Source organism: Cnephaeus nilssonii (genome assembly GCF_951640355.1).
Source record: "Cnephaeus nilssonii genome assembly, chromosome: 11".
Classification (NCBI taxonomy): domain Eukaryota; kingdom Metazoa; phylum Chordata; class Mammalia; order Chiroptera; family Vespertilionidae; genus Cnephaeus; species Cnephaeus nilssonii.
Genome location: NC_137082.1, coordinates 13114529 through 13258707, shown reverse-complemented (window position 1 = coordinate 13258707; position 144179 = coordinate 13114529). Strand labels below are relative to the sequence as shown.

Below are 144179 nucleotides of genomic sequence, written 5' to 3'. Positions count from 1 at the left end.
TCATCATTTGAGGTTCCTGACTTTATGTAGGGGTTTCTACTGTCTCCCCGAGGAGACTCAAGGCCTTTCTCCTCTCTTTACATGGCCACTAAACCCAAAGCCTTGTTTACCAAAACCGTTCTCTCTCCCCAAGGGTAGGACAGCATCAATTTGAGTTTCAGTATCTGTATTTCACTTCCCTCTTTAATTTTAGCTCCAAATTTCCCTTACCTTTTTGTGAGTTCAGTTGCAATTTTAAAGGAATCTTTGCTATATTGTACAACATACTTAGATGCATTATTGTAGGAGGTTTTAAACTATGGTCTTCCTCGGTTATGAAAGCAGATTTTTCCCTGAAAATTTTGAAGATCTGGCAACACAATGTTTGTGTTACAGCAGGACTAAAATAGACTAGAAACTTGGTTTTGGGACATACGCCCTTTCTTCGGGCTATAATTTATCACTTATAATACAATTCTCATCCCTTTGTTGGCATGAGATCCAGCATTTTTATGGGACCTAGTGTTCTGGCTTTGAGGTTTGCTTCTGTCAAAGCCCACAAGGTAAAGACCAAGCACACATATAGCCAAATGAGTTTGGTTGTATCTAATCTCTCTGCTTCACACATAAATGTCCAGAATGCAGCCTGAGAGATTATTATGTTAGATAATTAGAAGGTGGACCATGGATTCAATCTGTGAGATTATGCATTTATTTCTGAATTACTGTATAAAGAAATTGTGTTTTTATATTAAAGAAACACTTTGCTATAGGAGAAATGGGAAGGGATAATCATATTTAGTTTAGATTTTTCTGTTTGTTTGTTTTTTGCTTTCAGTTTATTTTAGCAATTCTGAGGTTTAGTAAAACCCCCATTGCATGGGGAAAAGAAAACCACTCTACCATTTTGTTTTTGTGGGTACTTGAGGTTTCATGTGGCACTCTAACTATCTTTTATTTATTTTTTATTGAATTTATTGAGGTGACAATGTTTAAAAAAATTATATAGGTTTTAGGTACATCATCTGTATATTGAATTGTGTATTTACTACCCCAAATCAACTCTCTTTTCATTGCCATTTATTCCCCCTATACCTTTCTCCACCTCCATTTTTCTCTGGTAATCACTATACTGCTGCCTGTGTCTATGAAGTTCTTTTTCTTTGCTTAATCCCTTGATTTTTTTTACCCAGCCCTCAACACTCTTCGCCTCTGACACCTGTCAATCTGTTCTCTGTATCTATGAGTCTATTTCTATTTTGTTATTAGTTTATTTTATTCTTTAGATTCTACATGTAAGTGAAATCATATGAAACTTGTCTTTCTCTGACTGGCTTATTTCACTTAGCAAAATGCTCTCCCTACTTTGAAAGGGTAAAATTTAGCTTAAGGTTAGAATGCAGTGCACAAACCCAACTGCCGATCTCCTCTCCCCTCCTCCCAACTTTTCGGGGTTGTAAAATTTTTAGTTCTTTCATTGGTTGCTATTGTATGTTTAAATGAATATTATCCCATCTCCACCTCCTGTCATCCCACCAGGCAGGATTAGACTGTGGATGGCATGCTGGCCCTTTCTTCTTTCCTCGTTCCCATTTGCTTTCCCATTGAGGTTGGCTGTGTCCTCACTCCTACATTAAAATGAGTGGATCTAATTTTGTAACGATGAGTCAGACCCTACTTCTGACAGAGGAAAGATGTGGAGCAAGTTACTTAGCTTCTCAGTGCCTAATAAGTGAAATGAGGATAACAACAATACCTACGTCAAGGGATTACTCTGACAATTAAACGGAGTAATTCTTATGAGATTTTAGTACAGTATCTGGCACTTAGGAAATGCCCAATGTTTCTGGGCCAAAATGATGACGATGACGACGATGGTGATGTTGATGATGATAATGTTGGCAGACATGATGATGACTTTGTCTTTAAAATCTGTGTTTTTAATTAGGTTGATTCCAATTGTTAAATTATTAAAGTTATTACAGTGATTCTATAAACATTACTGCCTGTAAACTCAGGTGCTAGTGATAAAATAATATTTCTTCTGGACTAGGTTCCAGTATTATGACCCCTGTACAAGAAGAAGGAAAATATTCTTAGTGTTTAGGTCAAATGGACTATTTTTATATTCCATAACTGCTCAACATAATGGGGAATTTTGTTTTCTTTTGTGTTTAGACCCATGGAATTCTTGTAGTTTTTCTGGTTTTGTGGGTGTGTGTTTTTCTGGAGTTTCTAAATGACTTCGTTTTAACATTGAGGAAAGAAACCTGTGCCTTATTTTCAGCATCACTGTTATCTTCCAAATTTCTTTGTTCGGTTTTTCCTGTTCATGAAGACGGCCTTTGTGAAGCCCACAGATGCAGATATTTGTTAAAATTGTACAGATTGTTGCTGAACAGCTGACATATGGGGAATCTCTTTTTATTCATTTCTGGAGTTACCCACTGCCTCTTTTATACCTGGTTACCCGTGTTCTGGGTTTCTAATATCATTTCTAAAGTAAATTTATAAGTTGCTTATTTAGAGAGGCAATGTGTGAGATAAATTTTCTGAGTACTGAAATATTGATTATTGTTGTTGCTGTTTCCTTTTTGTTTTTGCTCACATTGCAATGATTGCTTTGTTGGCGCCTAACTTAAATGTTTTTTCTTCCAACTTTGAAGGCATAACCCCATTGTCCTTACAGTACGTGTTGTCCTAAGGAAGTCTGACTTCAGTCTGTATGCCTCGTCCTCTTAGCTGCCACCATCTCTTCTCAGGAAATCCAGGCTGCAGTTTCCTCATTCAGCTTAAAGTGACCTTCCTTCTTTCAACAATCTACTGAACTCATCATCTACTATGGAATTTTAAAAATTCTTTATTTCATTAATTATTTGTTATTATTTTATCTTTTATTAAAATATTTTTTCTTTTATTTTTTATTAAAAACTGTTAGTGTTGACATAATTTCAGGTGTCCCCCTTTACCCTACCCTTTGCCCAACCACCCACCCGTTTCTCCCCCTCCCTTTACCTTCACCAATCTATTGTCCATGTCCCTGGAGTATGCATATATGGTATTTAGCTAATCCCTTCACCTTCTTTATCCAGTCACCTCCATCAGGAAACACCACATTGACATGCTACATGATATTCAAAGGAGATCTTAAAATCAATCGGAGGAAAAAGACAGATAAGTACATGGCAGCAACATTAGAAAGACATCCAACATCAAGCAATAATGAAAGCCAGAAGACAGTAAATTTGTATCTTCAATATCTTGATGGAAATTAGCTATCAACTTTGAACTATACATAATAAAATTATATTTTCAGAAAAAAGTAAAACAAGATATTTACGGATAGACTGAAAAACTAAGAGACTTACAGCAAAAGAAATTCTAAAAGATGCACTTCAAGAAGAAGGAAAATAACACTAAGATATGCAAGGACTGATGAACAGATGAACCAAAGACATATTTGTGAATCCAAATAAATATTGACTATGTATAAGCCACCTCACCCCCTAAATGCTGAAGTGTATTTAAGAAAATGTAAACACTGGAAAATAATAGTATGCAAATCAAAAGGTAGGTGGTTCTAAGCTCCTTTAAATCTTCTAGAAGTATATTAAAATATTCAGTTTTAGATTCAGGCTGAATATGCATGGGCATACCTCAAGGATAGCTACCAAATGAATAGAAAGAGTTATATACATTTCAAGCCAGGAGAGAGAAAAATAATAATAAGACAGAAATATACAGATAAAAATTAATATAATAACAAGTGAAAATATATTAGTATTCATAGTAAGCATAAATTAAATTGCCCGTTAAAATAAATTTTAGCTAGGATTTAAAACAATATCCAGACATATGTTATTTTTTAAGAGAAGCACATATGGCATAGGTACATGGAAACATTGAGAGAAAAAGGGTGTAAAACATATCTATAAGGAAAATCATAAGCAAAAATACCCACTTTAATGAATCTAAAACAAAACAGAAAATAAGGACTGGAAAATATTACTACACAGTAACATAGTTTCTACATAGGAAGAGGTTCAATTCACCAGTTTCAAGTCTCAACTTTTATGTTCTACTTAATTTGTCACAGTGTAAAAAGTAAAATTGATAAAATTACAGGGATAATGTGATATCTCTACCACCTGTACAAGAGCTTTCAAAACACTCTCTCAATTATGTTAAGAAATACACAGACCAAAAATAAGGAAGACATAGAATATTGAAAAAAACAATAACAATTTTAAGCAAATAAGCATATATAAAATTCTGAATCCAACAATTAGGGAATAGAGATTCTTCTAGGCACATATTTTCTTTTCTTTTCTGTTTCCTTTTTATCTTTCCTTCCTTCCCTCCCTCCCTCTGTCCCACTCTCCATTCCTTCTAAAAATTGATCAAGTACTAGGCCATGAAGTATCAACAAACTTCAAAAGACTAGTATATTTTGATCAGTTTTTCTAACCTAAACACAATTGATATAAAAGTATATTTACATTTAATAAAACATAGTTAATAAATTCCACATTCATTTAGAAATTAAGGAAAAATTAATGCTTTCTAATAACCATTGGACTAAGGGAGAATCATAGCAAAATGTAAAATTATTTACAACTGAATCATATTGAAAAAACTACATTTCAAAACAAACTACATCTCAAACTTAGGAGTGCAGGTGAAGCAACATTTAGAGAAAAATATGTAGCTTTAATGCTTATATGGGGAGAATAAAGAGTAAGATGTAATAAGTCAACAACTAAATTAGCTAAAATAATAATAATGGAAAGGAATACATGTGACAGATGATGATAGAAGGCAAAACTAGTGAACTAAAAAGCAAAGATACAACATAGAGAATCAACAAAGCCAAAAGTTTGATCTTTGAAAACCACATCTTTAAACTGATTAGAGGGACAGGAAAAGTACCAGTAATGGAACCATGCTTCTGATTCAAGGTAGAGGACTGGGAACACATTGCTTTTCTTCCCTCTTTTAAAGACCTGCACTAATAATGAACTCTCCGAAAGAGAAACTAAAAAAAAACACAACAACAATCCCGTTTACCATTGCAACAACACCAAAAAATAAGACACCTAGGAATAAACTTAACCAAGGAGGTAAAGGACCTGTACTTGGAAACTTAAAAAAAAAAAGCATATAGAAATTCTAGCGATGAAGAACTCAGTAAAAGAGATAAAGAATGAACTAGCGGGCTTAGGGAATAAAGCTGACTAGATGGAGAAAAGCATTAGTGATATTGAAGCTAGCAACCTAGAAATGACACAGATGGAAGGACACAGAGTCTTGAGCATTAAAAAAAAATCAAAGAATTCTATTTGACACCAGTCAGAAAGAATAATCTACACTAATAAAAGAGAAATAAGCAAATTGACTGTCACTTTGCAACACCCACCAGCCAATCAGGAGTGAGTATGCAAATCAACCCAACAAAGGTGGTGGTGGCCCCGCCCCCCAGCCGCTCCAGGCCTCTGGGCAGCATGCATGCAGGTGTGGAGCGGCTGGGTGGGGTGGGACCCCTGCTATGAGGGGGAGGGCGGGGGACGGAGGGAGCTACAGGAGCAGCGCTCTGGCCAGAGTGAAGACTGAAGGCTCTGGCTGGAGCGAAGATGGAAGGCGGTGGCTAGAGCGAAGGCCTGGGTCCCGGGTGCCAGAGGAAAACCAGTGCCAGCAGCCAGGGGAAGGAAGGCCTATTGCACAAATCTTTGTGCAACAGGCCTCTAGTATAAGAATAATAGATAGCCCAGCAGGCGTGGCTCAATGGTTGAGCATCAATCGATGAACCAGAAGGTCACAGTTCGATTCCCAGTCATGGCCCGGTCATGGCATATGCCCGGGTTGTGGGCTCAACCCCTGGTGCGAGGCATGCAGGAGGCAGCCAATCAATGATTTTTTTTCATTGATGTTATTTTCTTTCTCTTCCTCTCTGAAAAATACATTTTAAAAAATACGAGGAAAAAAAACAAAACAAAAGAAGCCCCATGTGTGCAAAATAAAGGAAATAATAAAAATTAGAGCCAAATTAAATGAAATAGTGAACAAAAAGACTATACAAAACATTAATGCAACAAAGATTAATAAAGTTGATAAACCACTTGGGCTCACTAAACAAAAAAGAGAAAAAAACTCAAACAAAATCAGAAATAAAAGAGAATGACAGAACCGACAAAAATACAAAAGATAATACAAATATACTATGAAAGACTATATGCCACCAAATGCAAAAATGAAGCAATAGATAAGTTCCTAGAAATATATAACCTACCTATACCGAATCACAAAGAACTTCAAAATATAAATAGGCCCATCAAAAACTTTCCAAAAAGTAAAAGCATAGGACCAGTTGGCTTTACTAGTGAATTCTACAAACATTTTTTAAAAATTGATGCCTATCTTTCTCAAACCCTTCCAAAATATTGAAGAAGAGGCATTGCTTGCTAACACATTTTATGAGGCCAACAAAAACCTGATACCAAAACCTGGCAAGGAAAACAAACAAACAAATAACAGCAGACCAATATCCTATACAATAAAAGACTAATAGGCTAAGTGTCTGGTCCACCGGTCAGCTGTTCAACCAATCAAAATGTAATATGCTAATGATATGCTAAGGCCACTCAACTGCTTTCTATGACATGCACTGACCACCAGGGGGCAGACGCTCCAACCAGTAGGTTAGCTTGCTGCTGGAGTCAGGCCTATTGGGACTGAGTGAGATGGGTTGGACACGCCCTGGAGCCCTCCTGTGGTCCCTCCACAGCTGGCCAACCTCCTGCATCTCTCCCTGGCCCTGTTCATGCACTGGTGGGGTTCCTCAGACTAGCCTGTGCTCTCGTGCAATCCAGGACCTCTCGGGGGATGTTGGACAGCTGGTTTTGGTCCAATCCCACAGGCCAGGCCAAGGAACCCCACTGGTGCACGAATTCGTGTACCAGGCCTCTAGTCTCTAATAAATACAGTGCAAAAACCCTAAGCAAAATATTAGCAAAAAAGAATACAAAAGATTTTACAAAAATACATTATGATTAAGTGGGATTTATTTCAGGAGCACAAGGATGGTTCAACTTGATTGATGTAATACACTTCATTAACAAAATAATAAATGAAAATCATATCATATCAACAGATTCAGAAAAATATTTGATAAAATACAGCATCCAATTATGATTAAGACATTCACCAAAAATGTGCATAGAAGGAATGTACTTCAACATAATAAAGGCTCTATATGCCAAACCCTCAGTTAAGATCATTCTCAATGGTGAAAATTTAAAATATTTTTCTCTAAGATCAGGAACAAGACAAGGACATCCACTCTCACCACTCTTATTCAACATAGTACTGAAATCCTAGCCAGAACAATCAGGCAAAAGAAAGAAATAAAAAGCATCTAAATTGAAAATAAAGAAGTAAAATTGTCACTTATTGCAAATGACATAATTTTTATATAGAAAACCATAAAGACTCTAACAAAAAATCATTAGAAATGATAAATAAATACAGTAAAGTTGCAGGACACAAAATCAATGTACAAAATAAATAACTTTTTAATTCTACATAGTAAGAATGACATTTTGAAAATAGAAATGAAAAAAACAATTCCAGTTGCAACAAAAATGAATAAAATACACTAAGAATAAACTTAATAAAGGATGTGAAGGACCTGTATACTAAAAACTACAAGGCATTATTAAAAGAGATTGAAAAAGAAATTTCATTTTTGTAGATTGGAAGAATCAACATAGTTAAAATGGCCATATTATCCAAAGCAAAATATAGATTTAATGCAATTCCTATCAAAATCCCAAAGATTTTTTAAAGAAATAGAATAAAAATTATCAGATTTGTATGGAACCACAAAAGACCCTAAACAGCCAAAGCAATCCTGAGAAACACGAATAAAACTTTAGGTATAATACTCCCTGACTTCAATTATACTACAAAAAGATGATAATTAAAACAGCATGGAATTGGCAGATAAACAGACAAACAGACTAAGAGAACAGAATTGAGAGACCAGAAATAAACCCACATGTATATGTGGAAATAATTTTTGATAAAAGAGCCAAAAACATACAATGGATAAAAGCAAACCTCTTCAGTAAATGGTGCTTTGAAAATGGAAAGCCACGTGCAAAAGAATGAAAATAGACTGTTGTTTATCCCCATATACAAAAATTAACTCAAAATGGAGCAATGACCTGAATTATAAGAACTGAAGCAATAAATTACATAAAAGAAACCATAGATACTAAACTTATGAACCTTGGCCTTAAAGAAGATTTTATCAATTTGACCCCAAGACAAGGAAGTAAAGGCAGAAATAAATAAATGGGACTATATTAAATTAAAAGTCTTATTATAAATAAATGGCAAATAAAACAAAAAGGCAACCAGCCAAATGGGAGAAGACATTTGCAAACAACAGTTCCAATAAGGGTTAATATCCAAAATATAAGAAGAACTCATACAGCTCAACACCAAGCAAATAAACCTGAGCAGACACTTTTCCCAAGAAGACATACAAATGGCCAACAGATATGTGAAAAGATACTCAACTTCGCTAGTTATTAGGGAAATACAAATAAAAAGTATGATGTGATACCACCTAACCACAATTAGAATGGCTTTTTTGAACAAAACTAGAGGCCTGGTGCATGAAATTCATGCACTGGAGAGGGAGGTTCCCCCCAGCCTGGCCTGTGCCCTCTCACAGTGCGAGAGCCCTGTGATTGATCACCCCAAAGAGGTAGGCCCTTCCCACCCATCTGGGGCCCTCATGGATTGCCCCAAAGAGGTAGGCCGGAGCTGTGGGACCCACCCCCGCGCCACACACGCAGCATCAAGCCCCCGCCCACCCACGTGCACCCACTGTGCACGCAGCCTCCCGGTGATCGCTCGTTACTGTGTGAGGGCGTCACGACCACATAGGCTTTTATTAATAGGATAAGAAATAAGTATTAGAGATCCATTTTTAATTTTTTGAGGCAACTCCATACTGTTTTCCACAGTGGCTGCACCAGTCTGCATTCCCACCAGCAGTGCATAAGGGTTCCTTTTTCTCCGCATCCTCGCCAGCACTTGTTGTTTATTGATTTGTTGATGATAGCCATTCTGACAGGTGTGAGATGGTACCTCATTGTCTCTTTGATTTGCCTTTCCCAGATGATTAGTGACTTTGAGCATGTTTTCATATGTCTCTTGGCCTTCTGTATGTCCTCTTTTGAAAAGTATCTATTTAGGGCCTTTGCCCATTTTTTGATTGGATTGTTTATATTCCTTTTGTTAAGTTGTATGAGTTCCCTATAAATTTTGGAGATTAAAACCTTGTCAGATATAACATTGGCAAATATGTTCTCCCATGCAGTGGGCTTTCTTATTGTTTTGTTGATGGTTCTTTTGCTGTGCAGAAGCTTTTTATTTTGATGTAGTTCCATTTGTTTATTTTCTCCTTAGTTTCCATTGTCCTAGAAGCTGTATCAGTAGAGATATTGCTACAACATATGTCTGATACTTTGTTGCCTATGGATTCTTCTAAGATTTTTATGATTTCCATCTTACATTTAAGTCCTTTATCCATTTTGAGTTTATTTAAAAGAAGGAACGCTTACCATTTGCAGCAGCATGGATGGACCTGGAGAGCATTATGCTAAGTGGAATAAGCCAGTCAGAGAAAGATAAATATCACATGATCTCACTCATTTGTGGAATATAATGAACAACATAAAGTGATGAACAAAAATAGAGCCAGAGACATAGAAGCATCAAACAGACCGTCCAAACTCAGAGGGAAGGCAGGGGAGGGGGCATAAGAGCAACCAAAGGATTTGTATGCATACATATAAGCATAACTCATGGACACAGACAGTAGCGGGGTGAGGGTATGTGCTGGGGGGGGGGGGGGGGGGAAGGGGGGAACGGCCAGGGGATGTCAATGGGGAAAAAGGAGACATGTAATACTTTAAACAATAAAGAATTTTAATAAAAGAAAGAAAGAAAAGAAAGATAAGCATTGGAAAAGACTATGGAGGTTGCTGAAAAAATTAAGAATAGAGTTACCATATAACCCAGCAAACTTGCTACTGGGTATCTATCCAAAATTTAAAAACATTTATTTACAAAGATATATGCACCATTCTGTTTATTATACCATTATTCACAGTGTCCAAGACATAAAAACAACCACAGTGTCCTTCAACAAATGATTAGGTAAAGAAGATTTTTAGTATATTAGTATACATATTAGTATATACAATGGAATGACTTAGCCATAAGAAAAGAAATACTGTCATTTGTGACAACATAGCTGGATCTTGAGAATATAATGCTAAGTGAAATAAGTCACAGAGAAAACGTCAAGAACCATATGATTTCACTCATATGTAGTAGATAAAACTAAAAGCAACAAATGGACAAACAAGGAAAAAACAACAACTCATAGACACAGATAGTATGGTTGTTACCAAAGGGAAGGCTGATGGGGGGAGGTAGTAAAGGGTAAAGGGGATCAAATATATGGTGACAGAAAAGGATTTGGCTTTGGCTGGTGGGCACACAATGCAATATAGAAGTGATATATTACAGAATTTTACACTTGAAACCTATATAATTTCATCAACCAGTATCACCCCAATATACCCCAAAACCTCAAAAACATGAATTCGCAAAGATATATGCACCCCTGTGTTCATTGCAGCATTATTCCTGGTGGCTAAGACATGCAGACAACCAGAGTGTCCTACCATAGAGAATTGGATAAAGAAGATGTGGCACATATACACAGGGGAATATTACTCAGCCGTAAGGAAAGACAAAATACTGCTATTTGAGACATGGATGGACCTTGAGAATATTATACTATGTGAAATAAGTAAGTCAGAAAAAGCTGAGAACCATATGATTTCACTCATATGTGGGAAATTAAACTGAAACTCCTGGGCACAAACAGAAATTTGGTTATTACCAGAAGGAAGGTGGTGGGGCCTAATAAATGGTGATGGAAGATGACTTGACTTTGGGTTGTGGGCACACAGACCTTTTAACATAGAAACCTACACCTGAAACCTATGTGGTCCTATTAACCAATGTGACCCCAATAAATTTAATTAAAAAAAAGAAAATTATCAAAAAACAATTTAACCTTACACCTAAAGGAACTAGAAGAACAACAAACAAAACTCAACGTGAGTAAAAGGAAAAATATAATAAATAAAATAGTCTTTAAAAAGTAATACAAAGTTCAATGATACCAATAGCTAGTTATTTGAAAAGATAAACAAGATTGATAAATCCTTAACCAGATTCATCAGGAAAAAAAAAAAAAAGAGGGATGGCTCAAATAAAAAAAATCAGAAATGAAAGATGTAAAGTAACAACTGGCAGCACAGAAATTCAAAGGAGTACAGTAGGTCCTCGGGTTACGTCAGAGATCCATTCCTATGGCGCAACGTAACGTGATTTTCGCGATAAGTCGGAACCCATCTACGTAAGCACCTACATCACTCACATGGAGCACATACACAGCAGTAATGAATTGAAACAGTAAAAAAAAAATTTTAAAGAAAGATAACAATTCCTGACCTTTACTTGTGGTAAATAAATAATAAAAAAAAAATAAAGCACATATGTACATATGTTGAAATGACGGCCTTTTTTTTATATATACATAAATGGGAGATGGTGACGTAACCACAAAACGATGTATGTCAAGTCCGACGTAACCCAAGGACTGCCTGTATAAGAAAATATAATGTTCAAGTATATGTGAAACAATTGGACAATCTAGAAAAAATAAATTCCTAGAAACATAATCTTTCAAAACTGAATCAAGAAGAAACAGAAAATCTGAACAGATTGATTACAATCAATGACATTGAGTCAGTAATAATAAAAAAAACTTCCATAAACAAAAGTGCTAGTAGGGTGGCTTCACAAAGTTTCAAAGAAAAATTAAGCTATCCTTCTCAAGCTATTCCAAAAAATTCAAGAGGAGAGAAAAACTCCAAATCTCATTTTACAAGGTCCTTATTCCAAACTAGATAAGCATACTAAAAAGAAAGAAAATGAAAGGCCCATATCCCTGATGAACATAGATGCAAAATCCTCAAGAGAATATTAGTAAAACAAATTCAGCTATACATTAAAAAGAGCATACACTATAATTAGTGGAATTTATTCCTGGGATGCAAGGATGGTTTATTATTTGTGAATCAATCAACATGATACACCACATAAACAAAATGAAGGATAAAAATCATATGATCATATCAATAAATGCAGAAAAAGCATTTGACACAATATAACACCCATTTTTTGATAAAAACTTTCAGCAAAGTGGGAAGAGAGAAAACATACCTCAACATAATAAGACCATATAGGACAAACTCACAGGTACCATCAAACTCAGTAGGGAAAACGAAAAGTATTTCTCTTAAGATCAGGAACAAGACAAAGATGTTCACTTTCTCCACTCTTATTCAACATAGTACTGGAAGTCCTACCCACAGTTAGAAAATAAGAAATAAAAGACTTCCAAATTGGAAAGGAAGAAATAAAACTGTCATTATTTGCAGATGGCATGATACTATATATAAAGAACCTTTAAAATTCTACTAAAAACTCTTAGAAATAGCCTGAACAGTCACAGCAATCTTGAAAAAGAAGAACAAAATTGGAGGTTTTACACTAACTGGTATCAAATTATACTACAAGGCGATAGTAATCAAAACTGCCTGGTACTAACATAAAAAACAGACACATAGATCAATGGAACAGAATGGAGAGTTCAGAGATAAACCTATACCTATATGGTCAATATATATGACAAAAGAGACAAGAACATACAATGGGATAATGTGTATACAATAAATGTTGTTGGGAAAATTGGTGCTACATGCAAAAAAATGAAACTATACCACCCTTTTGAACCATATACAAGAATAATTTCAAAATGATTTAGAGACTTAAATGTAAGACTTGAAACCATAAAACTGCTAGAAGAAAACATTGGCAGTAAAATCTCTGATATTTTTCTCAGTAATGTTTTTGTGTTTGTTTGTTTTTTCTGACATATTTTCTGGGACAAGGGAAACAAAATAAAAAATTAAGTTTTTTTATAGCAAAACTCATCAAGGAAACAAAAAGACAGCCAATTGAATGGAAGAAAATATTTGCCAGTGATACATCTGATAAGGGGTTATTCAAAATTTATAAAAAACTTAAACAACTCAAAACCAAAAAAACAAATAATCCAATTAAAATGTGTACAGAGAACCTGAATAGACACTTCTTCAAAGAGGAGATATAGATGACCAATGGACATATCAAAAGATGCTCCAAATCACTAATCATCAGAAAAATGCAAGTTAAAACCTCAATGAGATATCACCTCACATCTGTCAGAATGGCTATCATCAATAAATCAACAATCAACATTTGATTTATTGATCAAATAATGTGGAGAATGTGGAGAAAAGGGCAACCTCACGCACTGTTGGTGGGAATACAGATTGGTAAAGCCACTGTGGAAAACAGTATGGAGTTTTCTCAAAAAATAAAATGGACCTGCCTTATGACCTAGCAATTCCTCTTCTGGGCATATATCCTAAGAAACCTGAAACACTAATTCAAAAGAATATATATACCCCTATGTTCATTGCAGCATTATTTACAATAGCCAAGATTTGGAAGCAGTCCAAGTGTCCATCCGTATTAAGTGGATTAAAAAGTTGTGGTACATCTACATGATAGAATGCTAATCGGTCATAAAAAAGAAGGAATATTAACTTTTGTGATATGGATCTGGAGAGTATTATGGTAAGTCAAATAAGCTGACGAGAGAAAGACAAATACCATATGATTTCACTTATATGAAGAATCTAATGAACAAAATAAACAAATTAGCAAAATGGAAACAGACTCAGAGATACAGAAAACAGACTGACAGCTGCCAAACGGGAGCTGGTTTGGGGGACTTAGTGAAAAAGTTGAAGAGATTAATCAAAAGCAAACAAACAAAAAAGAGTATAGACATGGACAACAGTTTGTTGCTTACCAGACGGAAAGGGAAGTGGGGGAGGTAGACAAGGGTAAAGGGTTGGTAAATGGTGATGGAAGTCTGGGTGAAAAAGGTGAAGGGATCAAGTATTACAAATTGGTAATCACATAATAGTAATGTGATGTAAATTACAGCATAGTAAAAATAGTCATTAATCTATAATAATCTTAACTTATAATAGAGAAACATGCAAATTGACCGCACCTCCGCTATGATCACGATTGGGCCGGCAGGAGGCTGGGGGCGGGACTCCAGGTGGCATATCCGCCGTTGAGAAGATCAAGATGGCGGTGCCCAGTGGCCGGGCCCATGCCGCCGCCCCGGGGGTGCCTGGGGTGATCGGCACCCCGGGGGGCGTGGCCGGGCCCATGCCGCCGCTCCCGGGGGTGCCTGGGGTGATCGGCACCCCGGGGGGCGTGGGCGGGCCCATGCCGCCACTCCCGGGGGTGCCTGGGGCGATCGGCACCCCGGGGGGCGTGGCCGCTCCCGGGGGTGCCTGGGGCGATCGGCACCCCGGGGGGCGTGGCTGGGCCCATGCCGCCATTCCCCAGGGTGCCTGGGACGATTGGCACCCCGGGGGGCGTGGCCGGGCCCATCGGCACGGGGGGGGGGCATAGCCGGGCCCATTCAGCTGCTCCCGGGGGTGCCTGGGGCGATCGGCACCCGGGGGGGCGTGGCCGGGCCCATCGGCACCCCGGGGAGGCGTGGCCGGACCCATGCCGCCGCTCCCGGGGGTGCCTGGGGCGATCGGCACCCCGGGGGGCGTGGCCAGGCCCATGCCGCCACTCCCCTGGGTGCCTGGGGCGATCGGCCACCTAGGGGGGCATGTCCGGGCCCCTCCTGCCCCTCCCGCCCCTCCCGCGGGTCCTGGGGGCGATCAGCCACCAGGGGGGCGTGGCCTGGCCCCTCCCGCCCCTCCCGGGGGTCCGGGGGTCGATCGGCCACCTGGGGGGGCGTGGCCAGGCCCCTCCCGCCCCTCCCGCCGCTCACGGGGGTCCCAGGGGCCGAGGCTTTCCGGGCCTTGGGCACCAGTGGGGAGCCTGCACCGATCGCAGGAAACCACTGGGGGTCGGCTCCTGTAATCGGTAGCAGGGACGCTGGGTGCGGCGAGCCCAAGGCCAGGAAAGCCTGGGGCGGAGGCTTTCCCGGCCTTGGGCACCAGTGGGCAGTCTGCACGGATCCAGGAAACTACTGGGGGTCGGCTCCTGTGATCCTTAGCAAGGATGTTGGGTGCCGCCGAGCCCAAGGCCACCGCCCGGGGCCAAGCCCCGACCCTGAAAAAGGCAGAAGGCGGTGGCCACAGCCAAGGCCTGGGTCCCTGGTGCCGGCAGAAAACTGGTGCAGGCAGCCAGGTGAATGAAGGTCTATTGCACGAATCTTCGTGCAAACGGGCTACTAGTAAAAACATAATATGCTAATTAGACTAGACGTCTTTCAGGATGACCTTCTGGACGAAGCTGGGGCTGCGAGGGAAGCCCTGGTCCTGGGTGCCTGCCGGAGGCTGGAGGGAAGCCCAGGTCCCGGGTGCCAGAGGGAAGCCCGGGTCCCCGGTGCTGGCAGCCTGGGAAAGGAAGGCCTACGCTTGCACAAATTTCGTGCATCGGGCCTCTAGTCTTACCTAATAATAGAGAAACATGTAAATTGACCGTACCTCCACTACACCCACAGCCAATCAGAGTGAGTATGCAAATTAACCCAACAAAGATGGCAGTTAATTTGCATACATACCTGGTTCCCGGGAACCTCCTCGGCACCCAGGTCACTCCCAGCCAGCCTCGGGTGGAGGCTTTAGGCTTCGGCAGGGGCCAAGCCCGTGATGGGAGGGAAGGGGGGAAAACATCAATGGAAACATATCCTCAGGTGAGGATAAAAAAAAAAAAGAAGAAAGAAAGAAAGAAATGTCATATCTATGAAAGACACATCTTGAAAATGCCTAAAGAAAGTTGTCATTTTTTTTATGGTGAAGGGACTGGAGTCCATGTTGATGAAAATATCTTGGCGGCTGCGGTGACTGGCAGTGGCTGCAGCAGCAGGGTGATGGGGCTGGCGCCTTCTCCTGATCAGCCCAGTCACCTCCCGCAAAGGGAGGCCAGACTTCGGCTTAGGTACCCTCCCAATGGGGAGCGGGCCTAAGCCATCAGTAGGACATCCCCTGAGGGCTCCCAGTATGTGAGAGGGGGCAGGCTGGGCTGAGGGACCCCTCCCCAGTGCACGAATTTCGTGCACCGGGCCCCTAGTATTGTAATAACTATGAATGGTGCCAAGTGGGTATTTGAAATATTGGGGGGAACATTCTGTAAAGTATATGATTGTATAACCACTATGTTGTACACCTAAAACTAGTACTAAATAATATTAAATGTGAACTGTAATTGAAAAATAAAATTAAAAATATAAAGACATTTACTCCTAGGTAAGGAGATAAGGCATGCTGCCTGTAAATTTCAAACATGTGAAAAAAATAAAAATGACAAAAATAGAGCTGCCTTTCAACCCAATCTCTGGGTATTTATCTGAAGAAAACAAAAACACTAATTCAAAAAGTTATGTCACCTCTATGCTCATTGCAGCATTACTTATAATACCCAAGATATGGAAACAACAGAGCTATTATTCATTGATATATGAATGGATAAAGAACATTGGAATATTACTTAGCAACAAATAAGAATGAAATCTTGCCATTCACAATAATTCAGATGGACCTAGAGGGTATTCTGCTAAGTGAAATAAGTGATACAGAGAAAGACAAATACCATATGACTTCACACAAATGAATAAAAAAAGAAATGCTGCTGGATAAGCCTCGCAATCAACATTTTACCAAGCCCTCTAGGTGATTCTAAAGCATGCCTAAATTTGAGATCATTTTCATAGAGAATCTTAGCCGAAAAATGAGGATTCAGTCTCAACTTCTTGATCTTGTGTCTCTACCAAGGCTGTAAAACTAACTGCCATTGTTACTGTTGGCTTTGTAAATCAATGCAACTCTACCTTTTCCAGTAATCTTTGTATGGGACGGTGGTAATCTTTGACAATTTTCCTCCATCACCAGCAATGTCTAAAAGTGTGTTCTGATCTATAATCTTATTTTGTAGTAAAAGAATCCATCAGAACATCTAGTCAACTTTAATGCCAGAAATGACAGTTTATGTATTGAGGTTTTAATTTCACAAATGTATTTTGTTTCTTTCTGATGTTCTAATTTCTTCCTTTTAAAAAATATTCTGCATGTTTATTTTATAACCTTTATTTGACAATATCAGTATCTTCGGTCATTTTTCTATCTAATTTGGTAGCTTATTTCCTAAAGTGTTTAATTCCAAACTCAAGTTTTTTATATCATTACTAGTCATCCGTTGCACGGACCCCTCCCCTTACTCCCCACCCACGCCCCCCTCCTCCCCCCGACCCCCTGCCGTGGGACCGCCCCAAGTCTTGGAGTCCTGCCCTGCATGGCCCGCGCACTGTGGGACAGCCCTGAGTTCTGGAGTGCCGCCCCAATGCCCCGCCTCCAGGCTGCACAGAGCAGCTGCCGGGCCCCGCCCCTATGGCGGGCACATGGGGCTGTAGAAACCCTGGCAGAAGTTGAGAGAAGCGACCACCAGGACCCCCGAGGTATGCACACGCGGGGCTGTGGAAACCCCAGCAGAAGCTGTGCGAAGTAGCCACTGGCCCCACCCCCGCTGCCCCACCCCTGCTGTGCACACTGCCATCCTGTGACGGTGTTACGGCATGAGAGTCAATTTGCATATTACCTCTTTATTATATAGGATTTATGGAAATTTCCTGAGGCCAGAAGGGTTTTGCATTTGCTTCTGATAAGAATTAGGGCTGGGGGATTCCCAGCCCAAAACACTCCAGACTAAGTGTTCAACTGTGTTGTTCAAGGCACACTGACATGTGTGTGAGTCCAGGCTTATAATGAGAAATTCTGTGATGAAGTCACCCTGGCACACTCCTAAAATAACAGGTTACCCACAGGAATTTTAGAGACAAGGATACTTTCAAGGCTTTCTGTCTCACTCAGTGGTGGGAGAAAGACTTTTGTTTGAGTCTGTGTCCACATTTATAGTCTCCTCACTGAATTCTTCGACTGCATGTGCAGCCTCCACATCTCTAAGCCATGGAGTGGTGTGTGTGGGTGGGAGTGTGGTGTTGTTGCTGTTGATGGCGATGGTAGTGGAGGCAGTACTTGTTCTGATGGCCGTGGTGTCGTTAGTAGTGGTGGTGGTATAACGGTGGTATAATGGTGGTATAATGGTGGTATAATGGTGGTGGTGGTGGTGGTGGTGATGGTATGGAAGGGCTAATGGTCTTGAATTAGTCACTTTTATCTGTGAAGTTACAGATAACTATTTTATGGACCATACGACTTCTGCCACAACTATTCAACTCTGCCCTTGTAGTGCAGAACCGTCATAGGCATATGTGAAGGAATGGATGTGGGTGTGGGTCAATAAAACTTTATCTATGGATACCGACATTTGAATTTCTTATCATTTTCATGTGTCTTGGAATATACTTCTTTTCTTCAACATTACATTTAAAAATGTAAAGAGCTTGCTTAGCTTGCGGGCTATACAAATGCAGGTTTTGAGCTGGATTTGTCCTGTGAGCTATTGTTTGCCAATTCCTGTTTGTGGTGTTAGTGGTGGGAATAACGGTGGTGGTGAAAGTGCTGAAGGCAGTGGTGGTGATTGATGATGCTGGTAGCGGTGATGGTTGTAAAGGTAATGAAAGTGACAGAACTGGTAAAGGTGAACATGGAGATGCTACAGGTCAAGAAGCTTCCTCGCCCGGCCATTATGGCTCAGTGGTTGAGCATCGACCTATGAACCAGGAGGTCACAGTTTGATTCCCGGTCAGGGCACATGTCGTGGTTGTAGGCTCAATCCCCAGTAGGGGGTGTGCAGGAGGCAGCTGATGGATGATTCTCATCATTGATGTTTCTCTCTCCCTCTAGGAAATCAATGGGGAAAAAAATCTTTTTAAAGAAGCTTCCTCTTACAGCATCTACCTTAAAACAGAGATAGAGCCTCAAAGCTAAAAGAAGTTAGTGCAACTTGCACAGTTGGCAATGGTTCTAATAACTTAGGTTTTCTCATTTGCAATAGCACAGCATTTTTTCTGCACTCCCCTGACCTTTGATGAATCAGATTTAGAATTTCTGGAGGAGCTATGACAAAGCCTTGCTCACTTAGCATAAGTGTTGGTTGGCTTTGTGACCAGGCCACCACCAGTGATAAGTTTCATGATGCACCATTTTGCAATTGTAATGTGCCATTTAAATGTTAAATAATAATAACTGATCTGGTTCTTAATGCTTCATTAACTATCTCCACTGCCAAATCACAGGCTCTTCTACCTGTTAGTGCTAAAGGCAAATTTCAATTGTTTTAATGAGAATTTGCAAGTAGCTTTTTTCTCAACATTTGGATTTGGGCAGAAGTACATATATCATTTGCTTCTCAGGAGGGAAGCATTGCTGCCTACGCAAAAGGCTCCTAAAAGTGTTGGGGTTTAGGGAAGACCCAGCACCTAGTGCCCTCCTAATGCTTTGCTTAAATGAGTTAAGAAAGGATTAAAACTGTTAGGAGCAATCTAACCTGTCACACATCCCAAGCATCCAGGCTAAACTAATCTGCTTACTCATTTAATTTTCCTCATCAGTTGAGTAGTTTGCTCTATTCTGTTTCTAATTGGAGAAACTGCTTTGAAGGTTTTGTGTTAAATGTGACTGTTACTGCATAAAACTTGGCAAGTAAAGATTTTAATCAGACACACAGGTACAGATATTAGATACCACTTTGTAAAATTATTTCCACTTCACACACAAACAAATCTTAAGCCCAACAGTGCAGACCTTTAAGTCTTCCAGTGGAAGAGGTATGGGGAGAGGGGGAATGAGCGATTCAGGGGGAGCAGGAGAGATTTTTGTAAAACCTAAATTGTTCACGGGCTCAGAAAAAAAAAAAAAAAGGACAACTAATCTGAAAAAGTTTAGTACTTCCATTTGTCTTTATTTGGCTTATGCCTTTGTCTGGAAATTAGTACACCTACAACACTGGTTCCCAAAACTTTCTTTTGAGTTTTTTTTCTAGTTTATTTTCTCAGAGCAAATCATCTATTATATATTAGAGACAAGTCTGAGAAAAATGCAGCTTGTAATATATAACCCTAATTTCTACATGGATAGGTCCATGTTTAATTCTGTCATACTCATAAAGTATGATTCCTGGTAGAGTAGGATTGAAGGGCTGAGCTGTTTGGAGAGTGACTTCTTTTTCTTTATTTTTTCTTTTGGAAAGTGGTTTCTAAATTAGGTTTAATGACATCAGAAGCAACAAGAATCAAATTCCAACCTAAAAGCAACAACAAAAATGGTGGGGGCACCAAGAACCCTATTCTCAGCCCTGCTCTCCACTATCCTATCACCACCACTCTACTCTTCATTGTTACCTATTTTGGTTGTTTTTCTCTTCTTGGATGGCTCCTCGACCTTGGAATCTGTTTATAATTAGTTTTCCCATGAATTATTCACAAACAGATTCAAGTAAATCCTCATTTCTTTGACCAGAGGGTCAGTGTCAGCTGTTGTTCCTTCACCTCCTTCTGGATGAGCCCCCTGCTCTGCCTCCAAATCAGAGAACCTCAGGCTCTCTGTGAATAGGCTGCAGTTAGTGCTCAACTTGTGAGACTTGGAGAGTCCCAAGCTAGCAAGGCCACCAGCTGCCCTGACTCTCAGAGGATCCAGCCCAGTGTGCCTAGGTCACGGGGGCTGTGCAGTGAGTACTATGCACCTGGCCAGGAGTTCTTCCTCGGCATTTTGGAGATGGCCTCAGTCCACACAGCCACCTCAGTGTTAGAAACCCAGTCTATAATTCACACACATCCTCACCCAGGTGATCCAAACAGAACACAGTCTACTGGAAAGTGAGAGCCACGCACAGCCTGGAAGAGTGGTTGTACATGAGATGACTGAGTGAGAGGGACAGGCAGTGCACCTGAGTTCATCACCTGCCTTCCTGCCTGCCCCTGCAGGACCCCATCAGTTAAAGGGGAAGCACTCACTGTGGAAGCAGTGCTTTCCAGTAGGGTGTCCAGGCACCGTTGTCCTCCGGTTAGGCCTCTTCCAGCCATTGATGTGGCTACTCAGGTTGCCTCTTTATGATTCATTTGTCAGAGATAAAATATATAAAACAAAGGAATCATAACTAATGCTTTGTTAGTTCATGTCACCCTAAAGGTTCCTACAGGTCACCCAGCTGAGCATTAGAGGAGTACACTGTGCCTCATTGCGCCGTGTCACTAATGTTTACTGTGCTTTCTCTTATACGCATTCCCCACACTGTCCAAAAACCCATCTATGAGTATCACATTCCACTCAAGAGCCTTTCTTCAACATCCCCATCATTTCCTAAAGTAAATGCTGTATCTGTAATTGGCATTCAAGACCTTCCAAGTAAGACTTCTCCCAAGCTCCGTCAACTTTATCTCCCAGCTCCCTACCACTAGAATTTCCCTAAATGCAACCTACACATGTCCCTGCCTCTTTGCCTTTGTTTCACGATGTTCCCTTTGCCTGGAAGATTTTCCTTACACATCTGCACCTGTTGGTTTTTAAAAAGTACTTTATTATAGAAAATTATAAGCAGACATGAAAATAAAGAGAATTACATAATAGACCCAAGGTACCAACTTGACTGATTATCAACCCATGGCCAGTCTTGTTTTCTCTGTTACCTACCCACCCCTCCTCTTTATCCAGATGATTTTTTAAACAAATCCAGATATCATATCATGTTTTTACCTGTAAACACTTTAATATGAAACTCTTAAAGTGGGTAACTCTTTTTTTAATTCTCATCATATACCCTCAAAATTAACAATATCTAAATAAATTATAGGAACTTATTTATTAGTGTCATCAGCTATCCAGCCAGCGATCTCATTTCCCCAATATCTTAATATAGAAATGTATAAGGATATATGTATAAATCTAGAGATATTTCTGTATAAATATGTATGTATATGTGTTTGTGTGTACATACATATGAATGTATATGTGTGTACATACCTATATCCATATAAAAATTTTAGTTCATTTGTTTGAATTAGATTCAAATAATATATATATATACATATATATATATATCTTTATATACACACACATATATAATTACTATGTCTTCTAAATCTATGTAACCTATAGAATCTCTCTCTCTCTCTCTCTCTCTCTCTCTCTCACTTTGTTTCTTAATCCTCACAATTTCTGGGTTATTTTTCCTGTAGAGTTCTCCACATTCTGAAATTTACTTGGTTGCATACACCCATGATGTCACTTGACATGTTCCTCTTTCCTCTGAATTTCCTATAATTGATAGTTATCCTATATAATAAAAGGGTAATATGCAAATAGACCAAACGGCAGAACAACCGAACAACCAATCAAAGCATAATATGCTAATGATATGCTAAGACTGCTCAAACTCTCGCTATGATGTGCACTGACCACCAGGGGGCAGATGCTCCAACCAGTAGGTTAGCTTGCTGCTGGGATCTGGCCAATTGGGACTGAGCGAGATGGGCCAGACACGCCCTGGAGCCCTCCCATGTTCTCTCCCTGGCCCGATCATGCACCGGTGAGGTCCCTCAGCCTGGCCTGCACCCTCTGGCAATTCGGGACCCGTCGGGGGATGTCAGAGAGCTGGTTTCAGCCCAATCCCACAGGCCACTCCCCTTGGGAGGGCGCCAGACACATGGCTCATGGCTGGCGAGCGCTGCTGTGGCAACGCGAATCTCTCCTGATTGATCAGGACTGATTGGGCAAGAACCTGTGGCAAGCACAGTGGGGCCGGGATGAGTGGGAGCAACAGGTAGGAGCTGCAGGATGTGTTGGACTGCAGGTTTCAGCCCAATCCATGCAGGCCACCCAGAGGGATACCACCCGTGCACGAATTTGTGCCCCGGGCCTCTAGTATAAAATATTTGATTAAAATAAGGTTGTATTTTGTTTTGTTTTCTTTGGCAGGAAGATTTCATGGGTGATGGCATGAATTTCCATCAGAAGGCATAATATAATGTCCATTGTCTTTCTTTTTGTCATGCTGGTAGGCATTGAAAACCCCCTGTCCTTTGTAACATCTCTCAGGTCATTTTGATTGTTGTTTATATTCATTTAGATCCCACAGGAAGACCTCATGTGAATAATATTCCTTCAGTTCTTTCATATCAGCTTACATATAAGCCTTTAAACTTGAAGTTCATTTTGACTAGATATAAAACCTAGGCTCACATTTTAATGCCTTGGGTATCTTCAGTACTTTGTTTTATTGGCTTGTTATAAAGCTTTTTTTGTTGACAAGTCTGAAGATAATCTGATTTTTTACCCTTTTTAGTGATACAGGTTTTCCGTGTCCCCCCACCCCCGCCACAACCCAAAATAACCACAGTGGGGTTTGTTTTTGTTTTTGTTTTTATGTTTGTTTGTTTTTCTTTAAAGTTTAGTGATGTACTATAATTGATATTTTGGTTGGTAATACTGAGTCAGTTTTTCCAAGTAATTATTGTACCCTTTCACCAGGAATATCCAGGAAGCTTTATAGAAACCATAGTTTTAGTACTTGTTCTTATCCATTAGTTATTTTATTCTCTAAGTTCTCCTTTTATGTGCATATTGTGCTTTCTTTGTCTTTATTTTATATTTATCACTTTTTTCAAAATATTTTAGCACTCTAAATACATACATATTTAGTGTTAGAATTTGATTAGTTTTGGCAAATGCATACGTCTACATAACCTCTATTCTCCCAAGATAAAGAGTATCTGCATCACCTCGGAAAGTTCCCTCTTGCTCTTCACACAAAATAGTCCTCACCTGAGTCAGTATTTTGATGGCTTTCACATCACAACACTTTTGTCTACTCTAGAATTTCAAATGAACTTAAGTATTCATTTTAAAAAATTTAAGACAGCTTTCCATGTTCTACTTATTTTAAGGTACGATCCACTGTATTTTTTCACTCTTCTGTCCTTCCTGGTCTAGCCTTGATTTCTGAAATTACTTTCTCTTTTATTTCTAATTCCTGAATTCTGTTCACAAATTACATTGCTTCTGATTCTTTCCCGATTCTGATTTATGTTGTTTCCTCCCATTACATTTTTTTTTCAATTTCTCTTAGCTCATTTTGAAATACTAGATTTCAGTTTCATGTTGGCATATCTTTGTGATACGTTCATGTTTAACTACTATTACAGTGGTTTAATATTGCTTGTTTTCATTGATTCAACTTTAATATTAGGAACTCGCCTTATTATTTCCAGGAAGCATCTAGCATAGTGCCTTGCACTAATAAGCTATTGATAAATACACATTCTATTGAACTGAAACCTAGCCTATTGTGAACAATGTGAGATTTTCACCACCCTATAGTGAAAGTGATATCTTAATTCCATAAAACCTTAAGACTTGTGTCTAAGACCTACCAATCACAGAGCTGCAAGGACCTTAAAGCTCTTGCTCAACTGCTTTATTAATAATTCCATTTTCACCCAGTGTGGGGCGTACAGGAGGCAACCAATCAATGATTCTCTTCATCATTGATGTTTCTCTCCCTCCCTCTCCCTTCCTCCCTGAAATCAATAAAAACATATTTATTTTTCATAAACAACTTTACCAAGATCTTACAGACACGTAGTAGCAAAACTAAGGCAAAATCCCTGGTTTCCTGACTCTCAGTGTAGTGCCATATATATATTTCTCAAAGTAAAGAAAAACTTGTTTCTATACAATATAAAATATGTGCAGATGTTGCATACCTACTTTCTGTCCTTTTTTTTTCTCCCATTCATAGTCAGTTTCTGATAGAGACTAAATAAATATATACTTATCAATAGCTTATTATTGCAAGGCACCTATCCGATTTTCACCCAAACTTCTGGACAAGAGGGTTCCTTGAGCAGTGGTACAGACAGCAAGAACAAGAGAAGAAGTAACAAGGGATCACACTCGGAGACAAGGAGGCCCCTTTTCACCTCTCTCCTCTCCCCACTGCCAGCATTGGGAAAGCATCAGGCGGAGTGTGATTGGCTGGTGATGCACTCAGTCAGCTTCCTCTGCCAGACTCACACGAACAGACGCCAAAGCCGCACCCAGAGGATGGAATCAGGAGCTTAGCTGTGATTGCAGCCTAGAAAGAGTTTTGTCAACAGAAGGCAGCATCCTAGATAGACATAGCAGAAGCTGTTCAAGCAGAAATAAAGGATCGAGTGGGAGGTTTTCCTCGTTGCAGCCACTGGTTCAGAGTATCAAGGGCTGATGGGAAAAATACAAAATAAACAAAGTGTTATTTGTCATATAGTATAACCAATCATATTATATGATTATATAGCTGTTGTGAAGAGCCTTAGAAGAACAACACAGTTGCTGGGTACTGCCCCAGAGAGCAATGGTGAGGGGGCTGGTAGATCACCCAGCCGGTGGCAGCATTGGGGGCATTCTCTCTCCACTGTATCTCTGAACTGCTAAGCTGGAGCTTAAAGAAAGGCTTATGAGGAAGGAGTGCACAGAAGGAAACAGAAGAATTGGGTTAAGAGGAATCATGAAGTTGAAGTCTATATATGATAAGCCAGTGTGTGCTAAAAGAGATACTGAAGCATGATGCAGGGACAAAAATAAAATCCCACTAATTCCAGCCCCTTTTCTGCAAATGTAATCATCCTATATAATAAGAGAGGAATATGCTAATTATCAGTTACGCCATAACATCACAAATCTACAAGTGGTGGAGAGCTACAGGAGGGCGGGGCAGCGAGCTACGAGCAGTGGAGAGCTACCAGCGGTGGTGGGCGGGTGGCCAGCTGAGGCAAGTGGCAGCAAGCTGCTCGCACATGGATTCGTGCGCAGGGCTACTAGTAATTTATAATACTCAAAGTTGGAAAACTTCACTTCAAGAAGAAAATATTTATTTAAGAATGCAATTGTTTGATATGTTTATTTAATACCTTAAAAATATAGTAAATAATCTATTGTAAATTGGAGCCAACTTGTCCCACAGGCCACATTTGCTCTCTCCACCCTAGCATGGTGCCTTTTGACTTTAATGTGAAGACGAATCACTTGTTCTCATGTTAAAATGCAGGTTCTGATTCAGTGGTGCCAGGTGGTGTTCAGGATCCTACATTTCTATCAAGCTTCCAGGGGGTGCTGATGCTGCCAGTTCTCACTGGGCACTTTGGGCAGCCAACGACAGGGAGACCTAAGCTGTGCCTGCCTTTCACATCTGGGGCTGTGCAGCGCAAGGAGATCACTAAGTAGGGGTTATGGGTATCACATAAGACGATACTGTTTATTTCAACACACTTTCACTGAGTGCCTGCTGCCATAACAGGCACTAGAAAGGGAAAAGGTAACACTGGTTCTTTGGTTTTACGGAGCTCCTGGGCAGGAACAGGGGCTGCAGGAGGATGCTGACATTAGTAGATGCCATGTTGGCAGAGAAGGATGCAACAGGAACTATAAGAGAAGCATAGCACAGCTGCTGTGAACACATCAGAAAAGGAAGAGGTTACTCTGGCTCAGTGGTCGGCAAACTCATTAGTCAACAGAGCCGCAGTTTGCCGACCACTGCTCTGGCTGAGCAAGAGCATGTGGTTTCATTGAGGAGGTGAGATTTGAACCACATATCTTTTGTAACAGGCTTACAGTGGATCTGAGTGGAAGGAGCTAAGTCTGAGAATGAACTGACTTCAAGAAAATTATTCTAGTCTTGATAGTACATCCTGTAGATCACAAACCAGATGAGGGGCACAGCATTGAGATCAATCCTGTGGCTTCTCTGTGGAAGGAGGAAGATTAAAGAAGTGTAGTGTTTGGACCAGAAATACCTCAATAAACATATGATGCTAGCTTGGAAGATGATCAAGCACAGAGGTGATGCTCAAACACATGGTGTGCCTTGCTTGTTGCAGACGGTCACGAAATCTTGTTCAAATATTTAAATTTGAGCAAACTACTCTGTGCTGTGTAAGCAGAGGTGGAAGTATGTTTCTGACCTCTCAAGTTTGACACAGTATAATGTTAATAATAGGACCAATTTCTCAGCACATATACTGTAGTTCGACTAGTCATTTGTCAACTCTATTAAAATATTATTTCCCAGTTAGTCACCAAGGTGTCCTCTCTATCTCTTCTCCTTTAGTCAGTCTGAAATTGTAAATTCCAATAACTTCCACTAAGTAAAACAGTTATAACGTAAGAAAGTGCTTGAATCTCATAGAAAGCCAGAGCACCCTAAGCCCCCAAGACAGAATATTTTCCTGAATAATAGTTAACTTGCAAAGATGAAAAACCTGAGGAAATTCATTCATTAGCTCTGGAAATCTCAAGCTTGTCTATCTTTTTTTTCTTCTTCTTCTTTTAACATTTGAAACCCTAGAAAGAAACACAATCTAGGGAGAAACAATTTGGAGGACTTCTTAATTATGTCCCTCATATGTAGATATTTCTCTGAGCACCATTAAGGCAAAGACATTTCTAAGCTGATTCCTGGGACTATGCTGGAAGGCCAGTAGGCATGTGTGTTGAGCTAATTCTAATACCTACCTCAGAATATACATGTATTTCCTCAGTTGGGGAATTTTGTCCATCTACAGTACAATGGTATGGTCTTGTCATTTATTTTCTAAATCTGTGTGGGACGTTATTCTAAACGCTTTCTTCTTTGGGGGTGTGTTTTTTGCTGGAATGAGGAGCCATGGATTTGGAAACTCTAGCTCTATTACAGATTTACAGCCTTGTTCTCCCTGAGGACCAGTCTGATGCTAATGTGATTGGGTTTACCTGTGAGACTCAGGATGAGTGCTGCTCATCACAGGTTTCTCTAGAGCTGCAGTGATTCCAATTTCTGCAGAGTCCATTTTAGAAATAGACTTTATAGAGATGCACATAATCAGTGTCTGCTTTACTCTGGCTGGCTGCTCTGATAAAGCCTTTTTAAAATTGGTGGATTAGTTGCCCTGGCCCGTGTAGCTCAGTTGGTTGGGCCTTGTCCAGTGGACTGAAAAGTTTCTGGTTCGATTCTCAGTCAGGGCACATGCCTGGGTTCCGGGCTCAATCCCTAGTAGGCGGTGTGCAGGAGGCAGCTGGGGGCATGCAGAAGGCTGCTAATCAATGCTTCGCTTTTGCATCAATATTTTTCTCTCCCTCTCCCTTTCTCTCTCTCTAAAAAAAAGTCAATTAAAAAATCTTAAAAATATAAAACTGGCAGATTCGGTAGGGCTGGACTCTCATCTCCCTCTCCTAGCTATGGTATGTACTAGCTGACTAGTATACCTGAGAGAACAAGGGTCTGGGTGATTAGCTCTTTTTCGGGTGTGATTTCCTTGTCTCATCTCTGTTTTCTTCTCCTCCAGGAGACATGGGTTCCATGAGGCAAGTGTAACCCTGAAGCCCAGCCCTGCAGCCACAGCCCAACACCCAGCTGGGCAGGCAGAGCACCATGGATGGCATCATTGAGCAGAAGAATATGCTCATGCACAGTAAGATCAACGATGCTGGCAAGAGGAATGGCTTAATTAACACCAGAAACTTCATGGCTGAGAGCAGAGACGGCCTGGTGTCTGTTTACCCAGCACCCCAGTATCAGAACTGCCGGCTGCTGGGCAGTGCAGCAGCAGCCACCCTGGACAGCGGCAGGAGTGAGCCAGTCCAGCAGCTGCTGGACCCCAACACCCTGCAGCAGTCAGTGGAGTCCCACTACCATCCTAACATCATCCTCTACTCCGAGGGCATGCTGCGCTCCTGGGGGGATGGCGTGGCTGCCGACTGCTGCGAGACCACCTTCATTGAGGACCGCTCACCCACCAAAGAGAGTCTGGAGTACCCCGATGGGAAGTTCATTGACCTCTCAGCTGATGACATCAAAATCCACACCCTCTCCTATGATGTGGAGGAGGAAGAGGAATTTCAGGATTTGGAGGTCAGATGGGAATGGGATCTGGTGATTTGGTGGGAATCCACGAGGGCCTGGCAAAAATTAGGGAATGAAACTAGTGAAAGATAAAATGCAGAGAAACTGAAACATTTTTGGTGCCCCTTAAACTCTTCAGTATTTGCAAAAGATGGGAGGAGTGAAGAGAGACTAAATGACCAAGACCCAGTGAGGGCTTCAGCAGGAATTCTCATCAGAAATGCCCTAAGGTAATAGCTGTGGCGATGGGGCTACAGGTGGATTTAAGGGTTGGCAGCACCAGCAGGTCACTTGGGAACTCCCGCTAACACCCCACCCACAGGAAAGAGGGGTCATTGGCAAAGTGAACAAGATGAGAGGGACATGTGGTGCTAGGCAGCAAAAGGCTAGAAATGCATGTGTGGTGACAATTTGGGATGTATTTTTGCTGCCAGATGTGCGTGGTTTCCTTAATTTGGCATGCCAAAGTTTCTACTAAAGGATCATTGTAGAGCTAAAACCTGCTGGAAGAAGTAGTAGAATTGATAGCCTTAAGAGAAGGGAAGTTAAATTATTGCAAGAGTCACTTCTTCATTAGACTGGAGAGCAGGTAAGGGTGGTTGGATTACATTCTTAGAAACATGCACATTGACTTGGTGTAACATGCACAACAGCCTCCAGTTTAGCTCGTCCCTTCTCCTTCGATGAAGCACCCCAAATGGGAGGTTCTTTTGTTCACAGAGCTGAACAAAAGCCATACATTTGTCAATTAAGAGGCAGGAACCCAAGCTGAAGGAAGTAATTTCACTGCCTTGAAGATAGAGGATATTCCTCCAGGACATGAGTGGCTGAGAAAAAAGAGCCAGATTTTCTGGTGGAGGCTGGAGAGAGCATGGAGGAAGAGGTTTGGAGTAGAATCAGACCCACACTCATGGGGCCCTGGACTAGGTAGAAGGCCAATGAAATAATGAGGAATTGATGGGTCAACGAGACCAGAATTGTCAGGATTGGAGGTGAAAGAAGCAGCTGGAGAGAGATGTTCTTCCTTTTTAATTGCATTTATTACAGTGACATTGGTTAAAAAATCATACAGGTTTCAGGTACACAGTTCTATAATACATCATCTGTATATTGTATTGTGTGTTTACCCCCCAAGTCAAGTCTCCTTCCATCTCTATTTACACCCCCTTTACTTTCCTCTACCTCCCCCCCACTGCCCTTTCCCTCTGGCAATCACATACTGTTCTCTGCATCCTAGAGTCTGTCTTCACTTTGTTTGTTAGTTTATTTTGTACATTAGATTCCACATATAAATGAAAAAATCTTGGATATTTCTCATAGCAATAATTTTTTTCTGATATATGACCTCTGGCAAGGGAAACGAAAGAAAAAATAGATGGGACTACATCAAACTAAAAAGTTTTTGGAAAGCAAAGGACACCATCAACAAGATGAAAGGGAAACAAGTTGTATGGGAGAACATATTCGTCAATGATACATTAATTTCCAAAATATATAAAGAACTTATACAACTCAACACCAGGAAAACAAACAATCTAATTTAAAAATCGGCAAAGAACCAGAATAGACACTTCTCCAAAAAGGACATACAGATGGCCAATAGGCAAAATGTTCAAGGACACTAATTATCGGAGAAATGCAAATTAAAACCACAATGAGCCCTGGCTGGTTTGGCTCAGTGGTTAGAGTGTTGGACTGTGGCCTGAAGGGTCACAGGTTTGATTCCTGGTCAGGGGAACGTACCTCAGTTGCAGGCTCCATCCCTGGCTGTGGTTAGGGCGCATGCAGGAGGCAACCAATTGAAGGGTCTCTCTCACATTGATGTTTCTTGCTCTCTCTCTCTCTCCTCCTCCCCACTCTCCTTCATTCTCTCTAAAAATCAACGGAAAAATATCCTCGGGTAAGAATTTAAAAAACCACACACACAATGAGATATCACCTCAAGCTTGTCAGTATGGCTATCATCAATAAATTAACAAACAACAAATGCTGCTGAGGATGTGGAGAAAGGGGAACCCTCATGCACTATTGATGAGAATGCAGATTGGTGCAGCCACTGGGGAAAACAATATGGAGAGACCTAAAAAATTAGAAATGGAACTGCCTTATGACTTAGCAATTCCACTTCTGGGAATATATCCCAAAAACTCGAAACCCTAACTCAAAAGACTACATGTACCCCATGTTCATTGCAGTGTTATTTTCAGTAGTTAAGTTTGGAAGCAGCCCAAGTGCCCATCAGTAGATGAGTGGATAAAAACGCTGTGGTACAGTTACACAATGGAATGCTACTCAGCCTTAAAAAAAGAAGGAAATCTTACCTTCTGGAACAGTATGGAAGGACCCAGTGCCTAATTAAGAAATGGAAAAATAAACAGTGATGTAGCAATCCCTATGCATAGAGCTGAAAACCAACTGACAAGCTGTGGAGAGAAGTTGTTCAAGTAGGAAAGGCTATACAAGGAGACCTGTTAAGGGGAAGAGAAGGGTGTGAGCTCTGGCAATGCTAGAGTTTTGAGAAAGTTGGGAGAGGGCTTTGGCTTCCATTCAAAAGCCTCTATTAAATGTCCACTCTGTTAAGGTCTGAGGTTTTTTGCTGAAAGCAAAAGTAGAAATGCTACTTACCTGCATACAGTTTAGGAAGCAGATACAAAAATGCAATTTCATCATAACAGAGAGTTGTAATGACTTCCCAGTCTGCCCTCAGAGCATCTAAGGGAGGGGATGGGGCTCCTGCACTGCATCTTGAGGAAGAGAACCAGACTGTTGGCCAAGAAGGGCTGTGGGGAGGTGGTGGGAGAATTTCAGTCCAAGGAGACATGTGAGCAGATAAAGCCTGGAGGCATCCAACCTAGATCTGCAGGGAACGCTAACTAGTTAGAATCGAAAAAACCTATGGATCATGGTGAGATCTTGGAGACAGGACCTAAAAGAAGTAGGGTCCCATCAGTGAGGGCCTTACCAGCCCTCTAAGGGAGGCTGGATTTTAGGTGGATAACTACAAGACAGGAAGGATGGACAAGTAATAGTGTCAAGAAGAGCCCTGTGGAGAGGTGGGTGTGAGAAGAGAGCCCAAGCCCATCTATAGCCTCAGGCCTGTTCAGGGTGCTGCTGTGCTGCACCACACAGGCCAGGCTGCTGGACACCCTGATGGCTGCTGGACACCCTGATGGCTGCTGGGAGTAGGGAACCACTGAGGGGTTTCAGGCTGCAGGACCATGGTCAGATCCGTATTTTTGGAAGCTGTTCTGGCTGCAGAGTGGGATAAGAGTGTAGGGGAGATGGAGGTGAGACAGGAGGGAGTATGGGGCTAGTTACACTGGAGGCACAGAGCCTGTTGGGGGCCTATTGTCAGGGATGGTGAAAGAGAGAATCAGGACAGCATTAAACTGAATATTTTTTAAGTGAAATAGGCCATTGTTTGGAGATGATGGGAAGGAAGGAGTTAGGCCTCTTTCTTTTTTAAAAAAAAATTGAATTTATTGGGTTGACACTGGTTCACAAAACCACACATGTTTCAAATGTACAACTCGATAAAACGTTATCTGCACACTGCATCATGTGCCTATCACCCCAAGCAAAGTCTCTTTCCATCCCCACTCCCCCCACTTTTGTCCACCTCCACCTAGCCCCCCAGCTCTTTCCCTCTGGCTATCACCACACTGTTGTCTGTGTCTGTGTGTTACTTATGAAGGTGAAGGAATTAGCCAAAAAAACATGCATCCACAGACCTCTCTTGTACATAGATGTTTCCAGTCCCCTAAGTGGCCAAGTTGGCCAGCAAAGGATTTTTAGTTTTGCTACGAGTTTTGGGAAAACAGCTTCAATATATAATATCCACCAGCAATGAAAAGTTTGGAATAGAAAATGTAAAAGAAGTTCCTGAATGTCTCCATCATTCTCCTGACACTTGTTATACCCATGTGTTTCATATCCATATCCTTGAATAGGTACAGTAGGCCAAGGGCAGTGGAGATGAACAGACAGCTCTCAATTTAGTTTTGTCTGATGATTCCTTTGATTGGATTCAGGTGACTGCATTTTTGGCAGGACCAACATGTAGGTGATGCAATGCCCTTGTCAGTACCTTCAGGAGGCCCTTGGTGTCAATGTGCCCCATTCCTCATGGTGGTAATTTTATCACTTGTTGAAGTTTCTCACTGGCCAAGTGATGGTGTTTCTTTGCAATTATTAAGTATTTTTTAGAAATGTACTTGTTGGGAGAACACATCGTGTGTTCCATTAGCCGTTTACCTACTGTTTTTACCATTCATCAAATTTCTAACTCTATAGTTCTCTCTAAATGTATTAGTTGGCATTCCATTACAAGGAAGAGTTATTCCTCCCCATATTTATTGTTTTATCTATTTATTACTTTGTTTCAGGCTGGCCATTGATTCTTATTTTATTCAGTGAGTTGCTGTCACATTTATTATAATGTGTATTGCATATTTATTCTGTTGCTCACTTTGTTATAAGGGAAAGGAAAGGCCCCTTCAAGTTGGCTTCTATGCCTTTTTGCAGTAGCTCATCATTCTTTAATCAGCTGTGATCATCATTTCCTGCTACGGCAAGCTGCTCCAAATGTATCTTGTCTGTTGCCAGCCCCAGCCCCGAAATCAGCCATTACTCCAAAGAGCCCAGGCTCCTTTTGTTGAAGAAATTGCATTCAGAAACCAACATAGGACTACTAGATCTCCTCATTGCTACTTGGGACAGGTGGGGGTGTCATTGTATCTAAGCCCTCTCAGCAGACTGAGCTGGGAATATACATAAACATATCTATATAATAGTGTGCATTTACATGCACATATATTTTTATATTATAGATAGATAGATAGAAACTGATACCCTCAATTCCAGTTTAATCAGTGCACATTCTTTGAGAGAGCAAGAAAAAAAACTCATAGACACAGACAACAGTAGGGTGATAGGATGATTACAAGAGGGAAAGGGGGCTTAGGGATGTAGAAGAGGCTTGTAAAGGGAGGATAAATGGTGACGCAAAGAGACTTGACTTTGAATGGTGAACACACAATACAATATACTGATGGTGTGTTATAGAATTATACTCGAAGCCTATATACATTTATTTACTACTATCACCCCAATAATTCAATAAAAATTGCAAATTATAAATAAATAAACAAATGTACAATATTAGCTTCAGGTGTACAACACAGTGAGTGAATAGACATTTATATTCCTTATGGAGTAATTACCACAATGAATCTAGTAACCACCTGACATTGTATATAGTTATTATGATATCATTGACTATATTGCCTCTGATGTACTTTACATCCCTATGACTATTTTTATAACTGGTAGTTTGTACTTCCTAATCTCAGCATTATGGGCCAAAGGAACTGGATTGCATTCATTCTGGAAGATGCAAGACACTGGTATTGTATTTTATTTCCCTTTCAGTTAACTTTATTTTCCCCCCATCTTTAGAAAATTTTATCTTTAAGCTCTTAATCGGATTAGCATCTTCTAAAAATACCTCCTTCCTCAAGGAATGTAAACTCATTTAGGGACTATTGTACCAGATACTACTAGGAGGCCAAAAAAAAAAAAAAAAAGTTCTAAGTGATGTATTAACTCCCATATTTTCAAACTTTTTTTATTTTTTAGTTGAGAGTTTTCCTGGGAACCCAACATGCAAAAGAGGAAGAGGGGAAGCTGTTTGGGTGCCAGCCGGTTTGGGAACTTAGGGCTGTAGATCTCATCCCCCCTTCACAGAGGCCCCAGGCCCGCTGCGTGCCCTATAGCACGGAAGTGCCCCTCTTAAAGTGACACCTGACCCTGCCAGCTGAGCATGCTCTCTGGGATGTCCCCTAAAAGGCAAGTGGAGAACAACTGTTCAGACCAGAGCCACCAAAGCAAGTGGTGTTTTCCCCATTTCCGGGCACACAGAGGGGGGTAGATCTAGATGGCTATGACTGAAGTCACGTCAAACATGCTGCAGTTAGAAACACATATTTGTTGTGAAATCGTGTCCCTGTTTTTACTTGCCTGATAATGGAGAGGTGGTTAACAAATAACTGAATTCCCAGCTTTTAGGAATTAGAATAAAGAGTGCAATACATCTTCCTATGATACTCCAGGGTGCTAGTTTAGAGGGGTGATTATTTTTTCAATAATTCTTTATTGTTTAAAGTATTACATATGTCCCTCTTTTTTCCCCATTAACCCCCGCCAGCCCACCTTCGCCCCACCCTAGGCCTTCAGCACCCTATTGTCTGTGTCCATGGGTTATGCATATCCTATATAATAAAGATCCTATATAATAAAGACGTAATATGCAAATGGTTGTTATGCCGTGAAGCGTAATGACCAGATCACGGATCAGCAGGAGAGTGGGGCAGCGAGCTACTGAGTAGGAGGATGACGGTTGAGTGTTTCTAAGGAAAATCTTGTATCTGCTTTGGGCTATCTCAGTGCAGGGGAGGAGAGGGCTGGGCTGCACAGCACGTGCTCCCAGCATTACATACTTGAAAGAGGCTGCAGCAAGGGCTGAGGTCTGGCTCCGTGCTATGCTTTCCTCCTTGTCCTGGCCGACTGATTCCAAAATTGTGAACTCAAATGCCTTGGCCCTCACTGAGCACTGGGAAGGGAGTGACAGACACTGGGATTGTTTCTAGCATGGCCTCTACCCCTGTGGTGGAGAATAAAGATGGCCCCAGGCCTTAGACCGTCCCTGCAGCCTTGTTGCTCACTGGTCACACCCTCTGCTGTGCCCCAGGCCCAAGACACCCCCTGACCCCTGTCTCCACCTCTCCTCTCCCTCCCACCTTTTCTACACAGCTTTCCCTAGGAATCCCCAAATCCACACCACTTTTGGAAAAACGGTGGAGCTCTTTCCAGCTCCTTGTCCTGTTGTCTACCTGGCCCATTCAGGTACAACATGCTCAACAGACGAGCTCTTTAAAGGGGCCCCAAAGACACAGTTTCAGTCTTGCAGTAGAGGGGTTTGTTGCCTTAATTTGCTTCTATCGCACCTGTGTAGGAAATAGTCTCTATTGACAAGAGAATTACTACCTAGTAGGAGAAACTAAATTTTATTCCTGGAATAATTTAATAGTAATTTAGGGTAATATGTGTTCAGAAACTAAAATATGATTTCTTTGCATTTCATAGTATTGAACCCCCAGATCTCTATGCCTCTTTGCATCTGCAAGCCTTGTACTCATTACACAGAGAGGGTCCTCAGGAGACATCTGTGGTGTTTATTGATCTAGTTTTGGGTAAAGGAGAGGCTAATGGGGCTTCAAGGTGCTGGGGAAAGCTGGGATGATTTCACCTAGTCTTCCACAGCCAGGCTGCCCAAATAAAACCCCTAAGTGGATACCCGGGGATCTTTGGGGCCCACCCTAATGGTGCAGGTGAAGGAAGATAATCCCAGTGTCAGCCTTGTAAGAAACCCAGGGCTCGCCCGGCCGGCGTGGCTCAGTGGATGAGCGTCAACCTATGATTCGGGAGGTCACAGTTCAATTCCCAGTCAGGGCACATGCCCAGGTTGTGGACTCAATCCCCAGTGATTCCTCTCTGAAATCAATAAAAATATTTTTATAAAAAAGAAACCCAGGGCTCAAAACCCAGACACTAGCCTTGCCATTTCCTTCTGTGGCAGTAGAAGCTCTGCTAGGTGTTGACCTGTCTGGGATATCAAAGATGCTTCCCCACACTTCTCTACTCGGACGCAGACAAAGATACCATGCTGCATGCTGGCTACCAAGACCATAGGACATCGAGTATGCAGCTGACAGACACACGCAGGTTGACAGACACACCTGCCTGCATGCTGGCCATGGTTCGTCCTTAGTTCTGTTCATCAGCTGCCCTGAGTAAGACAGCCTTGAGCCGGATGGGTCGTCATTCTTCCCCATCCTTCCTGCGATCTCACCTGAATGGCGGCTAGGGTGTGCATCCTGGAATACACAGGGAAGGCGTTTTAGGTGGGGAAGGAGAGGAGCCGCGGTGGGGCAGAAGGGCTGAAGACGGTGCATTCATGGGCATTGATAAGCCTAAAGGAGCCCAGGGCATTCTGAACAACCTGGGAGCTTTGCTGCGTCAGTCGGTGCTGTCAGTGTTAGCTGAGGGCACACATGAATTCTTCACTCACTTGGCAGGTACATTAGGTGCCTACTGTGTGCCAGGCGTTATTGTAGGCACTTAGGATATAGTTACAAATAAAACATGCATAGACTTCTGCCCTCCTAGCACTTAGAGGAAGGGACTCAGACAGTAAATAAGTCAGCACCACCTGGGGATCAAAGGGATGCACCAGGCAGGTATGAGGGTAGCGGTGACAGTCTGGCAGGGTATTCTGGAAAGCTCTGAGGAGAAGTGGCATTTGGGTAAAGCCCTGAATATGGTGAGAAAACTAGTCATGTGTATATGTGGGGAAGAGAGTTCCCAGCTGAGGAACAGCAAGTGCAAGGGCCCTGGGACAGGAGCAGGTGCCGGCATGTTGGAGGAACAGCAGAGAGCTCCCTGTTGGTGGGAAAGAGTGGGGCAAGAGTTAATAGGGATCAGACCCCATAAGACAGGGCTGTCTAACAGAGTTTCCTGAGATGATGGAAATGCTGCGAATCTGTGCTATCCACCGTGAGAGGCACCAACAGCCTCTGGCTACTGAGCACTGGCATATGGTAATGTGGCTTGGGAACTAGTTGTTAGGTGTATTTGATTTGAGATCATTTCAGTTTTTGGAGCTCCCTGTGGCTATGGCTGCTTGCACCAGTCCGCACAGAGGTGGGTGTCCTGGGCAGCTCTGAGGCCTCTGTGCTCAATCCTCAGTCAGACAGGTCCAAGGGACCAGGGGTCGTGGGTGAACTGTGTCTCAGTGCACACCCTCAGGTGGTGCTGGGTTCCTTCGGATCCTGCTCTGCCCGCGGCTCGTTGAGCACCAGGCCCATGCCATGAGATTTCTCCAGGCTGAGTCTCAGGGAAACGTACTCCACAGAGTTCTTTGTGAGGACACAGGGATGGTGGAGGCCTCTGCACTGTGAGCACCTCTGTCCCTTTATAATTTCCATTGCCAAATGCATCTTGCCTATTTTAGAAAAAAAAAATGAAAACCCAGAAATGCAAAAAGAAAGAAAGAAGTTAATGGTATGCCCTCCATTCAGAAGCATCTAACTCCGGGCGCCCTGGAGGAACTATGATACATTCACTTTCTACCCTGGTTTTTCACTCCATTTATTATAAGCACCTTCCTTGGGCAACCAATAAACAGCCATGCCACCAGTTTTAGTTTTCTCACCATATTCAGGGCTTTACTCAAATGCCACTTCTCCTCAGAGCTTTCCAGGATACCCTGCCAGACTGTCACTGCTGTCTCCCACTGCTACCCTCATACCTGCCTGGTGTGTAGAATTCTTTTATAATTTTACTGTTTTTAAACAGTGCTGCCAGGAACACTCTAGAACAGTGATGGCGAACCTATGACACGCGTGTCAGCACTGACACGCGTAGCCATTTCTGGTGACACGCGGCCGCATGCCGAGGATGAAACATTTGCTGCTCCTGAGGATGAAACATTTGCGACTAGAGTCTTGGAGTTAGTTTTTTCCTCAAAGTGACACACTACCCGAGTTATGCTCAGTTTTTTGGCGAAGTTTGACACACCAAGCTCAAAAGGTTGCCCATCACTGCTCTAGAAGGAACACCCCTGCATGCTTGTCCTTGTGTTTCTTAAACGGTGCTCCTGCAACCTGAGCCTCCACAGGAAGGCTGCATCCTGGACTACTCTGCATCCTGGCCTAGTCGAGGCCCATGCCTGTACCATCCTGCTCGCTGGTCCTCTGCTCTCTCCCTCAAGCTGAGCAGTAGGTGCTCCCCAGAATTAGCAAGCAGAGAAGGCCAGGGGGGATTGGGAGAGCAGCATGTGGCCCAGAGGGAGGCATTGTGGGGATGGGTGAGGCCTGAGGGAGACTAAGTCACACAGCTGAGCACAGCTTCCCACCCCTGAAAAGGCACCCTGCAGCCCTTGCTCACAGAGCTGAGAGAATGGGAAACATCGGGACTTAAAATACCCCAGGGAAGAAAACCCCAAGCTGACTAAAAGCCATTCCACTGAGTGGAGGCAACAAAAATGGGATAGAGAATGAGCAGATGGTGGGGGGAGCGGCCAGATCAGCGGGGCACCGGCTGAGGGACCCAGCGGCTCCTTCCTTTCTCTACCTTTTTGTAGCATTTGCCTCCTGCAAAGGGTTAGCTCAAAAGGGAGGACCTTCATGTGGACTGTCACCTCCATTAAATTACTTTCAATCTGCGTTGCAGCTATTCCAATCCAACGACCCATGAGGAGGAATTTTAGAAACAGCTGCTGTGGATGATGATGTATTGGTGTTGGTAGTTATGCATATTTTCTCCGTTTGGTTTATTGGTGTGTACATAGCCTCCTGCACGCGCCCTCATTTCCTCTCCTTGCTGTTTGGTGGCACGAAGCCCACAGCCACTTACAACCTACTAATGGAAGAAAGAGCATGAAAAGAGCTGGGCCGTTCTGTCTACCCTGTAATTTGTCTGAATCTATTTTAAAACCTATTTTAGTCAAGATTGACTAATTGTTCTGGTGCCATGTAGCCACAACTTGGTAATTTGTAGTGTGCTTCCTTACGCTTCTAAATAAAAATCTGTGAGGATTCTGGGGGAGTGCCCTGAAGTCTAATTCTTTGCTTCATGGGTATAGTGGTGTCATTCTAAGCAGTTTCCAAAGGCAGAAGTTGGTGCTGCCGCTGCCTGTGTGGCCTGGGCCAGCAGTTCACACACCCTGGCCATTTGATTGAGAAAACTCTCAACTGGACACTGTCACCACTGGCCTCCATGTCACCACCATGAAACAGACCAGCCAAGAAGTTAAGTCATGCCCAACCGGCTGGCTCAGTGATTGAGTGTCGACCTATGGACCAGGTCACAGTTTGATTCCCAGGCAGGGCACATGCCCACATTGAGGGCTTGCTCCCCAGTGTGGGGCGTGCAGGAGGCAGCCGATCAATGATTTTCTCTCATCTTTGATGTTTCTATCTCTCTCTCCCCCTCTCCCTTCCTCTCTGAAATCAATAAAGATATATTAAAAAAATAAAAATAAGTAAAGTCATCAGAATCCTTGGGTCATAGGAGACACCTTATCTTTGAACGAGAAGCGACTGAGGTAAAGTGGAGTTTATTCATAGCCACGTTTTTGGTTGGGGTCCAAACACAGCATAATCTGGACTGAGCAGCCACTGACTGGGTGGTTCTGTGATTTGGAAAGATTTCAGTTTCCTGGAGTCCAACTCTGTCCTTTGTAAAATAGAAATAACAGTAAAGACAGGAATAACACCTATTTCCAGAGTTGCTGTTAGAATCCAGCCAACTCAGGTATATAAAACTCTTTGTGAACTAAAACCAAAAAAACAAAAATCATTTAAAAAAAAACACTCAAAAAAGAAACAATTAAAAACACTAAACAAATATCCATAGACAGAGTTGCTGTACATGTGTGAGGACACCCAGGAGCAGCACCTGGACCCGTCCGCATGAAGTTCATGAACTCAGGGACTGAGCTGAGGGTTAGAAGAGGCTGTCCTTTCAGTCCTGCCCCTCCACCTGGCTCAGAGGCTCTTTGGTTTCACTCAACCTGGGACTGTCACCGTAGGCTCTTCCCTCCCCAGAAAGTGCAGCTCAGCCTTTCCAGCACAGCTCGGCACTCCAGGCCCCTTGTTTCCAGATGAGGGTCTGGACACCCTGGGGTGGACACGGCTGTGGAGAGGAAGGGCTATGAAGATACTCAGACTCTGCCCGGCAACACTGCACAGCCTCCATTCAAATAAGAGATTTTAACTTCCACGGGGCTGGCACCTGTGCATCTCCACCTGATACCGCTGTAATAACCTGGTTATTGTTTAACAGGAAAGGAGTGAATGCGGAGACCAGATAGTATAGGCTTGCCACTTACACAGCTTTGCCAAAAAGCTGCATTTAACACTCTCCAGGTCTATTCCCCGCTGATCCATGGGGGAAGGGACTAGACAAAGGCAGGTTCGACGCATGCCCAGTAAGGTCTGAGTGATGTGGGAGGCTAATTGCCCGTCAGTCAGACCTGGAAATCGGTAATTGGCCAGAATGGGCATGGCCACTGCAAGCGCACAAAACCTGAATGTTTCATCTTCTAAACAAAGGAGTGAGCTCTCTTGGCTCCCATGCCCGTTCCCGTTGGGCCTCCTGCAGCAGGGGCTGCGCTCCCCTCTGCCCACATGGCGCACGGCCTTGTTGGGCTCCACAAAAGGACTAATAGACTCTAACCTGGCCTGAATGCTGAACCACTCCCGGCTGCAACATGGGATGGAAACTCTGGACACTGGCCCTCTTTCTGGCTCTACGGAACTCCCAGCTGCCCCTCTTCCTGGACTGGCTTGGGGGAAATGGGACACTGGAACCTGAGAGATGTAGCTCTGCACCAATTAAATCTTCTGCCACCTCATCCTCCCGTGGGGGCTTCTGAAAATTCCTATTTCAGCCGCACCCCAAGAACCCCACGAACAGTGGAGGGTCCCCACTCATGTACCCCTCCGGCAGCACACCCATGAGGCAGCCCTCATCCGCCCATGAGCCTCACCCATGAATTATGCATCCCTGAAGGCTGCTCAGTTCCCGTCTCTGACAGACAGAAAGGGAGTAATTTTCATTTCCCTCTATTGTTGGGGAGACCATCTGGGAGGTGATGCTGCAGAGTACAAGAATGTAAATTCCAGACACAGCTCTGGGGGGCATATGCTGTGTGATCCCAAACTCGGCAGTGCCTGTGACTCACCCGAGAAGGGGCAGTGCCCCCCGGGCAGGAAGGGGCTGGTCCTCAAAGCCCCTGCCCTGCAGGGCTGGAGGGACAGCTGCTGTGTAGACCGTGCGTCACCCACGTCCATCACAGGGCCCTCCAGACAAGGTCCTTGCTTGTGGTTTGAGTGAGCCCATCAGACTTTGCCTGTTTTCTCAACGAGACAAGAGAAGTCCTAACAGGAAGCTTCTACCGTTTCACTAAAGCACCGCTGCTGTCTGCACACTGATTAGAGGCTCTGGTGGGCATTTCACGTGCATTTTAATTAACAAAATAGGAAAGGACATCGTTGTCACCTGTGGGCTTCATCGGTGCCTGTCTGCGTAGGAAGGCAGGGGAGACACGAGGGGCGTTGTTGGGTGGTACTGGTGGCCATGGCACCCACACAGGTGTTAGGCTCATACAGAGCACCCACCTGAGTGTGTGGTACCTCTGAAGCCACCTCTACGGAACTCCCAGCTGCCCCTCTTCCTGGACTGGCTTGGGGGAAATAGGATATTGGAACCTGAGAGATGTAGCTCTGCACCAATTAAATCTTTGGCCAGCATGCACTGCGGTGGTCCTGCATGTCTCCAGCCCGCACCAGGAGGCACGTGTTGAACAACCTCCTACAGCTGACAGAAGCTGGAGTAAAATGTGACTCCATCTCTATAAAATCATCACGGAGAGTGGCCCCAGTTTGGGATGAATCGGCACGAGTGTGCCATATGCTGACGAGGAGAGAAAACGTGTCGTGGCGGCCCAGCAAGTGGGATAACTAATTGGAACAAAAGCATCCTCTAGCTGGCATGTAGGAGTGGAAGCACATTGGCATGATTATTACCAGTAAGGACCGACCCAAAGCAGATCTGCCTCAAGATGGCCTGTAGTGAGTGGGTTCTTGACTTTGTGTAGGAAAGATTTCACCTCAGGAGTGCAGATGGGTTTGAGAGTGCATTTACTAACGCTGGGGACAGTGGAACAAAGGAAGGAATTAGGGTAGAAGAAACAGCAGGGGAGAGCCTAGGCGGGGCTCTACTAGTGCTTTGGTTCTCTAGAAATGTTACAGGAAAGAGCTGAGCCAAAGCAGGGCTGCTGTAGCTCACTGGGAAGTCAGAGAAAAGGGGGCCTTGGAGACAGACTCAGGGGGTGAGCCCAGGTCAGGCTTCAGCTGCCCACTGCTCCCTGGTTGCAAGTCTCATGGGGACCCTTAGAGTTCAGGAAGAAATCAAATGTTCGTGCCCAAGAAGGGGCATAGGCACCACACTGATTCTTTGTCCTGAGAGCTTTTTATCCCCGCTCCCCCCACTTTTTTTTCCGCAGGTGAGAATCTTAGGGGAGGGTTTCAGCAGACTATTCATCAGCTTTCCAGGTGCATTTTTAATATGCCGATGTATCAAAATGAGTATATTGGGGAATTTTGGATTATTCTTTGGTCCGTTTTACTGTTGTACTTTTACCTTAGGTCTGTCTGGCTTTAATGGGGTTTTTGTTATTTGTTCCCCAGCTTCGTCTGTCCTTGGGTTTAGCTGGCACAAATGGCATTAATTGGGTCTTTGTTCTCTATTTTCCCAGGCCAGGGTGATGGAGCTCTGTATTCGCTGGTTAGGGAGGAGAGGTATAAGTCATTACTCTCAAGTGTCCTTGGTTGGGGAAGATAAGGTCTTGTGATTCACAAGCTGGCTGCAAGCTGCCCACACTGTTTGGCCTTGTTTAATTTTCTTGTCTCAGTTTCCCCATTCCACGTGCCCAGGAATTTCCCTAGTTTCTTTCCATCCTGCCACAACATGACTGCCTTTCTGTATCCTTGAGCTCCGCTCCAGAGTGCCCTCTGCAGGGAGGTTTGATCAGAGTTGGAATTGTCTGAGCTGCTTTTTAAAAATCCCTCTGTCTCAGCCCAGGCCAGTGTGCCTGTGTTGGTTGGGCATAGTCCCTGCACCGGGAGGTTGCTGGTTTGATTCCAAGTCAGGGCACATGCCCAGGTTGCAGGCTTGATCCCCAGTAGGGGGTATGCAGGAGGCAGCCATCCATGTTGCGCTCTCACATTGATGTTTCTCTCTCTCTCTCTCTCTCTCTCTCTCTCTCTCTCTCTCTCTCTCTTCCCCCCTTCCTCTCTCTCTAAAAATCAATAAGCTAGTCTTTTAAAAAATCCTATATAATAAAGAGGTAATATGCAAATTGACCCTCACGCCATAATGCCGTCACAAGATGGAAGCCCCGCCCAGCCCCTCCCTCATCCCCACCCCTGATCAGCCTCTCCCACCCCAAATGAGGGTGGGACGGCTAGCCAACCCCCACCCACCCACGGCCCCTCACTCAGGCTGGGCACACCCCCACACTTTCCCGGGGCTGGGGGTACCCCAGGCAGGCTGCAGGCACGGCGTTGGTCAGAGGCAAATGTCCTGGCTGTCCCTGGCCTAGAGAGTCCAGAAAACCTCAGCAATGACCAAAGACCAAGACCGAGTGGAAAGGTTTCTGCCAGCGCTTATGGCTCAAAGTGCCAGGAATAGGTGGAGCGTCTTGAACCTGCAACCCTGGAGTCTGCACACCAAGCCTTAGGGCACACCACGCCAGTGGCGCCTGTGGGTGAAAGGGGGAGGGCAGGGAGCTGGGTTGCGGAGCTGGGAGGGGCCTAGGTCTTCAGGAGCAGCCTGCCTGCCGAGGTTGCTGTGACCCACGCACTCAGGCTTGGTCAAAGCCCCTGGTCAGCTCTGCCGCTTGCCTTCCAGGTGCAGCTAGCCCTGAGCCGACTGGCATTGCGCTCAGAGAAGCAGCTGTCCCTGGGCTCAGTTAAATAAGAGAAATCAAAGAGCCGAGAGTAAATATCCTCCCAGCCCCTTCCTACACCCCGGACAAGGAGGGCTGGGGATGGGGGTAATGGAAAATGGCTGCTGCTTTGCATTTTATAATGAAAAGACTCCTGCTATGTAGAGAGGAGAGCCGATTCATTTCCAGCAACACCTGGCATGTTCCCTACCCCAGCCCTGAAGCCTGACAGCACCTAGCAAAGGTGTGTCCGCACAGCCACGTTGGCCTGGCTCCTGGAACGTTGGGAGCAAGTTTGAGCTGCATTGGTTAAAAAAAAAAAAAAAAGTAAAGATTGAAAAACACCTCTTTGTATGCAAATGGCACTATAAAATGCAGATTACAGCATCTGATTTTGTCTTCTGTGTTGATTTTGAGGCAGAGCGCAAATAGCTTCATGAGAAAAGCAGAAAAGAAAAAAAAAAAAAGGGAAAGGGAGAGGATTCTGCCATCCACAGCACTGAACGTTGTTTTTTGTTTTGGTTTTTGTTGTTATTTTTCCTTCTGTTCTTCAAGTCAGTATATGCCACTTAAACCACTCTATGGCGTTAGGCAATGAGCTAATGCTTCCTGTATTAAGAGCAAGCAGCAGTGCCTTTCATATGAGTCACACACATTTAATCCATTCAAATGGAGCATACTGAGTGGAGAGAATGGTATGTGTCATTACATAAAGAACTTGGCATTATGATGCTATCTGACTGAAGATCTTATTTATTTTGCAATTTAGAGAACATAGACAAATCAGGCATTGAAAATGAATGTGCACGCTTAAACGCATGACTTTATTTTTATCTGTAACGACCAAACGACCAGGCACCAGGAGGTGCATTAATGGGTCCCGCAGAGCTGCAGGTCTGGGGTCTCACAGTGTGTCCTTCTGAGAGTCTGGGTGAGGCTGCGTGGCTCAGGCCAGGGCTGGGGAACCTGAGGCTGCACCCCCCACTCCGGTGCCAGGACGTGAGGCTGTGTCCCTCACCCGGCAGGGCTTGATGGGGGTGGGGCTGGCTGGACACTTCTATTACAGATAAAGGGCAAATAGCAATATTAAAATATTTCCTCTAATGAATTCCCTTTTAATGTGCATGAATTTTATGCACCGGGCCACTAGTGAATAAATAAATAAATAAATAAATAAATAAATAAATAAATTAAATAGAAATCCCCCTGTGTCAGAATAAAGAGTGGAATCCACAGAATGTGTCCTTCTGAGAGTATCCAGTTCTATCTTCTGTAGAGTAGACCTTTACAACCACTGCCCAGCCCTCGTCCCAAAAATCTGTGAGTAATTGACTCGTATAGGGTTTTGTCATCTGTGGAATGACCCAAAACCCTGTGCCTGGAATTTTTCTCCTCCTGTTCTTGGTAAGAGTTCCCTTGGCTGGGCACTTCCTTTTGAGGGGAGTACTTGCAGGCAATAACAGCAACAGTGACCTTCCCAGGGGCCAGGCTCCACCTCCGGATTCAGAGGGCATCGCAGAGTGGTTCCTTTATTAACCCTCTTCTCCTGCTTCATCCCCCCTTTCTCTCTTGCAGAGCAACTACTCCAGTGATACAGAGAGCGAGGACAACTTTCTCATGATGCCTCCCCGGGACCACCTGGGTCTCAGCGTCTTCTCCATGCTCTGCTGCTTCTGGCCTTTGGGCATTGCAGCCTTCTACCTGTCCCACGAGGTAAGGCCACACACACCCAGCACACCCAGCAGTAAGGAGGAGAGTCAGAAAAGACATTCTACTCATGCCACCAGAGGACTCTTTACTTTATGGCTGGAGAACATGCTGGGTAAGTCGGGGTGCCACAGGGAGCTCAGGGATCAGGGCCACCTCACCTCAGTAGTTGTCCTGGGACTGCCCCTATGGCTCCCCAAGGTAAGGTGGGCAGTCTTCTGGGAAAGGGCTGAATAACGGAAACAGGTGTCCGCTGGGGAAAAGCAGATAAGTTGGGGAGCTTGACCTTCACATGGGCACTTGGGCCTCAGCAGTGGCATTGACCCAGTGCCAGAGAGCACAGTGCCCAGGGTGAGGACATCTAACCAACTGATAATGGACTCAAAGGGGGTACGTTTTCTTTGTGAAAGGGCCATTCAATAAAATAGGTTCTAGGTGCACAGCAGCCTATGTGTACTCACCCCCAGTCCATGTTCTGCCAGAGGAAATGGTGTATGTTGGTGGGTGGCCAGTGTGAGGGCTTCGGAAGGGTTCGGTGTCTAGCCCTCTTTCACGGCAGAGCATCCTCCTTGCTATGCCTTCATGGAACCCAGGCTTTGAAAGATTTCCTCTAGCAAATGAAAAGCATTCTTTCAAAAATAACCTACCTTCCCATTTTTATTAATCTAAGGAAGACATTTATACTTGCCCATTGAAGCACAAGGTTCCAGCAACACCACCATCCCAGCCCAGCAGAGAGGAAGGCAGCTGCTGGGCTGGCCGGGGAGAGCGTGGCGCTGCACTCCTGGCTCCTGGGACGCCCCTCAGCCCCGGGCTTCCCTCTCCAGCTGAGAGGTTCTGGGACTGAGGCAGCAAACACTGATTCTGACAGGTCTTCTGTTTGAAATACTTATTTCTCTTGGCTTAAAAACCGATTCCTTGGCCAAGCCCAGCAGCGGCCTCTCATTGCTTCTTGCTGGTTTCAGTGCTGATTTGGTTTTTGTTTGGCTTGTGACAAGAGTCCCATTATGCCCTTTATTTTACCCCTGGCCCCCGCTTTCCTGACACCACGCAGGGAGAGCGGTGAGCTGACAGGTGGTGGTACTCCTGAGGGCACGCACCTCTTAGCAGGGGCACTCAGAGGCCCTTCAGGGCAGGGGCGAAGGAGCTGAGGGATAAGGTGGGGCCCTGCTCCGGGCTGCCCTGTGGTCCTGGTTCTGGAAGGTAACGGGTGGGGAGGGTGATGGGAAAGTCCTGCACGGCTGAGGTGGGGCTGAGCAGTTGCTCCACATCCATCGATGGCCTGGAGGGTCGACCTGAACATCTCTTGTGTGAGTGTGTCCAAGAATGCCACAGGCCCCCCTTCTTTGGAGGCACAAGCATTGGCTGGAAAGCAAGACTGCCAGGTTTGGGAGGGGCCTGGGTGGCTCTGGTTGGAGCAAGGCCCAGGTGTGCAGACTCCAAGGAGAAAATGTAGGTCCTGTGTCTGCTGAGGACCGGGACACAGGCTGGGACCTGGAGAAAGGCTTATGGACAGACATGCTTCGTGTGCAGAACCTGCTGGAAGAAGATCCCAGAGGAGGAGCACTTACCCACGTCTGTGTACACTGCACCCAACCTGGGTTATGGTGCTGCAGTGACAAGAGCAGCTTCACTCCAATAGGGAAGGTCAGGATGGAGCCAAGAGAAATAAATGGCTTCTCACACATTGTGGGACTTCTGGCTTTTCCCATGAACTGAATCTCTCCTGCATCCCAGTCCTGCCACATGTGAGGTTAATCGGAGCAGGTCACTCCCAACCTCCTGGGGAAAGCCTTGACCTAGCCCCCAGCAGGAGGTGCCATCCACAGCAGAGCTCTGATTGACTTCTTACCTTGGGTTCTACTAGGACAGTTGTTACCTGTTCCAGGAGACGGAAGTGGACGTGCACAAACGCATCTGGAGGCACCTAGGGGAGGGCGCCCTGGGTAACGGGGAGGGCACAGGAAAGGCTGCCTGTGAGGCCGGACAGAGAAGCTGTCCCTTGTCTTGGCTGCTCCCCGTGTCCCGGTGAAGCCCTGTCTCGGAGCAGGGCAGGTTGTGCGTAGGGTCTTTGTCTAAAAGAGTGCACTTCTAATACCAAGACCACAATTCCAGAGACGAGCATGTAGAGTCTCTTTCTCAGAAAGTAATTTTATTCTTCACATTGTAGAAACCTCTTCGACTTGGGTCTGACCAGGCATGACATTTCAGACCTTTGATGATAAAGAGGATTCCGATTATTTGTTCAACAGTGAGCGTGAAATGCCGTTTCCGTGGAGGCCTCTGGTCACATTTCTCCGAGGGGAAGGCGAGGGTCTGGGAGTCGAGGGCTTGCTTTCACTGTGGGGATAAGAAGAGTTCCCAGGCTTTCAGTCCTTTTCACTGTGCTCTGAGGATGGGTTTCCCTTTAGTGGGACCAAAGCGGAGGAGAAATCTCTGGAGGTAAGTGCCCTCTACAGGGTCTGTATCCAGATTTGTCCACCTGGGAACGGCCAGGCTGACCAGGCCCCTGCAGCTCTCTCCATCACAGTCCACACTGCGTGGTTCTGGGCTCGGCTGCAGACCAGGGGGCGACCCCCCGCTCCCCGACACACAGGCTTTAGCACAGCCACGAGGCTGTGGGCGTGCTGTTTGTGCTTCTCCAGCCTGCCTGCAGGCACACAGTCTTCCGCAGGCATTCGAGGGGAGCGCGCAGCTGCCCCAGGGAGAGTGTGCACCTGCAGTGAACAGACACTCTGAGCGTCATTACACCACATTAATCAGCGCTTTCTCGGGCACGGCGTCTGGGACTTCTGGAGAGAGGAGGGCACCGGAGAGAGGAGTACCCAGAGCCATCTCTACAGGATCCTTTGCAATTGCCACCACTGCCTCCTGCTGCCCAGAGGTGCTGGGGGCTGGAGTGGTGACGTCAGAATAGAGCAAACGGCATATTGATGAAGCCAAAGCTCCCCAAGTCCCAACGCTGTTTACAAGGAAATCTTTGACACCGGTGTGACGGCAGCTTTTCTTCATTTATCACAGATCATAGTTCACTGTCTCACTGACAATTAGATGGTGTTTGCACTTTGTTAAATAACCACTCAGTGAGGTCGAGGGAACATGCAGGGCCATTTTAGAAAAACCAAACCAGTATCTCAGTGGTTGGATGACAGGAGGCAGTGGTGAGACAAATCCACAGGCTCCCTGGACTCACAAAACCCAGGGTGGTGCAACTTCTTCACGCCTTCTTCATCCCTAAAGTGGTGTTAAAATAATGTATGGCATGGAGCTCACCAGGTGTTCGGGAAGTGAAGTTAGAGAGGAAGTCCCCACAGGTACCAGGGAAAGCAGCAGGTGCTGAGCATGCTCTCCTGCAAATCCAAACTGTCGGTCCACATGTGGGGCCCTGGATGAAGAGACTCCTAGGAAAAGACGACTTAGGGTCTTTTCTCCAACAGACTTTATAATTGAGAAAGGTGTCGTGGTAGTAATAGAAGCAATAAAAGTGCTTGTAAAGCGGGAAACATGTTGATCCACTAAGTGTTGGTCCCGTGTTAAATATTTTGCACCTGCTACCCGGGGTGTGGTCCTGGCCAACAGCATCAGCATCCCTTACACAGGTAGACATGCTGTCTACCCCACCAGGTCTGCTCAATCAGAGCCTCTGGGGTGGGTCCAGGGACCTGCATTTGAACAGGCCCTCCCGCTGGTCCTGATGCTGCTTCAGTTTAAGTAGCTGTTGCCCGTGCATGATCTCATAGCAAGCCTGTGATGTGGCACTGCCATAGCATCACTCTGTGGCCTTGGAACCAAGGTTCAGTGAGTGGAAGGTGTCCTAAGCCTGAGCTGGCTGGCAAGGGGCTGGGCTGCCAGGATGCCTGGCTCAGAGCCATCCCTGGAAAAGGCAGCTGCTTGGGCCTGACTGTGAGGAAGGAATCAGCATGGAGGCCTGTGGAGGAGGGTGAGTGTAGCATTTGTCCCAGACATCATTTTACACCACCGGTGTTAACCGATTCAGCTCCCAGTGCACGCAAGCTTCCTAAACCACTTTATAAAGAGGGAAGTGTTGTGTGCAATTTTGGTAGGATATCTAGGAATGGATGCTTCTGAATGATGTGGGGGATAGAACTGAATCCATAATTTGCTGAGCAACTTCTGTGAGTTAATTAATATGCACACTTGTTTAATCTTTGCAATGAGTCTGAAAGGTGGGAAATTATGATCCCCATTTTGTGGATGAAGAAACTGTTTTCAAGGGATTAAATAATTTATAAAAATCAGAGAGGTAGCGAGTACTGGTACTTGGTGCAAATAGAGCTATTTCTACACCTTAAAATGAAATTTTCTGCCGTAAAACTTTGACCTTCTTATCTATTTGGAAACAAAAATAGAAGCACGGTACTGCCTTCTAAATCCAGCTCCCCACTCTGCCTGGAGGGTGGTGCGGTGAGGAAGAGAAGCCGGTTCTAAACAGGGCTCCTTACTCACACCCGTGGCAGGTACCAGCTGGAGCCTGAAGCTGGAGACCCTCCCCCGTGAGGCCGTGGGTCTGGAACTGGGCAGGGGGCAGGCCAGACGGTTACATGCCCAGCACCTGCCGCAGGTGGCTTCTACATTTGAGCATTTTATTTCATAAAACATTTCTTTCCTTTGCTAACTGCAACATTATAACAGTAATTAAATGAGGAAAGGGTATTAAAAATCAGATTATGAATTTTATGAATGGCACCAGCAAAGGGAATTGAATAAATTAGGGAAGAAGGAATCTCTTTAAAATCTAGAAGAATGAGAGTCCAACCTGGCCAGGAACTATGTCCTTGAAATCCATTCATTCATCCAGCATTTACTTAGCGCCTACTCTGCATCAGGCCCTGGTCTGAGCACAGGGATATAGCAGTGAATGAAACAGAACCCCAGCTTCACAGAGCTGACGTTCTAGTGCTGAGAGGCAGGGAACAAACAAAAGAAAGTCAGAGAGGGCCTAACAGGGATAAGTTATGAAGGAGAAGAAATGGATACGGGGTATACATTTTTTAAAAGGGTGATCATGGGATGGCTTTCTTAGAAGATAGCATTTCACCATAAAACTACAGGCTGAGCATGTGGATCTCTTGAGGAGGAGCTTTTCAGGCAGAGGGACAGCCAGTGCAAAGGCCCTGAGGTAGGAACACGCCAGGTGTGTTTGAGAATGATGTGGGGGCCCTGTGGTGAGGCAGGTGCCCTTTGGGTGTGGAAGTAGGGAGTGGGGCAAGAGAAGTAACAAGACTGGGGCGTGTGGGGGCAGACTCCACAAGGTCTTTTAGGCTGTAACAATGACTTGGGCCTTTTTGGGGGGGTGAGATGTCAGGGGGTGTTTGCACAGGGGACAGACACCATCAGCACCCTCTAGGGGGAGCCTGTGGAGGGCAAGGTGGAAACGTCCCCATGCCGGAGGCTGGGGTGACCATCCAGAAGAGGCAGCGGTGGTCTGGACTGTGGTCCTGCTGGGGATTTAGTGAACAGTGGGGGACAGATGGACTGCGGAAGGATAGCCACGAGATCTCTGTTATGGGTGCGAACGGAGGAGAGAACAGGATGACTGGAAGATGGAGTCTCCACTGGCCGGGGGCGTAGGTGCCGAAGGAGCAGGTGGAGCTGGGCTTTGATCCTTTTCCTCTGGAAGGTTCGAAATGCTTGTGAGCATACAAGTAGAGGCACCCTCAGGCAGCTGGGTGTGAACATTTTGGGGGTTCAAGGAAGAAATCTAGGCTGAGGATAGGCATATAAGACCAGGTCTGAGCATTAAGCTCTCAGCAATGAGGCCAGCGGCAACACTGACCAGCGCAGTCTCGGGGGCTGGAAGTGAAAGCCCATTGGTGTGGACTCAAGAGAGATCAGGAGGAAAAGATCAGGCAACACCATGCCCTGCTGCTGGGAGCTAGAACGGGGCACTGGGCAGGGTGCACAAGAGGGATCTCTGGGTGCTGGCTACACACTTGCCACCATACGCATAAGTGAACTAGTTTCCACTGACTGAGCTTTACACGTATAATTTGTGCACTTTTCTGTAGGTATGTTATACTTTGAACGTTTTTTAAAACATTATGGGAAATGACCAATTGGGTATGGTACATCGAGTTATCTTTTTTGAAGAGTTCTGTTGTAAACAGAGAGAATTGGGTCATCGCTAACAGGAAAAGTGATGTCAAGAGCATTTCTTTAAGTGGGAGAAATTGTCGCATATTTTAATGCTCATGAACATAATCCAACAAAGAGGGAAAATTGATGTTGTCAAGAGGGGGGCTGGTGAAAGACAGTGGTTGGAGAGATGTTCTTGAGCAGATGTGGGGAGTGAGAGGTGGAGCTCGTGAGTCCATGCAGAGTGGCAGGAGGTGGGTGAGAGCCGCCAGGAAGCTGGGCTGGAGGAGCAGGTGTCGAAATGTGGGGAGGAAGGGAGAGTGATGAGGCTGCACCAGGGCCTCAGAGAGAGCATGGCAGGGCTGTGGCCCCTGGTGGAGGTGCAGGGCCTTGGCAGCCTGGTCCTCACCAGGGGCTCCTTCGCCACGTTTTTGAGTGCACGTGCAGCTGGAGTGAGGGCCGGGAAGGAATGCACCGGGGCTGCCCACCTGCCTGAGGAAGACCACAAGCACGAGATGCAGGAACTCAGCGATGTGGTCAAAGGACCAGTTATGATGCCGGCCATGACATCGGAGCAAAGCGGGAAGGGAGAGGGTGAGGGCAATGGGGTGCTGATAATAAGCCCCCTGTGCACCAAGCATTTGCTGCTCCAGGCACCATGCTGGCCATGAGTACACACCTCCCTGCACTCACACTGCAGCAGGCCTGAGGGCAGTGTTCCTCTCAGGTAAGAAAATGGGCCCTGAGAAGTTGACCAGCCAGTCCCAGGTCACATTCCCGGGGGTCGAGCCTAGATCCCCACGCCCCAGCATCATTGCCCACTTATGGGTTGGTGCTCAATGAATTAAGTACTTGGTGGCAGATTCTACCCAAATAGGGTTAAAGGAAACCGTAGGCCTCGTTTAGATTTACAAATCCCCAAATAGGGAAGAAACATATTAAGTCCAGAGTCATTTCCCTTTTTTCTCAGTGAGATAAGAACCTTGACCACAGCTCCCAGGGATCTGTCTATCCTTCCCCCATCTGACTCCATCAGGACTGTATACTATTAAATCATGGAGGAGAAACAGGCAATCCTGATTAATAATATAAACTAACACTACTGTTTCTCCTGAATTTGACTTTCTCCAGCAGAGCAGGTATATAAGTCAAGTTCGTTGCAGGCTGTGCCTTTTCCTCTCTCAATAAGCAGCTCTGCAAATTCTGCGAAGGTGGAGGGGAACAATTATGGGATTTGGGGTGTGAAACCTGTCACCCAGGTAAGCAAGCCCTAGTAGAGCGCATGAGAGACACCACCGCTGTTCCAAAGGGAAGTAAATGTTTGCCTCCTGAATCTTTACTCCAGATGTTAATACCAATTGCTCATGGCTGGCTCCTAGGATTCTTCTCAATGTTTTCAGTCCATTTCTCAGAAAGAGCCTCAACTTCTATAATCACTGTCAAGACATGTGCCTCTCAAGGAGAGTGAGGGCCTGGTTTCTGTTAGCCTGCCAAAGAATGCTGTTTGTTGGATTTCTTTTTCATAGTTGGTTCTTGAGCCACCATGCTGTTGGTGTTACAAAAATAAACAAACCAGGAAGGCCATGAGGACTTAGAAGACTTCCTCCATATTTCAGTTTCTACTATCAAAAGAACATGAATTGAGTACTTGATTTGCCCTTGGAAGAATGTGAGATTGGTAAGATGATTGGAAAATAGAGAACAGGGAACTATTGGGGACTTCTGCTCATTGCCTAGACTTCTGACCTCCTGCAGTAAGTCAGATGTTTTATGTTTATTTGTGTGTGTTTCTGTGTGTGTGTGTGTGTGTGTGTGTGTGTGTGTGTGTGTGTAATTTGCCAAGAGCTCTTCAAAGAGATGATTAAATGTGGCATTTTCTTCATGCCATTTGCTTCTTGACACTCCCCACACATGTGTTTTACCTTCGTGTCATTTCTGGGTCCCGGCACTACCTGCCCCTTCCCCTCACAGTCAGAATGGTTCAGCAGTCACCTTCTGGATGGGTGACTTTCTGGGTCCTCGCCCTGCCCTCCAGCCCCACTCAGGAGATTCAGTGGCCATCAGCGGGACATCTTATTTACATGTTTTGTCTCTATGCAAACCGCACGGTGTCACTTGTTGCCCACAAGTGTTGCAGCCTGTGCAGGGTGCAAAGGGACACCAGCCCTTGTTGCTGGGGTGCAGAGAGCTTCAGGGTACCACAGAGGGGGTACATGCAGGGTCTCAGTTGTGCTGAAGGCAATGGGATCATTTCCTCCGTGGGGGGTCAGGAGAAAGATTGCCCCTGAATTTCTTCCTCCATCCTTTCTTACCCTAGCCCACCACCCAAGGCCTTCTCACAGCCTTCTTCCAGAATGCATTTGGAACCATGCTTCCCAGCAGACAGATGATGGATGTCATGACCACTGTGCGTCTGTCTGCACGTAAACGTGCAGGTTGGGGGAAAGAAATCGTGTGCGCAGTAGGGATTATGGCTCTGTGTTATGGGCTGCATGTGCTTCTCCTTGTTCCTGTCCTAATATTTCAGGACATAGTTTACCTCTTTAGGGACTGTCTCATTCCATTTTATGTCTGTTTCAGAAAGAGCTGCAGTTATTGCAGAGTGTAGGGGTTTTTCCATGGAATCGATTTTGGCTTATTCTCCACGGGATGTGGACTCAGAGTGACTGAGGGAGGGCTGGCCCATCAGGGCTGGACGCAGGCCCCTGCTTCTCCTAGGGGCCCTGAGAGACACCAAACCCCACAGCTGGGTGGCCCGTGAGCACTAAGCAGAAATGCCTGCCATCCTCCTGGCCTTGCCCCAGGCTCCCTAGGACTCAGACCCCACAGCAAGCTAGGGTGCTAATGCTTTATTTGGAGGTAAAATCCCAAGCCCACAAAAGTGAGGGCAAATGGAAACAAGGTAGGGAAGGAAGGAAAGAAAAACAAGCAGGTGCCTTACCAGGCTGGTCAACACTTCCCAGAGGAGGGAGCTGCCTGCTCACCACATGGAACCTCTTGGAGCAGTGGAGGGATTCTGGAGAGGGGGTTCTTTGTCCAGCCCCCACAGTCCCCCCTCCCCAGGTGGAGTGGCATGGCCTGCCTGGGTTCGTCAGGAAGGAGAGGCCTGGGGCAGAGTAGGCAGGGATGAGCCTGAGAGGCGTGAAGCTTAATGACTCAGAGGCACAGAAGATGTGTCTGATGTTCCTCCTCCTGGAGGCAAAAGGGCTGGGCTAGAGTTTCCTGGGCATCCAGCAACCTGAGGCAGCCCCTCAGTCTCCTGAGTGAGCCCCCCTCCTCTGAGGATGCTGAGTGGTTGAAAATGTAGCATGTAGCAGGCTGGCTTGGCTCAGTGATTGAACTTCGACCTATGAACTAGGAGGTCACGGTTCCATTCCCAGTCAGGGCGCATGCCTGAGTTGCAGGCTTGAACCCCAGTGGGGAGAGTGCAGGAGGCAGCCCATCAATGATTCTGTCTTATCATTAATGTTTCTGCCCCTCTCTCCCTCTCCCTTCCTCTCTGAAATCAATATATATATTTAAAAAGAAAATTTAGCATGTAGACTCATTCTGCTCTGGACTGCGCCTGACAGCGAAACTAAACCAGGTGATATAATAAGCTGACATTCAGCATTTTTTTTTCAAAATTCAAACGGTGTCAGCTACACTGGACGCCGCATTGGAGAGGGTAATCCTTCCCGGGACAACTGTTTGGACTGCTGAGATCCACAGTGTCCTGCTGGGCAAGGGCAGTGCCCCCACCTCAGGCCTCTGGCAAACAGTACTGCAGGGGGTCGGGTGAAGCCCCTTCACGCCTCCATGGCACTAGAATGTTGCTATGAATATTAACTAGGCTATGTACCAGTGCTTTGCATGCTCCTAATTATCACAGCAGGCCTGTTAAGTGTGGTACTAAATTATCACCATTTTACACATGAAAAAGGCGTATGGACCCTGTTCAGATCAGGGTCTGTGCTATGTTTAAATCCTTTAAATACACCCAGAGCTACTTTTTCAGAACAGGGTTACGGTCGATTTTATTTCATCCTCACAAGGACCACTGAAGGAGAGGCAGGCTCTGTGGACCCAGCAAGTGGGGAAGCTGGAGGTCAGCGAAGCTGTTACACTTCTGCAGAATCACACAGCTGGTTAATACACACAGCACGCCCCCGCTGGGCAGGGTTGAAAGGAAACAGAGGGTGCTGAGAGAATCTCTCTCTGGATGTTGGATGTTTGGCTCTTAGAGATTCTAGTTCAATTTATTCATGGTCACTTTTTTTTTTCAGTGCAATGCTACTTGGTTTTCATTTACTACTTTTCCATGGAAAAATTGTTTTCAGTTATTTCCCATTTCTCCTTCGAACCACGACAGTGTTGTGGCTTCAAAAATTATCCCATGGCATCCAACTGTTTGTTGGGAAAAGTAGTTAAATATTTTCTTCTTATGTCTTCATTTGAAAAAAATGTTGAACTCTCCGGGTATGAGATATGCTATTGTATATTTCTTAAGTTTAGAAAAAAGGAAAAGGGGCTGAAAGAAAATCACCCCAAATATTGGTTTTCTTCTCCTTTCCACATGTGTTTTTGTGTGTATTTGCTTATTTGTTTGAACACCATTAATGTGAAGATGATTTTCAAACCTATCATAGTTTGAAAATTTGTATTGCTTGACAAATTATTTTAGAGCATGGAGCCAAGTAACCATCATCCAAGATGAGAAATAGAATATCCCCAGGACCCCAGACTCCACCCTTCCTTGCTCCCTCCTGATCACAACCCATGTCCCCACCATTACACACTATAATGGCTTCCATAGGACTTACTTCCTTTCATATCTTTATTATTTCACCCCCTAAATTTGCATTCCTAAGCCTTCATTTTTTTAATATTTTCTTACTGCACTTATAAACACTGTGTTGAATGTAAGTGACATCCTTATCTTGTCTTATGGGTCTCTAAGGGTCTCTTGGGTCTCTAGGTCCAACTTTCATTGTTAAGTAGAATCTTTAGCACCTTTTTAAATTTTATCATGAATGAATGTCGAATTTATCAAAACCTTTTTTTGCAAACGAAAATAATTATGAGTATTTTCCTTTAATCTGTAAATCTTTCTAAAATCATATTTAATGTGGTAAATTGCATTGACTCATTTGAAAATGTGAAACTGACCTTGCATTCATAGATTAAACTCTCATGGTCATAATTTTTATATGTTGTTGAATTTGTGTGCTTCTGTGTTCCTTGAGATTTTTACATCTGTGTTCATGGGAGAGATTGATCTGTATTACTCTTTCTGGTAATTTCTTCCTTAAGTTGGTAACAGTATTATCTCCTTGTGAAGACTTTCCGTTTGTTTTCTGCTTTGTCACAGTTTTATGAATGTGAAATCATTTATTTGTTGACTTTTTGGTAGCACTCACTAATTGGATCTATCTGGGCCTGGAGCTTTTTTGCAGGAAATTTTTAATTACTGATTTAATTTATTTAATATTGATGAGTCTAATTAGCTTTTATTTTGGCAAGCTGTATTTTTTCCATAATTTTATCCATCTTTTCAAAGTATGAATTTAGGCCTTACTTATTTCTTTTTTGGATATAAATAAAGGACATATAGATAGACAAACAGACAGTCAGCTAGATAGATGCATAGATAAATATACCTACCTCCAAAAACACAATGTTGTGATTGTTTTACTATATTGTCAATATTTACTTGTATATACCCACATATTCCACTTACTATGTTCCTTAGTCCTTCCTAAATCTTTGACCTTGTACTTGAATAATTTCCCTTTTGCCTAAAGAACATTCTTTAGAATTTCCTTTAGAATGGGTCTGCTGGTGGCAATTCTCTCTGTTTTGTGTCATTGGAAATGTCTTTTCATTACTTTTATCCTTACAGGTGTTTTCACTAGGCATAGAATTCTGATTGACACTTTCTTCTTCAGTTGTATTGAAACTTCTGATAAACTTATTCACTGAATTATAATATCCTTTTTTTCAAAATTTATCAGTTCTAGAATTTGTCTCTTTCTTTTTCTGATTTGCTATAACATTTTTTATCGTTTCCAATTACCTGCCAAGATATTCAAACTTGTTTTTATTTGTTTTCTTGAGTAGAGTAAGCAGAGTTATTTTATAGGCTGTGCCTGATGATTACAACATCTGGAATCCCCATGAGTCTGGGTTTTCTTTTACTTTCTTTTTCTTAGTCTCACTCATGGTATATTTTCTTAGATTTTTTCTTCATTGCATGCTGGTAATTATTTTTTTTAAAGAATTCATGGTAATATTTTGAGGATTAGGATGATGCCACCTTCCTTCAGATAGGGTATTTCTTTGCTTTCACCAGGACACAGGGCACATTTCAGAGTCACCTTAGTCTAAGCTCATGTTTTGAGTTGATGCAAAGATAGGCTGTAATTCATGAGAGAGAGGACATACTTTTGCTTCACTCTTTATCCTATGCTTTTGCTTTTTGATGTTCCATTCTATGGCAGGGGCTGATTTGCCAAGATCTCCCTCTTTGATTGGCTCTGAACCCCTGAAGTAACCCCAAACTCACCGTATCAGGCATTTCTTATGGTCAGCAAACATCCTTGTGGCTGACTCACCCCTCCAGATTCTCGTTCTCTCTTGGCCTTGGCCTAATAGTTCCTCATTTTTTTTTTTTATCTCTTCGATGTTTTTAAATTACCTCATACTAGAGGCCCGGTGCACAAATTTTGTGCACTGGGGGGGGGGTTGTCCCTCAGCCCAGTCTGCACCCTCTCCAATCTGGGACCCCCTCAGGGGATGTCTGACTGCTGGTTTAGGCCTGGTCCCTCTCACAATCCGGAACTGCTGGCTCCCAACCATTCACCTGCCTGCCATCCTGATCACCCCCTAACCACTCCCCTGCCAGCCTGATTGACACCCAACTGCTCCCCTGCTGGCCCAATTGCCCCCAACTACCCTCCCCTCCCAGCCCGGTCACCCCCAACTGCCCTCCCCTGCTGGCCCAGTAGCCCCTAACTGCCCTCCCCTGCCGGTCCGGTCACCCCCAACTGCCCTCCCCTGCTGACCTGATCACCCACAACTACCCTCCCCTGCCGGCCATCTTGTGGCAGCCATCTTTGACCACATGGGGTGGCCATCTTGTGCGAGAGTGTGAGGGTCAATTTGCATATTACCTCTTTATTATATAGGATATCTTCAATGATTTTTAGTTGTCTTCTGCAGATGGGTTTCTAGTGTTATTATCAGGAGCAGAAATATGCCTTTTTCTCTTTCCTTAATTGTTTATACAGAGAATGTATTCCTCTTTTAACAGGAATATTTTTTAATTAGAAAAGTAAGGTTGGTTGAGGAATTTAGATTATCTGTGCTTGAATTCCCATTCTTGCTGGTGCTAATAGAAATTTGAACTGTCTCTTTGCATGATCACAACAACTACAATTCCACTTAAGTTGACAGAGTATGTGAGAAAATGGGACACAGTCCTCATATGCCTCATCAAACTCTGAGAAAGTGGCATCCTGTGTAGAATATACAAAGCACAGAGTCTGGCACTTCATAGCTACTCACTAAGTCCTGGTTGAATCTATGTGTGATGCAGAGACCTGCACACCAGTGTTCTGCTTGGTCATTTCCTAAAGATGAACCAGGTGGCTTATAAATGTAGTATCATCTAAATGTGTCCAGGCAAAGTTGGGAAGAGTTGGCCATGCATGAGATCAAATCAAGTCACCAAATGCTCTGCATGTGCCCTCTGCAGGACTGTGGGCAGCTAGCACTAACCCCACCAGGGACATCTAAGGGATAGTATGGATATCACTCCTCCATGATGCTCCATCACGAGTGGCTTGTGGTCAGTTATAGGTCTAGAGCTGCTTCCAGGAAATGTTAATTTTCTGGCTCTTCTGGCTTGTTCCTCATGCATCATAGGTGGAAAAAATAAAAAACAGAGGAACCTGAGTGGTCATTCAGTGAGGAAGTAAATCATACTGATATAAGCTTTATGCTGCAAAAGGAAGTAGATTGACATAAGACTGGGAAGGCAGGGTAGGGCCAGAGAGTCTTGAATGCAAAAGCATAGTCTGTCTCTTAACAGAACATTTTAAGCCAGAAAGTTGGAAATAGAACAACAGGAAGAATAATCAGAAAACACAGTATGGAAACAATTATAGGTGAATATGTTCTAAAACAGACTCTTCCTTAGACCATAACATCTTGTCACAAGGAAATGAGCAAGCATGTTGTCAAGCTCTGTGAGGTCACAGGGCATAGATGGAGGAAAACCCAAAAGAGTTCATCTCCCTCTGCCTTCCCGACAGCCAGCAGCATAGTTACAGTAAACCTTAGACTGGTGTGATAATTGAACTGGGACTTTTTCCAACATTTGAAGTAAAAGGCTTTAAGTGTTTTCAGCAGCTGCCACCTGTCTTTTCTCACCATTTATCTCACCAAAGCATTTTCATGTTCTCCTATCTAAACCTTGTCACAAAGACAGACCTTTGAAATATTCATCATTCCTTTTGTTTCCCCAAAGGTGTGTGCTTGGAACATGTTCATTACATTAAAAAAATGGACCTTGCGTATTCCACACACATTGAATGGTGTCATTCATAATAATTAACAAGTCTTGGAGTTAATGTTTTATATATTTCACCATATCCCTCTTTTGTCCTCAGATTCATTATTCTCGAATGTCCCCTGATTTATAGTAAGTTGAATGCACCCAGTGAATGCATGTATAGTCACTAGCAGATTCAAAATTAGCTTAAAGATCTAACTCTTTACTTGAGAGTCACAGGATAACTGCCGAAGCCTTAAAATCTGTGCTGGAACGGGGGAGAATGATCTGGCAAAGCATGCCTCAGCCCCAGGAGGTGTAGAAGGAGTGATGGGACCATGCGGGGAGGAAAAGGCTACCACGGGACAGAATGGGTGGAAAGGACTAGGACCAGGACCACCTCAGTTTCCAAGGTGAATGACATGTAAATTAAGGTTTCATTGAAGGAACTGCTGGGGCTGCAAGAGACCAACCAGCCATAGGAATAGCATTGCCGTTGCACACAAATGGATTATAATACACTGTTAGAGGGATAGGCCCAATATAGCAATGGATATATTTAAACTTGGATCAGGAAAATGTGCAATGGTAGCTCCATGATCATCAACTGAGATTTCCTCTCTCCTTTTCTCCCCTTACATTCTTCATCTCTCTCTTTCCTCCTCTTCCTCTCTCTATTTCCCTCCCTCTCTTCTTTTCCCTTCTCCCTCCCTCCCTCTTTACCTCCTTCCCTTCATCCCACCCCCTTCCTGCCCCAGCACTCTCTCTATCTCCTTTTGTATATTTTAATATAGAAATTATAGCTTCTGAAAGCTGTTTTGCAACTTCTGGACTTAAACAATTCCATATAAATATTAATGATCCAATTCAGGGAAGACAAAACCGACTTGTGATCTATTTCTTTTCATCTAGAATCTATGCTGGAGTTAAATTACTGCTTTTTACTTGTTTGGGTGTATAAATGAGCAAATACATCATGTCTGTTTTGTTCCTTTGATGTATGGATGGGTCATTTTTCAATTATAGGTGAAACAGTGTCTCAGTGATGAGTATTTTGATTTTGTGATTGTCAGTAGCAGAGAAACTCACACATTAATGTCCAGGGGCAGAGATCATGCAATGCCTACATGTTTGGAATTTAGGATTAAAATAACAATGTGTTAAATTTTACATTCTTCCATCTGTCCTTATGGGTCACCTCAAATTTCATTTCCAAATGTGTTATCTTTTTGCTTGGAGATGATGTAGCTAAAGCTCTGAGGACATAGCATGCCTCTAAAAGCATGGTTGTTCCTGTTTCTTTGGCATCTCTTTTATGATTGAAGCACCCCCTGCATGGGCCCATTGACTTCCCGAGAACTAAACAGAAAGGGCAGTGCCAGGAGCTCTGGCCACCACCCATGGCCATGCCCATGAATGATGACTCCAGCCTGGACATCACCTGTGAGACACACTCAGCTGGGCATGCCCTGGTCTATGAAGAGGCATCAAGGGGTCACCACAAGTGTCTCTGGGTGCAGCCACATGGGCAGCCCTGCTGGCTTCCAGATGGCCTTGAGTCAGATCTCGGGGCTCCAGGTGTGTCAGTGGTGTGACTAACAGTGTGGTCCGTGGGACACCCCTGCCTCCTAAACAAAGGATGGGCCAGGGCTACTGATCCATCCTACCATTCATAGCATGAAGTACCACTTTGCATGGAGGATAGCAGTTTCATTTGCTTCAACTCACATGTATATTGATGCAAGCCAAACATACAAAATCAGGAAAGGTTGCGATTAGTCATTAGTTATGAGCACTTTATAAATTTTCATGGATTTTGATTTGACATCAGTGGAATTCAGTCTTTCTCACAGACAGAAACCCCTTACCATTTAGGCCCATTGTACAAGGACATTTTAAAGGTGCTATAACATCCCCATCTGCCATAAAAATATGTTACTGCAAGAGGACAGGGCCCTGCCTTATGACTCTGGAGGTGTCTGCTCTCACCAATGCCCCTCTTTTCCTTCCTGATGAGCTTTAGCATTTTCTGGCACTTTGAGAGTTATGTGAATCCCAGACATAGAGATTAGCAGATACTGAATGTAGAGCTGAAAAAGTTACCTTGAGCATAACATGTGCTGTGACCTGCAGAGAATGTATGTTATACTCCTCAATTTTATTTTTCTTATCTCTTTTTGACAGGGCACTATTTTTTTAACTTGTCCAGATTATGTATAAAATAGTAAGGAAACTTTGAAATGCAACTACAGAATGTGTTTCCATTGATCTATATCTAAATCCATCTGAGCTTTGCTTTGCAGCGATGTTCAGGCACACACAAAAATAGAAACATACTGAGCCCATGTACTCAGCTTGTAAGCTGTAGGTGAGAGCTATGAGGCTGGTTGCCTCAAAAATAATTCAAAGATAAATAACAAAACGGAGATCATGCAATGCCTGCATGGTTTGGGATCAATGACTTAAAAACTCATTCAATGACTTCTTGAATGAGATGGCTGCAGATTACTTAGGGGACTTGGAAACAACAAGATATACAGAAAGGTTTCTTTTAGAACTGACTGGCCCTGTGCTGGGCTATAGTAGAATGCAAGTGAGTTTATGAGTATAAGTCAGGTGTTCCTGGGGCCAGTCACCTCCTGTGGCCATGTGCTGGACCCTTCTCATCCTCCATTCCAGAACAGCTATTGGTCCTTGTCTCAGCGGCTCCTGCAAGGCACAACCTTCACATGGACAGCATCACCTCTCAGGACACCCCTGGCGCTGCCTGCTCCATTTAACTTGGCATTTCAAAGCCTGAACCCCAAGGCTACCCCTCTGCCCCAATTCTGCCATTATCCCAGCATCCTGACAAGTTGCTACTCTCCAATGCCACTTGCCCCCATCCCACCACCAGATATGATCTCTGATGGTTTTCTTAGTCACCAAGAAAGTCACAGGAGCTCTGGGTTGTCCTTGAATGGTTTACAGGCATAGAACGCACAAGAACAGATGGGCTGTCCCCATGTGGTCCTCCTAGAAATCCTTCTACATGGAGTGGAGATGTGGTGAGTGGGTGGGGAGAGAGATGGCCATCTTGAGACACTTTCTCCTATAGCTCAATCTTAAAATAATTCTGTGCATTTCTGAGATTATTTCACATAATTTTGCCTGGTCCTTATAGGTGTATAAAGTGCCTTGCATTCCTTTGAAAATGACATGCAGAGATTGAAAACCAAATGAATCTTGTAAGCGACAAATCTTTCTTTCAGAGCCATCTGTGTTTATGATAACTGCTTGGAATCACCCATCAGCAGCTCTTGGGAGCACGTTTATGCCTGTAACCGTGCCCCTGAGGGAGCCAAGCACTTATCAGCCAGACTTGGGGTAATAGTCCTGTCCCTGATTCTGCAGCAGGGGCCTGAGTCAGGCATACTGCTCACAAAAGTTCAGATTTATACAGTACCTGATTGCTTGGTCCTTAAGCTGGTTTTTTAAGTAATTGGCAACACATCTTGCAGGGAACACTCAGCGTGGCACCATTTACTATGCATGAATGCTGAACTATGAGAAAGAGAGTTGCACCTCCAGCTGACACGCTCAAGTCTGAAGGAAGCCAGAGCCCTGAATGCAGCCACCAGGCCTCTCCCTCTGGGCGGGCGCTGTATGTTTGCTTGGGTGCATGTGGGTGTTCTTTGCCAAAGTTGTGCTTGTCACCTCTTAGGGAGAAGCTCATGGGTGAAAGGAAGCTGCTCTGGGCAGCTGTGCCTTCTAGGGAAGGTTTGTATCTTCCCTGGAAGCCCTGCTGCAGTTACAGAAATTGGGAGGTGCTAGCATCTGTTTTGTAGGCGGAGGGGTGTTCTCTGGCCTGGGTGTGCTCCAGGTGCAATGCCTAGAGGATAGTTTAGAACCTGCTCGCATGTGTGAACCTTGCGATGCTCAGGATATTCTGGGGATGAGCCGAGAGTGTTTTCTTTTATTTCTCCTAATGGAGCTAGCGTTTGATGGCAGTAAGGGCTCCAAATGCTGTGTGAATGTCCGGAACTCCCCATTTCTGAGCTGTCCTCCCCACAACCTATGACCTGCTCACAGGGGCCAGCAATGGCCCATGCTCCCATACCCACCACTGCCGCACACTGCCCCCAAGAACCCTTCCTGGGCCTTCCTCCCCTGTGGGCTTCTACTTGGTCTGCAGAATCAGTGCTGAGTGCTCTCCGTTAACCCTTCCTGCTGTGACCCAGATATGCACCCAGTGTGCCCCGCAAGGGAAATGCTCTGGTCCTTTCTGGCGCTGTTTCCATTTTGTGGCGCCCATCTCAGATACCTCTGGGAACTTCCTCTTGGCTCAGACTCACAGGCTCTCAGGGCAGACCCATCTTCTAGTCAGTGTCACCCAGGAGGGGCGAACCTGTAATTCAGAAGTTTCTATGTGTGTTTTTTAATATTTTTATTGGTTTCAGAGAAGAAGGGACGGGGAAAGAGAGACAGAAACATCGATGATGAAAGAGAATCAGTGACCAGCTGTCTCCTGCACGCCCCTACTGGGGATCGAGCTCCCAACCTGGGCATGTGCCCTTGACCGTAATCAAACCTGGGACCCTTCAGTCCACAGGCCAATGCTCTATCCACTGAGCCAAACCAGCTAGGGCTCTGTGTTGTTGTTGTTATATATATATATATATATATATATATATATATATATATATATATAAAATATATATTATTTGTTTAAGAGAGGAAAGGAGAGGAAGAGATAGAAACATCAATGATGAGAGAAAATCTTTGATTGGCTGCCTCCTGCACGCCCCCTACTGGGGATCGGCCCGCAATCTAGGCATGTGCCCTGACCAGGAATTGAATTGTGACCTCCTGGTTCAACCACTGAGCCAAGCCGGCCGGGCCAGAAGTTTTAAAATAAAATGCAGGAACACACGAATCACTGTTGTCCTGTAATTAGACAACTTCATGAGCATGTCCTTGCTTTATCAAGTGCATTGCATAACTGAGCTGACAGTTACATAACCACTTAATGGTAATGGCAAGAAAATATTACCCTAGTGAATATTCCATGAAATTATCACATTCTGTAAGCATATGATTGGTTAAACGCAGACTAATTCTACTTGTCTGAATTCTTGCCCTCCAAGGCTTTCATGGGAAAGGCCAATTCCTTCCGAACATTCTTTATTACTCCTCATCTCCACTTTAGGAGCAGGAGGCTCCCTAAGGTGACTCAATATATTTCACCATAGAGTGATCTATTCCTCAAATAATTTTCGCTCTTTTATTAGAAAGGAACTGTCTGACTCCAGTTGAAGGGTTTGGGGAGGTGGTGTCGTTGACTTAGGAGAGAGGACTTAACCTTTAGTGCCAGGACAGAAATCAGATGTGCTCTAAACACCACCAACCCCCATCCCTGTCCAGGTGGGAATATTGTGACTGGCCCTCCCAGTGCCCTTGTCACAAGCAGGAGAGGTAAGAAATCTGTGCACATCACACATGGCATGGAACACCGCGAGCCATAAAACTGAAGAATGGTCCTGGAGCAGCACTTAAAAGTGATCTGCAAAATGATTACTTTCATTAATCTGCAAAGTGATTACTTTCATTTTACCATAACAATAGAATTCAACAAGGAGAGGAAAGGGCTTAAAGCGGGGTCAGCCTTAGATATGTTTCTAAATGTATCTAATCTCAGAACTATTTCCCCTCAGCTCCTAGCAAAGAATTATAATAATAGTTTATCACCTAAAACAGTGGTTCTCAACCTTTCTAATGCTGGGACCCTTTAATACAGTTCCTCATGTTGTGGTGACCCCCAACCATAAAATTATTTTCGTAATGTAAATATCTGTGTTTTCCGCTAGCAGGGTCGCGACCCACAGGTTGAGAACCGCTGTTGTAGAGCCTAAGACCATCGGAAAACAGATATTTACATGACGATTCATAACAGTAGCAAAATTACAGTTATTAAGTAGCAACAAAAATAATTTTATGGTTGGGGGTCACCACAACATGAGGAACTGTATTAAAGGGTCGCAGCATTAGAAAGGTTGAGAACCATTGATCTAAAACATAGATTAAGGGTTTTAGTTCACGGTGATCTATGAACAGTCAAGAACTCCGGGTCTGAGCAAGTTCCCTGATCTAGACACATCACTGTCAGCCACTCAGGGACAGGACACGTAACCCACTGCCCGCGCTAGGGACAGGACACCACCCCAGCCTACCTTATTGACACTGACAGTGATTCTTGCCATCATCTCTTAAGCACTTGCATGTGCCAGGCACCCTGCAAGGCATTTCATGAGCCATATTGCACATATCCTTCCGTAGTTCTGAGATGAAATGAGGAAACTGAGTCTCAGGGAAATCAGATCACTTGTCCAAAGCCCCAGAGAGGCTTTGCCTTCCCTAAAGGCAAGCGTGTAGGATGGAGACCTGGGCTGCAGACCTGACTCAAAGCATACCCCTTCATATGCATCTCTATGTGATTCAAATAAAGGCTGTAAGTACTTGGGGTTGGGATTCTGGAGATCACCCTGGCAGTATCCACTCCCAGCTACGTGACCCTGGATACGTTACTCACGATTCCTGGGCCTTTAAGATAAGACAACACAAGATAAAGGAAGTGATGTCATTTGGCCTCACAGAGCTGTTTGTACCCTGGTTGACAGGGGGTGACCATGCTCTGCAAAGTCAGAGGAACATCACCTCTCACACCTGGACAACTGTCCTGCCCTTATCTACCAGCGGGAACAGTTAATCCTCCACACCCAGTGCCATTTTCTTGCTGGCCCCACAGACCTGCTCATGGGGACCCCTGCTTGGAAACTTCAGGGCTCCACAGGGCCAACAGTATAGAACAGGGGTCCTCAAACTTTTTAAACAGGGGGCCAGTTCACTGTCCCTCAGACCGTTGGAGGGCCGGACTATAGTTTTTTAAAAAAACTATGAACAAATGCCTATGCACACTGCACATATCTTATTTTGAAGTAAAAAAACAAAACGGCAAAAACACCCGCATGTGGCCCGCAGGCCATAGTTTGAGGACGCCTGGTATAGAATGTAAACACTTCAACCTGCCGAGGTGAAAACATGCCTCTAGTACCTGTGGAGTCTTGCCCGCACCCACACCTTGTGCACTTACCTGTTGCAACTCCCAAAGCTGCCTGCCCACCCCACCTTGGAGCCTTCACCTAGAGGCTCTCCCTTTGTGCCCATCCTCTTCTCAACACGTGGGAATTCCTGCTTCAACCACACAGCCACCTCCTTGGTAACATCATTCCAAAGCCCCTGTGGATGGCTGAGAATCACTGCCCGCCCGCCCCTTACCCCCCAGTCAGCTCTTCTCCAGCTACAGTGAAAGACTTCAGGGGACTTCCTAGTTTGAACTGTGACCCACTAATGACAAAGATGTAAGTAAGATGTGAGTCTGCATTCTTAGCATCTGAAGGCAGGAGAGGATGGGCTTATCAGGCTTCAGGGATGGCTTGGATGGATAGTGTGCTGCCTCCCATACGGCACGAGGGCTACTCACAGTGCTGATTACTAAGGAGAGCACAGTGGCAGTCACGGGGCTGTGCATCATTCTATCGTCTTAATATGCATTAGTAGAGTATTTAGTACCTGTGCGATCTGTGGCCTAGTAAAGGGTTATAATAAATGCATGTCCATGAGTTTGTTGATTGGTGGTGTAAAGACTAAAACTTAATCCAAGATTAAATGGGCCTGGCATGCACGAACTCTTTTTCCAAAACCTTCCATTGGTTGAAAAACGGTGCTACACACCCACCTGAAATCCCTAGTTGGTGGTTCAGCCAGGTCTTCTGACCCTAACTCCTCATTTAAGATGTTGCAGCGATCAGGGTAATATAGTCCATCAGAGCTTAGAAACTGGGACTAGGAAAATGCCATGAGAATGGGCCACTTACATGAGGGAAATGAGCTAACCCTCTGGGCTAACCCATGGCTCTCTCGCTCCTCTGCTGGCTGAGGAGGGGTGCGGGGGGTCCTGCAGCATCACTGCCAGTCAGAGCACCTGGCCTTGCTGACTGTGAGGGCTCAGCCTGTCTCCTTCTCTTGCCACGGTCATCTCTGACCTGGGAAATTATGTTCCTGTCACTCTGCCAATCTGCAAAGCCCCCAGGGAGAAAAGACATTATCCCAACAGCCATTTTATTGCCTTTATATTTCAGTCTTGTCTTTTGAAGCTGGAAAAAGATGTTCTACATTAAAATGTCCCTTCCCGTGTGCACAACGCTAATGCTCTCCACATAATAGAGCTAATGGAATAGTTCACCCATTGAAAATAGCCATAGTGACCTTTCTTCTTTCTAGAGGAGTCTATTTTTTTCCCCCTCTCGGTCCTTCCCCTCCACTTTGCTTTCGCTTTGTTGCTTCTTTGAAATTCAGATATCAGTCCTCGATAGCCAGTGACCAGGGCATCTTCCAGAATTAGTATTTCCTCAACCGAAGCAACAGCAGCAATGAAGAAAATCATGAGATGATATGGAGGGAAAGAGATGCACCCATTTTCTCCATTTGGGCCTTAGCAAATCTCAGACTCTTAGATGAGAAGATTTAGACCTTGAGGTGTAGTTGGGAGGTATAGTTCACACCCCAGGTCGGGGGCTTTTATTTGAGGTTTTCTATAATTCAGAACTACTAAAAGGGTCTAGAGGAAGACCATGTCCTTGGGTTTATCATTTTCCCCTCAAGCTTTATTGAGATATAATTGATAAATAAAATTGTATATATTTAAAGTGTACAACATAACACTTTTTTTGAATGCTGGGAAGGAAGAAAGTAAGTGTTAAGCCTAGAAGTTTGACTTATTGGAACCCTTAGCCAGACTTGACCATTATTGGGCCTTACAGATCCTTAACCAGGTGGGTAGGAAAGGCCTGGACTGGGGGGCGGGGGCGGGCAGCATGTCCATCTAAGCTCTCTGCAGGGCAGCAGACTGTGCTGTGCCTCCTCCAAAAAGCAGGCACACCCAGGCCATCCCAAGCTCAGCTGTCACTTGTCACAGTGAAGTCTGTTCTTTAAATGTCACTGTTATTAGGGGACTGGAGGCAGCAAGTATTAATCACACCTCCTTTTATCCCTCAGTATTGAGGAGAAACAAGACAGGCCAGACTATTTCTACCTGACCCAAAGGTGGAACACAACAAAAGTAGTTATCCAGAAGGGGTGGGAGTAGGAAAGAGCAAAGTTTGGTCTATTGTTACTAATTCCCCAGCCAAAGGGGCACTTTACTTCTAGAGATTGTACTTGTTTCTTAAATGGAAAAGAGGGTGGCAAGAATATTGAGGCTTCCGAAAGGGGTAGCCACACAATGAAAAGCAAGAGCAGAGAGGAAGTGTGTGGGCCCATGACACCTCTCCAAGTCCCTTCTCCACCTGCCCTTTATGTTTTCCTGTTCAGAGATGATTCTCATGGGGGCTAAAATGTATGTGGCATGAACAGGACTGCACATTTGCACATGAACATGCCTGCATGTGCACACACATAATTTAACCCTTTGCACTCGCTTGCTTTTTTCTCGATTCCTGCTACCGATGCTAACGGTGTCGAGTCACACTCGACATCCGAGTGCAAAAGGTTAAGAACCTTACCCATACATCACACCTATTTTTAATGCTTATATGCCAGATAAATGTAGTGTTGTCACTATATACAGTATAACAGGATAGCCCTCACTGTCTATAGTATTTCCATTAGCTTATCAGACTACAAAGCTCCAGTGATAAAAGGGAGGTCCTTTCCTAGTGACCAGAACATGCTGTATTCCTGACCCAATGCAGCGTGTCCCAGCCTAACTTTTTGGTCTAAACTCAGTTCATCATTTTCCAGTTGAGTGTAGCATGAACCAAGGCACTTCGTCAAATTCTGCATATGAGGCAGCTGAGTTCCTGACGTTATAATGTGGACACAAGAGTGTACCAACTAATAAGAGTTACAAAGCCCTGGCTTCCAAGGAGAAATGCTCTAAGACTTCTACAGAAGTAGCTGCATTCCTCTGCCTTTAAGAGGCTTGTAGAATTTCCTGCAAACTCCCACAATCTGTGTACCTCTTGGTTTTACAGTGAAAGGGTTTTACATGTGACACCTGCTTCCAGTTTTCTGAAAAAAAAAAGCTTTACATTTTATTTAGGATGCTGATTCCACTTATTTCTAAAAAATAAACCACTTTATGCTTAGTGCCATGAGACCTTTTCACTGTGTTCGCTGTTTCTGTGGGTTGGGAATCCATGGGTATCATTAGGATGATTTGTCCTAAATGGGAAGATTCAAGGTTGGGCTGACCTGACAGCTAGTGGGAAAAGGCCTAATAGTGCCTCCACAGACATGTCTTATAATTGATGCTGACTGTTGGCTGGGACTTGAACCAGACTCCCCACAGGAGTACCCATTACATGGCCTTCCCATGCAGTCTCTCCGAGTGGGCTAATCTGAGCCTCCTCACAGCATGGCAGTGGGTTCCCAGAGCGAGGGTCCCAAGATATCAAGGGAGATCATGAGACCTTGTTATGACTTAGCCTCCAAAGCCATGCAGCATCACTACCGCCAGACTTTACTGGTCAAGGCCTTGGTACAGGTCCATCCAGACTCATGGGAAGGGACATTGAAGTCAAGGCTCTAGAACAAGGAATGGGAAATACGGCAGCAGCCATTTGGGGAAAATATGATCTGTCACAGCTGCATTTCTAGGGAGGATAGAAAATTAGGCACTCAACATAAGGGGTAGGCAAAAGCAGGTTTACAGCAGTAAGTATGTGAAACAGAATTTTTTCTTATATTATTAACTATTGTATTATTTTCTATATGAACAATTGTAAACCTATTTTTGTCCCACCCTATATTTTAGATTACTAGGTTTATAGGAAAATTGGTAATCCAGAACAATTTTCTTTCCTAAATACTATATTTAGAAAGATTATATGAAATTCACAACTCTTCTGAGACCTAAAATGCCTTCTCCGTTATTAGGTCATGGCATTATTACAGTAAAAGTAAAGAGTATTTTTACTTAAAAGCTGTTATACTGATCAAATACACATTGGCATGCACAACAGTGTTGAAAACACATTGCCTAAGGAAGATAGAAGGGCTGAGAACCTTGTAAATCTTCAGTCAGCAGAGCAGACAGCATTATCTTGATAAGGGTAAATGATCACATTAAATTTTTTAAATAATTTAAAAACAAGTTAATTTAATATATTCCTTCAAATATCTACAGCTTAACACTATGTGTATGTACAGGAAAGAAATAGAAACTTTCTGAGCAAAAGAGAGCTATCTTAGAGCATTTTTTTAAAAATCTCCAACATGTTTTTCATTTGTCAATCTAAAAGCAAAGTGCTGGAAAAAGCTTATCATCTTTACTTTTGCCATTTAAGTAAATAAATGATTGCATCGTAAGTTCATTGCACTTCCAAGGTTTGAGCTTAGCTTAGCACATGGTTAGCACCAATTTAGCACACCGTCTTGTTAAGTGGCCATTTACAAAAGATGTCATCTCATATTTGCTGAAATCCTACATTTCTAAATTGCCACAGTGCTTGTTCATGGTTTTAAATAGCTCTTTATCCCAAGCCCCCTTTTGGATGTGTCTGCTGGTATTCATATCTGATGCAGGGTGGCCTCTGGCATACTTTTGATAGGTGGGGACCCTACCCTGTAGGAGGAACAGAAGGATTGTGAAATGTATACCTCTGTGGGGAGTGCACCCTAGGCCCACTATGTATTCCAAGGGGTGAGACTTAATTAGATCAGAGGACATTCTCCTCCCCATACCCTACCACCATGTGAATAAGCCACCAGTATGATAACCATGGGTTTGAGCTGGGAGGGATGAAAGACATATACTTTGTGTAAGGAGAAGTATATAGGGAAGTCAAGAGGGAAGACAAACATGAGGACATAGAGGACCTTGAAGCTTTTGGTACCTAAAGCTATCACAAACATCAAATAAGCTCCACCCCTGGTAAAGTTAGCATACATTTTCACACTAAAGGCCTATTTCCCTCAATATACATTGCCCTATACAAGATACCTTTCAACAAATATTGCAAGGCATGCCAAATATCAAGAAAAGTTTTAAGAGACAAAGCAATCATCAGAATCAAACTTGATTATGATTTAGATGTTGGAATTATTAGACAGGGAATTTAAAACAACTATGACCAATTGGTTAAAGGCTCTAATAGAAAAAGCAGACATGTTTATACGAATGAGCAACGTCAGCAGAGAAATTAAAACTGTAAACCAAAATGCAGTAATAGAAATGAAGAATGTTTTTGTTGATAGACTTGACACAGCTAAGGAAAGAATCAGTGAGCTTGAAGATGGGTAAAAAAAAAAATTACTGAAATAAAAAGAAAAAAAGAATTTTTAAAAAACCCTAACAGAGCAGAACTTACAACAACTGAGGATGGTGGAACCATAGGAAATGGTGTAACATGTATAATTGGAATACCAAAGGAAGAAATATTTTTTTTTAAATAATGGTCAAGAGTTTTTCAATCTTAGTGACAGACCAAACCACTGTTCAAAAAGCAGAGAAATCTCCAAGCAGAATTAAACACAAAAACAAAAACAAACAACAAAAGTAATATCTAGATGTGTCATATTTAAACTGTAAAAAATTAAAAACAAGGAGAAAATCTGAAAGATCTCCATGAAGGGAAAAAAAACAAAAAACCTTACCTACAGAGAAACCATGCAGCTAAGAATGCAGCTGAATGCAATCTTAAAGTGCTGAAACAAATAAAAACCTGCCAACCTAAAATTGTACATCCAGTGAGAATACCCTTCAAAAGCTGAGGATTAATAATGATTTCAAAAAAATAACTGAAAATTCATTGCCAGCAGACCTGATAGCTACAAAATTATTATAGAAGTTCTTTAGGATGCAGGAAAATTGTATGGGTTAGAAAATAGGATTTACATTTAAAAAGGAAGATCAGCCAAAATGGAAAAAAATAAAAGTGAAACATAATCTTTTAGTTTATTATTTTTAATTTATCTGAAAGGTCAATGTCTACTTAAAGCAAGCATGTCAAACTCAAAGGCTAACATGGGCCAAATAAACAAGGTTTAAGTTCACGTGGGCCGCAAAACAACAAAAGCTTCAATTTTCATAGAAACATAGGTTTATTTCAATAGAAACATGGTGAATACAAAGGGCTGAAATAAATGGGTAATCATTAACATAAAATAATAGAACATTTTAATAAGAATTAATATTTTTTCTTGAACATAACTTACCAGACACTGAATAACTGCACCAATTAATAAGCATAACACAAATAAACTTATTTTTCTTGTTCTCTGAAAGTGAAATATTTCCTGTTGCGCACACCAAACAAGTCATTCCAAGACTAATGATGTGGCAATTGGCTGCTAAAATATTTGCTGCTAGTATTAGTGGAGAGAAATGGTGCACCTGCACGTAAGGCGAGTAAGGGAAATGAATGCAATATGATTATAGTAATCAGTCGTTAGTGAACATTGTAGTTCGTTATTAATAATCCTATATAATAAAAGGCTAATATGCAAATTGTCCCTTTGACCAGGAGTTCGACCAGCAGGCAGGCCCACAGGTTGAGAACCGCTAGCAGGGTCGCCTAAGACCATCGGAAAACACAGATATTTACATTATGATTCATAACAGTAGCAAAATTACAGTTATGAAGTAGCAACGAAAATAATTTTATGATTGGGGGTCACCACAACATGAGGAACTGTATGAAAGGGTTGAAGCATTAGAAAAGTTGAGAACCACTGCCTTAATCAATAAAGAAATTTTTAAAAAATGAAAAGTGACAATAATATCAGAGGGACAGCAGGATTTGGGAATATTCTGTCATAAGGTATGAACTACAACTGAGACATTAGGTGTTATTGAAAGTAGTCTTAGGCTAGTTAAAAATGCTACTGTAAATCCTGGGACCTCCACTGAAATATATATTTTTAAAAAGAAGTATCTAATCTAATACAAGGGTAATATGCAAATTAACCATCACTCCATTACAAAGATGGCAGTGCCCATAATGGCCAGGGTGGGAAGCGGAGGGAGGGAGGGAGGGCTGGGCAGGCTTCACGCCCCCCAGCCCAGCAACACAATGCAGGGCTGGGGGTGTGCTCCCGGTCGCCGCCGCATGGCTCGGAGCACGCCCCCACCCCAGCAGATACAACACAAGGCTGGGGGCATGCTCCCGGCAGCCACTGTGGGGCTCGGAGCATGCCCCCACCCCAGCTGCAGAGGAAACACCTTTTCTGACCGCTCATTGGCTAAGCTCCCTATAAGCCGCCACTCACAGTGTTCTTGGTAACTTGGGTAATAAGAATCCAAGAAGGTGATCTAGGGTTTTTCTACCACACTCCTGGAGGAAAAAACTAAAGTCCGCTGCTGGAGGGGCTAAGAAATGTCATATACTGCCCTAGCCGGTTTGGCTCAGTGGATAGAGCCTCAGCCTGCCAACTGCAGGGTCTGGGTTTGATTCTGGTCAAGGGCATGTACCTAGGTTACAGGCTCCTCCCTGGCCAGGACCAAGGTCAGGGCTCATGCAGGAGGCAACCAATCAAAGTGTTCCTCTCACTTTGATGTTTCTCTCTGTCTTTCCCTCTCTCTTCCAAGCTCGCTAAAAATCAATGGAAACATTATCCTAAGAAAGAAATGTCATATCCTATGAAAGACACATCTTAAAAATGCCTAAAGAAAGTTGTCATTTTTTTGTGGTGAAGGGACTGGAGTCCTTGTTGATGAAAACACCTTGGTGGCTGCCGCAGCCAGCAGTGGCAGCAGCAGTGGGGTGATGGGGCTGGCACCTTCCCCTGATCAGCCCAGTCACCTCCTGCAGAGGAGCAGGCCTAAGCCATCAATAGGACATCCCCTGAGGGCTCCCAGTCTGTGAGAGGGGGCAGGCTGGGCTGAGGGAACTCTCCCCAAGTGCACGAATTTCGTGTGCCGGGCCTCTAGTACATAATAAGTTAATAGAGGGGATAAAAATGGAATCATATAAATTGCCCAATTAAAACCAGAGAAAGCTTAAAAAAAGGAAAAATACAACAACTATATAAAGTAGGTAGATATTAATTCAATTATTTTAATAATAATTTATATGTAAGTGGTCTAAATACTCAATTAAAAAAAAACACAGAGGTTGTCAGACTTGTTTAAAAAAGAGACCCAATTATATGCTATCTAAATATAAATTATATACTGTAAACAGTTAAAGAAACCTATATATAAATACCCAGATAGATTAAAAGTTAGGATATGAAGAAAGATATACTATGCCAACCCAAAGCTGTAGTATCTATATTAATGTCAGAAAAGCCTACGTTGGAAGAAGGATAGTTATCATGAATAAAGAGGCTCATTGCATAATAATAAAAGGTCAATTTCCAAAAAGAAATAATCCTAAATGTGTATGCACCTAACTACAGAGAGTCAAAATACGAGGGAAAACTAATAGAAACGAAAGGAGAAGTAGATATATAGTTGGCGACATCAACACTCTGTCAGTATAGATCAAGTAGACAGACAATCAATGAAGATAGAGATATCTTTACTTGATATATTGCTCTATTAATCAACTTGACTGATATGACATTAAAAGAACATGCCAACAAATAACAGCAGAATACTTATTCTTCTGAAGTACACATTCACCAAGACAGACCATATTCTGAGCCACAACATAATCCTTAAATCAGAAAAGAATAGAAAAAAAATACAAAATACATCTTATACCACACAGGAATTAAAGTAGAAAGCAACAACAGGAAGAGAACTGGGGATTTCCCAAATATCTGGACCTTAACCACCAGGCCATGAAGCTCTTCCATCAATAAACATCTCCATGTCTGGAGTTTCTAAAGACTGAAAGGTCAGGTCAGGTCTGCTAGAAAAGACTTCTTCAATTATTTGTATACAGCCTTAAACATGTTCTCCTGTCATACTGGGGATAGAGTAGATACCACCTTTAATTTAACAGTCCAGTTGTCAAGTAATATGACCTGGTATTTACCCAGCATCCTTTTGTTCAAGTACGGGTAACACACAATGTGGAGTATGCACAATGGTAGGCTGTCTCAGGATACATTTTTCATCCTCCTGTAAAAGGTCACAGTTTGAGGCCACAGCCCAGAGGCAAACTGGCCATCCTTGAATTGCAGTTGTTTAACTAGTTAGAAGAGTAAGGTACTGGTCTTCTGGCTCCTAAATTTTGAGTTAGCGTTCCAAGACTCAAACTGTGATATTGTGCACAAAAAGATCAAATGGCTTTCTAATGTCCCAGAGACCAAGTGCTGGAGCTGTTAAAAGTGTCTCCTAAATGGCATGGAACGCCTTAAGGCATTCTGCAGTCCAGTTTAATGGTTCGTTGTCATTTCTTTTAAGAGCTTTATATAGGGGTTTGGCTCTGAGTTCAAAATTTGGAATCCAAAATCAACAAAACCCAGTCATTCGTAAGATTCCTTGTAATTGCCTTCTGATGGTGGGTACAGCCACCCTGGCTAATGTTTCCTTTCAATGAATTTCTTTGTCCTTTTGATCATTCAAATCCTAGATATTTTATTGTATTTTGGTTTGAAGCTTCCTTAGTTTTACTAGCAATTATTATGTTACCTCACCTTCATTCCACTTGATTCAACAATAAGTTCTGAGGCCCAACTTTCTCTTTCTCACTATGTCACCATCACACATTTGGGGTCTCTTCGGGTCAGGAATTCTTGCAGCAGGAAAATAAAAACAAATGACTGAATCCCGAGGGAGTAAATTGGAAAGTGCACACCCCCAGCTGGCAGACTCTGCAGCCAACCCGAAGGCAGTGAGGTTCCTCAGGAAGAGGCCAGATGGTCAGGAGTGAGCCCAAAATGAGGACCAGCATGGGCTTCTTGCTGGCAGCAGATGCAAAATGATTTTAGGACATACACATGCAGCTCTCTGCTAAGCAAGCTGTCATAAGAGGGAGAGAGATAAATGTCATAAATGAGTGTGCAAGCTGAGCACAGCCACACAGAGGCCAAGCCACTTGAGCCACTCACTTTCAACAATAAACATTGTGATATTAACAGCTGGCAGAGGCCTATGTGTGTAAGATGCATCATTGCTGTCCTCACAAGTCAGCATGGTGTTTGAGTTCATGTTGGAAAAGGCACTGATTCAGCATCAGCCTGCGGACTGAAGGGTACCAGGTTCGATTCCGGTCAAGGGCACATGCCCAGGTTGTAGGCTCGATCCCCAGTGGGAGGCGTGCAGGAGGCAGCCAATCAATGATTCTCTCTCATCATTGATGTTTCTATCTCTCTCTTCCTCTCTAAAATCAATAAAAATATATTTATAAAAAAATAAAAAGAAAAGGTACAGGCATTAAAGGAATATTTTTAATGCCATTAATGTGCAAGGTGCTGTGTTAAATGTTGAAGATAAAAAAGTTGACAAGAAGGCGGCCTCTGTTGTCTTGGAGCTTATAGTCTAGTGGGGAGCTGAACATTTTTGGGGGGTGAACTGAACATTAATGTCGTAAATGGCATAAATGAAGGGTCACGGTTGCATTAAAGCATGTTTCAGAGGAGTGTGACCAAAATGGGAGTTAGGCAAAATTTCCCTGGTGACTGAGGGCTTGCGTTCAATCATAAGATGTCCTGTTGTGAAGGCAGATAAGGGCAGAGAAGGCTAAAGGTAGGGCACCAGAGAGACTAGACAGAAGAGAACAAGACAGAGAGGCAGAAAGGACCAGACCATGCAGGTCTTGGGAGCCCTTTAAGGATGAGAAACTACTGGGGGCTGTTTTAAGAAGAGAGAAGGGAGAGCATGTGGTGCATGTTTTAAAAATGTACTCCATTCCTCTTTCAAATTAGCTAGAGTGAAGGATAGGGAATAGAAGTTGGCATAGTCAAAGATTAAAGCAGTGAAACAAAAATAATTTTGTTTTGGGGCTTTTAGGCAAAACCCAGTGTCCTGAGAGAAGACTGGAAAAGCAGGTCATGAGGAAGACCGGCAATGATGATGGTGATGGTTGAGGGGGACAGTGGCCAGCAGGACAAGGCCAACCTTGTCATGGCCTTGGGCACTGGATTTGAGTTTATTTTTGAGATATCCAAATAAAGATATCAAGCTATATATATGCATCTGGGCTGGAGTTATAAGACCAGAAGTTCACTATATATGGGTGGTAATCAATGCTATGGGTATCAATGATATGCTTAAGGGTAAAACAGTAAAGTGGGAATGTGAATGGTCTAGAATAAGCCTTTTGTTGATTCTTTCAATCCATTCTCTTCAGTTCCACCATGGTGTGTCTTTATGTGTATTCAGTTTTATTTGTTCTGCTCAGAATTCAGTGAACACCTGCAAGCTGATGATGCATATCTGTCAGAGGTTTGGACAATTCCCACCTCTGACTATTGCTGTGACCTCATTAGTTCCCCATTCTCTCCTCTATAATTCCTATTGGTAGTATATTGGACTCTTTTATGTGCTAAGTCGCCTATTTTTCATCTCTATCTTTCTGTGCATTCCTAGCTGATTCCTTTCTAAACATCTTCCAGCAGATAGATTCTCTCTTCAGCTGCATCTAGTCAGTCTGCTATTTGACCCTTAAATTGTTTTTATTTTTATATCAAGTACTCTATACTTTTTATATCAAGTACTCTATACTTATTTTTATATCAAGTACTCTATTTTTATATCAAGTGCTCTATATCATTGATACCCATAGCATTGATTACCACCCATATATAGTGAAGTTCTGGTCTTATAACTCCAGCCCAGATGCATATATATAGCTTGATATCGTTATTTGGATATCTCAAAAATAAACTCAAATCCAGTGCTCAAGGCCAACCTTGTCATCCTTCCTGCTGGCCACTGTCCCCCTCAACCACCACCATCATCATTGCCGGTCTTCCTCATGACCTGCTTTTCCAGTCTTCTCTCAGGACTCTGGGTTTTGCCTAAAGGCCCCAAAACAAAATTCCTTTTGTTTCACTGCTTTAATCTTGGACAATTATAAAAATTCTAGCTGTGGGTTTTCCAACTTTGCATTTTTTAAAATAGTCTCTTGTTCTTTCACTGTGGATTTCTGTTCCTTCTTAATCACTTAAATTCTTTTAATTACTTTAATCTTTTTGAGTTGTAATAGAGATTAAAAATGAATTGTTTTTGGAGTCATTTAATTCTGGAAGTAATAGTTCTGTTTTGGGAGATATATCTGCTAACCACCCTCTTATGTATTGTATTCTGCACACACACACACACACACACACACCACATGTAATTTATAATTTTCTATAGTGGTTTTATCTAGAGCTAAGATTAATTTTTCCCCCCAATGGAAACTCATGAGCTCTAGCTTGCAAAACTGTCATTGTCCTTAGAGAACATCTTTGTACTTTCCATGGCTTAAGTCCTGAATCCATGTATATTTTAATTTGTTAGCAGGGCTTCTGCACTGTGCCTATATATAAATTCAGGGCTGGCACCTATTTTTAGCCTGGCCCTTAGGTTTTGAGTGTGCATTCAGGATCCAGGACAGAAAAAAAACTTACCCTCTGGTTTCTCAAGCCGTTTCTCAAGCCGCAGGAAGAAGTTTCTAACCCCTTTCATAAAGGGACACTCTTTGAAGCTATGGGATTTGTGTATGGGATCTCCCCTGGCCAAACACAAAGGCCTCTCTCCCCTCAAAAGTGTTAGAAACCCAGGCATGGACCCCAGACCTCTCTCCTAAAGTGAATTCCCCTTGGGCTTCACGGCTTTTTTTTCTCCCCAGGAGGCATCTCCCATGTCAGCCAGCGTATCGTTTGCCAGAACATAGGACATAGTGCCTTTTGTAGATAAGCACCAGTAATGATAGCAAAGGTAAATACTTTTTTTGAAACAGGAAACAATTAGAAAAGAATATGCAAACACAACTGTAATTCAAAAGTAGGTAGTCATTCCTCCCTATGGTATATACTAACCTTTGGCATATTCCATGGAACAGGTAGCATGCGGAACAGAAAAAGTGCTGGGTATGATTAAGAAACACGAGTTCCACTTTCAAACCTTTGCTGACTGCGTCCTTGAGTCTTTCCCAGCCTCCATTTTCTCATCTATCACATGGCAGCCTGACCAGTTCTTAAGGCTGTTCTGAAAGGGGCCTCACCGAACGTAAACCAACTAGGAAGCAGCATGCAAACAAGCAGAATGCTATGCCTACCTTCCAGGAAACAACAGGTTCATAAACAGAAAGCTGCAAGTTTGCCAGCTGCGCTAGAAATAAATAGTTCTTCCAATCTGTGCTGTGTCCTGGCCACATTTGACTATCCATTCTCAGTCCACAAAAACCATGTCCAACTGTATGTCTCCAATCTGACATTTGGGTACCATCAGTGCTATGTGGCATCGTCACTGCTTCATTATGTCTAGGGACAGCATCATGGAATCAAATTATACAAATGGCTTGGGGCAGCACCATTTCCATACTTGTTTTTCTTTTACTTGAATTGTAGAAGATTCAACTCTGTATGTTGTACAAATTCTCCAGGTAAGGAAACGGTCCTACTGTTCACTTTAAGCATTGAGTCCCAGAATTCAAAATGTTAACCTACATAGCTGGGATTAGAATCCCTTAAGGTGCTGCTGTCAGCTGTTATTGTTTTGTGGTAAATATTTAAATTGACTGTTTTATAACATGAAAACAAATCTGTGTTCCTTGAAACTGCAATACATCTCGTACTTCTTAAAACTCACATCTTGCCACCAAGGCCAGTGAGCTATGTAAGCTTGCCAGTGTACCAAGAAATTTCTTGTCTTTCTCTTCATGCTTTTATTTTTCATTAATGTTTTCTTATTGATGTATCTTCTTTTTATTTGTTCATATATGTTTACTCATAAGGCCAGCATTCTTGAATTTACCTGTCTTGCGTTCCTGCAAAGAAGTCAACTGTAAGCATTGATGCCCACCAGGGCCATGTCCCAAATATTATCTTAGGGACATGGCAACAGGCTGAACTAGTTCTATAGGAAAATATCACACAAAAATGTCACAAATGTCTCTCTTAATCAAAAATATGAGGAAGCAAGAGATTATGAGTTGATTGGTTTATAAACTTTCCCCATCAAGAGTCCATCAAAATTTCTTAAAGTAGTGAGTAGGCAACACTACCACACAAGTGGCAAAGGATCAAAAATGAATACACATGAACCCACCACCGCCACTGCGCTCGCCAGCTGTGAGCCCGGCTTCTGGCTGAGCGGGAGTACACTAACCAACAGGGGGCAGCTCCTGCACTGAGCATCTGCCCACTGGTGGTGAGTGTGCATCATACTGACAGTTCATTCCACTGTTTGGTCAATTTGCATATTAGCCTTTTATGATATAGGATTATGTTTAAAATGTTATAATAAAATAAAAATCATAAAGCCATGAAAGAAAAAGAGAATGGACATGGACCAACAAGAAACAAAAATAGCACCTTTAGGAAATGTAGGTATAGAGAACATCTCAGTAGCACACAGAGCATCTAGTTGGCCTTTGGTGCTCTTAAATGTCAAGTAGCCACCAGTGATTGCCTGACATTTGAGAACGCCTCTAACCTGAAAAAATGAGAACTGAATTTATGGGTGAGGGTAAGAGGAGAGACAAATAAAGAGACAATGCAGGAAGTAGGAAAATACCTTTCAACAGTTGAGGAGATCTCCCATAAAATATTAACAAAAGGCCAGAGATGGACAGTAGTACCAAAAAAAAAATGAGACAATTAAAGGATTGATTCAGATATTTAATATCAAGGCCTTTCAAATTAACATTTCAGAATCCGGGACATAAATGGGGGATTCCTAAAAGCTTCTAGAGAGAAGAAGCAAGTTTCAATAGTGAGTGGGGTATAAGGAGGATTCTAGACCTTTAGGTAGGATTGAAAATGGGAAAAGTATGGACAAATGTCTTCAGAAATCTGAGGGAAAATGATATCCAATGTGGAATTTTATACCTAGCCAAACCATCAATCAAGTGTGGTGGTGGTGGTGGTGGTGGTGGTGGTGGTGGTGGTGGTGGTGGCAGTGGTAATATACGGTCATTTATATATATGCAAAGTCTTACGTATCATCCACACACTAATAGTTCTCAGGGGTTTTCAATAGCATGTACTGCAGGGGTGAGTCTTCCTCAGAAAAGACCTGAGGAAAAAAAAATTTTAACTTAGAGGAAAAGCAAAAGGAAACCTCAAAATACAATTAAAGGGATGGCATCAAAGAGCAATCCTATTAAATTGAAGCAGAAGGATAGCAGATTCTGGGAGTGTGGTCTCCAGGAAAATAAGAAAAAAAAAAATGGATAGGTTATTTGACACGTTTGATCATATAATGAAAAAAATATATGGAAAGGCTATTGGTGAGTATGGTAAAGAAAATGAATAATTCCATAACATATGAGAAACTATAGTAATCAATGCTAGAAGAAAAGAAGCAACACCAGTGTGCTTGGCTTGGTCAGATAAAGAGTTAACTAAATGCATTAGGAGGTGGGGGAAGGGAACAGGTGACAAATGGGAGGTGGGAGCAGGGGCAGGAAGTTCTGTAAGAAAGGACCACAATAGGTGGTCAGTGATAAATAGTTGATAAGTTGATAATTTAAGAAATAAAATGTATAACCTTTTAAGAATTGAATAAATAACAGACAGATTCACTAAAAAGTTCATCACATGTCTTTCGGAAAAGGCCTCAGAGGTACAGAAGTATTTATGACACCGCTGTTGATGGTTTAGTTTAGAAACCATTTGTACCATGTATTTTATAAACCCTGCATTCATCGGTTACTATGATTATAAAAACTACTTTATGAACCGAATATATACATACCCTATTACTAGTAGTTCTATTCTTAGCTCTATACCCAACAGAAATAAATATAGATGATCATAAAAATGTGCTAGAATGTTTATGTTCATAGCAGCCCTATTCAGAATAGCCAAAAACTGGAAACTACCCAGATGCCTTTGCACAGGAGAGTGGACAAATAAATCATAGTATATTTATGCAGCAGGACATTAGAGAATAAATGATGTAATTACTGCAACAGGGATGAATCTCACAGAATGAAGGAAGCCAGTTTTTATTTTTTATTTTTTTATATATTTTTTATTGATTTTTGAGAGTAAGGAAGAGGGAGAGAGAGATAGAAACATCAATTATGAGAGAGAATCATTGATTGGCTGCCTCCTGCACGCCCCCTCCTGGAGATCAAGTCCGCAACCCAGGCATGTACCCTTGGCCGGAATCGAACCTGGGACCCTTCAGTCTGCAGGCCGACGCTCTATCCATTGAGCCAAACCAGCTAGGGTGGAAGCCAGTTTTTATACTATAGGATCTGTTATAGGAAATTCCAAAGCAGGCCACACAATCTAGGCCAGCTATTTTTAATCTTTTTTACCTCATGACACACATAAACTAATTACTAAAATTCTGTGGCCCCCCAAAAAATATATTTTTGCCTATCTGACCAAAAAATAGGTATAATTTTGATTCATTTATACCAGACGGCTGTTGTTTTGTTAGCTGTTGTCATTTTTTAATTTGACAATCTAAGGGAAAAGAAGTCAGTGCCCTCGACTAAATAGTCAGGTATTGCAAATTCTAAAGAATCTCGCAGCACACCTGTGTGCCTGCTATAGCACAAAATCACTGATCTGGGCTAAATCAGGACATTTATTCCCCAGGTGTTTATTGCTGGGGAAGAGTGACAGCGAAGGGGCAGTGGAAGGCTTTCAAGTGGCCATACTGTTCCGTTCTTGTTCCAAATGATGGTTACATGGCTGTGTGCACATTGTAATACACCAAGCTGTGTATTTATTAATTTTTAAATTGTGCACTTTCTCTATGAGTCTTATACTTAGTATGTGTGTATGTTTATGCAAACAAATGTTTTAAAAAAATATGAAGGACACAGGGAAAGCCAGTATACAAATTTCTGGTCAGTTACAGCTGTTCATATTTAAGAAATGAAAGTAGCAACTTTTAGTCCTTCTGATTTTGTCTATGATTCAGATTTAATAGTAGAAACTCTTATTATCATTGTTACTCCCTGAGCGCCAGTAACACCCAGAAGAGAACGGGAGTGCAATGGGGCAGCACTGGGTAGGAGCATCGAGAGAGGGTATTTGAGGTTGTGGATGGCAGGCTGAGTCTTAACCACCAGCCTAAATGGGGGGAGGTGGCAGTGAGAGGGCACCAGGGGGCAGGGCTGAGTGGAAGGCGCCCCTTCACCCTCCTCCAGGGGTTCCCATTTTGCTTGGATGGCTTAGGTTTCCTGGGCCGTTGCTGGAGGAGTCCCAGCCTCCCAGCCCCCCTCTCACAGCAGAGAAAACCTGAGTGTGTGGAAACCAAGGCAGGCTTCTCTCTGGTTGGGACCAGAGCTTAGCATGTGAGAGAGTGCAAGAGCATGAAACTGCTTCAGGCCCATTGGGAAGGCCACTCGTGAGCTGAGTGGCTTAGAGGCTTTGAGATTTCTCTGATCTCACGTGGAGATGGAGAGATAATAGCAGCTCAGGTGTCCTGCGTGGGCCGGGCACAGTAACTGTTGTTCCATTTATATTTATGTTGTTATGTTTATGATGCTGTGGTCCCTGTAAAATAAGATCCACAGAAGGGGTGACCTTGATGAAAGGAACTGCAGACATCTCTGTGGGAAGTCCCTCCCTCTGAGTGCAGCGATCCAAACCAAGGACAAGCCGGGAGGCTCTGTGGAGGCCGGAACGCAAACCCAGGTGAACCAGTTACCCAGATACAGTTGGTACATTTGTTTTGTAACTGATACCCTTTCTGCCCTTCAGACCTAACTAACAACAGATATACACTGAGTGGCCAGATTATTATGATCTCTGAATGCATAATAATCTGGCCACTCAGTGAATTCGTGCATGGGTGGGGTCCTGCCAGCCTGGCCATGAGGAGGGGACATGGGCAGTTGGCCGGCCTGCCTGCTGGTCGAACTCCTGGTTGAGGGGACAATTTGCATATTAGCCTTTTATTATATAGGATCATAATAATCTGGCCACTCAGTGTATTTTTAATGGCTTAAAATAGAAGAGTTGCTTCAAAAGAGCTGCGGGGGTGGGGGGTGCATGAAAATACACCTGCAATTAAACTCATGTAAGGAAAGAAACATGTGTGTTGAGGCTTGTGTGTGAAACCACCTGCGTCTGAGAGGTTTTTCATCCTCGAGGTGTAGTATGTCTACATTATCTTGTTACACAGAATATTACACTGAGTCTGCCTATTTTTCAAGTACAGCTCCGAGTGCCTGGTGAATGCATAGCGAATGTTAGGCATAATAAATACTAGAAACAAACTTTGTGAGAATGCAGAGAAATGTAAACCAGCCAGCCAGAGACTATTACTGGAGGGAAATGAGCCACCATGCCCCAGGTGTGCTATACATTTCTGAAGGGATGGTTGCAGGGGCAGTGAGTGTCTTGGGGAGCCCATTACACATCTCAAAGGCTGGGGTGCAGCACGGGCTTTTCTGTTAAGGCCCTCCCTGCTGTGCCTGGACCTGGTCCTCAACAGGAGCAGAGAGAATATATCTCTGGATTTAATGGAATCTGGAAACATCTGACCTTATTCCTAAAATAAGTGCAAGAAAAACAAAACAGCAGGGACATCTCAGAGGGAAATCATTTTTCCAAAACCTCAATCAATAGCAGGTGTTTTCTGCCCTAGCCAGTTTGGCTTAGTGGGTAGAGCATCAGCCTGCAGACTGAAGGGTTCCAAGTTCGATTCTGGTCCAGGGCACATGCCCAGGTTGGGAGCTCGATCCCCAGTAGGGGACGTGCAGGAGGCAGCCAATCAATGATTCTCTCTCATCATTGATGTTCCTATCCCTCTCCCTTCCTCTCTGAAATCCATAAAAAAAATTTTTTTAAATAGTGGGTGTTGCCCTAACCAGTTTGGCTCAGTGGATATAGCATCAGCCTGCGGACTGACTGGTCCCAGGTTCGATTCCGGTCAAGGGCATGTACCTTGGTTGCGGGCACATCCCCAGTAGGGGGTGTGCAGGAGGCAGCTGATTGATGCTTCTCTCTCATCGATGTTTCTAACTCTTTATCCCTCTCCCTTCCTCTCTGTAAAAAATCAATAAAATATATTTTTAAAAAATAGTGAATGTTTTCCAAACTCACACATAAATGAAGACTTTGGCCAAAGCCTATAGGAAACTGAATCCAGAGCTAAGAGAAACATTAGCCCAAGGCTCCTGGTCCATCTGAGAAAGACCGAGCCCAGGCCCCGCAGAGCAGCTCTGGGCTGGCTTGAGAAGGGGAGATGGTCACATATAAGGGGAGGGAGTTCCGTTTAGAAGTCCTTGCCTCAGGGTCACCTAAGGCCGGGGTCAGTGCGTCTCCCAATTCCAAATGTAAATGAGCCCTGTGTGCACCCCAAATACAGGTAAGCTCATGCCAGGCCATGCGGAAATCCAAAGGCCTCCCCAAGTTATCTGCAAATTCAAGGGGCTTTCCCTTGTCATGGGTCACCTGTTTCCTTCCTCTTACAGCTCTTTCATTATCTCAACCAGACACTGAACCAAATTGGGTGGGCAGTAAAATAAGCTCACACATGATCCACACAAGGCAGGCGTGTGTGAGCCCGTTTCCCAGGGGCCTGGGGGGTGCCCCACATGCAGTGCACAGCCAGGTAGACTCCTTGAACCTCAGTTTAGGCATTTTGCCTTCTTTTTTGGTTCACTCCAGCACTGGGGTCCTTCTCCCTCACGTCTCTTCCCTGTGGAGTCTTCTGCCATGTTTTCTCATGAGCCTATAGCACTTGTGTTTAATAACCACAGGTGGCTAGTGGCCACCACGCTGGCCAGCACAGACATGAAACATCTCCACCAATCACAGAGAGCTCCTCCACAGCACTCACCTGGCAGGCTCTCTCCAGCCTCAGTCTTCTTGGCCTTTCTCGCCACCCCCAGCCCCCGCCTCCTGTATTCCCTGAGAAGCAGCAAGTACCCCTCCTCCTGTCGTGCAGAGCATTGCCTCATGCCCACACTTAGATTGCCAAGTCCTTCCAAACACTCAGCAGAGCCGAACAGGCCTCAGCATCCATAGCATGGCGCCATGGATGCTGAGGCCTGTAAATATTTTCTTTCTAGATGCGCCTGATTCTATCATCTTTATCAGCTTGTAGATTCTGTAGAAGACCAGTGATTATCAGCCGTGAAGATGCATCCAAGGGGTTCCTATTTGGAGTGGCAGTGTTTCTTACTAAAGCATGTTGTGCTCAGAATGGTGAGAGAAAAGGCCAATTGCCACTGGGTAGTCCTCTGTGGTTTATTCATTGATTGAACATGCACTGAGCCCATTCAGGCACAGGAAACATGCCGCCCCTGCTGGGTGAAGGGCCCAGTATGCAGGGAGAGAGGCAAGCATGAGTGCATGGGTGCTGTGCTCTGGGATGGAAGCCTCAAGAGCCCCCAGGGGTCTATCCCTCAGCAAGGGGCAGGCCACGCTCCTATAAAGATATAGATGAGTCCAGGATTCAAATGATGATGAGTAATGAAAACGCCACTGCAAATACAAGGGCCTCCACAGAGCAGCCTGGAGAAGAAAGTCTGGGGCACACCTTGATGAATCTCATTTACATCTGTTTATAGGGAAATTAGCATCTCATTCCTTTTCATATATATATATATATATATATATATATATATATATATATATATATATATATATATATATATATATAAAAAGCCAGGGGCCCTAACAACCATAACAACCAGATGGACGACTGCACAGCAGGTGCATGGGGCAACCAGGCCAGCAGGGGGGTTAGTGAGGGACGACCAAAGGACCAAACAGCAGGCTGCGTGGGGTGACCAGGCCAGCAGGGGGGGCAATGAGGGAAGACCAGGCCAGAAGAGGGGGGCAGTGAGGCCGGTGTGGGGGGCTGTTGGGGGCAATCAGGCCAGCAGGGGGTGCACTTAAGGGCAACCAGGCTGGCAGGGGGGCAGTTGGGGGCCACCAGACCGGCGGGGGGGGAGGGGGTCAGTTGGGGGCAACCAGGCCAGCAGGCAGAGGCGGTTAGGGATGATCAGGCTGGTGGGGGAGGGGCAGTTAAGGGCAATAAGGCAGGCAGGCGAGCAGTTAGGAGCCAGTGGTCCCAAATTGTGAGAGGGATATCCGACTGCTGGTTTAGGCCCAATCCCCAGGCCTAAACCAACAGTCGGACATCCCCCGAGGGGTCCTGGATTGGAGAGGGTGCAGGCTGGGCTGAGGGGACCTGCCCACCAGTGCACGAATTTCATGCACTGGGCCTCTAGTAGTTTCATAAAATGAGTTTCTCTATTCTTTATTGATGCTTCTTATCTGTTCATTTAATTTTTGCTAGAATCATTTCTAAAATTATCTTGGGGTGCAAAATTATATTTTTAAGCTGTGCTTTCTTCCAATTATTGACCTTCCCCATAGTTATCCACTAACCTGACTTCTTTGCCAACAAATAGCATAGATTACTTTGGCCTATTACTTTGTACTTTACATGAATGGCATCATGTGTTAGACTTCTTCTGGTCAACATTATGTTCCTGAGATTTATTTCATTACCATGTTGGGGTACCATTATTATTTATACTTTTTACTGTTGTTGGACATTTGCCTGATTTTCCATCTGGGGGCTACAATGATTAATATTGCTGTGAACATCCTTGTCGATGTCTTTTGGTGAACATAGGGATAATTTCTGTAGAGTATTTACCAGGAAGGGAATGGTTGTATAATGTAGCTATATGTTCAACTATAATAAGTAACTGAAGTTTCCCCAAGTAGTGATACAAATGTACACTCTCACCAGGAGTGGATGACAATTTTAGTTTTTCCATATTGTTGCTGACATTTTGTACTGGGTCACTTTTCCATTTGAGCCATTCTGGGGGTTGCTATATAGTGCTGTTCTTTTAAAATGTAGTTGCCAATGGCATGCCTGCACACTGGGAAGGAGGGGTATGGTCTCTCCTCTCCCCTCCTCCTCCTAGATTGCCAACCTTGATATCTGCCACTGTGGAGTGAGGCATGGTGAGCAGGAACAGATAGCGGATAGAGAAGTCTTACCTCTTCAGCAAATACTGATGGAAAATGCATCATGGTTCTGGTGGTAGAGATTTTAGACAGAGAACGCGTGTGCTTGTTTCGTGCCCTGTTTATACGATTTTCATTTCCTCGGTTTAAATAATACATTACTCAAGGAAGTCTGTTGTTTTCATGAGCTTACCACTAATGTTTCACTTTTGCTCTTCAATTTAAAAATTGGGTTTTCTAAGTATCTTTACAACCAGGTAAGTGGGGGTAGATCTAATAAATGAATTTGGCAAAGTAGGAGGATATAAAATGAATAATCAGAAATCAATTGTATTTTTATACACCAATAATGAACTATCAGAAAGAAGATCTAAGAAAACAATCCCATTTACTATTGCAACAAAAAATATAAAGTACCTAGGAATAAATTTAACTGAGGTAAAAAGAAAAAAAAAAACACAACAACAACAAAAACCTGTACTCAGGAAATTACAGGACATTGAAGAAAAAAATTGAGGAAGATACAAATAAGTGGAAGCATATACCGTATTCATGGATAGGAAGAATTAACATCATTAAAATATCCACACTACACAGGGCAATCTATAGATTCAACACAATTCCTATTAAAATGCCAATGGCATATTTCACAGATCTAGAACAAATATCCCAAAAGTGTATATGGAACCAAAAAAGATTTCGAATAGCCACAACGATCTTGAAAAAGAGCAAAGTTGGAGATATCACACTACCCGATATCAAACTATTCTACAAGGGCATTGTAATCAAAACAGCCTGGCACTGGCATAAGAAGAGGCATGGAGATCAATGAAACAGAAAAGGGGGAGCACTACTAAAATGTGTGAACTCTCATGGGATAGTCCTCTGAGACACAGGAATTCCCTGCAGGGGCCTGAGTCCAGGGGTAAGGAATGCCTTCCTCTCTGTATGTACTTCTCTGGCAGCAGAGCCGTGGGCGGATGGGAACAAGGACAGGGCTACTGGCAGAGATAGCAGCAAATGACATTCTAATAGAGGATGGCTGCTGAGCTGAAGATGGGCAGTGACAGTGAATTACGTTCTAGGACCTTGGAGGGTAGGAGCACTGCTAGAAAATGAAACTCAGCTAATTAAGACTTAATTACTACTGCCCTAAGAGACTTCCCATTTTGCATTTCCTTAGCCCTGCTTCATTAGAAGTCACTGGTGGTTAGCTCACTTCCAAGCCAAAAAATTTAGGGAGGAGGACGTAAAAACTGGCCTTCGCGATCCAGAAATTAGGGGAAAGAGAGAGCTGCCATGAAGCAGACACAAGTCCCTTCTCAACCTGACACAGGGATGCAGACCTCATCAGATGGGGTCTGGACCACAGAGAACGGAAATTCATTTTGTGAGTCCTCTTGGAGTTTCACCCTTTGTGGTCCATTGCAAAGGCCTTGGTGTGTTGAATTTGAGTAAAAAATATCCTGACTCCTATACCTGCCTACGCAATGCAGAAATACCACTGGTGACACATGGAAATGAGACCCGGCCAGAAACCTTCCTTCAGAAAGGAAGGAAGGAAGTGAGAGGGAATACGTGGGTCTACCAAAAAATACCAACTCTGATTCAACATCCAAAACCACGTTCCTGACACCTCATGATCATAAGAAATGAACCTAATTAAACTAACGCCGGGTTATGTAACTGAGCAACCAGATGTCTAGATATTGCTCTTACTTCAAACCACTGTATTGAAGGATGAGTTGTAACAAGTCTAGCTGTGCAAGGAAGGGAGACGGTAAGGGAAGCATGACTCCAGGGCCACCAGCTGAGGAGTAGAGTGTCAGGTATCCTGCGGTCAATTTAATAATCTCATGCCACAGTATCTTTTCTGGGAAATGAGATCCATAATACCCTTCCCCACACTCCTCCTATGCTGTAAAGATAAAATAAAGTGTGAACATATTTTAGAAAATTTAGTGTTATTCAGATGAAAGGAAATGGCATTACTGGGTAGAAAGCAGGGCGCTGGAGGTGTAGCTATTCATCCCTGGTGTACTGCTGCCCGAGACCCCGGGCCCCACATTTATGGTGCTCAGCTGGGCTACTGCTGACCATGGGTGTTTGCTGGAGGCCCTTTCCTTTTTTCTTTTTCTTTTTTCACTTTGAGTGCCTTGCAGTGGAGAAGCAGTCACAAGCATCAGTCCCCCCATCCCTTTCTTGCCAGTTAGAGAGAACTGCTGTCACCAGCTCGGAACAGGCACAGTTCCCCTCGGCGAGTCCTCGCTCCCTGGAACCAGTCAGGTTCAAGGTTGGAAGGGAGCCAGAAGTGAGCCACGCACGCTCCTCATCTGTCCTGACTTGCTCCTCTTGACTTCCTTTCTCTTCCCCCTCCTTTCTCTTCAACTCTGCAGACCAACAAAGCCGTGGCCAAGGGGGACTTCCACCAGGCCAGCACCAGCTCTCGGCGGGCCCTGTTCCTGGCTGTGCTCTCCATCACCATCGGAACTGGCATCTACGTGGGCGTGGCCGTGGCCCTCATTGCCTACCTCTCCAAGAACAATCACCTATGAGCTTCTTCCGCGCACGAAGGAGAAGAACTCGGGGGGCCAGGGTTGTGCCCACGCAGAGCGAGCAGGGCTAGCGGGGAAGAAACACCTGTGTGACGCTGTGTAGTATAAATTATTGCCAGACAACTCCATAACACCCTGAAGTTTTCTACTCATCGATTTGTTTTGTTTTGACCCTTTATTTTCACAACACGTTGTAGAACAGGAGACAGCTGGGCACTGCTAACCCTTCCAAGTGGAAGCTCCAAAGATCCTTACCCTGAGGCTGTGTCTGGATGGGTTCTGGTGGACGCGTGGCAGTGCAGCTCCCGGCAGCCTGCCAGTGCCTGGAAAGCCATAGCACTAGCAATATACAAATAGTAAAACTGTGTTTATTTTTTATGGGATATGGTGCAATAGGCAGAAGGCGGGGGACGTCACTCTTCTGTCTGTTGCCCTGCTTGACTCCTCTGTCATTTCCCCAGGCCATGTACCTTCCCCATGGAAAGGAAACAGGGCTGATCAGAAAGACAGACAAAGCTGCTGGCAGGAACCCTGCTGTCCCTGGTCTTCAATGGGTGCAGCCCTAAGAATGCCAAGTCAGAACAGTGTGGGACCTGTCCCCAGGCCCAGTCTTTCCTTCCCCCCTCTCCCCAGCCTAGGCTCATCCAGCCTTCCTTGTCATGTCCAAACTTAGCACTCACCACACAGCAATCTGCAACCGTGGGCCTCATTGATCTAGGGTGGGGGGAGCAGGCCACAGTCTGTCCCAAGACTCCTCCCGGAAGGACGCCGAGGTTGGCTCCAGGAACTGTGGACACCATCTCAGCATAAAGACCAGCGTTGGCGCTCGCCTTGGTGATAAGCAGTGGCTCTAGTGATCTTAGGAGGAGATGAACCTTCTCTGTCGATTAAATGAATAGCTATTTTCTTGTCATTTTTTAAAGTGCAACTACTGCTTCATGCTGCTTAGTTATCAGACGAATGCTGAGAAATAATCACAGACATTTTATTACCATTTCATTGCTGTTTCACGAGTGTTCATTATTTAACAAAAATTATCTTTTAGCTATTTTGTTTAAGACCTTTTTTTTTATTAATACTATTTCTTAGGTTTCACTTATAGTTGTTTCTTTTTAAAATAATTGAAGAGCCAACCAGGACTCGGTTGCTGAAACAGGAGGAGGGTCTCCTAAGATGAGAATCACATCATCTCTGACTGCTTAAGTTCCACCTGGAATACTGTTCACATGCACTGTTGTTCTGATACTTTCCGTGGATGCTGAGACCATCTCTCTAGGGCAATGGTTTCACCCCAGCACCTACAGCATTCCTGCTGCCTGGACCCCAGCCCCAGATTTCTGATTTGATTGATTGGGGTGCAGCCTGGTGATTCCAGTGTGTGGAATCACTGTCCTGGAATAAGGACTCAGGTTTGATCTCCCTCACCCTTGACTTTAAACACTTAATATTGTGAAAATTATTAGCACTGCCTTCCTAGGTTAAGTCCAAGATCTTCTACCATTTGGTTGTAATAGCTGCTTCAAAAATGTGCTCTAAAAAAAATATATGGAAGAAATCCAAACGCCCCTGTAAGAATCAGAGTAATCCAGTGATAGCGGGGATTTGGGATCAAACCAACCTGGACTTGAATCCAGTTGTGCTACTTTCTAGCTGTGTGATCCTGGGTAGATGGGTGTACTTCTTGGAACCTCATCTCTAGAAGAGGATAAGTGAGGCCCACTTCCTAGGGTTGCTGGTAAGTGTGTGAACACAGAGCCCAGCTCCTGGCCTGGGTCATGTGAAGGAGTTGGAGTGGCCACTGTTATTCCCAGTGTTTGGGTGATCCTTCCCTGGCTTGCTTGTACCGTCCCATCATTTCAGCCCAATCTCTCCAGGTTTATTTATCAGGAACCACTGTGTAAAATGGGCTTCTTTGTATTTGTCCAAAAAAGGTTTATTTGAAGTTTAAGAGGTGCCCGAAGTTCCATGACTTTGGATTTGGTTAAGAAGTAGAACCAACGCTGTATGTCATGTCCCGCCATCTCACTACCACATCATGGTTGCTCTACACTAACCCTTCTGTGCCCAGACACCCTGTCTCCTACTAGACCAACCTCCCACTTCTCTCAGCCCCTGCCTTTCCAGTTAGAAAATCTTTCATTTCCAGTGCATCATCCCTTTCTGTATTTTTTGAAGCTCTACCAAGTCCTTCCCAAGGACCAGTACGAGGACCACATGTGGTATCATATGGTGTGGATGGTCATATGCGTAGGGTTAGGGCTAAACCTGTCAGGACAGCTGAATGAAGTGGGTGTGGCCTCACAGCTCACTGGATAGATAGACACAACACAACCCAGTTCTCTGACTAGCGGGGGAGGTGGTTGCATGTCACCTCGGTGTCCTGTTAGTGGCTGCTGAGCAGCATAACAGTCTTCTAAGTGAGTTGGGGGCTGCCATGAACTTCTAAAGTCACATTACCTTAGTTGTCATTGCGGCCACCATGGACGAGGCAGTGCCCTGGGCAGGCCCTACATTAGTCACTGGGCCCACATTATCTCATGTATCCCAAGGACCCCGAAGGTAGGTGAAAAGGTGATAGGACTGAGGTTCAGAGAAGGTAACTCACCCAGCATCACACAAGTGACAGCTATAGAACACCCCAGCCCCGCCACCCCTCCAGGCAACATAGCGCCCACTAGTAGAACCTGCTTCCATGCCCCTCATCATGTGAGGCACAGCCTTCCCTTCAGCAGCTCACTCCATTCTGTAAGAGCTCTTTATTACAACCATTTTATTGACATACAGAGACCCAGAGCACATTCATAATTTTCCTCTAAGTCGTGCACCTGGAAAACAGCAAAGCCAAGATACATCCCCATTGGATCATAAGCCCCATTGGATTCCTCTTACACTGTATTGTCTTAGTTGTGGCTTTACAAGTGAGAAAAATTGCATCTGGGCCAAGATCCCATTGTTGGTGTGCCAAGACTCTTAGGGGACTGGAAAGATGCTTTTGGTTTATGTTTCACAGCCTGTCTTTGCCACTAAGTGGTGGGACAATGTGGTGAGAAGGGGGGAAGACTGAGGTGACTTCCATGGGAAATGACACCTCAGCAAAAGTGACTAGGGCATATCTTATTCCTGTGCACAATGCTCTCCTTCCCACAGCCTTAGAGGTATCCCTGGCTAACCTATCTCCACCAACCACAAGGCTCTTCCTGTCCCTGCTTCACTAGGCATGCCTGGCCTCAGGTGTCCCTCCTTCACCAAGTGCCTCCGATTTCACCAGGTGTCCCCACTTCACCAGATATCCCCACTTGCCCAACTCTCCCCAAGGAACTACAATGGGCCCACGGAGAACACGGTGAGAGAAGCCGCATCCGTAGGTCACTGTGTCATCAGCAGCTGCCCAAGGTGCCACACACAGTTAGGCCAGCCAGCTAAATAGAACCAGGGCCCTGACAACAGGACCAGCCTCTTCAAAAGCTGGGCAGGACATTCCTCACACCCAGCCAGTCTCTCAGCACTTTTTAAGGTGCTAGAAGCCTCCCTCATATGAAGCAGCTTCTGGATTTAAAATGCATTAATGGAGCAGCCTTCCCATTTGCCAACAACTCCTACTGCTCCAGGATATACAAACGTCCAATGGTCACCACAGCTAAAGCCAGGGCCAAAGCTGCCTTTTCGGAGGTCCTGGCCTGGGTTTCTGGGCCTCACCCCTGAGGTTCTACAGGGCCTCTGAGGCCTCCTGTGGACTGGCTTCAGTCCTAACCCTTATGAGGACAATTTTGTGTTTCACTCTTTCCCCCTCAAAGACCACCTGCATTTGTTGCCATGAGTGTTGACATCTGTTGACCCAATTTACCAATAAACCATTTAGTGTAAATGGTTTACACTAAACTGAGGCTGACCTCCCTAAAAATGCAGCTGTCCCATCTCCTACCTAGAGGCCACCTTTGCATCTGTGCTCTGCTCTTGATGCCGTTGGAAATATCAGAGGGAGCCAGAAGTTGTGTCTGAAGCTGTGGCTGTGATGTCTGCACCCCCATGACCTCTTGAAGCCCCTCCCTGGTCTTCAGGATGTGCTGAGCGAGCCCCTGCGGTGGGGGGAACCTCACTTCCCTGGGGTTCTCATTTGAAGACTGTACATCTTAGGAAAGCAATGGTGGACACTAGACCCACAGATGGTCGAGGCCAGCAGACCTCTGGTTCCCTGCCAAACAAGGGTGTAAATACAGAAGTGACTTGTCCCTCCCTGAGCCCCACATGAGGGGTCAGGGCTCCACATGGGTGAGGAGGGAGGAAGTAGTAGCTGTCTGCCCTGTGTTTAAGATACAGCAGTGTTCTGTGGGCCAGTGGCTGTCCTGCGTTGCAGGAAGGATATTGGTAAGATCACTAATAACAGCCAGTACAGCTGCCCCACACAGGAGCTATGATCAGGAGTGGAGCTCCCTGTGGGTTTTCCTAGTAGAGAGTGTGTCTTGAGTGAGTCACAGGTCAGGGGAGATTACTGGGGGCTCTAAAGATTTGCCCACACCCACCACGTAGAAAAGAGAGCATGGCAGGATGATTGGGGTGATGAGGTGGAATGTGGGTACCTCCATGGATAAGCACTGAGCTGGAGACATTCCTAAGGGTGGGGCTAGCCTGGGCTTTTTCAAATCCAGACAATGGTGAGCAGAGCGGCCTCCCCAGAGTTCAGTGCTGCAATTGCTCTGGACTTTGGGCCGTGGTTCCTCTGCTGTTAGGATGAATCTGGGCTCCAGGCCGCGAGGTGGCTGTCTTTTTAGCGGAGCACTGCTGTCAGGCTCCTCGGTCACCCAGAGGCCCTCTCCTCAGTGAGCTCGGGCTGCACTTCCCAGGCCAGGGAGACAGGGTCCTGAACCTGAATTCAGCAACTAGCCATGCGCTCCACTGACCAGCAGGGGCTGACTAAAAACAAGGCACTCTGCGGGAGGGGGGGTGGTGAGGGGGTGAGGGGGGCAGGTAAGTGCCAGGGGGTGTATTCACTGCATCCCTATGACCTCTAGGGCAGTGGTTGGCAAACCACGGCTCTCGAGCCACATGCGGCTCTTTGGCCCCTTGAGTGTTCTAACGCCACTTCTTCAAAATAGACTCTCCCAGACCGGAAAACCAACTTCTGCGCATGGGCCACGAAGTTTCAATTGCACTGTACGTGCTCTACTGCACGTGGTATTTTGTGGAAGAGCCACACTCAAGGGGCCAAAGAACCGCATGTGGCTCGTGAGCCGCGGTTTGCCGACCACTGCTCTAGGGGACTGTGCCTAGTTGTTGTTTTTTTTTCACTAAAATTAGGCCATTCTGGGCCAATATAAAGATCAAAGTTGATAGATGGAAGGAATGGAGGAAAGGAGAGAAGAAGAGAGGAGAATGGGTGAGCGCGCACAAAATCACAGCACCAGCCACGCATGCAGCTCTCAGGCCTTCAGCTATGACACCTCCTGTCACCTGAACCCAACTCATGGCTCAGCTGAAAAATAAATGGTGATTTGGGTATGTTGCCTGTCTACACAAGAGAATTCATATTTGGATTCAAACTCTTTTATTAAATGAATCAAGATTTATAGGTGGAACAAGATGAAGAATGGTTTGCAGTCTTCTAAAACACCTAGTGTATTTGTTTCCTGAATATGATCCCAGAACATGTTAAAAATATATTTTTCTATTTGATTTGGTAAACAAAGTATTATTCCTGAAAAATAGAGTCTGCTATGATCAGCTATTGCTAAGGGCTGAATTCGTTGAAGGGCTGATAAAGAGCTATGAAATCTCCTCAGCTTAGCACCATGAGGCAGGGCTTTCATTCATTCTCTCACGAGGTCCTGTGTGATTAGAAGCAAGAGGCTGTCACTGTCCAGAGACAGTCCCTTTTTAATTTAGAAACAGGAATCAGGCCACTTCAGTATCGCTCGCCCTTTGTTTTAGCCCATAATGGAGTTAAAGGTGATGCCCACAGATAACGCTCCCCTCATTACCATTCCCACACAGAAACCCAGCTATTCGAAAGTCTTAAACCAGCTCTTTATCTGGCATCCTGTGAACTCCCGTACAATAGGTCTTTCTAAAATAACATGCACCTTGAATTTAGAGTGCATTGCAAGTGGATCCAGCTCCATGCCAGGCCTGTCAGATCCTCAGTGTCAGATAAGCTTGGGGAGGCTCTTTCCCCACCATCACCAGCCAGGAAGTGACAGAACCTGGCCTTGGGCTCAGCCGAGCAGCTCTGGGGCCTGTGCCCTCACAACCAGGGCCAGGAGACCGAGCAGCTCTGGGGCCCGTGCCCTCACAACCAGGACCAGGAGACTGTGGGGCTCTCTGAGATCTTACTGAGCCTGGTCCAGGAGGGCACCTGGCGGGGGGAGCTGATGAACCTGCAGGAAGATGGGCAGGAGCTGGAAAACTGGGAAGGCCAGGCTTCCTCCTCCTTAAGCCTGGCGTGTGGCTGCCCTAAAGCCTGTGCGGCTTCTCAGATGGTTCAGGGAACGTCCCCTGAACCCAGTCTAGGGATCTCAGAGGCCAATTCACAGGAAAGAGGGAACAACAGAGAGAGCCCAAAGACATCCAGGCAGGAGGAAATGAGGCTGGAGCCTGGCCGACCCACCACTGGGCCAAAGATCAAGGTCTGATAGCACAAGAATGAACAAACCAAGGTCAGTTTCCCTACCTGCCCGCCAGACTGGGATATCGGTCAATATCTGGAGACATTTGGGGCTGTCACAACTGCCCATCTAGTGCATAGAGGCCAAGGATGCTGCGCAACATCCTACAATGCACAAGATGGCCCACATCAGAGAATCAGCCAGCCTGTGCTACACCATCCATCTTGGTCTTTCACAAAATATTCTGAAAACTGACTCTGAATTCGGTGCCACCTGAGTGGAGCACCAACCAGCCCAGTAAGCTTGGCATCCACTCGCAGAGCCACACTTCCTTCAAACCCCTCCATAGTTCAACTAGGAGAAAAGGGAAAGGAGGAGGAGAGGGGGAGGAGGGAGGCACCCTATCTCCTGGAAGAAGCCTCACCTTCCACAGCCACACACCACCTACCTCCACCAGCACGTGTCCGTTCCAGCTAAGCAGTGGCAGATGATAATAACACCCCTCACATGTGATATGACTTGGGGTTTGTAAAGATAACTTTCTTGTTCACTCAATAACAGCCACACAGAAATCCTCTGGTTCAAAGGATCGAGGGCCCATTCCTGATAGGACCAGGGCTCCATGGGGTGGGCCTTGCTCAATTCAGCACTGCCAATGGTGGAGAATGGGACTCAGCTCTCCTCACCAGGGCCCCGGTCTCCTTCCCGGCTGCTCTGAGAAGGTGTGGGCCAGGGAGGCGGTCATGCCAGGTTAGGCACATGTTGCCAGTGGCCCGGCTGTCATTTCCACAACACTGGTCCAGATGCCTCTGGGAGCCACATGCCTCCACCCCCTCCAGGCCCTGATCAGAAATCAGATGCACGGGGCCAGAACTGTACATGGGAACAGCTCCCTTTCTCCCACTCCTTTCCCGTGAGGAAGGAAAGGACTGAACTTAGAAACTGCAGCTGAATGGGGTCCGGTAGGGGCTACGGGAGCTGCAGACTTAGTCACAGGATTATCCAGCCAGTTGTTCAGCGTCGCTGGGAACAGAACCAGAAGTGGCTGCTCAGGGCAGCCTGTTCACATCAGTGTGGCAGGACAAGCATTAGCTGAGCACCTACCATGCACAGGGCTGTGGGGGGGCCTTTGGGGGACAAAGATGGGAAGGGATTAGATCTGGGGGTGCTCACAGCCTCATGGGACCAGTACAGGAGTGGAAGCCAAGGCCAGGTACTGGCACATGCAGAGTTTGGGCTTCAACATTTGGATTTGGGGGGACACATTCAAGCCATGGCACCACTCATGCTCATGCATGGTATCCCAGCGACTGCCTGCCTCTCCACAGATACCCCCACCCCCGTAGTCACCCTGAGCCTCTCACCACCTTTTCCCTCCACCTCTGTCTTCAGCCCCAGCCACAGCTAGCTGTCTGCCTGTGCCCCTGGGCCCTAAACCAAAGCTGTCTGTTGGACAAAAAGTTCATGTGGCCAGTAAGTGGTCCAGCGCCCCTCCCCTTCCCCCAGGGCAGGGCACCCAGCTTGCGCCTGTGTGAGGCCCTGACCAGGTTGTGGCACCTGAGCCAAGCCCCCAGAATCCTGCAGGCAAAGGGCACGTCAGTATCTGAGACGGAAGGAGCCAGGCTTGCCGTGTGACACACCTACGAGGCCTCTGAGACTGGAGGCCCCGCTCATCCCTCTCAGCCTGCCTCGGGGCACCTGACAGACGGGGCGCCCAGTACAACTAGAGGGCCCAGCTTCAAGCTCTTGTCCTCTCAGTGGGGAGCCCCTGGGGGGCTGGCCCTCTGAGGTCAGGTAGGGTGGGAGAGGCGGGGCCTTGCTGGGACACAGGTACAAGATGCTTGGGCACAGTGCTACCCCAGCGGGGACACAGGAGAGAAGGATGGCATGTTCAGGTGTTGGTGACATGTTCATAAGCACCGGGGTGCCCTCGGAAACCCCCAGGAATGCCAGCCAGGCAGTGTTCACACTCGTGAGGCCCCACCTGAACCTGCCTGGGGGTGGGAGCCAAGGTTCCTTCAGCTGCTTTGAGTGGCCCTGTGTCTGACACACAGACGCTTTACTCAGACCCTGGTGCCTGCTGCGAGGATGGTGGCTGCTGACGCTGTGGTGTGGCAGCTACAGCCGCAGGCTTCCCAGGACAGCCCCAGCCAAGGCGGAGCCAGGTGGTACACAGGGCCCGGCCACTTCTCCCCTGCTCCCCGCTTCTCCTCCAGCCCTCTGCTGGGAGCGCCCTGTGTTCTGACAGCTTCTCCTGCCCAGTCGGGCTTCCTCCATTTCCAGTTCACACCTATTACCCCCAATAAACCTTTCACCTTCCACCTGGAGTCGCTTCCAGGAGAACCCGGCCTCCATGGGTGAGGTCTGGGAGCTGTGGACACAGACTTTAGGAAGTGAAGCCCAGAATTCATGAGCAGCTAGAAACTACCCACAATGCCTCCCCCTTCCCACCATCAAACCAGCATCCACACTGCAGTGTGTGAAGCGCTTTGTCCCCACACCCCCCACCTCCTTCCCTGTCACAGATGACACCCAGCTCCTGCAGTGACCAGCTCCAGAATTTACCTGCCTTCCCTGGGCTCCCGGGCCCACATCTCATCCCTATACTATCCAGGTAGGCCCCCTGTTGCTGCCCAGCACAGAGCAGCGCCTGCTCTGGCAGGAACCCCTGGAGGGAAAGGGGGTGCACTGCTCGCCGACTCTGCACTGGTGCTCAGCTCAGCCCACACAGACTCGGTTTGATGGAGACAAGCCTACAGACTGAGCAAACCCACTGCGAGCCCACAGCGCAGGGCAGATTGGCCCTCTGTCTGTGGAGAGAGCAGGCGGGGTTTGCAGAAGGGCCTGAGAGCAGAACCCCATGGAAAGGGTGTCCTTTAGGTTCAATGCCAATGTTTGCACAGCCCTGTTTGTATGCTCATGGCAGTTTATACGGGTTTTCATCGCGTTCCCTGTGCAGTTAAACTTCCTCCACTTTCGTTTGCTCATCACATGCGGGAGGTCCCCTTCAGGCTGAAACTCGGCTCAGGTGTCCAGGAGCCGCGCAGGACTGTGCGGTGCAGCTGGGAAACTCGTCACTTCTAAGTGGTGCGCCAAAGAGAAAAATGAACACGTCTTTCAGTCTGAAAGTTTGAGAAGCAAATTTGATTCCTTTGAAAATGAACCAGGCCAGCTCCTCTCCTGCACCCCAGCCATAGCTCCTGGGAGTGGGCCTGGGGGGATGTGCGCTGCCCCAGGGTCGCCCCCCAGCCCTCCTCGGCAGCCTGGCAGCGTTTCCACACCCTCACTGAGCAGCCCAAGGGAGAGGAGCCCTGTGTCACCCGCATTGTCTCTGCCCACCCCATGGCCACAGCAGTTGCTTTCCCAGGAATCAGTTCCCAGCAGCCATTTGGGGCCCTCCACACCCACACTTCCAGCAGAGATCTCATGCTCCTGCTCAAAGTTGATAACATTGAGGTTTTTCCCACCTGGCCCCACTGTCTAGGAATGTCAAAGGCCAACTCAGAACTCCACTGACAGTCCCCTCCACAATGCGGGCAGCAGCTGGCAGGTATGATAGTGGTCTAGGTGCTCTGCCCTGGTACAGCTACCACATTCCCGGCCCGAGGCCCACAGGCCACACGCTGCCCATCTGCCAAGGCCAGCCAAGGCTCTCCTTCTCTGGAAAGCCTTCTTTGACCCCTGCCTGAGCCCACTGGGACCCCTGCCCAATCTACACATTAGCCCCCAAGCCCCGACTCGTCCCGCTGATTGGCACGCAAGTTTAGCTGGGCACCCGCACATCCAACACCTTTCTACTGCAGACCTCCTCCGTGCTTAGTGCCACTCTGAGCTCTCGTGAAAGGGATCAGCGAGAGACAGGCCAGCCTCCTGGGGGCAGACAATGAGCGCACAAACCAGAAGCCCATAAAGTAACTACAGAGCATGGGGAGGTCAGGGAGAAAGGCAGGGGACAGAATGGGAGTGGGAGGGACCAGTGGGGATTGTCAGGGATGGCCGATCCCAGGGGGTGACACTGAGATGCCCTGAAGCCCACTCAGATGCCATTGACGCAGAGTCCTGGAACATGATGATTTGGATGCTCATATCTGTTCTTGAACCTCATGTGTCATCGGTGATGAAACACTCAGAGGGGTCTGAGCCAGATCAATTTACTGCTCTGTAGTGCTCGCGTCCTTGGCCCCAGGCCGCACCCCTTCCCTTCCCTTCTCCTCCCTTCTCTTCCCTTACTGACAAAGTCACGGGCAGAACTCACTGCCCGTATCCATTCAGCAAAGGATGTAGGAGGCTCAAGAGAAGAGAGATGTAAGAATTTAGGATGGCCAGGGTGGGGTGTGAAGTCAGGCTGTCACACCAGTCTGGTCACCAGCTCTGATGATGATAATTTGTGACGTGGGTGCTGAAGATGACTGTATTTGGGTGTTACAAGATCTCAGGTGATACTCTGGAGCTGCATTTTGAAATAGTTTCTAACAGAGCATAAAATGAAAACCTCGTGGTCAAAATTACCCTTAAAATTTTATACTGTAAAATGTAAAAATCCTATAATATAAGAGCATGATGCTAAAAAAAAAGTACATGTTTAAATCAGCCCAGCTTATGCCATCACACGAGACCCCGTCCATCCGGGGTCATCGCCGTGTTTGCTGCTGGCGACAGAGCAGCAAGGGCATGAAGATTCCAGCGCGCCAGCCTCTCCTGTTGCTAACTGTGAACCCCAATCCATTCAAGCCCCAGTGACAGGTAAAGGGAACTTACTCTAAGACTGCTGGGAAGGGACTTGTATTCCAGACGCGCTGAGGCAGCCTCCAGCCATCTAAGCCGCTCATCTGGCGAAAGCTGGCCCCTTGAGAAATGTCCTGCGAGTTGAGAAACTCAGAGAACAGACGATAGTTTGAAGATGAGTGCAGAGCTGTCACTTGCCTTGCACGGCTCCCTTTTGGGGTGCACACATTGCAGGGGGGCTGTGGATATTTAATGTGATTATGGAGGAAGATGACTGAGGTGTGACCATAATGCAGGGAGGTTAACTTCCTGCCACAGTGTGTGGCATATGCCCGTGACCCCAGCTCCACTCCGACCTGTGCAGGTGGAAAACAGGCCACCAAGAGGCCCCTCCCACTTTACAGCACACACCTGCCCAGGGATCCGCACAGTCTCCAGGGGCCAGTTTTGCATGGTTCTCTCCGAATGGTTTTTGAGCTTGAACAGTGGGGATGAAGGGAAAGTGGCTTCGATCTTCTCCTGCTTTTCAATTGATCCACTCCCACTGAGCCATCAGTTTGTTCCTTAACTTTACTCCGGTTTGGGATTTTAATTATTTTTTTCTCAATAAATGACTCAAATATGAATGTTTCTCTGGGGTCCAGTAGCAAACTGGTGTTCTCTACCCACCCCCCACCCCCCACCTCTTCCTCTCTCTGACAGGCACACACAAGAGAATAAATGTGCACACATTGCTATCACAATTCTGCTTAAAAACCTTCCATGGCTGCTAAAGACCAGAGCCCCATCTCCTCAGCCTGAGAGGCAACCTCCCACCCGCTGACCCAAGAGCCTGGCGGCTGGCCCTGTCCAGGACACACCCTGGCTTCAGAAACATCAAGCTGGCTCTGTGTTTCCTAACTCTTCACGGGGACCGAAGCAGAAGCCGTCCCACAGGAGAAACAAAGAGATCCACAGAAAGTGGGGACGCATGGCCCAGGAGGCTCTGTCCCAAAGGAACTCACTTGCCAGGGCTGACAAGCTGTCCTAGCCTCACTAGGATCATCCTGGGTTTTTGTCAGCCTGTGTCTAGCAGATGTGTGCGCTGGGAGCAGTCTTGGGTAGACACAAAGGCTGAGGAAAGCAGTATGCTGCAAGGGGAACTATGGAATGCCTCTCTGGACTCTGTCAACGACCACATTTAGGGTCCCACCTAGCAATAATGGTGATTCGGTGACTCGGAGCTCATCAATGGGCCTTCGCGGTGTGTGTGTCTACCTCAGCCATCCTGCCCCAAGGCAGGGAGACTCTGGCATCAGAAGGTCCTCGGGACCTGGCCTCATTCCCCTTGGAGCTCGAGTCCGAGAGCCTCCTCCGAGGAGCACTGTCCGCACATAAAACTGAAATTTTAACTTTGGCCCCAGGAAGTGCCTCTCAGTACACCTCTCCCCCATCCCTGCCCTCGGTCAGGGATCCTTCAGTGTGGCATGCCCTGACCTACCAGGTCCCTGAAACCCCACCCGCCCCGACCTGCCCCCAGCCCACACAGGTGCTCACCAGAGAAGGCCCAGGCAAATGCAAGCCCATCGCCAAGCCTTGTCTTCGGGCTGCCTGCAAACTCCGAACTCCTCTCACCATCCTCTGTGCTGAGGCACCTGTGATTTTTTATTCATTCCCTGAACCAGCAGCATTTATGACAGACCCAGCACCATTAATGCTACCATGGAGGGACTCTGGGGTGTGAAAATGAGTGCAGAAGGAACTTCAAAACACAGGTAAGAAAAAAAAAAAAGAGTCGCAGAACATACATGATGTCATTCGTTTAGATGTGGTTCAAATGAAGAAAAACTGAACTGCAATGAAGAATGCATGAGTGACTGAAAGAGCATGAGAGGCTGGGCTGTGAGAGCACACAATCCAAGGTGGTGATTATTCTCCGTTGAGTAGGGAGGAGGGAAGTCTGGATACCAGCAGGGTTCCCTTTCTCAGGCTGGGCGGGGAGAGGGGGGAGGCGGGGGGGGGGGGGAGGAGCTATTAACAGGTGCTGCTGATTGCCATTATACATATTGCTTGTATTTGTGATATGCTTCATGGTTTAATAAAGTCGGAGATTTAGTTTGTGCCAGGCACTCTGCTGGGTTTGAGACATAAGGAGGCCGATTGGTGTGTGTGTGGGGGGGGGAGGCCAATTGGGAGCCAGCAGCCTGGGGGAGGGGCCATGGGTGGTTGTCTGGCAGGCCCTGCCTCTGATCGGAGTGGGGGGGCCTGATCAGGGGTGGAGATGGCTGGGAGGAGGGGCCACGTGTTGATGGGGTGGTGGGGGCCCATTGGGGGTAGGGCCGGCAGGGGGGAGGGGCTGCAGGAGGTTGGCCGGCCAGCCCCACCCCCTATTGGGGTGGGTGGGGCGATCAGGGGCAGGGCCGGCCATGGGGAAGGGCTGCAGGGCGGGAGGGGGGGGGGTTGACCAGCCAGCCCCACCCCCTGATCAGGCTGGTTCCCTGGCTGCTGTGGGCATCATAGTGACCGGTCGTTCCGGCCGTTCCGGCATTACGGTTGCTGGCTTTTTATACACTAGTATATAGATTGATTTCAGAGAGGAAGGGAAAGGGAGAGAGAGATAGAAACATCAATGATGAGAGAGAATTCTTGATTGGCTGCCTCCTGCATGCCCCACACTGTGGACCAAGCCCACAACCCAGGCATGTGACCTGACTGGGAATCGAACCATGACCTTCTGGTTCATAGGTCAATGCTCAACCACTGAGCCCACCTTCTGGGCAAGAGTGCTTTTTTTTTGCTGTTTGTTTTGTTTTGGGCAAGAGTGCTTTTGATGACGCGCATAATGGGGGCATATGTGGGTGCTGATGAGATAAAATAAGAAAACAGAACAATATGTAAAGCAGTTTGCTTTTCCTGATAATAAGACATCTCCAAATGCAAGTTGATGTTGTTGACACCAACTGTAGTGAATGTTGATGGCACCTGCCTACATTCTCAGTCACACGTGCTGACAGTGTCTGAGCCTCCGACTCTGCTTGCGGGGTCACAGTACCATGAAGTTACTGTCAAGAGCAGCCTCAGCCAGGGAGGTGGGAATGAATGGTGAATAAAGCCCAGCTTCCTCTCGGCTCAGAGACAACGCTGAGGTGATCTGCAGGCTCCCAGGGTTCCTTGAGGGATTGAGGTGTCATCCTGATGTCACCTGTTCTTTACTGCCTTCTCAGACTGGCTTCTTCCCTGTCCCATCTCATTTCCCTACCCCCACTCCCACCACTGCTTCCTGGACAACCTCCCAAATATGCCACGGGCACCAAGTCCCAGTCCGGGCCTCTGGTGGAGCGTGGGCAACCTGAGGCCCCAAACGTCCCTCCATGGCCCCTGCAGAGTGAAGTGCTTCCAAACATGCTCAGGGCTGTCCTTGTCCCCACCTCTGCTCCGCACCCTCCTGAGATCTCACCTTCAAACCCTGCTGGGTTCCTCCTTTCCTCCAGACTCGCTGGCTCCCTACTGTGAGCATGGCTCTCCTGCTCTGAGGTGCCCTGCAGCTTTTAGACCTGAGAAGTCTGGCTCAGCTCAGCCTGGGTTCCCATCCACTTCCGCCTCAGACAGGTGTCCTGGCCACATCTTTATTCACACAAGCGCATAGAGCCCAGCTTTGTCGATTCATTGGGAGCCCACAATTCACCTGTTCTCGTGTACAGTTCCACGAGCTGGACAATATACATAACCCTGTAACCACCATCACAGTCAAGATACAGAAATGTCATCACCCCCTCGAAATCTCACACGCCCTTTGTAGTCAACCTGCTCCCTGTGACAACCACTCACCATCCTCCACCTGCAGTGCTCCCTCTTCCAAGTGGCCCAGGAACAGACTCACAGAGCGTGCGGCCTCCTGAGCCTGGCCCTGAGGCTCGCCCAGGCTGTGGTGAGCATTGCTGCTTCCTTGCTCATTACTGCTCAGTGGGCACCGTCACAGGCCGTCATCCACTCACCAGCTGAAGGGCCTGCGGGTTGTCTCCAATTTGGGGCAATTATGAATAAAGCTGTTGCAAATATGTTTGTACAGACTTCTGGGGGACCACAAAATCTCACTTTATTTAAGTAAATACCCAAGAGTGGGGCGATTCGCACCTTTTTAACTGTCTTCTTTGCTTTCTCTGTCGCACATCACCATTTCCTCACAGGTGCTTCCTGGAACCAAGCCCTTGCCTTGAGTCTGCTTTTGACAACAAGCGATGATGAGTCTAGGTGGGAGTCAGGTGAGCAGCAGCCTTGACCTCGGCACTATGCTAGGTGGAGTCCACCCAGAGGAAAGGGGAGGAATGGACGGGTGTGTGTGTGTGTGTGTGTGTGTGTGTGTGTGTGTGTGTGTGTCTGTGAGTGTGCGTATCTGTGTGTGTCTGTGAATGTGTGTGAGTTATATAACACATATAATGAAACAAACATGAATGACTATAAGAAAAAAGAGATAATGGCCCTACGAGACGTGCAGTAGGATGTTTTGTGGGAAAGGGTATCAGAAGGCCTCTGAGCAGTCCCCAAGACTGACGGGCACACCAACCTCAGGCACCAAAGCAGGATGATGTGAAGAGTTGGGAGCAGCCCGAGGTCAGAGGCTGGAGGTACAGCACTGAGCACCAGCAGCCTTCAAGGTCAGCCTTACTCACTAACCCCTCATCTTCTCCCGGATGCCCTGCAGCTGTGGTGTAATGAACACCTCATTAATTTGATTTTGCATATTGGAGGCCATGGTTCTGTGTTTGCTGAACACTGGTGCAGACCATGTGTGGCACACAGTCAAATGCACCCCAAGATAAAGGTGGTCCTGAACCTCAGACCAGGGACGTGAAAAGAGAAGGCAAATGAGTGCTCAGAGCTGAGAAGGGAGCAGGAAACCCTCCTGGGGGGGGGGGGGGGGGGGATGGTGGAGACAGGATTCAGAGATGGTTAGTGGTGAGAGGGAAGGTGAGAAATGACTTGCTAGGAAGAGAGAAGCGTGGAATAAACCCAGAAGGAAACCAGAGATGCAGTTGGGGGAGCAGTTAGAAAGCCTGGCGAGCCAACAGGGACTCTGCACTGCACTCCAAGCAGGTGCAGGGCCGAGGGTGGGGTCATGGTGGGCAAGGGCGAGGTCAGTGCAGTGCTGCAGGTGCAGGAGTCTCGTGGGTGGGCTGGGGGGGGGGGAGAGAACATGCTGAGAGGAGGCAGGCTGCTCTCCTAGAGCGTGTGCTGAGACGGGCTCAGAATGTGAACGGGGAAGATGCAGTGCTGGCTGTGCCTTGCTCACACAAACACAACCTCGTGGCCTCACAGAGACCTTCCACGGAGGTGGCAGAAGTAACTGGAGGAAGCTACATCTCTCTGCGTGGCTTCTGGCCCCGGAAGAATCAGCCTTAGCCCACCTCTGATATTCTGCTCACAGGTGCTTCCTAGGGATTTTAGCTGGGCCACCAGGGCGATCCTCACTTGCTTACTTTGAGTTATTTCGGTAGGCACTAGAAAGAAACAGACAACTTCTGTTAACTTTGGTGACTCAGACTTCTGGTCTTACAAGGGGTGGGGGCTGAACCAGTGGGCCGTCTTGTTCCTCAGGTGGACAGTACTGGCCACTGCGGGTTGTCATATTGGAGAAAGAGGGCTGTCCATGTTCAAGTCTGTGTTCACATCTGCTCCTGCCCAGCTGTGTGGTCACAGAAGCTCTCTGAGGCCGTGTGCCCCTGGATAAAGAGGGTTGTACACAAAGAAGGAGATGCAAGTCACCACACTGAGACCCAGCCTTTCATCATCAGCCTGGATGAGTCTGCCCTTGTCATTCACACCTGTGCTGTGAGGCCACCTGGGGCCCCACTCACCTGTCCCCGCGTGCTGCCTCCCCTGCAGGTAGGTACGGCCAGGTAACAACAGAGTTCCCACCAAGAAGATGTGGGCAAGAGAGGCCGGGGTATCTAGTCCCAGATTTTTTTATTTTATTTTTTAAGTCTTTTTTAAATTTTTTATTTTCTTTATTGATTAAGGTATTACATATGTATCCTTATCCCCCCATTGTCTCCCCCAACTGCCCCCCTTCCTCCCAAGCCCCCCCCCCCTCGCTCATGCCCTCACTCCCTGGTGTCTGTGTCCATTGGTTAGGCTTATACGCATGCATACAAGTCCTTTGGTTGATCTCTCCCCCTTTCCCCCACCCTCTCCTGCCTTCCCTCTGAGGTTTGATGGTCTGATCGATGCTTCTCTGTCTCTGGATCTGTTTTTGTTCATCAGTTTATGTTGTTCATTATATTCCACAAATGAGTGAGATCATGTGATATTTATCTTTCTCCGACTGACTTATTTCGCTTAGCATAATGCTCTCCAGGTCCGGATTTAAGAAGTGGCTGTGCCTTCTGCATACTCATTCCCCTTCCGCGGGCTGAATCCAGGCAGGGAGGATGGGTCGCTGGAGGGACCTTCAGATGGAGGAGAGCCACCTGCCCACCAGGAAGTCACACTCTGAATTCTTCAGCGAATAAGCAGTGAGTTTCCATATGAGAGATGGGACATTTGGGGTTCTTTTTGCTATAGCAGCCATAGTAGTATACCCAAACTGAGTCAGACCTAAGTTATCTGCAGAACTTCTCCAAGGACAGTGTCATGGGGAGATCTGAGTTTGGAAGAAAGGGCTGCGTTCCTGTGTTCTGGTCAAGTACTGGACAGGCACATGCCTCAGGCAAAAGAAGCAGCCGACACTCACTCTCATGAGAGTGGAGAGGCAGGTAATTAAGCAATAGTTCTGTGCTTCGAACACCTAACTTCCCAGAATGAATATCTGACACCGGTAACCCACAATCCTCTAATGCGATTAGGTCTAACAGCCCTACTTAGCCTAATGGGGGTGGGGGAAATCTGATAAATCTGCAGGTGAGCACAGATAATGATATCATGTCCTAATTAGGAGGCTGGGAACAGTGGGGCAAGGGACATTAATATGGGACCTGGGCCACTCCTGATGGTGAGCATCAGTGCTGACTGCCCGCTGCAGGCCCTCAGCATAACCACAGCTTGTTGACCCTCCTCAGACATCTGGCCTGGCTCCTGCACAGTCCCTGAGTGCTGGTACAAGTCAAAAACACTCCACCCCTTTGGAAGGAGACACTGCAGCCTTCCGGACAGAACTGACTTCTGTGTTTAACTGGCGGGAGCACGCTCCTCTGTACCACGCATGGAGCAAACAGTGTAACTCCCCTCTCCCTGCTCCAGGTCCAGGGCCTCATGACACAGTGCAGGGCAGACAGGGGCAGGGGGTGGCTCAATACTGTGGCAGAGACAGGAACCATGGCCAACCCTGGACCCTGCCTCCCTCCCAGGCCTGAGCACTGGAAACCCTGAAGTCCCTACTCAGCCACTCGCTTGCTCTGTGACCTGAGGCAAATTACACACCATCTCTGAGCCTCTCTCCTCACCTGAAATGCAGGTGGCATGTTCCTAGGGGACTGAGTGGACAGTGCGTGCCCCCAGCTTGGCACCAAATGCTGTGGAGCTGCCCAGGGTCTTCAGCATCTTCACCGGGCGCGAGGCTGGACCAGTCATGACTGAGCTTGTATGAGTCACCGGTCCTCAGTGAACCTCTGTTTTCCTTTCTGACCAGTGTTGCACCAGCCGCTCCCTGCCATCCCTGTTGGTGTTGCTGTGCGGGCATGTGGGAAATACCGAAGTTGGTCGCAACCTGCCCTGACAGCCTCGTGTCACAGATTCCTAGGCAGGGGACGCCATGGGGATTCTCAGGAGTTGCAGAAGGAAAGGTGCTGGGCAACTTGTAAATGCTACAGGCACCTGGGGCTCAGAGCCTGAGCTGTCTGAACCCCATGTGGGTAGAGAGTGATGTGAAGACACAATGACTTTTCCTCACCAGAGCCCTGTGGCCATGGCAACCCTCAATGGGATGATTTGAGAATGATTAAGAAACATTTACATTAATTAACAGTCTAAACATCTTGTCCAGGCCAGGCCATGACTCACACATGCCTCTTGGACTCAGAGCTGGGAGACACTGCTAGACATTGGAGACTGGCCCTGTGGACAGAGAATTCTAGTTCCGCTCCCAGTCTCCAGAGTGGTGGGGTCCTGGGACTTCTCAGAAACTCCCTTGGGCTAACACGCTCCTCCCTCCACCCCTCCCTCCACCTAACTGTCTACGTGAGCCACCACCTCTGTCCACGTTACTCACAAAATTGTCATTGCTAGGCAATTGCTGGTGCCACTCCCCTCTTTTACATGATGAAGAGTTGCTATTTTGTTAACAATAATTGTGCAAAGATACCGAGTCCCTCCCAGTCAGTATGAGGAATGTGACAAACCAAAAGTTGGAACAGAAACCAAGCTCCAGGAAGTGCCCACAGACAGCGGCAGTGAGCTTGGGCGCCCGAGGGACTCTGGTGGAGCATGTGGACTAGCAGGTGGGAGCTCCAGACACCTCTGCATCTGCAGTGCCTCAGCCCTAACCCCAGAACGTGCCCTGGCTCCAGCAAGGCGGCTCTTTGTGGAGACAGAGGCTGTGGAGGGCAGGCCCAAAAAGACGAGCATGCCCTGAGCACATGACTGTACTCCCGCAGCAGGAAGGCAGGTGCAGCCCTTCCTCCAGGCTCCAGGCCACCGCTTCTCCCCATAGTGTCCACCTCGCTCAGGGACTAAGCCACAGAGCCTCCCTCCCACACTCTGGGTGACAGAGCTGCCAAGCCCTGAACCCTGCCATTACCCTGGCATGGAACCGTGCCAGCCCCTTGCTCTTCCATTTCCTGGTGGCATTGTCCACTTTCCATTCCATTTCCATGCACACAGGACACAGCAACCTATCACTCAGGAAAGCCCTCCTGAGCCAGTGGGGCTGAGAGCCAACGGCTTGGATGGGCTTCAAACACAATGCCATCTCCCACCTGTCTCCCCACATTCCTGACCCCATTTGTCCTTGGGGCAAGGGGGTGGGTACCACAACCCTCTCAGCCAAGCGACTATGAGGTGGTCTGTGCTCTCTGTGAAATGGACAGTGCTTTGCACCTGGAGAACTCAGCCACACAGGACCTGCTGCCAGCCCCGGCTCATGCACATCTTGGGAAGGTGGGAGTTCAGGGCAGACACTGGAACTCTCTTTGCCGGAAGTCACCAAGGGCTTCCAGAAGGAAGGTGAAAATGGGGGGAGGATCCTGAAAGGATTGAGCGTAAGCGGTGAGGGTGTGCTGCCACGCTTTCCAGGCCAGCTCAGGGCGCCCCTGCACCCCCTGCGGGAGTGCGCTTCTTCCTCTGCTCTTCAAGCTTCATCCTTGAGACCAACAGGTGTTGGAGACACTGCAAGACTGTACAGGGGTCAGCCTTCACAGGCCCCACCCAGCGGGGCTCCTAGACTCCCCGGCCTATTCTTACCGGGCAGAAAGGCCAGCAGGCCCTTCACCGAGTAAGGCAGACCTAGAATCAGGTTGGAAGGGCCTTGGTTAAGGGACGGGCTAACGGAAACCTTCCCCGCTTGCCTGCATCTGGCTGCATGATCCAGCTTGACACCTGGACCCTTCCTTGGCTGGGATATTGCCCGGGTGGCCAGCCTCCCCTTATTTTCTTGCTCCCCGCCACTGGCTGGGCTCCTGGTCTGAATGAACTGATGAACCCCCAGCAACATGGTGCCCTCTATTGTCAAAATCCCCGAGATCCCCTTCCTGGACCCTTCTGTGGTCACACTTTACCCCTGGGTATGAGCAGGGCCTGGGTGAGCCAAAAGCCCTCCACAGCACCCTAGGACAGCCTCAGCCTGAGAGTCCCAACTCACTCTCTGGCCCAGCGACATATATCCCTCGCAGCTTGTGGGCCGCAGGCCTCATTTAAATAAACTGAGGCCTGCAGCCTGTGAGCCGCGAGTTTGACATGCTTGCTGTACACCCAGCTTGCATGACCCCTGAGGTCACCTCTGTGAATCAGCAGCCTGGAAGATGCCTCTCCAAAGGTGGCTGCACTGAGAGATGTCCCTGCCCCGCACTCTCCTCACACTGGGATGCTGATTTCTGAAGCTAAGCTGCTTCTCTCTCCTGGGGCATGTGCCTCTGCAGCCCTGGGTACCACCTGGGGGTCGGTGGCCCATGTGGACAGGATGGATACCGTGTTCTCTGTGCCACATGGAAAGAGCACATGGAGCCCAGACAGTGTACAGCAGAGACAAGCCATTACACTGCACTCATCCAAATTCCTGACCCACAGGCCCTCGAGGCCAATGCATCTGGTAAGTTCTGTGGTGATTTGTGTTGAAGCCATAGTAACTACAACAATTGTGTGTCTCCAAGGACATTTTGCTGGGCTTGTGGCCTATGGGGACGCACTGGGTGGTGAGCAAGGATGTGGTTTCTGTTGATTATAACAGGGGGCAGCGGAGGCAGAGGTTATTCAGGTTGATCCTTATTACTTCACACCTCTTAATCCAATGTTGCTGGGCTTTTTCTCTGGGTCACTTTAGAGTCCTTGATGGTCAATAACAGCGAATATGCAAAACTGAACACTTAATGCCTGAGAGCATGTCCCTGGCTGGTAGCAGATAATGGAAGCAAACACCACAAATGTGCTGCTCCCTCAGAATCTCCCCCAGGCAGGATCTGTCTCCAGGGGGGACATAGATGCCAGCCTGTAGTGGGAGACACCAAGAGCCACCCTGGGACCTGGGACCTGCCCCCACCATAAAGATTCTTGGGTTCTGGGTGTGTTGCTCAGGCAACAGTGCAGTAGGCAAAAGTGAGAAATGAGATGTAGAAGGGTTACTTCAGGGACCAATTAACCACACTGTAAATGTGGTTAACCACACTGTAGAAAAAAGTCACGGTGCATCCCTCCAATGGCAAACTACCTGCCCCTGAAAGCCTGGAGGTGTGTGCACATATGCCTCTGGAAAGCAGAGACCAAGGATTAAGGAAAACTGATGCTGCAAAATCACGCCACTTTATTAAGTGAAGCTTGTTAAGAAGAGAACAGCTGAGAGAAGTATACACTAAACTGTTAATGTGATTCTCTCTGGGAAAGAGTATACATTTTCCATATATATAAATATAGTATATATCATATAATTTATATATATATTTTTAAATATATTTTATTGATTTTTTACAGAGAGGAAGGGAGAGGGATAGAAATCTAGAAACATCGATGAGAGAGAAACATCGACCAGCTGCCTCCTGCACACCCCCTACTGGGGATGTGCCCGCAACCAATGTACATGCCCTTGACCAGAATCGAACCTGGGACCTTTCGGTCCGCAGACCGACGCTCTATCCACTGAGCCAAACCGGTTTCGGCATAATTTATATTTTTATATAAATACTAGAGGCCCGGTGCATGAGATTTGTGCACTCGGGGGTGGGGGCGTGTCCCTCAGCCGGGCCTGCGCCCTCTCGCAGTCCAGGACCCCTTGGGACATTACTCTCATAGTCTGGGGCTTTTGCATTCCGGGGCCCCTAACACCTTACTGCCCGCCTGTAGCAGAGGCGGGAGAAGCTCCTGCCACCACCACTGTGCTTGCCAGCCATAAACCTGGCTTCTGGCTGAGCAGCATTCCCCCTGTTGGAGCACAGTGACCACCAGGGGGCAGCTCCTGCATTGAGTGTCTGCCCCCTGGTGGTCAGTGCACATCATAGCGACCAGTCATTTTGCCATTTGGTCAATTTGCATATTAGGCTTTTATTATATAGGATAATTTTTATTCATTATATTTAGACATAATTTATACATTTATATAATTATTAATATATAAATACATATTTGGAAAGCTGGGATTTGGAAAGTTATTAAAAGTCTGTTAAAAAGAAAGACTTCCCTGCTTTGGCCACTTTCCAACCCTAGGACTTTCAGGAACAAGCAGGACTGTACTGTCCTCGTTCCTGATGACCTGCATTAACTAAAGACCCAATAGTGTCTTCTTACTGTGCAGGTCTCGGGTCTCAGCCCAGGCCTCCTGGTATAGACTCTCCAGGACAGGACGCACTGTGTCCTGACCAGTGATGGTGACCAGTTCAATGCACATTAACATCAGGAGACTCTAGACCAGCCTTCTGGGTACTTGCAGTTCAGAGGCTCAGAGACCTGAGGAACACTTGGCCATTGTCAGTCTCTCCTCACTTCACAGCTCCTCTCAGGTGGGGTCACCTTCCCCTGCACCGCCCTCTCTTGGTCAGACAGTGTCTCTGCTTTGACTGTTGATAAAGAGCCCCATCTATAATAATAAAAGTGTAATATGCTAATTAGACCGGACAACCTTCTGGACGAAGCCAGGACTGTGAGGAAAGCCCAGGTCCTAGGTGCCAGAGAGAAGCCAGTGCCAGCAGCCAGGGGAAGGAAGGCCTACTCTTGCACGAATTTCATGCATCAGGCCTCTAGTCTATATATATAAAACCCTAAGCAACTAGTGGACCCCTCACCCTCTGTTTCCGTTATCTCTTGCTATATAAGACACTTGAAAACTTAGCAGCATAAATAGCAATAATGAATTTGAGCTGGGATTCAACTGGGCAGTCTTCAGCTCTAGATTTGCATGATAGGGCTGTGGCACCCAACATTCTTATATCTGGCTCCAGCAAGGACAGCCAGACAGCTAGGAGCTGTCAGACATAGCTGTTTCCATATGACCTTATGTTGGCTAGCTTGAGCTTCCTCACAGCATGGTGGCCTCAGGCCATTTGGACCTTTCACGTGGCAGCTGGCTTTCGTGAGGGAGCATTTCAAGAATGTTCTGCTTGAATCACACTTGCAATAGTCCATCCTAAACACGTCACATAGCAAACCCCTGAGTCAATGGAGAGTGGCCCACACAAAGCAAGGTCATCGGGCAGTTTGGTTCATGGGCGCCACATACAGAACCTCTGACTTCTGATTCCCTTATTTATTAGTTTCTATTCATCAGTCCTTATCTCATGATTTATTCCCTTGCAAATTAATTCACCAAATAGTTCATTTAGGAGAGTCTTCGATCTTAGCAATTATCAGAGATCTGCTTTTTTAATTCAGTTCCACAGGAATATTTTAAACAGTTCATTAGAAGTTCAGAACCTTTGATTCTCATGCAAGATTGCTTGCTTAAGTTATTACATTGAAAATCAACTTTTTTAGTCATATGTTTTAATGCAAGTTTAATTAAATTGTGTAATAGGACAAATTTCTGTTAAAGATTGACAGGTGTGGGCATTCATCACTATTCTCATTCTGAAAACCATTCTCTCAACTCAATTTTATTATTTCCTGGTTTAAAAAAAAAAAGATTAGAGTTGCCACTGGCAAAAATAGAATTTGGACCTCCAAAGCTCAAGTTATTATTGCCACCAGGACACTTGAGCAGGTGGATGCTAGGAGGCCATTACAGGAGACCAACAGCTACAGCACCAGCTAGCAACATTCTGCACACCCTCAGCTCACATTCCAAAGTTCTCCTGTGGCTTGTCTCTAGGGTTGTTGATGGAAAATAGGCATGGTGGTCACTTTGGCATTTTCCATAAAACTCTTTTTGCTCCCACTTTTTTTAAAATTAAAAAAATGGTAAAAATGATTGCGATAGATCAAAAGTATATGATCTGTAATTGATATTTACAGAGCATTTCACCCCAAAGCAGCAGAATATACATACTTTTCAAGTGCACATGGACCAATCTCAAGGATACCACGTTTGCGCTGAATAAAGTTTTCTTCTTTCCCACACCCCGAATCGGGGATTCCTGTTGGCTTTGAATGGGCACCAACTACTATCAGTTGACAGCACCAACCTTTGGAAGCCAGTGGGGGCAGGGGGCATGGAGCTGGGTCCCTGCTGCCCTGCTGCCATGGCCGCTGCATGCTGCAAGGAGCACAAAGGGGCAAGGTCTCACCTCCATCGCACGTGGTGCTGCTGGGCGTGCGGCACCGCAGGCCGCCTGATGCTGATTTATGCACAGCTCTTTGAAAGTGTGGGTGAAAACGCTTGGAGACCCCAGGACAATGGGAGGTGGGGTACATTCCTCTCCACAGTGGCTTCCTAAGTCTCTCTGAAGATGCCAGTGCAGCCAGCAATGCTCGGAGATGACCTCCCATCTTCTCTCCCCTTTCCAGCTCGCTACCTTCCCTTCCCTGGGATCGCGCTTTCAGTGAAAGGTGAGCACGTGCTCTGTATGTCTCAGGCTCTCTTTTCTGGGGAGTCCAGTCTAGGATGGACCCCAACAAGAATCGACTGGGAGCAATATCAGAACCAGGAGGATGCATTCACCCTGAGGTCATCTCCCTTTACCATCAGGAAAAGAAAATGAGCAATAGGGCCCTTAAATAAACTACTGCTGCCTGGTGTGGCAGGCCTGTCCCTTAAAGCTTGTGGTGGGCTGGGACTACCCAGCAAACGTGTTCCTGGCCTCCTGCTTTCTTTGCTGTGATACAAATACAATTGCAGAGCGCTGTTATTAAGAGAATAGACCATGAGCCTCCTGTCCCAATTTTCAAAACCTGTTGTTTGCTGTCGTGATTTCTGGCCCATACAAATTCAGGACACAGCAAAGCAGCCATCCAACACCCTGGAAAGAGGGGCAGGTTTAAATAGGATGTTATGAAATGGAACTTAAATCAGTCATTTGAATGTAAAATCATGAAATTACAGAGAACTCTGTTATTTTTACCATACCTTGGGAGCTGAATAATTTGACACATTAATCAGTTCTCCAAAATAACATTTACATCAAAATTTCAGTTGCTTCTGATGAGTTTTTGTCCCAGTTGTTGGGGTATCATCTCAGCCAGGGGTGAGGGGAGGATGCTTCAGGTGACTTGTGACGGCACCACCCACCAGCTTGCAGTCGCCACTCCAGCCACGGTCAATGGGAAAAACCATCCATTCCCTGGAAAAATCAGCCATTTCCTTGGAAGCTTCCTGAGGTCTAGTTGTTTACACCTTGGGTATGACGGTCAGGCTCCCCCTTCAGGCCTGTAGGACAGGAGAACAGGACACTTCCCTGCAGCTGATGGAGTAGGAGGTGCCTGGCCATGGGGAGCTGGCAGGGATCCTGGCGTTGGCAGGGCTGGAAGTGCTGCTGCTGTGTTTCTGCCTTAGTGGAAACTAAGATCATGGCTTTTGGCCTGCGTTGTCTCCTAGCTCCGCACCTTCTTCAGTTACAGGTTCGCCCTCTCCATCATGTACCACCACCATGTGCCAGTCGCCACAAGATAAGCTGAAAAGGAAACCCCAGCTCTTAAGATTTGTGTTTTGAAGGGGTCCATAGATCAGGCCCTTCTGCTTCACACTCAAGTTCAGAACCAGTGGAATCATACAAATTACCAATTTCAAAACCAACTGAGATAAAGTAATAGCCAACTGAGGCATACTGACTCAACCAAGTCATCAGAAACCAAACGTCTGCTTTGTAACCATCACAGCTGATCCTGGAGAATGTAGCAAGGTCGGGGGCGGGGGGGTGGGAAGGGGTGGGGGAAACAGGGGCTTCCTGGTTCTGTGCCCTAGAAGAGGCTCTCTACCCATTAGTGACAGAAAGTCCTGACTGTAGGCTTCAGCCTGGGGCAGTGTCCCTTGAGCTCACCAGATGCTCCTGCATATCCCTAAAATAAAGGCGGAAGGAGCTGAACCATGCATGCCTACTTCCTTCTCCCAGCACTCTCCAATCTGAACATTCCCTGGAAGGGAAGGAGTAAGGGGGGATTGAGAGGCCAATACCTTGCATAGAAGGAAACATCATGAGTGAGGAGCAAGGGTTTCATAACAATATCCCAAGTCCATTAACAACAGTTCTAAAGGACACTGTGCCTCACACCTGCTTAAACTGGATGGCTCTCTTTAGTTTAGAGCAAAATTTCCTCAGGAATATGTGTTCATACAGTGAGATGACACAGTGCATGAACTTAAACAGATGTGACTAGCATCCAGGGGAGAAGGCATGTGAGAGCAATCATAGATACAGAGAACATTGTGACAGTTGCCAGATTTTTGGGGGGAAGGGTAGGAAGACTGGGTAAAAAAGGTGAAGAGATTAAGAAGTACAAATTGGTAGTGACAGAATAGTCAGGGGGATGTAAAGCACAGCATGGAAAACATGGTCAACATATTGTAATAACTATATATGCTGTCAGATGGGTAAGAGATTGATCATGATGATCGGTTCATTAGTTACATAAAAGTCTAATCACTGGTTTGTACACCTGAGACTAATATAATCCTATCTAATAAAGAGGGAATATGCTAATTGACTGCCACGCCCTCAAAGATGGCGGCACTCAGTCCCCTCAGCCCCCCAGCCGCCCAGGGCTGCCTGAGGCTCAGGTAACCAGGGCTGCGCTGCTAGCAGTGGCAGCAGCAGAGGTGTGATGGGGGCATCACCTTCCCCTGATCACCGGGTCGCCTCCCACCCCTGAGAGCTCCCAGACTGTGAGAGGGGGCAGGCTGGGCTGAGGGGCCCCCCCGCACCAGTTCCAGTGCATGAATTTCCATGCACCAGGCCTCTAGTATAAACTATAATTAAAAATAAAAAAATTATTTAAAAAAAGGATGATAGAGGCACCCAAGGGTGGGCAGCCACAGCAGCCAAGGTGACACCCCAGGTTTGTTGGCAGCTAGTCACGGCCAAATGCAGGTGACTCAAGCCCATGCGGTGCATGGCCACAGCAAGTTCATGTCCTGTCTCGAGATTGCAAGGACTTGCCTTTCAGATCATGCCCTCTCTTAAGTTCACTTTCACCAAGTGAGATGCCGAGAGTCAGGAGACAGGTTGAGGGAAGAGTCAGCGTGAAGGTGCTTAGACTTGCTAGAGTGACCGTGGTCCCCTCCCCTGGCTCCTGGCTAGTCGACTCTGCTCTGGGGGCAGAATGGGAATGGAGAGCCCTCAAGGCAGAGGTCAGGGGCACAGGGGAGGAGGTACTTTGCCTGAGACTTTTTTGTTGTTGTTTGTTAATCCTCACCCAATGATATTTTTCCATTGATTTTTAGAGAGAGTGGAATGGAGAGGGAGAGACAGAGAGAAACATCAGTGTAAGAGAGGCACATCGATTGGTTGCCTCCCGCATGTGCCCTGACCAGGGCCAGGTATCAAGCTGCAACTGGTATGTGCTCTTGACTGGAATCAAACCAGGGACCCTTCAGTCCGCAGGCTGATGCTTTATCCACTGAGCCACACCAGCTAGGTCTGCCTGAGACTTTTTGAAGCTTGCATGTAGAACCCAGATATTCTAACTCCAAGGTCTGTGTGTGTGTGTGTGTGTGTGTGTGTGTGTGTGTGCTCACCATGACACACCTTGACCTCATTAGCTTAATCTCTATCTAAATCTATATATCCAACTATTCCATACATATAGTGCATAGTGGATCTAAAGTCTATTACAATCATTAGGACAAAGAAAGGAAACCCCTCGATGCCTTCTAAGAGAATGAGCTTGAAAATATTTGATGTGAAGCATTCAGAGAAGGCACATTGTCTAGGCAGGTAGTGTTCTCTATACCTATCATCCCACAGAGATGTAATAAATAATAATAACAATAATAATAATAGCAGCAGATATTTATGCCATGCTCACCATAAACCGGCGCTGTTCTAAGCACTTCACAAACATTGAAAAAGTAAACAACTAAATGGAATAATTTTGCATGCTGATGAGGGCTCTGGAGAAACCCAGACAGCACAATGTGAAAGGGCTGCCCCTTGCCTAGCACAGTGAGGGATGATGCCTCTGAGAAATAAACACGACAGGTGAGAAGGGTCCAAAGAATGTGAATAACTGGAGGGCCTGTGGTACAGAGACAAGAAATGGCTGAAGCCTGGGCAGGAGCAGGGCGGGCAGCACACGCTCCTAATTCATCCAGAGAAGGCTCGTTTTGGGCTTCCCTTTCTCCTGGTGGCTTTGGGTGATTTCCAACAAAAGAATGGAGATAAGCCAACTCCATGTCCCCAAGGATACAAGGAATTCAAGTGTCTACCTGTGCCAGAGTCCTCAGTGATTTGCCTGTAATGACTCCACTAAATCCACACAACAGTTTCATGAGGCTTGTGAGCCTAATTTCACATTGAAGGCAACAGGGCTCGAAAGTTAGGCACCTGAATGAAGGTCATGGTGCTCGAGGAGGGCCTCAGATATTTGCGGTACACTGAGTAAGCCACTGACCCTTCACACCCCACGTGCTGTTTTCTTCCGTGAATTGTTTAACAGACTTTTTCTAGTGATTTGGAAAAGTTTCAGAATCCCATCCACGAAAATCTCAGGCATGTTCTCTTAGAGGTGATCCTCCAGCTGCAGACATTGCAGATGCTCAGGGACAGGGTAGGGAGGGTTCCTCTCTCCAGGGGCAAGTTCACACCCTGGTTCACTAAGGAACCCAGCATATGGCTCTGATAGGGCTGCCACGATGCAGGATTCTGAGGCCAGCATCAGAATCTTTCTATGGATTACATCGAACTGGGAAACACTGTGGTGGTGCTGGGTGCACATTCAGAACCAAACATAATAATTTTTAAAACCTTCATAACTATGGGAAACCACACAGTCCGGCTCTGAGCACCTCCTTGAAAATGAGCTTGTGATTTTTCATCCGGGTACAAGAAAGCCTGGGGAAAGGCTTTCAGGTTTGTAATTCACTTCATTCATTTCAGCTTAGAGTGTGAAAATTCCCGTTGGAAATGAGTCAGAGATGTCCTCTGGTGAACTACGACTTGCCTCTTTAGAAGAGAAAAAAATAAACCCTGAATCTGTTCTTTTTTTTTTTAGGACAGTGCTTGCAACGTTGCTTCTACAGAATCATGTTTTAACCCCCTTAAGCCCCATATGCACAGGGTCTCTTAATATTGAGGCTGAGAATGGCTCAGAATCTAACAGTTGTTAAGTGAAATATTCGACTTCCCACCATGCACTGAATTTCCAAGTGGCTGAACATAGGCTGCGCAGAGAACTCTGATGATCTGACCTCAGATTTAGAGAGAATGGCTGCATAAATTGGCTTCAGCACCAACTTTCCTGGAAGCTTTGTCAGTTGATCTAATATAAATAAGTCCTTGCAGGTCAATGATTTTTGAAGAGCTTGACAAGATACAAGCCCCAGTGGAAAACGTCATTCCAAGCAGCCACAGCCGGGCCGGGGGCACACGACAGCCCTCTGCTGTCCATCTTCTTACTGGAAACGAAAGGTCTCAGGCACAGGCAGCAGGACCCTGGAAAGAAAGCAATGCACATGGGCTGTGGGATTCCACCCGACCCCTCCCACCCCAATTCTACAACAATTTCCAGAAGCAGAGATGAGAAATAAGCACATTAGTCATCAGTTACGTGGATCCTGGAAGGCTCTATGAGTGACAGGTGAGGACTGAAGAGAGTGGCAGAATCTTCCAGTAAATGACCCAAGCTTCCCTGCATGTCTGCAGTGAGTGGGATGTCTGCCTCACCCACACTCCAGCCCCCCATAAACTGCAGCTAACACTACACATACTCCCGGCCCCATTCTCAGGGCAAACAAGGGAAGAGGGACCCAATCAGACAGCCTGCCAGATGCCAACGGAGCGCTTAGCAAGGCCTCTCCCACCTGGAGATGCTGTGGCTGCTGAGGCCTTCCTCGTGTTAGGCATCCACTCTTTCAGGCGTGCATTCAACCAATGTATGTGTGCGGTGCCCTGTGGCGGGTGCTGTGGACCACAAAGACAGTGCAGGACAGATTCCCAGAAAGAGTGCTGGGAACGAGGGTGCCTGAGAGCCCAGGGCACAAACTAGCTAAATTACCTGGATCTTGCTCACCTTCTGGGGGTGCAGAGCAGAGTAGGGTGCTGCCGCCGCTTCCCAGGGAGACCACGTCCTGCCAAGGGAGGTGCTCTGGCCATATCTACCTTTCTGAGAGGAGCAGTTTCCACTGTCTCCATGGCCTCATGGGCTCTCCCATGAACACAGGACCCAAAATAGCCAATGCAATTTGGAGAGAGAAGAACAAAGTTGAGGTATCATGCTACCTGATATCAAACTATACTACTAGACAGGATCAAAACAGCATGGTGCTGGCATAAAAAGAGACACATGGATCTATGACAAAGGAGGCAAGAACATACAATAGGATAAAGATAATCTATTCAATAAATGGTATTGGGAAAATTGGACAGATACATGCAAAAATGAAACTAGACCAGTTTCTTACAACATATACAAAAATAAATTCAAAATGGATTAAAGATTTAAGTGTAAGACCTAAAGCCACCCAAGTGCCCATCAATAGACAAATGGATAAAGAAGTGGTACATATATACAATGGAATATTACTCAGTCATAAAAAAGGATGAAATATTACCATCTCTGACAGCCTTGATGGACCTAGAGGGTATTATGTTCAGTGAAAGTCAGTCATAGAAAGACAAACACCATATGGTTTCATTTATATGTGGAATCTAAAGAACAAAATAAACAATGCAACCCAATTGAAACAGACTCATAGACACAGAGAACAGACTGATGGTTGCCAGAGGGGATTGGATGTGGGGGACTGGGTGAATAAGGTGAAGAGACTAAGAAGTACAAATTGGCAGTTACAAAATAATCACTGGGATGTAAAGTACAGCATAAGGAGCACAGTCAACATTGTAATAAATATGTACGGTGCCAGGTGGGTACTAGAAGTATCTGGGGGAACACTGCAAAGTGTACGACTGTCTAACCTTGTCTAACCATGAGGCTGCATGCCTGAAACAAATACAAAATAATATTGAATATTATGCTAAGTGAAATAAGCCAGTCAGAGAAAATAAGTATCACATGGTCTCACTCATCTGTGGAATCTAATGAACAAAATAAACTGATGAACAAAATAGATCCAGAGGCATGGAAGCATGGACTAGACTTTCGAACCTCAGGGGGGAGGTGGGGGAAGGTGGGTGGGTGAAAGGAGATCAACCAAAGAACTTGTATGCATATATATATGCATAACCCATGGGCACAGACAATAGGGTGATGAAGGCCTAGGGTGGGGATGGAGACTAGAAGAGATCAATTTGGGGGGGAAGGGGGAACATATATAATACTTTCAACGATAAAGATTTTTTAAAATAAATAAATAATATTGAATGTAAACTGTAATTGAAAAATAAAATTTTAAAAAGTAAATGTCACTTGGAGGAGAAAAAGTTAATTGCAGATAACCAATCCCCCAGCCCCCTTCCCCTCCCCCCGCCAGAGATCATGATGACGCCACAGAGTGCCGGAGCGTTTGTGCACAGGCCTTATCTCCTGGAATTGCCTCCGCCACAGGAAGCTGGGACAGTTGCCAGAAAGGTGGTGTGACTTCCCACCTCCACAGCTCGTGGGAGGGGAAGCAGGGACGCACTGGGCATGGCCTTGGCCTCGGCTGTGCTGTGCGGGGTGTGGTGGGGGCCTCCCAGGGAGGAAGCAGAGGGAGCCCAGGGCTCAGTGAGCAGTCCCAGGAAGGAGATCCTGTACCTCCCGTTCCCCTGAGTCTTTGCCACGTTAGTGCCAGCTGCTGGACTTCCAGCTGCCAGCACCTCCTCTCTCTGCAGGGGCTTTCCCTGACCACTGGGACCTGCTCTGTCCACAGCCAATAGCGCATCAGGAGCAGGAGTAGGATTCCCAGAGAGAGGCCCCAAGCCAAGATCCAGGCTTCCTGCTTCTCCAGGGGGGGTGCCCTCACAATCCCGCAGGCAGTGGTCCAGCAGGATTCAGCCCAGTTGCCCACAGTGGTAGGTAGCTGATCCGCACTCCTCACTGGCTCGCTTTCCTTCCCACCCAGTGCCCTTCCTTCACCTGCCTTCTGGGACTCTTTCCAGATGAACACTTCTTCCCATCTCAGGGTCTGCTTCTGGGCCAGTGCTGCTGCTTAAGACACCCCACTTTCTCGTCCCTGGTGCCTCCATCCAGCTTCCCTCTGCAAGCTCTCGGTCCACTCAGAGGTCAGCCTTCTGGCACGGCCATTGAGCACCTGTGGGGCCGGTGTCTGGTTCAGAGCAGAAACACACGCTGTGGTTAACCCTGCCGTGGGGCTACCCCTGACGTGGGCAGAGCAGGCCCTGGAAGGCCGGGTGTGCGAGCGGGCTGCCCCCTCTCTGCCTTCAGCTCCGGGCTGAAGCTGCTCAGGGAAGCACTAGAAGGGACTGGCCCTGGCTGGCCCCCTGCTTCTCTTCCTCTGGGGTAACCTGCGTGCTGAGCTGGCAATTGCTCCGCTGTGTCTCAGGAGAGGAGGGTGGCCATGTGCGGTGCAAGCAGGAGAGTGGCAGGGAGGCCCGAGCTGCTTTCTTTTTTGTTGTTTTTTGTTATTTTTGTTTGTTTGTTTTAATCATGTAAAAACATGAGAAATATTTATTTCTTTATACCTGTTTATATTCCAATATTTAAGTTAAAAATTCTGGCTGCTTTCTTATGTTCGATGTTCACCTCTTGCTGGGAGACACCTGCTTCCCGCACCGCTGTCTCTAGGCTGTGAGAGTCTCACTCCCTCCTTCCCCTCTTGGAAAACAGGAAGAAGGGGAGCGGGGAAGACGAGAAGCAGAGCAACACAGGGCTACCTTATTTGAGCACCCCTCACCACCTGCCTACCGGGGTGCTGTATATCCCTTTTCTTACTTCATGCTCAAAGCACACATTTTAAAGGCACCTAAAGAACAAAGGTGTTAATATCTCCCCAAGTCCCACAGCCAGTCAGGACACCCAGGTCCCTCTGACTCCCTTTGACACAGATGCAGTGCAGGTGCCTGGGGGTGACTGCCAGGAGCCAAGTCCCAGACCAAACCATCAGGGGCCCTGAGACTCGGAGCGTATTCTCTGTGTGCCAGTGCCCACCTCTGGGTGACAGCCAGGGAGGCACCCCCGTGCCCACAAAAAAAAAACCCCAGAAACTACACAGATCTGAAGTTGCCTTCAGCACACAGTGGGTCCAATGGGATGGGGTCAGGCCAATCTGGATCCAGCTCAGCCCTTTCCCTGCAGGGGGGTTTCGGGGGAGCATCCTACTTACTGCCTTTAAAATGGGGCTGAGAAGGCCTGCCTTGTGGGGCTCTGGGCAGATAGAAGGCTCCAGAGTTAGGACCCTGAAGTGGACCCTGCCCAACACCAGAAAGAGAAGGCCCAGAGTGGCTTTCTTTCCACCCCACCTGCATGTTAGATGTTTTTAAAAAAGAAAGTTGTAGCAACATTTTCTTTTGTTACTAACCGGCCAGAGTTTTTAAGGACACAGTTGGCTCGCACAGAGGCATTGGGAAAAGTGAGTGGCCTGGTTTTACCTTATATTTATGAAACTAGGAAGCAAAGCAGCTTTTTCTCAAAGCCTGCACTTGATCCAGTAGAAAGACACAGGGGGAAAGGGGAGGAAGGAGGACCAGGCTTTGCAGTTGAGAAGTCAAAAGAGATCTGTGATGAGCTGTGCCCTTAGAAAACTGAGGAAAGTGGATTACACGGTCTTCATTTAAGGCAATGCCGTGGAGAACAGCACTCACTGCTGTGGCCTGAATTACCCAGAGACTTGAATGGGAAACCTACTCTCCAGCTCATCTCAGAGCCAGGGAACAGAACCATGCCCCCTCCCACCCATGAATGGCTGCTTGGGTGGCCACCCAGGATTCTAACAATGAGAAATGATCATGTGTATGAAGAGTAATTATCAAAGGCCAGGGCAAGGAGTCTGGGCGGTGAACAACCCCAACCTAGTGCCAGAGAAAGCCAACTGAGCTGGGTGAGCAGGCTGGCCAGGGGGCACATGGGGATGGCTCTTTGTAGGAAGCAGGTGGCTGCTGCATCCATCTCACTGAAACTGGTCTCCTTTTGCATCAGGAAATACTGGGGTCATTTTCTAAAACCAAAATCATCTGAGTAGTCAGCTTGGATGGAAGCCCCTCCTTTAGCAAGGCGAATTGTCGCTCAGGACCCCAGATTTCATGTGTGGTCACTCATAGCTTCAACCAGCCAGTAACTCCAGATGGTTAGATCTCTCCCTCAGATCTGAAACTAAAGGACTTTGTGAAACTGGGTGGCATGTGCTATGTGGGGAAGTGAGAAATCCATTTCTGAAAGCAGGGAAAGAGGACACTCTGGGGCCTGGGAGGCCCCGGGCGGGCTGTGGAGAACATTCCCACAATCTGCAGTGGCCAGAGCCCGCCCGTGTGGCTGCCACCCCAGGCAGCCTGCACAGGTGATCCCTCCAAAAGCCACAGGGGTTCAAGGAAGCAGTCGTGTCTGCATAAAATCCTGCAATATCTGAAAGCCTTTGTAAACAACTGTGTGAATTGAAAAGGAAAGAAATATTCTATCTTCTGTAAAAACCTTGATTCAGATACATGGCCAAGATGAGGACCTCTGGTTTAGAGGCATGTTTCTCCTCCTGCACCTCTCGGCTGCAATCCAGAGGCAGCTGGGAGCCAGATGTGACTGTAGGTGGCATCAGTAGGGGTGTTGTGGCTTTAAGAAGGCATCTAGGGCCCTGAGGAGAGGGTAGAGAGAGTCAACATCCAGGAGACGTCTTCTCAGAGCAGTGGGGTGGGACACACCACTAACTCAGACTCAGGAGGTAGCTTCAGGTGCCTTCGTCTTGGGGGCAGAGATAAAGTCAGACTTGAGAACAGTAGTGCTCATCACAGGCTGGACCCCAGTAAGCAGGGCCACCAAAGAGAAAAGCCTGACATTTGCTATGTCATTCAATGTATTTGAGTTGTCACCATGGGGAGAATCAGAGCCCTGGGGTCTGTGCCTTGAGCGGTTTAAAATTGCACATGGGCCCTGGCTGTTGTGGCTCAGTTGGTTGGAGCATCATCCCGTGCACCAAAGGGTAGTGGGTTCAATTCCCAGTTGGGCCACAATTCCCAGTCAGGGCCTGGATTGCAGATTTGATCCCCGTTCTGGCAATGGACAGGAGGCAACCAATTGATATTTCTCTCTCACCCTCTCTCTCCTCCTTCCTCTCTCTAAAATCAATAAAAAGCATATCCTTGGGTCAGGAAAAAATAAAATAAAGCTATAAAACTATATATGGGTGGTGGCCACATCCTGAGGGGGGTCTGACCAATCCTGAGGTGCATGGAGTCAGGGCGGGTGAAGAGAAGCACAGCCTGGGTTATGGGCACTGCAGTGAGGGCCTGAGGATCACCAGCCAAAAAGAAAAAAGAAAAAGAAAGACCGAAGGCACCAAGCACACTGCTCTCTGGCTCATCAGTGTGCACTGCCGCTGGCCACTTGTCCCTAAGTCCCATGGGCCACCCCGTTTGAGTCTGCAGAGGGTCCACACCTGGGCAGAAACGAGTTAGTAAGGCAGCCCTGAGGCTGCTCTGCATGGAAGGCTGCTTAGCAAGGTTGGCCCTTGGCTGGCATCTGGAACGGGATTTCTCAGGAGAATTCCTACCATTCCCTGAACTAATAGGAGCAGCTCACGGTGCCTGAACTGTGTGTAAGCAACATGGCTCATGGGAGCTTTCCTCCTGGGGGGCTGGGATTGACACCCCACTCCTCCTGGTCATTGACAGAGGACACCCACCCTTCTGATCCAGGACAGAGGACACCCACCCCTCCTGGTCATTGACAGAGGACACCCACCCTTCTGATCCAGGACAGAGGACACCCACCCCTCCTGGTCATTGACAGAGGACACCCACCCCTCCTGGTCATTGACAGAGGACACCCACCCTTCTGATCCAGGACAGAGGACACCCAGCACCAAAGGTTGCTTCCCCTTTGAAGCCTGTGTTTAGACTCTGACCTCTCAGACCCACTCAACCCCTCCTGCAAGCAGCCCCAAGGGCACCTGCTCTCCCAGGCCTCAGAAGCCCTTCCCACCCACACAGGGCTTTAGGGATCCTTGTGGGGTGTCCAGAGGATGCCCACAATAAAACTGCAGATTCTAGGTAAGTACCAGCCACTTTCCCAACACTGGCCCCAAGATGCTGGCCTGTGCCTCTCCACACCCAGCCCCACTGCTTCCTCTGGTCGTGCACTCCGTGGGGCTCCAGGTTTGCACCAGACATGTGGACACAGTGAGGGGCTCCACCCCTCCCCAGCTATAGGCTCACAGCATACATGTTAACACTGTAACCCAGAATATTCATCCCAGAGCATGGTTGGCATACAGTAATAGGAGGGAATTGTCTCTGGGAGGTTCTGGCAGGAATTCTAGAAGGGACCATGAATCCACAGCTGGGATGACTGGCTGGCACTCCAGGAAGAGGCAAGGGTGGGGAGGGGTGCCAGCCATGCTCTGGGATGATCCTAAAAGGGTTTTTAATTCCATGAATTGTCTCCTGGGGATAAGGAAGGGACCCCATCTGAGGGAGCCCTAGGCCGGGAATGGCTGCACTGGCTAAGCTAATTATGGGAAAAGGAACAATAATGAAATAAAAAGGGTTGAATTACATTTCTCCTCCACGTTATGCAGACCAGAGCTTCCAGCCCCAACTAACTGATGAGGTCCAAGAGGAAGCCACGACCCCCACAGCCATGACCCCCACAAAAAGGAATGTATTTTAGACTCTGAATTGCTCCAGAATTGCTCTCCACTGGACTATCCAGAATATTATAAATCTGTGTATATATATTTGGGTTTATACATGTGTACAATCTGGGAAAATATTCCAGAAACCAGGATCTTCCAAGTGCTATACATAGAGTAAAGGGGAAAGAAACTTCCATCATCTGGAAACCCCGCCAGGCCCTCAGGTGAGCCCGGAAGCAGATTGGAGCTGCCCACGCACCCCCCTCATCTGTGAACATTCATGCCCAGAACACGGCTGGCACCTCCCCACCTTTGCCTCTACCTGGAGTCGCCCTCTTCCTGCACCCCATGCATCTGGAAAGCGAGTGGGCCTAACGGAAAGCTGTGGCTCCTATAAGAATTACGGGAAAGAGAATGAGGCTGGCAGTAGACACAGCTTGGCCTTGTGCCTCACCAGCCATGAAATCTTATCCCATCTCTAAAACAGGGACCCCCTTGCCACCTGTGACTGTGGAGAAAATCAGATGAAGTTGAGCAAGCACGTGCATGCCCAAGCCTCCAAAGTGTGAGCCCCGCACTTCCAACCAGCTTCCGTAAACACCAGTTGGCGGGGGGGTGAGATGGGGATTCTTAGTCAAATAAATTTGGCAAATACAGGGTTAAACTCTCTTAAAAATATTTCTTCAGCCAGGCCAGTGTGATTCAGTGATTGAGCATCAATCTATGAACCAGGACTTCACGGTTGGATTCCCGGTCAGGGCACATGCTTGGGTTTCAGGCTCAATCCCCAGTAGGGAGCGTGCAGGAGGAGGCAGCTGATCAATGATTCTCTTTCACCACTGATGTTTCTATCTCCCTCTCCCTTCCTATCTCAAATCAATGAAAATAAATAAATAAATATAAGATTTCTTCAGAGCTGGAATTCTCAGGGCCTTTAATTCGGGAATATTTATTTTGAATGCCCAGAAAGGAGGTTAAGGAGCATTTCCCAAGTGTATTTAACTATGAAACCCTTTCCTATGGATTACACTTATTAAAATCTTGCCAAAGCACAGAAAGTCATCTGGAAAATTAAGCCATTTATTTAATAATTTGGGGTCGCTTTGTACTGCAATATATAACACTCTTAATTATTAGACAAGTTTTAACTACCAAATAATATGGATTATAATGTAGATTCCTTCATCCAAATATGTGACTCTAACCGACCTGGACTGGTCCTGTCTGCTCTGTTCCTCCCTCTGTACAACCACCCCCCTTCCCCACACACACCCTCAGCACTGGGATGCACAAGGGGCCCAGCCAGGACATCCATGGGCCACACCTCCCTGCACACAGCAGTTGGTCTGGAGGTGTCTATGCCCTGGAGCAGGGCCAGTCTGATCCTTCTACACTGCGGGTACATGGAAATTGGGGAGACTTTCTATCAAGATGGCTGCCTGAAAAGGCGCAGCTACAGCAGGCTGGGAAGCAACCAGACTCAGAGGGAAGCTAAGTGGGGAGAGAGCATGAGGGACCTTGACAACATCTGTGCCCCCCCCCCCCAAAAATGTCCTACCTCTAGACCCAACCCTCAACCTCCCAATTACAAAAGCCAAAAAATTCCCTAAATTGATTTGAGGTGGCACATGAATCTGCTCGGCCTGCCAGAACACAGTACCAAGGACCCGGGGCTGAAACAACAGAGACCAATCTCCTCACGGTCTAGGGGCTAGAAGTCTGAGATCAAGCTCGTTCCTCCTGAGCCTCTCTCCTTGGCTTGTAGATGACATCTTCTCATGTGTCTTCACATGGTCTTCCCTCTGCGCATCATTGTGGCATTATGTCCCCTTAAAGCACACCAGTGATATTGGATTAGAGCCAGTCCATCTGACCTCATCTAACTTAATCACCTCCATAAAGGCCCTATCTCCAAAGCACAATCACATCCTGAGGTACCGAGGGTTAGGGCTCAACATATGAATTCAACAATTCAGCTCATAGCAGGTTGGTAGTTCACATAGCTCATAAATGTTGAACTGACATCTGAACCACTCATGCAGTCTTGTAACTAGTTCTTCATGCGCTGGCATTCTCCCTCTCTAACTAGCTTGTTCTGCTGTTTTAAATCCTCATTGGATTATGATAGGAAATACATAGTCTCAAAAATAGCAGCGAGGGTCCAAATCATCTCCAAGCAGAGAGGAACAGTTCCAGAGGGGCCAGGTCAGAGGCAGGGAATCAGGTGAGGGAAGACAGGTCTTGGGGATGAGACCTGCACTAAGGCAACTGCTCTGGCACCTACCAGCCGATCCTACACACACACACACACACACACACACACACACACACACACACACGGGGGTGGGGAGAGGAGAAGTGTACCAAACCCTCCCCCCTACTCTTCCTGCAGAAACTCCTAGTGGTCGCCCATGTCAGAGTCTCAGTCATGCCAGGCCCTCTCCATCCTGTCAGCTGCACTTTCCATGTCATTCTAGTTTCTCTGCTAACTCCAGGCAACTGGAATGTACATGGGAGAGTGCAGACTTGTTGCAGAAGCAATTTCCTAGGCCCCACACCCAGAGATCCCAATTCCACTGGTCTAGGAATTGCTCTTTAACCTCCTTCTTAGTCATTCACACCCACCCCAACTATGTGACTCCTATAAACCTTTTCACAGCTCACATGACAGATCAGTGCCGCTGAGCGTCCTGCCGGGGTAAGAAAAATCCCCAGAGGGGCCCCTTGTAGGTAGCCATGAGCTGCTCCCAGCCTCTGCTAGGTGAGTAACTGACCTGACACTCGTTAGCCGGCTTAATAAAGTCCAGACAACGCTTTGAACCATCCACTATCATTAGTCGTGAAGCACTCCCAGAATGTGCTCTATAATGCCCATCACTCGCATGGGTGCCCTTGGAATATTGTCAGTATTCGTCAGAGAGCACTGATAATTGCACACAATACCCAAAAGTTCACTTCATTAGCAAGCCTGGCGTGAAGCAGCCAGTAGCGGAGGCAAATTAATGAGAGACTCTAATCAAAAGCCCAGCTTACTCCCATGTCATCCCTCCAGTCACCAGAGCAGCATGCTACCCCTCCGACAGCCTCTCCCCACACACAGGCAGCCTCAGCTTCCAGATCACTGTGGCTAGAGCTAGTGACGCTTGTTTACAATCAGCAAACCTCCCGTGTCCTGCCTGTGGGTCCTCGTTGTAGAAGAGCTTTGATTTTTCATCTCATGACATGAGACATTTTTAACTTTGCAAGTCTAACATGTGTATAAAATAGGAAGCAGAAAATAACTTACGTAGCCCAACATGTCATTTCCTGCCAGTGAAACTTTCAAGAAAAATCTCCCCCAAATCTTGGCCCTGTCGGGGCCAGCAAAAACCATCTAGATGTTTCCCTAACCCTTTTAAATTTAGGCATGACATGAGACCCCATCCAGAGACCAACTGAAGGATGCTTTTGCCCCAGTGCCGAGTCTTCTTCCTCAGTGACTCTGGCTCCTTCTTATTTTAACTTTCCCCAGAAGGTACCACGGACGACTCACTCCTGTGCTCCCACCACTTCCGGAGCCCTTGGTCCAGATTTCCTTTATTGGATCAAGTGTTTTGGTTTAGTTTGGTTTTAGATACTAGAAGACCTTGACAACAGAGGGAGGGAGGGGACTGAATCACATATATATATATATGTTGCACGAAGTTTCGTGCAATAGACTTTTCCTTCACCTGGCTGCCGGCACCAGTTTTCCGCCAGCAGCAGTTTTCCTCTGGCCACCCGCCGATCGGAGCGCCTCCCGGCCACCCCGAGAGGAACTCCGATCGGGCGGCGCTCCATCGGCGGGTGGCCAAAGGAAAACTGCTGCTGGCGGAAAACTGGTGCCGGCAGCCACGCAATCATCGGCCACCCTGAGATCCGCCACCAGCGTGTTCCGCTGGCCCCATGGGTCCTTCTGCAGCCCTTTAGGCTGGTGGGAGGAGCCAGGGTCTGGGACTCACGAGTCCCCGCCCCCCGCTCCTACCGCCAGCCAATCGGCCACCCTGAGTCCCGCCCCCCACGCCTCCAGCTGGCCCAATCGTGGGCGTAGCGGAGTGATGCAATTTGCATATTACCTTTTTATTATGTAGATATATATATATATATATATATATATATATATATATATATATATATATAGTGTCAAGGGAGGGGACTGAATCACAAACAGCCTTTGAAGTTTCTCTAGCCCCTCGCTTTCCTTCCTACTTTGATCCTGGACTTTTGAAATAAAATATAAGAATTAACTAAGAATCCATACCAGAAAAAAGCACACAGTCTCTAAGCCTGTCACCCCCCATTCTTTGTGCCCCAGTGCTGCTTTGGGACACAGTGTCTCTAGTAGCTGTGTCTTCTCACCTCCCACACCTGTATCACCCCCTCTGTCACTGCAAATAACAAGTCCAGGTTGTCAGGACCCTTGGGTGACACAGTGACTCACAGGGGACAGGCCAAAGAGCCTGGCAGGTGGTACACAGGACACAGTTACAACACAGATTCTGCAGCACCATCTTCCCCCCACTCCTGGGGCCTTCTCTGACCATTGGGACTTCTCCAACACCCCACACTGTCCCCGGAAGCCCCAGGCCTTTGCCTCGGCTTTAGTTTGCTCCTCCCAGCCAGAAGGGTCTCTGCTTTGCTCCTGCTGATCACACATCCAACACGACGCTGGCTCAGGGTGGGGGTAACCTGTGAAGTTCCCCCAAACCCTCTAACTACCATCTCCACTTAAAAGCAGTGGGGGCGGGGGGGAAATAAATATTATAGAGGAAGAAGTTTTTTGTATTAAAATAAATATATTCAACTCTGAATGTTTAACATCTTCTAATTCCATGGACATTTTAACCATATGCATTATTTGAATATATGAGCTGGCCAATGTTGACCTTCTTGACCCACAAACCAGCATGTCGCTGAGTGGGCATCACCAAGCATGCTCCTCTGCAGGCTGAGGTCCACCTGGTGCTTATCTGGGATCAAAGCAGATAGAACAAAGTGTGGGAGCTGATGAAGGGTATGGGAGTGTGACCCCACCGATGGGGGACTGAGAACAGGGACCACCATCTGCCCTCACCTCCCATTGCCACTGCACACACCAAGCGGACAGGACTCTGCCACGATGGAAAAGGTCCCAGACCATGTCCAGCAAAGGTCTCTGCTGTGCACCATCATCCCCAAGCTGCTTACTCCTGTCAGCCTGTTAGCATAGACAGCCAGGAAGCGCGGAGAGCCTCCCCGTTGGCCAAGATGGCACTGGGGGAGGTTCTTACCCTGAACGCCAAAAGCTAGCAAGGTAATTAGGTCCTGTGGCTCCTGAATAAACCCTCTTTTTTCTTTTGCACCAGCACCTTCCTCACTGGTTGGCTTTCATTATGGCAGGAAGCCAAACCTGTTTTTGTTCAGTTACAAGCCCACTGGGAAGGGCTAGAGAGAGGTCAAGGGGCAGACCCGCTCTTAGGAGGCATCCAGTCTTTCACCTCTTCTGCTGGCTTGATACTTTTTATATGAAAATGTTGGAAGGGACAATTATAAGGAGCAAAATATTGACCCCAAAGAATGAATATATATATATCTATCTGCCCTAGCCTTAGACTGGGGTGGACAAATCATCCTTGACCCCAGCCAAGGAGGCCCAGGCTGCCCTGCGGTCTGTCCGTTCAATGTTCCTGCCAGAGGGAATAACATTTCCTACACCAAACACTGGTCCAACAAAGCGCTTTATCTCACGTGTGTGGAAGAAGCCATGCAGACAGGGAGCATGGCTAGGTATCTTGGAGCTCCTGAGTGCTTTTATAACTCAGTGAGTGGTTCTTCATGGAACCCTTTTTTTCTATGAACTCTTCCACATAGCCGCTGTGTAAAACAGAAGAAGGTATCCAGGGCTTTGTGAGGAGGCATCTGGAATACTCCATCTTCCCCCACTCCCTCCAGGAAACCCTTTGAGCAACTCCAAGACGAAAGCCACTGGCACACGGGGGATTGTGTTCTGCAAAGTCAGGGCCATGCAATTGCCTTCTTTTGCTCTCGTCAGACAGGTGGTGCCTGTGTTCAGGAGGCTGGAGTAGGTAACCCCACCGGTGTTTTACAGCTTTGGCCAGGGCAGGTTTCCTGGTGTCCAGGCTGACTCCCCAGGACCCTGACAGGGCACAGTGAACCATGGTTTTGCTAAGCAGAGGTGCTGCCCCTCCTTCTCCCTGAGGCTGTCACACGCCTCAAACCCCACGGCCCTGGTTATCTTCTTGGTACATCTCATCGCTACTCCACCAGCCCACATAGATCAGGAACAGTTAATGACTTCCTGTGTGAAACTAGGACCAGAATGCATCTTCCCTATAACTTCAGTGTATTTAGTTGAAATAAACAAAATTCACCGACATTTGCATTTTTCTTTTTCTTTTAAAAATAAAAGCCTATTTCTAGTATGTGGACTTTGGATTTTTGCCAACTATCAGGGAATTAATCAAGCCTTAAATCCACAAGCTCAGCAGCCCTGAGACCCACTGGAAGAGAAAGGTTATTCTTTCCCCAAGATTTAACTGCACACATTTGCACATACATTTTCTGAAAGATGTTCCACTAACATCTTCTCCTTCATCTCAGGAAGCTTGCTGATGTGCATCCAATGAAGAAAGATCTCCTTCTTAGCTGTGTGCAGACTTTCAATGGATTTAGCATTGGGGAGGCCTAATTATGTGCCTTTTGATGAATGCGTGGGCTAGTTGAGTCGACGGGCACAGAACTGAAACTGCAGTGACTTTAAGACCAGCACATGGCCCTGGCTGGAAAGAGCATCGGTCTGGGGACTGAAGAGTCCCGGCTTCGATTCCAGTCAAGGGTATGGCACATGCCCGGGCTGCATGCTCGATCCCCAGTAGGGGGTGTGCAGGAGGCAGCCGATTAATAATTCTTTCTCATCATTGATGTTTCTATCTCCCTCTCCCTTCCTCTCTGAAATCAATAAAAAAATATATTTTTTAAAAGGCCAGCACATGCAGTCTCACTGGGGCTTAGCCTGGTCCCCGGGCAATGCTGTTATTGGAAGAATAGAGGGGAGCCCTGGCCTGCCACAGCTGACAGACCCCTGCCCAGGCAGAGCAGCCTTGGCTCCCAACATGGACTTGCCTAAAGCCACTCCAAGCAGGGCAAGAGCCATAGGTCAGAAAATGGGAGGCCGTGTAACAATTACTTTCTTCAGCTTCCTCATCTTCAAAATGGGACCAAGGGAGGAAGTCACCCACTCTTTGCTTGAGCACCTACTGTCTACACTGTTCTGGCGGCTGAGTAATTGGGGATAAGGAAGATAGGATCATTTCTAAGTCCACATCTCAATGCTCCCTCTACAGAGACATCTTTTGAAAGCTCTTCTGAGATGATCTGTGAGTAGAGGGACAGTATTGTTATTATTCAGACCAGGACATGTTTGAAAGAGTGGAAGAGTTGCCTTAGTAATAACCCAGAACAGCGAGCACATATGAAGGCTGATTCGTGCAAAACCAATGTCCATCAAATCAATTTTAAGGTTTTGGCAAGTCCTTCAAACCCTCCCCTCCTTTTCTGAAGGAATTTTATCATGATGCATGTTTTAATCCTACAGTCAGAAGTGTGCTTACAATGCAAATACCACTGGGAGAGGTGAGAAACTGATCTGAATTCATGCCACTGTATCAGGTTTTGATTGGCAGATCAGATCAGGGGTCACAGGGTGGGAAAGGGGAGGAGCAAACCCTGAAGTAGTAATGCTACAGAAACTTGAACCTGGGTCTTAAGACGAACTCCAGCCCCCTCCACCCATCCATGTGCCCCTGTGTTCAGGAGGCCCTCTAACTACTCTGGAGCTTAGAGCAGTCTGGCCCAGCAAATGTGAGGACTGGGGACTAGTGAGAAAGTGATTATCCCTCCTTTCAAACATGCTGACATCTGAGCTTACCTGGTTCCCTCCATCTGGCCCGAGCACCTGTCACTCTCTCCATCCTGAGACACCACTGGTAGCAGACACTGCTTCTCACCGGCCATGTATCTCCATCTCTGTAAGCTTTGAAAAGAAGTGCATAATGAAGAAATAAGTGATATTCACATTATGAGCAGGTAATCGAGCTGTGTATCGATCAAGGATGAACAGGGTTCAGCAACATCTTTTATTAGGGCTACAAACCGCCAGGTCATCCAGACATCCAGAATGTGCCCTGTTGGCTAACTATGGATGTCCTCAATGAAACAGAGGACAGGGACTTTCTTCAGCTTGCTCATATTCAAAATGGGACCAAGGGAGGAAGTAAAAGAGGAGCAGTTCAAGTGACCTCCAGAACCCACTGGCTCAGGAAAGGAAATGTTGCTGCTGCTGCTGCTGCTATTACGTGCCTCAGCTGTGAAAGCCACCTCACCCAAGGTCATAGTCTGCCCAGGCCATCACATATCCAGGGGTTCATTCAGGTGGGAATAAAAAGACCTGGCCATTCTGACCCAATTAAGGGCAACTCTGGGGAACCGTCCAGCTCCAGGGCTCCTGTGGGACAGACCATCACTAGGTCTGCATCCAGCTCTAAGCCACCTCTGCCTTTCCATAGGTATTAATCCTAAGAGCACTGCTTAGCACAACCTGCACCAGTCGGCACTCTATAAATACCTGTGTAATGAATGCACTCTGCATTTTCTGTGTATGTGTGTGCATGTATGTGTTTTCATGTGTGAATGCATGTGTTGATGCTTAATAATAAAGAAGAAGGAAATCTTGCCATTCGCAACAACATGGATGGACCTAGAGGGCATTATGCAAAATGAAATAAATCAGAGAAAGACAAATACCATATGATTTCACTTGAAATCAAAATTAATGAACAAACAAAACAGAAACTCAGAGATACAGAGAACAAATTGATGGTTGCCAGATGGGAGAGGGTGTGGGTAGATGGATGAAAAGGTTGAGGTATTAAGAAATACAAATTGGCAGTTATAAAAATATTCACAGGGGTGTAAAGTACAGTATAAGGAATATCGTCAATAATATTGTAATAACTTTGTGTGGTGTGAAGTCTGTACTAGTTGGATGGGGTGGAATAACCTCATAAAATATGTAAATGTATAACCACTATGCTGTACACCTGAAACTAATATAATATTATATATCAACTATATGGGAGACATAGGTAATACTATCAACAATAAATATATATTAAAAACAAAAATAATGTTAAAAAACACCCAAAGAATAAAAGAAAATGTTTTCAAATTTTGTAATTAGTTCTAGTTCTGAGAAGAATGCCATGGGTGTTTTGATAGAGATTGCATTGAATTTGTATATTACTTTATGTAGTAAGGACGTTTTAACTATATTAATCCTCTAATGTATAAGTAAGACATATTCTTCCATTTATTTATATCTTCTTCAAAGTCTTATGGCTTTCTGAGTGCATGTCTTTCATCTCTTTGGTTAAATTTATTCCTAGGTATATTATGCTTTTTGATGTAATTTAAATGGAATTGTTGTTTTATTTCTCCTTCTGACTGTTTGTTATTAGTGTATAAAACACAATGGATTTCTGTATATTGATTCTGTATCCTGCTTTACTGAATTCATTTATTAGTTTTAATAGTTTCTTTGGTAGAATTTTTAGGATTTTCTATACAGTATATAGTGTCATGTCGCCTAAAAATAATGAGAGTTTTACTTCTTCCTTAAAATATAAGCATTAGTCAGCCTTAGAAACTGTCTTCAAGTTAGCCATTAACATTATCACTCTGGCAGGTCAGAAGGATGATTGATAATTAGGAGAGATGACAAGTATCTTCCAAAAGAAGACTAGACCAGGATCACTTCCTTATGCTTCTGTGGTCAAACACAGATATTACTCAGCAAGATGGTGTGGGACAAAGCAGGTGACAGTAAGCTCATGGGGCCCAGACCGCACCCTCCTGTACCAGCTCACATCTTCCAGAACTGGCCAACATCAGAGCCAGAGGAACCTGAAAGGACAGCTGAGAACCAAGGCTCAGAGAGAGGAGGGGGCTCACCCAAGGCCACACAACTGGCTGAGGCAAGATGGAAACAAGCCAGGACTCCTGGCCTCTGGTTTATATCTCTCACAGCCCACTCTGTGGTGCTCGGAAGACAAGCGACTATAATAGGTTTAAGGATGAATGGTGAGCCTTGGGCCAAGCAGGGCCAACGGTGTGATTCCAAGGATATCTCAGATCTCAGCTGAAGACCCCTGGGCACTTCCAACATGGTAAGACACTTGGCCAAACACGGGACTGGGGCCTAGAGATCTGTTCTCGCTCTGTATCCGCTACTACCCAGCACCCTCTCCACAATTAAATCTTTGTATCTGACCCTTATATTCCCTTTATCTGCAGTCATGGGGTTTGGAGTCCAATAATCCTAGTTCAAATCCACATCCCAGCACATCTATTTGGATAACTTTCAGTTCCTTGCCTCAGTTTCTTCACCTATAAATTGGAGACAACTTGGTCATCCTTGTGCAATGACAAGTACAGGAATACAAAAACCAGCATCTTGTCTCAATGACTGACAGACTGAAGAACCCCCTGTGGGCTGAGCCCCGCGTTGGCTGACCTTTCCCTGCCCTGCTTGCCTCCTCCTCTCCATGTTGGTTTCAGCTGAGACCACTTCCTTAGGAATCATCTGCCCATGAGTCATCATCTCAGGATCTGTTTCCAGGAACTCCTCTCTCTCCAGCAACCACTGAGGTTCAGCCTCAGCTGATTAAGCTTATGGAGAGTTCCAGAAATTGTATCTGCATCAAAGGGATTGCACACTTGTACCTCCTCCTCTCTCCATGCTGGCATGGAGATAAGCTTTTCTGTCCAATCAACAGCAGGAATACAAAAACCTTTTCTTGTCATCTTATAAGCCCCGGGAAATTCACTGCCTTTCCTCCAGTGAGAAACTTCCCTGATTCCTTCCAAACTTCTTGTTCAAATCTTTGGGAACCAGGGAATTCTGGAGAGAACAAATGAGTGTTCCCAGGGATTGGGAGGTGTGAGCAGTGGGACTGAATCCTCCTCTATGCTATGGAAAGCAAAGCCCTGTGTTCTGTTATGTTTTGATTAAAAGACTGCATAACCCTTACACTGTAACCTCTACAACTCTACAAACACAAACCAAAAGACTGTAAGCATCCTTTCTCCTGAGAAAACTTCCCTGAGCTCCTTGGCCCTCCTTTTGATTGGAGTTTCAGTTTCTGTGAGAGTGAGGTGAGTTGATGGAGGGAGGAAGACGAAGCTGGCCCTGGAAAAACCCAGCAGTCCACATTATAACACCAGCACCTTGTCCTGAAGGTGCAGGTCAGCCACTGTAGAGTTTTCAACATGGAAGCAAGATCAGACACGTACTTTTAGATGATCTTAGCCTGGATCCTACAAAAACCAAGTCTGAGTCAATGGCATATGGGGTATAATCCCAGGAGCAAGAATGAGGGACCAGGGAGCAAGACAAGGAAGGGAAAATCCACTCAAGGTTGCCTTATTGGGTTGGTCTCAGCTAAAGCCTGGTGTCACTTGATCTGGGATGATAAGAAGCCTTATGACCCTCTTAAGGACACTCTCGGGAGGAGTGAAGGTGAAAACACTTTTCCATCAGCTCCCTAGAAGGTTGACTATTCTGCACATCCAGGGGATGTATGGGTGCTACATGCGGTACAGGGTGTCTCACACCAAAGTATCAGACATAGAACAAGCAAGAAATGAGAGAGACAAGGCTGTGTCAGGTTGCATAAAGCTTATAGAAGCCTATGGGACTGATCATTATATCTAGGGCTTCAGTAAGAGAAGGTGCCAAGAGGATCTAAAGTGTTGCCCAAGAGTGTCCAATCAAGAGACCAACAAGGACATGAAGAGTGGACACAGAGAAAAAGAGAAATCCCAGTCACTGCCTCTCCTCTAACAGTTCATTGAGCAGGTGAATGGATGGATGCATTGATGCAGGAATGCATGGATGGATGGATGGATGAAGGGATGATGGATGGGTTAGTGGGTGAGTGGATGATGGATGGATGATGGATGAATGCACAAATGAATGCATAGTGGGTCGGATAGTGGATGGATGCATGCATGGATGGATGGGTGGATGAATAGTGGACAAATGTATGGGCAGATGCAAGGATGGATGTTTGAATGGATGGACAGAGAGAGGTCTCCCCAGGCATATTTTAGAACTATCTAAGAGCAGCCATGCATCAAAGAGGAAAGATTAACGGTCCCAACTACAGAAAGGGATGAAAAAACAGAAACAGCTAAAGAGAAGGTAAGAGAGTCTTAAAACTAGAATTTCTCCAACTTATGGAATTAATATATTTCTTCAAACTTTTCTTGCTATCAGTACAAAATCACCACTAATTTCTGTGCCCCCATATACTTCACTCAATGAAGAGAAGAACCAGCACTAGAATTAAGTATGGACATTTAGAAAACAATGAGCAAAAGACTTGAGCAAACAATTGAAAAGAGATTATATTATTTAAAAAATAGTCAATAGGCACCAGGAGAGGCTTGATGTCATCAGTGATCACGAAATGTTCCTTAAAACCCCAGTGAGATACCGCTACACACCCAGCAGAGAAGGAAAAAAAATGTCGGACATGGTCAAATGCCAGCAAAGGTGGAGATCACAGGAAATTGTGAGTAGAGCATAGCACAACAGGACCACACTAGAAACTGTTTGGCACTTTCTTATGTTTAGGCTATGACCTAATGGTCCAGACCTGGACATTCGTTCAGGAGAAGTGGCAATGCATGTACACACACAGACCTGAACAAATGTTCACAGTGCTCGTCCATCACCACGAAAGTTGGAAGTGACCCACTGTGCATCAAGATTAATCAACAAATGATGGTCCACTCATACCTGGAGATGCTGCTCAGTAGCAGAAAGGAGTGGGCTCCTTCTGCAGTGGGCTCCAGCATGGGTGAGCCAACAAACATTACATAGAACAAAAGCGACCAGACACACAGAAAAAGTGCACACTGCATGTGAAGAGCAAAACCAAGCAAAACCAGTCTGTGCTGGAAGATCACAGTGGGTTGCCTAGGTGAGGAGCAGGTTTGGGGATCAAGTGGGAAGGGTCACAGTATTCTTGTTTGGATGATGGTTACATAAATGTATAAAATTACTAAAACTCATCAAACTGAAACTTAAGACCTTTGTATTTTATTCTATCTAAATTATACCTAAATTTAAAATGATAATAAATGTGGATATCTAACCAATAATACCTGCTCCCCTTCATGGCACAAGCATTCCTAAAGCCCTGTGAATGTGTGCTCCTGATAAGGGAGGGATGAAGATGTGGGCAGGGAAGTTTGCCTTGGTGTTCACTGATATACCCCACATCCTGAAACAGCACCTTCATTTGCTGTGTGAATAAATTGTCATGATAACCACATTCCATAGATTCAGTCATAGAATAGTTGTTGTGAGCTAATATGAGATTTTCCCACAATCCCACAGCTTGGGGGTCAAAGACAAGCCTGACCCCCCCCCCCCCCCACCACCACCACCACCACCATCACTACCACCAACCAACTTCAGTTTCAGATGGCTGCAGACAGCAAGGGAATTCTGGCCCTCTTAATGATGACTTTCCAGAAATTCTGAGCTCAGCAATTGTGCCAGTGATGGTCCCAGCAAATTTCTCTCCATCCAGGCATAAATCCCATCTAAATGCTAGAGTCTCCTGGGGTGCATAAAACCCAGGATCCTGAAACCTGGGAGTCAGTGCACCTCTGTTATAGGAGAAAGGTCAGGTACGTGGGACTACCAACTAGCTGGATCACCTCTGAGCTCCGCCCACCTTACTAAGGTGCCCTCTCAGGTCATCTCACCAGAGCCCAAAGAGCTTTCCCTGAGCCTAGGGAGATGAGAAACACAGCCATGCATCTTCCTGTCAGCAAGGAAAGACCCTGCAGAGGCAAA

General features: G+C 46.0%; 1 protein-coding gene across 2 annotated transcripts; it reads left to right on the top strand.

Annotated features, from left to right (window-relative positions):
* Nucleotides 1–28557: 28557 nt before the first annotated feature.
* SYNDIG1 (synapse differentiation inducing 1) lies at nt 28558–92536 on the top strand (the record flags this gene model as incomplete). 2 transcript variants are annotated; one of them, XM_079784991.1, is made up of 3 exons in its annotated part: nt 28558–29037; nt 46175–46312; nt 92378–92536. In XM_079784991.1, the coding sequence occupies 3 exons, from the start codon at nt 28558–28560 to the stop codon at nt 92534–92536; spliced, it is 777 nt and encodes a 258-aa protein (XP_079641117.1). The 2 variants fall into 2 exon arrangements, with proteins under 2 accessions (XP_079641117.1, XP_079641118.1); XM_079784992.1 differs by lacking the exon at nt 46175–46312.
* Between the last annotated feature and the right edge of the window lie 51643 nt (nt 92537–144179).